This window comes from Lonchura striata, chromosome 1 (genome assembly GCF_046129695.1).
Source record: "Lonchura striata isolate bLonStr1 chromosome 1, bLonStr1.mat, whole genome shotgun sequence".
NCBI classification, from domain to species: Eukaryota; Metazoa; Chordata; class Aves; order Passeriformes; family Estrildidae; genus Lonchura; species Lonchura striata.
Genome location: NC_134603.1, coordinates 114,720,454 through 114,861,419, shown reverse-complemented (window position 1 = coordinate 114,861,419; position 140,966 = coordinate 114,720,454). Strand labels below are relative to the sequence as shown.

The following is a 140,966-nucleotide window of genomic DNA, read 5'->3' as shown; positions in this document are numbered from 1 at the left end:
AGGCCTCATTAGTTCCCTTTCATTATTAAATTATTAACAGTTTCTCTGACAAAGCAGAACAAAGCAGCTGCCTTTGGACAGATTTAGAAAAGTACAATTTATGCTGCAGCTTATGGAGGACATTCAGATCTGTCCATTTCCATGATCAGGGAGGTAACTCAGGTTTCCGGGTTGATGCAGAAACTGCTGGAAATATTTTCTGAGGTCAAAGCTGTATTTAAGATTTGCAAATGATCCCAAGGGTGACAAGAAGAACTTCTGCCACCACTCCAAGAGTCAAAGACTGAAAATGGGAAACGTGGTCTTGTTCCTGAATGGGACAAATGATCTGGCAATGGAAACAGATGAGATTGTGGCACCTAGAGCCACTGTTGCCTCAGGCATATCATCAAGGTCTCCAAGATCTCTGTGCTTAGAATTTATGGACAAGAACAGCCAGGAATGGGTGAGGATCAGCTCAGGGATTATGTGAGAGAATTTGAGCCATAAACATCCATGGGATCAACAGAGCTGTACTCAAGCTGTTGAGGGAGCTGTCTGGTTTCACTGCAAGACTGCACTTTTATCTTTGAAGGACAGTGGAGACTGGAGTCTCCACAACCATTGGAATGTTCTCCAATGACTCTTGAAAAAAAGCCCAAAGGCACACTGCTAGCTGATCAGCCTCACTGCAGTCCATGTCGAAATCCATGTCCTCTTGGAACACTATTCTGAATACAAGAAGGAGTTGATTTGGAACAGCCAGTGTGCCTCACCAACCTGATAGTCTTCTATAGTAAAATGACTGGATTGGTAGATGAGGAAGAGCAAAGCATATTATGTATCTTGACTTTTGCAATGCTTTTGACACTGTCTACTGTCTAGTATCCAAATTTACACATTGTGGGCTATATGGGTGGACAACCACATGGGTAAAAAACTGGATGCTAGGACACAGAGGCAATACTCTATTTGGAGGCTAATAAGAAGTCAAGTACTGTAGGGATCTATCCTGGGACCTGACCTGTTTAATGTCTGTAGGAATGCCTAAGGAGGTGACAGAGTGCCCTTTGAGCAGGTTTGTGGATGACAGTAAATTAGTGGGAGAGCCAGTATGGTCAATAGTAGAGCTGCCACTCAGAGGGACTCAGACTGAAGGAATGATATGACAAGAACCTCATGAAATTCCACCAGGATGACCACTGTCTGGGACAGACTAACTCCATGCAGGGTACAGCTCTGCAGATAAAGGCCTGGGGCCTTGGGGGACAACTTGGGGGTAACCTCAAGCCTTGAAGACTAACAGCACCCTGAGCTGTGTCAGCAGGAGCACAGCCAGGAGAGGGGGGATACCATCCTCTATTTGACACTCAGACTGCATCTGGAATACTGTGCTTTTCCACCACCACGTAGTTGCTCTACAATGCTGCTGCAGGCCTTTCCAAAAGGTCTCTCCCTCCTTCTCCTAGGAAGAGAGGCACAAACACCCACCCACAGCCTGTACTATAGAGGAGGAAACACAAAGCAAGGCCACGGATGTTCTAGTGCTGCAGAGGAAGAAGGTGTGTGCTTCCTGCGATGGGTGAAGAAAAGTGTTTCCCATTGGTGCCAAGGGCAATTAGAGTTGCTGCCTGCTGTGAAGGAAGCACATTTTGTGTCCCCTAACTCCTCATTTGCTTTTTAGTCAAAGCAATTTACCCCTCCTGATGACACAAACAGCAGGGACAGTGATACAGGGGACCCTTGGACTGACAGGAAAACTGGGATGTGGCCCAAGCTGACTTAGGCAAGGAGGACAAAAATATCAGGCTGAGACCCAGCATGCTGCCTTTGTGGGTCCTAACTTGCACAGAAGCAGTGCAGAAACTTTGCCCTTCCTATGATACCTTTGTCCCACATCTTGTTCTGGTGAGCTGATGGCACAGTTCACTCAGAAATGAGCAGGACATTAAAAGAACATCAGGCATAGAAATGATGAATGTAGTAAGGTATGACATGGATTCATAATGCCTTATTCTGAAAGGATAAAAATGTGTCAGTCTGGAAGGAAAGGTAGAGGCACAAAGTCTGTGGACATGCCATTAGTGTTCTAAGTGATAAACTAATTAAACATTGTAAAGTTAGGAGTGGTTCTAGGGCTGGTGCCTTGCATTCTTTTTCACTTATGGTTTTGGGCTTGGCCCAAGTTATTTAGGGATTCCTAGTAACTCTTCTAGAAGAGCCAGGATAGGAAAAAGTGAGTCAGCTGTAGAAAAAAAAATCCCTTAGTGCCAACATGTTTCTTTATAGTAGTCAGGAGCCTAACTCTGGAGTACTCCCTGTCCTTCTCTGTTCTGGGAAAGGCTGGGAGGCCTTTGTGTGGGACAAGGTGCCAGGTTTCCTTGTGCAGGTGTCATGCTGGCTGGGGAAGACTTTATCTGCACTGGATTCCCAAACCCCTTATCACCTTGCCAGGGTAGAATAATAAAGAAAGCAGCATTGACCTGGGATGAGGAAGGACAGGTATGAATGGCAGAAAGAATTCTTTCAAATTCTCTATGAAATAAGGGTCTTGAATACCCTAAATAGAAAGTGCAGAGAAGCAGCCATATGTGCACTGCTACAGGGAAAAAGCACACAATTATTGCATTAAAATCAAAATTAGAATTCTGATCATGTGACAGATTACTTAACCCCAGTTGTTTACTCCTGAAGCATAAGTGCTAATGGCTAGGATATGACCTATATTCCACCCCGCCTCTTTAATGGATGAAACAGGACCATCATGTCCTAAAAAGCAAATATTTAAAAGCTTTTTTGGAGTATTATAATTGTTGCTTACTTTCAGCTGTGTTCAAACATACATTGCCTACAGAAGGGTCCTTAGTAGTACATACCCCTGATTTAAGCTTAATTGCTTCCAGTGCACTGTAAGAAATAACAAGATGCGATGTGCAGACTTGTAGATTAAGACCTGTACAACCATGAAATGCCATGGATTTAAAAATAAGCAATTTCTTGGAAGGAAAGCTTGAAAATTGCACCTTTGAGGGCAATTGTAGTCATGGAACAGCAGTAATAATGTTTTACACAGCAAAATGTGTTTCTTTGGAATAACTGATGTTCATCTAAAAGGATAGTGTTGCCATTTTCACAAGTACAACATTTTAGTTTTGAAATAAAACATTTCAAAAATTCATGTCAACTAGGGAGTTTTGTTTGATTTATTTTTTTTAATTCTGATGAATGCTGTACTAAATACTTACACATCTGCTCTCAGCACTCAACAAATGTCATCAAAATGACCTCTGCCAGTACAGTAAAGGCCAATGGTTAAAGCTGTGTGGTTAAACTCACACCCTGGAATGAAGACTGAAGGGCAGAGCAGCTTTCCAGGTTTAGCAGAGTGAAGCTCTACATTCCTGAAGAATTCACAGCTCCAGCCTTGCCCTGGGCTTTGCTATCAGAGCTGGATGTATTGTATCCATCTACACCTCAGCTCCACTGTGGCCTGTGCCTTAGAGCTCCATAAACACTCCTTCTATTTCCTTTTGGTTTTGGTTTTGTTTTTTTACTTTCAATCAGTCTTCCTTCTCTTCTTAGTCTTCCTTTTCTCTAAGTGATCTGAGAAGAATGCTGTGTGTTTAATTTATCAGATTTCTGACTTACAAAGTTTCTGGCAAATGTTTAGAACTTCTCAATTCAGGCTGGAAATGGGAAAAAAAACAAGTTTTCTTATAATGACTTTGCTTCTGACACTGAATAGGTGCACAAATTGAGGTCTTTGAGAGATATAAATAAAGAGCCGTTTTCATTGAAAAAAAAAAAAAAAGGAAAGAAAAGAAAAGGAATAGAAATGAGACTTCAGAAACTTGTGGTTTGTAAGAGCTGTCACATAATGTAGTGGTTAGAACCACAACACAAAATAACCATGCTCATACAATGCATGATTATTTGAACAACTAGGAGATTTACTGTGTTTTAGACAATTTTCATGCCGTTAAAGGCAGCTTGGATATGTTCATTAACATGCTTCCCATTTTACAAAGAGAAACAATGTTGGACCACATTTTTTGAAATCTTCAGGTCTAGCTCCAAATGAAAAGCAACCCCAAACATAATTAAATACAGAACTTGAAATTCCATTTCCATGTTTATGCAATGACATTCTCTTGCTCAATCACTGGTAAATAACATTTGTTGTCCATTTACAACTAGGGTATTAAAAAAAGAAATAGGATGTCATGATTCCTAATTAGAACATTCATGTGGAAGCGCTGCCAGTCTTCATGATAAATGCATGTATTACTATGGGTTCCCACCGTAACTGTTTTATAGCTGAGTTGGATTTGTTTCTGACATCTCTGAAACTGTGTCAATGTTCTCTTGAAGTCCTTACCCAGCCCATTCCTACCAACATCTGATTGAGAATTTAAGGGACCAGATTCTTTGAGGACTAAAACTGAAAGTTTATGTTCAGATGCCACTGTTGTTCTTGCTCTCTGTTCCAGAGGAAGACCAGGATTAGCTTTACTTTAGACTCACAACAGGAAAATGCATGCTGTTTCAACTCTGTCCACTGGTCTAAGGACTGGAAACAAAAGGAGAAAAAAACCCAGGGTTAATATTTTTCTGTCTGTTTGATCACTGCCTCTGAAGCAGAATTTGTCCCATGGCATTATAACCACATTCATTGTAGGACTATTTTAGAAAATGATCAAGACTATTTATTTAATTCTCCTGTAGTATATAAATGAGTCTGTATTACTCATAATGAACATATGCTTTGCTGTATTTTATTCTCATGTCAATGCAACCCCATTATTATAAATCAAACAGAGGATTTGACAGACTACTTCATTCATGTCTTGCTCACTGCTCCCACTGTTCCCTGAAACACACACAATGGGCCATTTGTAAAAGGAACAAACTCCAACAGCTGATTTTACTTCATTTAACAGCTGAGTGCATCTTGGTGTAACCCCAAAGATGTTTTAGCTTATTTGTTTTGACTAACAAACTTGTTAGCTAGCTCACGTAATACTTGTGAAATGATAGCGGGTAGTTAGAAATTTATTTAGAACAGTTATAAGTCACTGATATTCAAGCTCTTCAAAAGGCATTGTGCAATATTATCAGCAAGAACTAAATATTCTACTTGAGAAATGAGGCACATTCCATATCTGTTGTTTGAACAAAGAAAAGGGTGGGGACATTTCTCAAGCAATCACCCAGTCAAAATGTTTCTAGATGGAATCACACCTTTCACACTGAAGAGTATAAATGACTGCAGTGAAGTATATTTCATAATGGAACAAAACAAAACATATTTCATAATGGAACAAAAAGCTACCTAAATGTAAGCTTTTGTGACTGGCAATACATTTTGTCATCGTATCATTCACATTGATACAGTATAACTGGGGCAGAGCTTGGAGGAGATTTCTTAAAGACACAATTTTCTTAACATTTGTTTTAAATTACTCATTGCATTTTTTAGGTTTTTTTGACTGCTTGATCTAAAATTACTGATCTGTTTGTTTTATCATGTCTCAAGGAAATGCAAGCTTGTACACGTAATAAAACTGTTATGATACTTGTTTGTGCACTTTGCATGCTAGCTGCCTAGGCAAGCAATTATGCTAATCTAGCTGCTGAATGTATTTATTATTTTTGCTGGAGTTACAGCCACACCTGTCTGCTCTATGTCACACCAGGGCAGGAGAACTGGTCAACAACACTGCTCCTTCAATCCATGGAAAGCTTTGTAAGAATCTTCATGTGTGGCTGACCCTTTCCACTCCAAACATCCCAATCCTCAAATACATTATATTAAGGATATTTGATCCACAGATCATTGGGAAGGACTAGCTGATTTTGAAATCTCTGTGACTGCTATCCAGCTTTTGGTAGATATAGAGGCTTGCTCTAAGGGACTCAGAGAAATACAACTGGAAAGAAATTCAGTCATGTCATGCCTTCCATAGCAGTATGAGAAATTCCACTGTTCTGCCTTTGTAAAAAGGTCTTCTAGTAGTAAGAGATGAAGGATCTGCAAAGCATTAGGAATTGTCTGGCCAAGGAGGGCAAAAGTTTTTTGCTTCTTCTCTTCACATTCCCCCTGTGGGTCACCTGTACATATGGCCTTAACTCTCTTCTGAGCAAACCCAATGAGAAATTGGAGGTGCTGGGATGCAGAAAGAGAACAAAGCTTAGGCATTGTGCTATACTATATTTCACAAGAGATGCTAAATTGCTATTTTGCCTAGAAGCTGGAAGAGGCAAGGCCAAGCATTGTGTCTGCAGACATCTTCCCTCATAAGCACCTTGGAGATACATTGGATCCCCATCAAATCCCAGTTTTGCTGGGACCAGATTCCACATAAATCTGAGTACTTAAGTGTTGAACACTGGCAGCTCTGGGCTTTAAGCCTTACTCACATCTCTGGAATAATTACTCTGAAGCCTTTGGGGTCCCAGCCAATAAAAAACAGTAGGCACAAGGATTTAGGTGGAATTTAGGCCAGCAGAGTCTGGGACTAAGATCAATATTTAGATTAATTGAAGGTGTTATTCACCCTTCACTCCCCCTCATTTTGGATAGCTAGCAATCAGCCTTTTCTTTCTTTTAGAGGTCTGAGTATTTATTCAACCAGGAATAAATCTATCCCAACCTCCTCTAGGCTTTCCACAATTAGTCCTTCCGACTACACTCCAGAGTTGAATCACATATCTTCTAGCAGTGATGTTCAGAGCACAACTGGGTGACTGTCAGCTAGCCAAACTTGCACATGCTTTGGAATGCATCTGTGGTTTCCTAGGGAACCTTGCCTGTGTTCTCCTGTGGTGTTCAGAGACACCCAGGAGATATTTTGTTACTGCCACTGTTCATGGTTTTGTGCATCCCTAAGTAATCAACACATGAAAGGTGCATTTGCATTTTTTATTCTTAAATTTCTAAAGCAGTAAGATTAATTGCTGACCATACAAAGCTGTTGTAGTTCTAGCTGTAAAAGTCAAGAGCCTTGTCTAGAAGTTTGAAGTTGAAGCTTTACCTTATTCATCTCACCTACACTGTCAGTATGGGCTAATGACTGGCTCTGACTGGCAGGCCACTGTTCATCCAAGTATCTTACCTGTGGCTTTGTTCTGATTTATTTATCTCCTATTGTTCAGAACCAGTTATTCTTCAAAGATCCAAATCTGTCTCACAGCCCATATGTCTAGTGTCATCCTGCAACCATTAACAGCTTACCTCTTACCTTGCAAGCATGCTGAACTTTCTCCAGGGAGTCTTTAAAGCATATAAAGTATCTTTGCTCAAGAGTAGGCTATTTATTTCTTAAAAGAAGTGTGTGTGTGTGTGTGTGTGTGTGTGTGTGCGTGCGCCCACTGGATATTGAAGATGTTGGCCAAAATCTTTTCAGTGAGTTTTTCTTTCAAAACGGAAAACACTCCATAGAGAGCAAATGTTTCTGGGGCTTAATTTTTCAAAGGTAAAGGTTTAATTAGGAGATTTCCAGTCAGTCTTCATATGTGCTCATTCATCTGTCTCTAGAGACTCTAAGACCCCTGTCACAGATGTAGGCTTGATATGCACCTTATCTTCTCTTCTTTACACATACTGGTCACAGATGTCTGAATGCTAAATTTTCCATGGCAGGCTGAGGATTTAATGCTTTCCCCTAGAGGAGAGATAAGAGCCAGAACATGTGTAGGCAGCATTACATTTTCATTTGTAATCAGTGATGTGTAAAGTTTGCAAAAGTTTGTTGACACTAGTATGATATATTCTATCTCCATTAGAGGGGTACTAGACAGAGTTACATGGTCAGATACCATTTTGTTTGAAAATAACATCTCTCCTTTTACCAGTCAAGAAACATTTTCCATCGCTTCTGTCTCATGTGAAGAAATACACAGCCTTATCATTTTCCAGTCTTATTACTCTTTCTTATCATTCATATTTAATGTATTTCTACTTTCTGTGTTGTAGCCATTTACATTTTATTGATTCTTGGATGCAGTTTACAAGTCAATGATTTATTTATCTTTCACTTCTCCTTGTGCTGACAAGGAGCATTGCTATTTTGCTAATTCTGGTGTAGTGTGAGGTAAATATATTTGTGTCCAAATACTGTGAAAATGTACAGTATGCATTTAAGCTGTGCTAATTGTTATTACACACATTTTTAGAGGAGGAGAGAAGAAAATTCATGGTTAGGGGTGACATCCCATTTTCTGTTCATGAAACTTGATATTGAAGTACATGCAATTCGTTCATTATATGTCACTGTTTCAGGGGCTGTTCAATGTCTGACACAAGAGAGGAAACAAAACATTCAGGCCAGAGCTTTTAAACTGAGATGCCAGACAGTGGCTATCCAAGACTTTTGAGTTAAGGATGTATTTAAGAGCCTCTAAATTTAAAAATAGAATGCAATGCTATGTGTGCATAAAAATAAAATTTTTAACAAAAACTGCTGAAAAGTGAGCCAGAATATTGCATGCACAGGGTAAGGTCTGGGGCAGCACTGTTGTGTGTATCACTTTCCAAAAGCAGGAGGATGAATAAAACCAGGGGACACACACAACATGGGACAAGGACCAGCCACAGCTGCAGAGCACTGTTCAGTCCCCTGATGATGGTGGCAGCTGGGAGGTCTGGCCTGAGAGATTTGCCAGTCCTTCCACACCAGGCATTTCCAGAGCAAGGATCAGATCACCTGTGTACAGTGTTATTTGTCCTGCCCTTTGCTTTGTTATTTGCCCTGCCTCTCTGCTTTGTAAATTATTTTTGTGAAGGACAGGATAGGGAAAATAGGCTATGGTAGTTCATCTGTGTTGGCAGTAAACCAGTCCCTTTTCTCTGGCTCACCCGATAATGAGGCTGGTGAGGTGTTGAAAACCTCACGGATTATTGCTGGAGGACCAAGTTCATGATGAAATGGCTTGGCAAAAATTAATTACCTGGCAAAAGCGAGTTATTTGCCTAGGAAAAATAGTCATTTCCACTCCTCATGGAACATGTGTGCCTGCCATTCCTTGCTTTGCACATGGAGGCTTTAGCTGTGTTCCTCTTACACATCACAAATCAGCATTTTCTAGGAAGTTTCTCATTTTTGTTTGGCTGGGATGTTGCTACAGTGTTCTTTTTACCCTTACTAGACCTTGCCTATTGCAAGCCAGTTACTTGTTGCTTCACAGCTAAATTGCTGCAACTCTCTCATCTTTGGGCTACATCCTACAGTCAACACAGGAGCTGCATGCAGCTGCTCTCTTACTAAGCAAGGTATTTTACCAGGAGCAGCAATTTTACAAGATCATCTGTTGGTTTTGATGTGAACAGCTTGCAAAGGATTTACTGCATCCCCTTTCTGCTGTCAAAGAAGAGGACAGAGCACAGATTGCATTTCAGGATAATAGAAGGACACTTTCTGTGAGGAGCTCTCAGTTCTGACATTTGCTTGAGGCTGTCTGGGGGCTGTGGGGAGGGGGGTGTTAATGATCAGGACAGGCTGTGAGTCTCCTCTGTTTTCCGAGGATTTCAGAAAGGATGGGGTTAGACCTGACAGCATTCCCCAGATCTGTTGTGTTTGTAAAGATTTTTAGAAATATGACTGAAATGCAATTCTGCAATCTCCAGCTGCTTGCCATAAACACTAATATGGCTCTCACCAGGGCTTTACACCTCAACCCCACTACACTGAGCTTACAGGAGGTTTCTCAGGTTTTAGGTCACTGCTTTAATAGTGTTCTTTGGGGTTAAGTCTAAGTTTCCCTGAGTACACAAGATCCTCCTCTCTCACTCTTGCCCTCAGAGTTCTTCTCATCTCTCTCTCAGCTGGCTCAGTAGCTAAAGCAAATCACTCTAGTCTTCCTCTTTTTTGTCATGTTTCCCTGTGTCTGTAAATCTCCCTTAGTCTCTCAAGCTTTGCTGTATTTAAGATCCCAGGTTAATGCTTAATCTCTTTGTCCCCTGCTTCTAGTGAAGTATCTTCTTCTAAACATTCTCCCTGAGAACAAACTTTGGAGGACTAGTTTTCCCATGCCTCACTGTGGCCTCTAGCCTGAGGACTAGATCAAAGGAAAAGAAAGCTACAGATGGATGAATTGTCATTTTACCTGAGCTGGAAATCTTAAAATGTATTGTCAGTGCGAATTCATAATGAGTGAATAAAGAAGAGAAAAAAAGGTTTGTTTGTTTTTTGGTTTTTGGGGTTTTTTTTAAGAGAACGCTCACTGAGAAGGTATAAACAGTACTCACTAAAAACTGGACTATGTATGGATCATATGCAATTATTAAAAAAAACAAACCAAACCATAAGTACATCCTGGTGCAGTAACCTAAAGACCTTGCCCAAATCCTGCTATTGATTTCTTGCTCTGAACTGGCAGCTGTTGAAAGTCAATATTGGACTAATTCTAGAAAGAGACTTTTGGTCATTCAACAAGACCCATTTCTATCCAATACATTGAGCTACAAACACTTTCAATAGCTCTGTTTGTTGGGATCCTCTTGAAGAGCATGAAAAACATAGATTTTTTAGATAGATGGGGAAAAAATAGAAGATTCCTTAAGGTATCTCAAGATAGGAGAAATAAAAGAAGAAAATTAATTCATGGCACTTCTTTGTTGCTGAATGAGGCCAGACTTCACCCTGTATGTGAATAAAAGACAAGACAATTTCCCACTTCCAATTTCTGTTCTGTATTGCCAGGTTAATTGTTGTCATTGTATTCCCCACAAGAGAAGCTTCATCAGAGGTGCCAAATAAACCAGATTAGTGTTCAGGGGCATTTGCTGGAAGTGATGCCAAATCCATTCTTGGTCCTAATTATGTGAAATATGCTCCAATAATTTTCCACAAGGTGAATAAAAATAATGCCAGATCTGCCACTTTCACTGAAGCTCAATTAGGAGGTGTTCACTAATCCCAAGGCATATCATAGCTGCTTCTGTGCAATTATAGTCTCTGTTTTATAAACTGATGTTTACCTAGAGAAGATGAATATCCTGATTCCTGGCACTGATACAAGAGTGATATTGGGAGAGAGAGAAAAACATAGAGAAGGCCTGGCCCACATCCCAACATTAGGCAAACTGACCTTTGATTTTGATCTCCACAGGCAAGCTGTTGCATCTCTGCAGTTTCAAGTGGTACACACAGGAGATACACACTCCAATACAGTATTCATTCCCAAACCTAAAAGAAGTCAAAAGCCACTTCATTTTGAAAATAAATTTAGAATTTAAAAATTATCCCTTGTTAGTCACGGAACATTCCCCGCAGTGTACAATAGCATGTTCTGCAATGAATTTCAGATTTTCATGATGACTGGTTTGCATCAGCTGACTAAGAAAGAGGTATGTGTCAAAAACAGGCAGTCACTTCAGACAGTTGCAAATTCAGCCTTTTGTTCTAACTATGGGAAATTCATGGAAAAACTGAGAGGCATTCTGCTAACATATAAGTACAATGAAATATGTGTTGATTGTATTTTTAAAAAATCCTTTACATCTAAAGTTGAAAGAATGGGCAAACATGTTTACTGAAACAATATAATAAAAATTTTTCTTCATAGTCTGTAGTTAGTTTTATATAGTAGTATCAACTTTCAGGACTCTCAAAGCACAAAACATCTTTCTCAATTTAAAGGATTTTACTTATATGTAACCTACCTTTTTTTACTTCATGTCTTTGTTTTTGTTGCAAGTCTCACAAAAAACAAAGCTAATAGTAGAGAAACAGATGTTATGTTTCATTACTTCATTTACCCTCTTGCCATTTTTGAAGTTTCTTCTACTTCTTAAACTGCTGGGGAGAACCTGTTTATTGATTGTCTGATACAGAATCATAGAACCATAGAATGTCTCAAGATGGATGGGATCCATAGGGATCATAGAGTCTACCTCCCTGTTCCTCTTAGTACTGCCTAAAACTAAACTGTATGACTGAGAGCATCTTTCAGACCCTCCCTGAATTCTGGCAGGATTGGTGCCCTGGGAAGTTTATTCCAGTGACAGACCACCCTCAGGCTAAAGAACCTTTTCCTAATGCAGGTGCACCTTCATACCACCATGTTTTCTAGCCCAAGCTCTGACTAGTTTGTGGGATCATGTAATTGTTGGTGTCCAACAGAGTGAAACCTGACATTTAAAGAGAACGACAAAATTTTTAAGGTGAGTTAGAAACTTCAGGGTTGATGCATTCATAAGATGCATTCATTCATGACATACTCTGTGCTTCTGACAGAACTGATCTCTTAACTTCAGCTGATAGTTGCAGTGGTATCTCCATAGCTCCATCCTCACCAGTGGGATAAAAAAATATGTTGGGATGAAGGAAAAAGAAGATATGCATCTTTCTTCTCAGCACATACACTGAATTCTGATTATACTCCCCCAGCCCTCTCACAGGATTTGGCTAAGCAGAGGAAGCACAGTAACTCACACCTCAGCTGAAGTTCTCAAGCAGCCTATTGTTTTTCTCTTGGCCAAAATTCAGAAAATATTTCATCAGTGATTGCTGATCAAGAATAGGGACAGGAAATTGTGTATCTACTTGGAGGCTGATCCCTAAAATCTAAGATGACAGGCAAGCCCTTATGCATACACTGAGGGATTTTCACCTGAGGTGTCTCCTGATACTCCCAAATGTGAAGACTTTTTGGACTGGTGCTGCTTCTGGATGGCATAATGGGTTTTGTTCCATTGACTGCATTATCTCTGAATACAAACTAGTACCCTTTTGTTCCGGAGCACTGGCAACTTGCCAGCAACTCTGCAATGTTAAAGAGGTGATGAAAGAGGGTTTAAAAGGTCTCCTCGGTGAAGTCTGAAGGAGATACACAAGAAAGCTAAAGCTTTGAGGGTACCCCTTGAGCTGTTTGCCTGTTTGTCTTTCTTGTCCAAAGGATTTCTGAAGTGGGGCACAATTAGATGGAGGGAAGCTGCATTTCAGAAAGGGCTTGGGGTTTGAGGAGCTTCCTTGTTTGTTTGATTTAATGAGCTGTTTTAGGATGCTGTGTAAAAGTTAGCTGTGTTGCTGAATTTCCTCAGGTTTTTTCACAAAATGCTAACTGGAACTTGGGAGATTGGGGATATTTATAATTTCTGGGCTGACTCTGAGGAATCAATACTCGATCTTGAGGGAAATGCAGGTTTCAGGGAGGAAGCTGACAGAGAGAGTATTTGGAGGGGAAGATGTATGATCAACAGGTTGTACGTCACTTCAATTTGGGGGATTCCAAGTGGGAATTCACTGCTGGGACTCCTGAATTATACTAACCCAATGGATCTCCAGGGCAGGTATTTTCCTAGGCCCTGTTTTGATGCGTGGTTACAAGACATCAGCATACAGAAACAGGCCAATAGAAATGTAACCTTGGAAACAGGTGCATGGCAATCCAGCAGTAAGCTTCCACCAGGGTGGCATTTGTTGAGAAATATTCACCATAGGTTACATACTCTGTTTAGTTGGTTCATGACGGTAAAGCCATTCCTGGAATCTGAAAAACACACATGCATAAAAAGCAGTATCAGTATGCTGCATGATGGTATTGATGGAGCTGGCCAAGCAGCATGGTTGAGTGCCTCTGTGAACTGCATGAAGAAATTTGCCTGCACTGAAGAGTTTCCTGGAGGCTATGCAGGAGTCAAGGCATGGAAATGTATGCAAGCGTGAGACAAAAGACCTGCAGTAAGCACATTCTCCATTGGAACTAAGGCAGGTGATTAATGGAGCTGTAAAGCGACTTGGGATGAGGAGACTCTTGTCTCTTTCTAGTGCCAAGAACAAACATTTTCTACTGCTGAGATGGGGTGTATATGTCAATTAATTACCATTTTTTCAATTAATTGTTCCTGCGATACACCTTTCCCTAAAGAAATTATTGAGCAATACAAGCAGAACTCAAACTAAATCTGTCACAGCTGAGAAGGTAACTGACTGCATTTGCAATTCCTGCTTCCCAGATGTTCCACATTTTTTCAAGTAATGGGCAGAAGCACAGAAAGGGTAATTCAAGATAGATACCTCTGCTCCCAGGTCTCATTGACTGACAGCTTTCTTCTTATTTTTTCAAATTTGCTCAGTGTGATACTGATTATTTTGTTAGCCAGCAGTTACGGATCTTGAAAAAACCTAAATATTTTCATGGGCTGTGTATTTGCAGTGTGATGGGAACAAATGGAGGCTTTCTTTACAGTCTTCAGATCACTGGTGGTGACTGAAACACTCCTAATGAGCAGCTCCTGCAGCCCCACTGGAGAAATGGCCTGACAAGACAAAGCTCCTTTATCATGAATTACATCTTGGATGTTCTGTCAGGGAAATGCAACATTAATAATTTCTGTAAAGACACTTTCTCCCTTGTACTTTTTGAGCTACAAATGCACCCTGTGGGGCAAAATCATGCTCTCTTATTGTGTAATGTCCACATATCCTCAGCACCAGAGTTTATCTGGTTGAGGGAGGTGATTGTCCTGCTCTGCTCTGCAGTGGTGTGGCCTCACCTTGAATATTGTGTGCAAGTTTTGGGCATTGCAATATAAAAAAGATATAAAGCTATTACAGGGTGTGCAAAGTAGGGCTACAAAGATGGTGAAGGACCTAGAGAAGATGTATGAGAAGTGAATGAGGGCACTTAGTTTGTTCAACCTGGAGAAGAGGAGACTGAGGGGAGACCTCATTGCAGTTACAATTTCCTTGTGAGGGAAAGAGGAGGGGCAGGCACTGATCTCTCCTCTGTTGCGACCAGTGGCATGAAGTTGTGTCAGGGGAGGGTTTAGGTCAAATATTAAAAAAAACTTTTCACCCAGAGGGTAGTAGGGCACTGGAACAGGCTCCCCACAGAAGTGGTCACAAGAGGTGAGCAGATCACAGGTCAAGCCTGACAGAGCTCAAGAAGCATTTGGACAGGCATGTGGTAACTCTTGGGGTGTCCTGTGCAGGGCCAGCAGTTGGACTCAATGATTTTTATGGGTCCTGTACCACTCAGGATATTCTAGGATTCTATGATTAGCTTTCAGCATCTTATTCTATTCACCTGAGCACCCATCTGGAGAGTGGGTATCAATAACTAATAGACTGAATTTCCTTGCAGGATACCTGGTAGAAATAGCATCTACTTTCTTCTAATAAGCCACGGAGGTTTTTGGAAGAAAATTAAAGCCTGAAACACCCTTGTTTTTGTTGTTACTGTTTCAAACTATTTTTGAATCTCCACTAACCTAGTAAGACTTCTCAGATAAATGATTGCCTAAATTAGAATTTCTGATTCACATGAAATATTGGGAAATGAGAGGAAGGGTTATATTAGCTATTTCATTAGAAATAATTCTCAGGGTCTGTATCCCAGCCTGCAGCAGAAATGTCAAGAGGAGCAGCTGCTACAGCACACAAGCCAGCAGAACATTTCCATCCCTGAATAAGGCAAAGGGGAGTGGGGTAAGCTGAGTGCATTACATAAGACCTGAACATTGTAAAGTAGTGATGGACTGTATGTCTGTAGAGATTTTGCTGAACCTTTTATCTGTCCATTTTTAGAGATTAAATGTTGTTTTCTTTGTGAAACATGCAGACTTTTGATAGTGCCAACATGTCATGCTTTTGGGCTTTAGTGCGGTTCTAGAAGACTATACTGTACACCTCAGCCCTTTGTCATACAAGTTGTTATTATTAGCAGGGCTTTTCTTTTTTAACCTCTTTATCTTCACTAGATGCCAAATAAGCAAGCCTCTTGCCCTATTATACTGCCCTATTATTGTTACCAAACAACACTTCCCAGCATAAAAGGAGAGCAAATTAACTGAAAGGAACAAAGAGGATGGTCTTTCATGGGCTGTTGCTTGCACTTGAGTCTTAGAACTCCTCCCTGACTAGATGGGCCATCAGCAATGTTATTAGGATTTACCATTTCTGTCATATATTTCTTTGCCTGCATAAAGTCAGAATCCAGTCTTCCTGGGAACTATTTTGCCTAGTATTTCTTCAAATATTGCTTAACACTAACACATTGTACTTGTAAAGTATGTGAAAGGGCTGGGTTGTTGCTATGCCTTGTTAGTTGATGTCAGCATGTTGGACTAGAGTCTCACTGTAAAGCTGTCATGGTAGTATGCCAGGCTTTGAAGAAAAAAAAATCAAGAAGCAAAACATTGGCACTTAAAAAGTCAGGCAAGCATATAGCAAACCATGGTGCATATTCACTGCCAGTACATACTTTGCTTCATCCCCAGTGTCACTCCCCCAGGCTTGTAGAAATATTTGTTAAAATACAACATCCAGAGAGGGGAAAGTAGAGCAGTATGTGGATTTGGGTATTTTCACATTTTTATGTGACAGAGCTACAGGTTTTTTGACAAGCTAGGTTGTGGGTGCATGTCTTCTTTTGGCTGGCTTAAGAGGTCACTGCCTGTGGTTTCTTGTTACCACCCAGATCCTCTCTACCCAGCTACTCTGCATGCTCAGTTGCTTCTCTGGGCACTTCACAACTTCTTTGAGACCATTTAAACTGATTAGTCTTGTGCTCTTAGTGGGGGAGCTTGGCAACACCACACCAGGAGATGTGAGGGAGCCGTGGATGACAGGAGGGAGGCTGTGTCAGAGCTGGGGCTGGTCATTTTGTCCTTCAGCTCAGCAGTTAGTAAGAGGTGGCATGGGCACAGTCTTGCTTCTGATGTGAGCCACTCTCAGCCCCTAGAACACTGCAGCTGAGAAGCAGAACATTACTGGAGAGTTGCAATTACTGTGGGCTAAACCTGTACTTTTACCAGAGCTCAGGCTCACGGTGACTTGATCACGATCAGATAACCTCATGGTTTTCCTTTCCTATTAGGTCTTGATCAACTTTCTAGGTACATTGACTTCTCTCCATACAATTTGTGTCAAATACTCTTAGTGAGCCCGCTCAGGTGTGCAAGAACAGCACTGTGTCAGAACTTCCATTTTACAGAGTGAATTTGCTTAGACTAAGAATTCATGTCACAATTCAGACTTGCTGTACCTTATCCAGCATTACAGAGAGCCTTCATGCAGTGTGTGGCTATCACTCCATGTAAAGTCCTGGTAATTCATGGTTGGGTAAATGTAGAAAATCTTTTCTTTTTTATCTACATTTGGGATACCTGTAATATATCTTCTTTGAGAAATAAATTAATTACTTTATATTCAGTAAAAATATAGAACTGGGAGAGCCAAGTGGGCTCTTTGACTCTGGTTCCACACAGTCTCAGGCAACCAGGTGATAGACATTTATGTCCCAGAAAGGTCCACAGAACACTTCCTTTTCCAATTTATTATCTGCCTTTTGCATCAATATAATTGTTTGTTATTGCAAAATGACTACCTAAATAGATATTACGGCTTAGAAATTACAATCATTTAGTTTGACTTCCTCATAATGCTCATCCTAATGCTCATTCCTGCAGTGGAGGAAATTAATCTTTGCTATTAATTTTGTCTATTAAAGCCAGAATTCAGATCGGTCCATTTACAGTCCTTATTAAATAAGGACCCCTGCTGGCCCTTATTAGATAGATGAAGGACCAGAGTGAAGTTCCTTGTTACTTAAATGAAACCCATGTTTAGCAAAGCTGTTAAATCACAGCTGAAGGCAGACATCTTGATGAATAAATCAGCATTCATGAATAAATAATTGACATGAGTGCTAAAATGGGATTTTCGTTTTCATGCTGTTTCTGTTCTTGGCCAAAAATTGAGACAGTCTGCGTGAGTGGCAGTGGTGGCCCTTGTGGCAGAGACAAGCAAGATTAGGTTTCCAAAGGTGTGGATACAATTATGGTAGGACCAACAGAAGCATCTCGGTTTTTCAGAGGTTTCAACTCCTTCAGTTTCAATGATTCTGATGAGTTAAGGAGCTGGAATGAGCCTTACCAGCACATTTCCCACAGGACATCAAATAACTTGAGTAAGTGCTGCTCTGGGACACATTTGCGCTTTGATCTAGCACTTAAAGGCTCAGTGTCCCATTAACAGTTTGTTCAAGACAGCTGCCTTTCCCTGTAATTGTGCTGGTTATTCACACCAGTGGAACTTTCATCAGCCAGCCACTTCCTGGGGACAACTATTTTGCACCCTGCATCACCAACCTTAAATAGGTTATGAGTCTTGCAGCATTTTGTGTACAAGGCCATGAAAAGTTTCAAGAGCAATGTTTCTGGAAAAGTCTTCGTGTTTTTGTTAGCACAGTGGCTGTATCCTGCCAGAGACAGAGGAAGAATCACATCCAAAGCTCATCTCTCATAGGCCCAACTCCGGGATTTTTTTTTCTCCTGCCTAAGTGCAACGCAGGACCCATAAGAACTGTCCTAGCGTGCCATTTTGTTTTGCTAAATTTTTTAAATACCTGTGGTTGTGGGGAAATGCCTGTTCTGAAATCTGCCACTTTAATAATACAAGTGGTTTTCAGATGCCGGGGATAAGGATGCAGCTGCTCCAAGAGCCCAAAGTGCTGGTATTCTTAAGAACTGCAGCCAGGCACTTACAATGCCCTTGTGTCCTAAAGCCACAGCAAAGGGCAGGAACCGGTGCCACCCAGGAATCAAAGGCTGCCATTCATGCCCACACAAAGTGGGCAGGCAGAGCCTCTGGAACACTCCCGCTATCCAAAGCAAGGCTCAGATGAGACTAAAGCAGTGCCAAGTTCTTGCCCTGGTTGTTTCCCTCCCACCTCACGCAATGCATGTGATAAACATCAGTGCCCGGTGCTGTACGCGAAGGCCAGCACGTGGCATAACATGCAGTCGTCTGCAAGGATGCAGTGCTAGCACACTTGAAGGGAGAAAAAGCAGGAAGGTGTCTTATTACAGGCCATTTGGGAGCTATGTCTCCAGTTACAGGAGCTCCTCACCTAGAATAAATTGACCCAGCTCCATCTGACTCAGGAGAGCTACACTGATTTACACATGCTGGAGCTCTGCTTTGGGTTTCTGCAGTGTAAAACCATCCACTCTCTAATTTCACTGGCTCATAGCTTCACCAATTTAAAACAGATATTTGCATGTTATAAAAGCAACAGGTAAGTCCTGGAAACAGACGTTCCTGGAATCCTGAGATATGCATTTCCTGAGCACGTAGCAGGATAATTGCGCAAGGCATGAAAAAGCCACCCGCTATCATCAGATACTGTGAAAGACATTAAATAGCTCTTATGGTAGCATGGAATGGAAAAGGTGCAGTAATAGGACCATTAACCTCATGAAGAGGAAGAGAAGTTACATGAAGTTTATAAGGAAATTTCTAAAAATACAGAATTTGGGCGAGATGGGAAGCTAAGAATTTGGACCCTGACCCAGACTGCTGAAGCTAGCAGTGACCTTGCACAGTGGCCTCTTTTGTCCTACAGCCTCCTCCTCTCCACTCCTGTTGCAGCAGCAGAATTTCCCTTGACAGCTTCTGTTTCCCCACCAAATCTTGTTTCTTGCCAAGTGTCCCTGTTTTATTTTGGGCATGGAGCACCTTCCCAGGATAGAACCTCTTATTCAGTAGTCACAGCATGTATCTAGGACACATATTCCTACTTTCTTAGGAGAGGAAATTATGTCTGGGATTCCCACACTGTGGATGAAACTTCTTGCTGTACAAACTGGAAGATGCAGAGTAAAAGTAAATTGTTCTACCTATTTCACAATTTTGGACAGAATGAACTGGCCACATGTGTGGTGAGAACACTTCCTAGGTGAGGTTCAATGGATGTCCTTGGCAAAGGAGCCCCTAATTTTGGACCTTGCAAGCCCTTCTGTCCTTGGCTATACAGCACCATGAAAATTGTACTGTACAGAGATAACCACCTGACAGCACTGTCTGGGAAATGCTTAAGGGGCATTTTTTTCCCACTGCCTTTTGCACACAGCAGCTACCCAAGCAAGATTTTGAGAATCCAAACAAGTCTATGGTGATCAGAAGCAATGTGCAGAAGGACATGCTGAGCCATAAGTATTTTTACAGCCGAGCTCAGTCTTCCCTAAGGGTGCTGCCCTATGGATCTTCACATCCAAAATATGCCCTGGCAGTAGATAAGCTAAATCAAACAGTACTCATATGGGCAGCATGCAAGCAGGAATGGGGCCTCAATCACCTCTGACTTTGCTCTTTCAGCACAGTAGTGCCTGAATACTGAAAGTGGGGCATCTACACAGGAAATTTGGTGCTACAGATGCTGCATGGGGAGCCCATGGGCAGCTGTATCAATGTTTTCTTTTATATATCCTCATTCATGGATTTGCTGTAGATGACACCAAAATACATGTGAATGTGGGACCACTGGAAAACATTTGGCTTGATGATGCTCTGTTGCCAAGAGATGGTAAAACTGGCTTCAGGCTTGCCAGATGCTTTCAGCTGAGAGGCCTCTGCCAGCTGTGCAAGGCTCAGCAAAGGTTGGTATAAGCCTTTTTCAACCATGAGAAACCAAGTTTACTGGAGAAGTTTTACAGTGTTTGTACTACCTACAAATGCTCCTGGTCAGCATTTTTTTTTACTTTGTGACTTGGCTACCTAAGCTGGAAAAGCTATTGTTTTGGAGTTGCTTATAGGACTTCTTATCACTAACTTCAGTGGCTACAGGATTTTGAAGTTGTGATGCATATTTTTTTCTCATCCATTTATCACCCTGAAGTTTTCTGGTCATGTGTTGCTCTGTATGTGTATCCCCTTCATGTATGTTTGTCCCCTTCTGTATCTCTGGCCTACAGATCAGACATCCTAGGCTCTTGTAGACCAGATTTCAAGGGGGTTCTAAAACTTGGCAAAGGCTGAAAGAAACCATGACAGAAAATATATTGACATTAATGCAGTCACACACACAAAAAAGTGCTAATATTTTGCAGTGGAGTCCCAGAGGGAGATTGTGCCCATCCAAAAATTCTTGTAGGAAACAGTGTTGTTTCTCAAAAAACTTCAAAAGTGAGAAAAATCTCCCTGCTTTTGTTGATGGAAACACCTGGTGGTTTCTCAGTGATTGATAACAATAAATAATGAAGTTGTAGAGTGCATTTATTTAACAGAAAAAGATAGACTAACATGGACTTGGAATTCACCTGAGTCAGCTGTGCAAAACTCCCTCTGACCCAATTCAGAGGCTGATGTGCCAAAGGAGCACAAGGTGCTGTGTGTGGCAGGCAAGATGCTGGGCTCAGGTAGTCTCACTGCCCTGAGCATTTTCACAAGCACACATCCACAGCTCATTGCAGGATCGACTGCCTCATAGGTTTTTCTCTCAAATGTTTAAAAAATATTCTTGAAAAGTTTTTATACATTCTAACATTTTAACATATTCTCATCTAAACTGTGCTTTTAAAAAATATTTCTAATGCTTTTTCTCCCAAGATTTCCATTGACTGCAGCAGGTTTTGGCACGGACAGTAACTGTACAAAGCGTGGGACTATAAATATAGATTCCCAAGGACTTGACTGGAGGGAGTGACAGATGCATAGCTTGACTCCATGATCTGCCAGGGCAACATTTTCCAGAAGCAAAAAATGAGAATCATCTGTGTTAAATTTATCCACACTTGGACTTCTTTGGTACGTGCAGGAGGAAATCGCTAGGGAGCAGATGACTTTTTAATCTGCCAGTAGTGTAAAGTTTGTGCGCAGTCTTCGAGGCAATGCTGTTTATTACATTCCTTGGGTAAACTTTACTTCTGATGCAAAATATATAAAACATCTTCACAAGGTAAAAGGGAGGATCAAAAACATATGGTGAATAACTCTCTCTTCTTCAGCTCCTGACTGAAGTGTTGCTGTGTGCTCTTATGACATGGCTTAGATCTCAGAACAAGGCACCCAGTCATGCTGTTGATGTGCTTCACAAGGACCTCATCTGGACCCCACCAAAAACCTCCTCTACACCTCAGTTGCCTTGGAACCAGGCTGAAATGCACAGATCTCCCAGTGATGCCTCACTGTCTACTAGAAACCTTCTTCCTCTCTGTACTGGAGAGGAATATTTTGTTTGGTCTGGGTAACAACTTAAGAGCTGGGTTGCATTTTTTCCTCCATTTGTGATGACCTTTGGGGCTGGAAGCATGTTTTGGATGTGAGCTCTTGGGTAGTAGAGTGCTGTGTTTGCTCCTGCTGTGGCAGGGACGGAAAGGTGTGTTTAGAGGGAAGTTCTGATTAAGATCATCAAAGCGTTTCTTTTCTTCAATTCAAACAGACCCGCACAATACAAGCTCTGTAAGCCAAAAGCATGGTTCAATGCTTTAATCATTATGAGAGGTGATGGGGATGGAAAGGAGTCACTCATTATTCAAGGCATACTGGGAGGGAGATGCTCTGTACCAGCCTCATTGGCAAAGCCTTTCTGTCAGTGCCCAGCCAAGCCCTTCATCAGAGATGGGATAGATGGGATACAGGGGTAGAGAGGGCCTTGGCTTGGCCCAGAGCAGATGCACTGATAAACCACCATTTATAAGTTGTTTGCAGCAGAGAGAACCAGAAGCAGTTTGATCTGACTGGCTGCAGCGCAGGGCTGAGTAATTCAGGCATTCACAGGACAGGTTAGCAGGAAGGCCCTGGGCAACTCTTGCCATTGCACCTCCTCTCGTTTTTCCCATCTGTCAGAGGGAATAACACTGATTCTGCCTGCCTTGTGAAGGTACCTTGCGGGGCCTGAGTCATTTGGGAGGGGGACAGGCCCTGCATGGTGCCACTGGTCCCAGCACAGCTGCCTGGTGGTTCCTGAAAGGAGACCACAGCTAGCCGATGGTAAAGACCTTTGAAGATGCAAAGAGCCAGTGCTGGCATTAAATCACAGGGGCTAACACACCTTCAAAAAAACTGTATTTTAATGTCTCCTGAGGAGCAAGAGAAAATTATTGCCTCTCTGGAGGGTCCAAGATCAATTCCCTTCTCCCTCATCCCCAAACCAGCTCTTTCTTCTGCACTTGTGGGAAGGAGAGGATGGAGGCAGCCGGTTGGATGGGAGTTGTTCCAGCAGCAGGGAGCACTCATCTGGCATCATGCTGACAGTCTGGAGCTGGAGGACTGTCCCCCAGGGACCCCTGCCAGATGGCTGGAATTAGAGTATCCTTCTGGCAGATTTAGCCCCCGCTGGAGCAGTGGAGGGACATGGGACTGGAGTTGAGCAGGACAAAGATGTTTTCCACTGGTTTAGCTGGGAGGGTTTCAGGACAGAAGAGAACATCCCCAACTGTGTTTCTATGGCTATTAGACAGGCTGAGACAAGGGAATAGCTACATAGGCAGAGAGAGGAGCATTGATGCTGGGTACTATGTGAATACCAGCTTTCAACTCCTGTGTGTGTAAATGTTAGTCTTGGATGGATAATGACTGGCCCTGTAATGTGTCACCACAAAGCCATTTCTGAAGGGACTGGAGATTCATTTACTAAAGGCAAGGATGTTCTAATGAAAAAGCATGTACTGACATATTCCCTTCACCAGCCTCCACTGCGCTGCTATTCATGGTTTGACATGGGGGAGAAGCTGCTGTGCTGCTCTGCACCCCTTCAGTGCTGAGAGCTGGACTGGCCTTGGATTGCTGCACCTTTGTGAGATGAGGGCAATGGTGCTGTCTGCTCACCCCTGCCTCTCCTCTGCTTTGGCCTCATTGGCTCTGGGCTCCAGCATGGGTTCATTGATCCCGTGCCACTTCAAAAGCCACTTCTCACAAAAGATGTCTTCTCGTACAATGCAGCCTGCAGACATTCTCTCTGTAGAGGAAGGAAGGAAGGAAGGAAGGGGCTGGTTTTGAGACTGGGGCCCTGGGTTGGCATTCAGAAATTGTTCTGCTGCAGCACTGCTCCATAGTGTCAAGCATGCTGTTTACTTGCTGAGCTTCCTCTGCCCATCTGCTTCAGCACAGGGGGTGGAGAATGAGAAATCTGCTGTGGAAACCCTGGGCCTCCTGCACTGGATCACAGTTTCCTGATATACACGTGATGTGATGAGTATGGATCTGCTAGTGGAGGGAGGAAGGGCAACTAACAGGGTTGAAGCCTTATCCTTCCTGATGTTGCATGTGTGTTTCTGAATCCCATGGCACCCTCACAGCCATCTGGTTTGTGACAGCTCAGTCACAGCTATGACCACCGTGGCTATAAAGTTTCTGGATAGATAGAGACAAGAAGATGGGCTTAAGGAAAGTGTCGCAGCTCTTGGAAAAATACTGTGACCTTTTATAGCCAATGCTGGTGTGGTGAGTGAAGAAATTGCTTCACTGGACAAATATGAGTTTAAGGGAGGGGTTTAGGAGGGCTGTCCAGAGGAATCTTACACACAGGATGAAAACAGGGCTTCCAGATGCAAAAGGCACAAAGAATGAAGTGGGACCATGAAGGGATGTAAGGGCTAGGTGAGGAGAGCTTGAGGTACTGGGAAGGTGGAGGGGTTGAAGAGAACAACTTATTCCCCTCAGCTCATGTTCAGACCCTGCTGTAGTGCCTCATACAGTCAGGGTATCAGTGTTCCAAGGGCTTGTAGCTACTCAGAGAAAATAATTCCACATAAACGTAGGATCATGATTCACTCAGAATGTCGACTTGTTTAAATTTTTGTGAGGAGAGCAAGTATATTACGGTATTGTTATCCTATGTGGAGTGTTGTTCATGTTTAATTATAGTTCATGAGAAATACAGACTCTTACAATGTGTCGTCTGTTCAAACAGATATATACAACTAGGGGGAAAATATAATAGTGCCATTATACTGCTCTTATAAAGTGCTAGAACAAAGCACACACGCACGTCTCCTCATATCCAGCAATAAAATAAATGTAGATGACTAAACATAGGAATGTATGCTACAAATATGTGTAGCAGATCACTGTGAGTCAATGGGACTGATATGTGCAAATCCCTCAGGTACCTCTACATAGATAGATGCCCCCACATCTATTTACATTCTTGGAAAAGGGAATGTCTTGTATTTCCTGATTTGCTTCCTTGTTATTTAGAAATCACTAATCTTGCACTTGGTGATAGACAACTGTGAGCCAAAAACCCAATGTGACTCAGGGGGGCTCTTCCTGCCCACTGTGGATTTTATTCACATCACCTCACTCCTGACTGCTGAGAACTGCAGAAAACGAAGTGTTGCCATCATCCTTTGTCCTGCAGGCAGCAATTTTCTGCCTGCCTGTGGGAAATAATCCTCTTTTAATTTAATTATTCATTTTTCAATTATTTAATGCAGTACTCTGGGATAGCAGCAAGACTTCTGGTTAGTTTTCAAATTGCTGCCATCTCAGACAGTACAGCACTGGGATCCAGCTCCCTGGAAGAAGGGATTAATTGTCTTTGAGCCACTGCTTTCATTAGGAGGGATATGCTGTCACCTTTCCCTGGCACATCCCTCGGGAAGTTTCCATGTGTTCTGCCAACCTCCTTAGGTCCCACGGGGGCTTGGTCATGCCTGGCCAAAGTCAATTGCTCTGGACAAGGACAGCTGAATGGGCACCATCAGGAGTCTCTCAGTGTTTCTTCTTCGAGGGCCCCGAGACCCTCCCTGATGCCAGTGACTGTGCTGTGCTTTAGTGTTTTCTAGCGTAGGAAAAGCAAATGCTGGCCCTCTGTGGTGGCACTTTACACTGCTCTGTGCTGGCCCAATATCGCTTCCCATATTGCGTGGGCCTTCACCAAGGCTGATTTTTCACTCTGAGCTGTATCCGTGTTAGTTCCTGAGTGACATCAGCTCTGATGTGGGGGGCAGGGGTCAGCTCTAAAAGATTACTGCATCAAATATAACAGATGTTCATATAGTATTGAGCAGGAAGGAGTTTAAAAGAAAAGAGGTCAGTTCTGCTGCCCCTTGTGCAGTTTTTGATAGATGTAATTCCATTCATTTCAGGGTAGCTAATTTTATTTTATGCTAGCACAAGTGAGAGCAGACTCAGGCCTTCCTCCTGCAGCAGCTAAAATGAAAAACATTTCTATTTTTAAAGGTGAAAGCATTTCTTATTTCTATTTATCACATGTCACTTTCCTAGCAGTGATGGTGTAAATGGCACAGAAAAATTAAATAAACAATTTATGGGCACTGCTTATGACCCTATTGCTTTCCCATCACGAGAGCTACCAGGCATTGCTGGGCAGCAGAACCTAGGAAGCTCCAGTGGCAAAAATAAGGCCGGTGGTGCTCACCCCTTCCACCCTAAAACTGCTAGAAGGGTGTCTTTGTTCTTTATGGATGTCTGGTTTTGCAGTGCTTCTGGATGCTTAACATCTCTAAGCTCCCTAGACCTCTGTAAAATTCTATTTCCACAGTAAATGTGAATTAAACAAGGGGTCAGGTGTTCAGTGGGACTGCAGGACACGTTCTTATGGCTGATCCTGCATCCTTGGAATGGCAGTGGACCCTTCCCAGGTGAATTTGAAGGCTTTTTGAAACACAAGATGGGACTTCTTCCCCTATGTGTCATAGTAAGTCCACTGGTAAGGTGTCTCACAGAGACATTTTCTTCCCTCTCACAGGAAGAAATCTCCCTCCAGCTAGGAAATTTATTCCCTGTAAAATTGAACAGGAGAATAAGATTTCCAGAGAGAGCCTGTGGCTGTAATAAAGGATTATTGCCAATTTCTTCGGCTGTGAACACAGAACTTGGCACTCAGGTAGAAAATTTCTTATGCTCGAAACTCCACAGCTGGGTGAACACGAATGCCAGGGTGCAAAGCCCTCACTGGGCAATGACTGGAGGTTTCAAGGATGCTCATCCCCAGATGAAGGTTTCCTTAGAGGCCCTCTGAGGCTCTGCCACGCAGGGTAACAAAGCAGGTAAGTGTCACAGTGTTAACCCCAGCCCATAGTGCTTTGCCCGAATTCCCTATGCCAAACAGCTCACCTCCCTGTCTGCAAGGCAGAGAGAGGGACCCTTCTTGGTCCCTTTCACAGAGAGGTTGTTACGCTGATTGCATTAAAGATTACAGCACACCCCAAGTGCTAAGGGAGCCATACGACTACTACAGGCTGGTGTAAATATAAAATACTATAATTTAAAGGCCCTTGTCTTTCAGTTGCTAATGGCTTAATTAAACAATAACATTTAACAGATGTGCTCTTTCTCCTCCAGTAATTCACTCCATCTGTGTCAACATAACTAGGCCCAAATTAGTGCATCCAAATGTAGATGTTAATGCCTTATTTCAGTTTTTATGTATCAATGTACATTTACATACATATTGTTTCATCTTGTGATGAGATGATTGCCTCCTTAGAAGGAGATATTGCACATCATGGAGTTTAAAGAGCCTCTCTTAGTTCATAGAGTAAGAACAAACAAAAAAAAAAAGGCAAAAATCCAAAGACAAATCCTATACGGATATTTTTAAATGAAAGGAAAATTAGGCACATGTTATATTAGGGATGTTACATATTGAACTGCAGGATAATCATGGCTCTGTGCTCTTTAGGATAGTGAATATTTTGTGATGCTTAGTTTCTGAAGCAGTTTCTCTCCTAACTTCACATGATGGGAAAAAGAAGTTTGTCTTGTTGCATGTGAAAGCAGATAACCATCTGAATTCCTGGAGGATGTGTTGGGAGAGCGGATAATGTAGACATATCTGTGGAGAGCTTTGTTATTTTATGAAATAGCTTTAACAGCATTAGAGATGAAGGTAGCTCACTTGATGGTTATTACTATTACTTTAACACACCCTTCCCGGTGCTAAGTGCTTTCTCGGAAGTGCTTGGGGGTGGCTGCAGACCTTGCGGACCTCCTGCGCCGTGGATGCTCTGTGTGGAAGCGCTCAGGCTGCTGGGGCAGCACGGATGAAGGCGAGGATCCCGCGGGCTCCGCGCTGCCCTGCGTCCCGAGCCCGGGCCGGGAGACCTCCTGCATGGGCGTGCCACAGGTGCCACCGCCAGTCCTCCCAGCCACGCTGTCCCCTGGGAAGTCCGCAGGCTGTCCCAGAGCCAGCTGGGTGTGCTGCAGGGCTGATGAGCGAGCGCAGCGTGTTCCTGGCTGCTCCCGAGACTGGTCTTACGAGCCCTGCGAACTCCTCAGCCTAATCCATCTGGGTGATGCCTAGGCAAGAACACTCTCGGGTCCAGATCCTTCGTTTCCTTACAGTCTGAACTGCTTCTTTTCAATACTTTTCCTATGAATTCTTAGGAACCGACTGGGTTACTTGACTTTCCCCTAATTTAATTTGGATTAATTTAATTTTAATCAGTCTGTCTTCTCAGCATCCTATTAACCTTCCAATGAACCCTTCCTATAAGGGGATTGGTGAAGGAGGCAAGCCTACACCTGTTAAAATACTAGCCTGCTCTTTGGGCTGCAAGTCCTTAAACATCAGAAAAGGTTTTTTTTGGCACAGCACATGGGCAGAGGGGATGGTGATTGATGATCCCATCTTATTCTCACTGAAGACTCCAGCAAAACAAATGTAGCATCTCTCCAGATCTGCTTGGCCCAGCTCATACTGGCAGTAAAATGGCAAGCATCTAAAACTGTGTCTACTGTAAGACTATAAGCCCGTGGCTTCAGAGCACCAGACTTTGGTGGTTTTTCCCTTGCCATTCTGAATCCAAGGGGACATTGCAGACCCAGAGACACAGGTGGTCTCCAGTAGATATAACCTGCATAACAAGATTAGAGTTGTATCTGCCTGGTTTTTCCCTCCTGTTATACTGCCTGGTTTACCATCTGCTTAAAAATTCATTAGACTCCTAACCAAAATCAATTCTATATATACAAAATAAATTGTCCTCAGTGTTGACACCTGCCCAGGTAAATTCTGCTGACAATCAACCATTAAATATTCACAGCATTTTCTCAAAAAAGAGAGCTGAACTGTACCAAGGTGACAGCAGAACTCTCATCTGAGCCACCTCCAAATTTTTTTTTTTTTTTAATTAAGGGGGGTATGTAATAAGGAAGTTTAGCTAAGAAAAATATGGTGAGAATGTGATTGTTTTATATTTTTTGTGATCAGTGGGCAATTCCATACTCATCACCAGGAAGAAAACAAAGTGTCTAACTGGGGGTCCTCAGCACTACTGAAGTCAATTATTGCAGCCTTTGCCACATTTTGATGTGGGAAAAATCCCCAGCGACTGCATCCAAGTTTTGTCTGCTCAGGACTGACATGTTGGTCACTTCAGTTATTCAGAATCCATTTCATCTTGTTAAAAATAGGTACGTAATGAACCTGTCCATCAGCTATTAAAAGAATAGATATTTCTGAAAATCAGTGGGGCTCTGCCAGTGTTCTCTGGAAAACTCGTGTGCCATGTGGCTTACGTAAATTTGCATTCAGCCTTGCCAAGACTTCTCTCCAGAATAAGCAGCTGATGCATTTGCCACTAGGGCTGTTACACAGACCATGAACAAGAGAAAAGAGCTTTGGATTATCCCAAATAGGATGGAGAGTCCTTGAAACAGCCCTTTTACTAGGATGCAGTCTGCAATCTGAAATGCGGCATGGAGAGATGGGTGTCTGATACATGACAGTGCCATGACTCCATGCACTGAGCTGGGAAGGCCTCAGCACAGGGCCCAGGACATAAGGACTTGTCCCCATGGGGCTCTGTGGGTCCTCAGCCATCAGCTCAGCAGGACCACAGCACCAGGACACACCATGTGAAGAGAACGGCTGTGTCAGGTCTGCCAGGCTTGTCCCACGCCCACATTACAGCCAGGGCTCAAACACACAACTGCAGGCACATGTCTGCACCACAGGGCCAGCCTTAATCTCAAAAGCAAAGTCTCCCTCTGCTCACTAAGGATAGTCAGCTCTGATCCTGCTAACAGCCGGGGGTCCGACAAATGGGCTCTGGTGGCATCAGTGGTGGGGCTGAGGGTGTCACCACTCTCTTGTTTCCCCATGCCAGGGTACTCCCAATCTTGACCAGGCAATGTGCAAAGGCAAGTCCTTAACCCACTGCCTGTAATGCTGGCGAAACATGCAGCTCCTGACATCCCCCTCCTGGAGTCACTCAGGCTCAAGCAGCATTTTGCCCACAAGTGGGCATTTTCAGGACAGTGGCATGGGGAATGCAGGGAAGGCATTGCAAAAGGACAGCCCCCCCCCACTTTTGCTAAATGCTTCCTTTGAACACTTGCTCCAGCTCTCCCTCCCTTTTGATTTCTGTACTGCTTTGTGTGTAGAGATCTCCAACAGATATCAACTGGCACTGCACTGCTCTTGAAGGATTAAAATTCGGTCAAGAATATAGCAGTGGCAGGGCAACATCACAAAGTCAGCCCCTCAGATATTAGGAGCTGTTAAGAAGGACACAGGTAGTGCAAATTTAATTGAACAGTCCCTACAATACACAGACTTTAATTATTAATGTAATTGAGTGCATGTTAATAAAAATCTGTATTTTCTATGGGATTCTTGCCATCATGGGTGCATAGGATAGAAATCCTCTTTGATAGCCACTACTGAGTATACTCTTTTCCATTTTCTCATCTTGTTTCTCCCCTACCTTTTAGTTCAATTTCATTCTTTTCTGCCCAAGCAATCCCAATTCTCATTCAATTCCTCATTCATTTTCTTTCCATCACTGTGTGCCTGCCACCTGCAACCTCCAATAGTCACCCCTGGAATTGGTGGCTGTGACAAGCTTTCCCGGGTCCCTTTAGGGATCAGGTGTGCCCATATCAATCTGCTCCAGATGGACTGATCTGCCTGGCTACACTTGATCACTTGGTGACTCTTCTTCCATGCACTGATCTGCCTCATCCCAACTCCCAGTGTGGCCTGTGCAGGTCAGAGCAGGGCCATGCAGTGCCAGGGGAAAAACAGGCTGGAGCCTGTAGGGATGAAGGGCCTCAAAGCTCATCCTCTGATTCAAAATCGCCTTCCCCCAAAGCAAGCTTGTGTAAATTAGGAGCAAAAAAAGCACTTGTTTGCTGTCTGTGGAAGCGTCCTTCACTCAGGCAAGAGTCATCAAACCACCTTCTGTCACTGCTTGTCCCTCCGGTTCTGTGAGGCAAATACTCCACGGACACAGCTCAAAGCCACTCTTACCAGTCCAGCCAGAAAACAGTGTCAAGACAACAATTTCTCAGAGGCTTATTTAAACTACAAGCAAATGACTAATCTATTATGAAGCCAAACATTCTCTTCCTTGTTGTGGCTGCACAGTCAGAGCTCAGACCTTCCCTCCACATGGCCGTGTGTGTGACAACACCATGTAACTGGGATCCTTTACTCACATACGTGCATGCCAGAGATTAATGCATGCAGCTTATACACAGCTTTTGTCTGAAAGCACACTCAGGGGCAAGTTCTCCTTCTCCAAGCAGGAATGGGTTTGAGAGTCTGTCCACTGCCTCTGTCTTTTGCAGCATGTGGTGACTCAGGACCACCTTGATCCACCATCTGCTCCATGTCCTTATCCCTCCCCTCCTTGTCCCCGTGGTTACTCCGAGCATCCTTTTAACCTGTGTTTGTCAGCAGGGTGAGAACACAGAGTTCAGAAGAAACTGTGCCTCTGCTTTCCACTCCAGTATTCATCCTGAGTCCTGGGGATATCCAGGTGAATACTCCAGAGCCAGAGAGTGGCACAGAGTAGGAAAGTAGCATGAGACTTGGGGAGGGTGAATTTATGGGGGAATTCCTCTGAATTGCTCAAGTTCTTACATGCCTCTGAACCGTATTCTTAACATATGGTCTTGTTTTACAAAGGCTTATACCTAGCCCAAATTTGAAAAGATTTTCACAGGAACAGCAGAAGGCACACCCCAAAGGTCTCTTGCACCTGCCAAATTTCACAACTCTGCTCCAAACCAAGGAAAAATAGAGCTTGTAAAGGTCACTGTTATTTTTAGCCTACTTCGTAAGGAAATACAGCTACGCAATCACTTGCTTGCTCCTTTTGCATTCCCTGCTATTATGCTGGAATCATTGGCTGCCCTTGGACAAATCTGACAGAGGAACAAAAGGCATGAAGATATTAAGTTCCCACAAGTTTTATGAAAATAGGAGCTGAGCATAGCAGAGATCCCAATAAAAGCAGCAAGCAGAGGGAAGTAGCAGTCATTCAGCCTTTACTGGACAACAGATAAAATATCCTTCGTCTGCTTTGACAATTGGCTCCCTTGAGGATATAGGGAATATATTTTGGTTGCAACATATGTTAGCACCTTGTAGCCTCAGAGGCCAGAGCTGATGGGCTCATGGGGATTGTCCACAGCTCTTTGTTTCCCCTGTGAGAGGCAGCAGCTGTAAGCGTCCCTGTAGCAATGCCTTCAGTGCAGCTCTGCAGATGGTGTTAGGGTCATCTCTCAGCTGGTGTCAATGTTACCCCAATGTAGTCATATATTTGGGTGCTTGTTGCAAATTAAGCATTTCTGTGATCTCTATAACCTGAGGATTCTGCTAGAATATTAACCAATATTTTAAAAGTCATGCCTGATATTTGAATAACATAATTTATTTGCATCTCTCAGCATAAATATGGGCTAATTAGTTTCTCACTTCAACTTTAATGACCTCTCATGTTTTATATGGCATATAACATCCTGATAGGGCATAAAAGATGGCACAAAATGTGAGGCTATTAAGGCAAAGATTTATTTGCCATGTTTGAAAGAAGGATGTTTTGAGCCTGTAAGCAAGTCCTCCAGAGATCCCAGGTCAGCAGCAGCCCAGAGGCCCCCAGGGATGAGCCAAGCAAGGGACAGTGTCCCTTGTCCCCGAGGGGAAGGCTGAATGCAGGAAGCCTGCTGGGAGGCCACGAGTCGAGATGTAATGTAATTGCAGTCCTACCTCTGCAGGGAGTGAGCCTCAAAATGAGCCTCAAAATCAGGACTAAAGAGAGCATGGCAACTAGGGGGTGCCTTTAACAGAGTAGCAGGCAAATCAACAAACAGGAGGAGGAACTCAGGAGGCATCCAAATGCTGAGATGGTCAAGGCTAGCTGATGCACGTGCCTGTGGGGCTCTGCCAGGATCTTCTGCAATATTAAATCATAACAGGGCTCTTATTGGAGTAGTTCAGCTCATAAGCTGGATGTGGTCATGGGTCATCTGCCTCATCAACATCTTCTGGCCCTCAGATTTATGGGTTTATGTTTGGCTCTGCTCAGATTGAGGTGATGCTGATCTGTGCTATCCTTTCTTTGGTATTGCTGTTATCCCCCAAGGTCTGTGTCACCCACAACATCATCAGTGGTGGTTAAGTTTTCTTCTAAGTAGTTATCAAAAATATTAGCTGTAATGGACACAAAATACATGATCCCCAAAGTGGCCTGCACACAATGCACACAAGGTGATTCTTATTTACAATTTACTTTATGATATGGACATTAAGCAGCTTGTAGTTGCTTAATTTCATTTAATATTGACACATTGATTTCATGCCATCCTGGTTTCTAAGCCAATGTCACGCAGTACCAAGTCCAAGGCGTTTTATCGCTTTCAGCAAAATATATAATCTCATCAAAGGTGGCTGGTTAGTTTGACAAAGTACATTTTATATAAACCACTGCGAGCTGGCATCATTTTTAGTGACCTCCTTTAGTTCTTAGAGCACTGTGCCAGCTGTTGCATTATCTGGCCTGTATACTGGCCTCACTTCCTGAGTTTGAATTTAACCCTGTCCTGCAATAAAACCCTGAAGCGGTTAGTGTGAGAGCCATGTCAGTTATTGTAAAAATTACCAGGATAATTTCTGTTCCTGTAGTTTCCTTATTTTGTTCCACTCCTAATCCCAAAGTAAATGACAATTTTGAGAATATGTCCTGAAATTAAAATTCACTTTTCAACTGACTTTTGGGTTAACTGAAAGGTTTTCAATAACATGATGGATCTGGGATGTTTTAATAATATCAGCACGCTTTGCTTAAACAAAGAAAATTGTAATTTTATCAAAATCAGTATGTGGGGTGTGTGCTCAGTGTAAGGAAACATCAATCTTTCTCTCTAAAGGGGAAGTGGGTAAAGAGAGTGACTTGGTTTCCTGTGTTTATAAACTGTGTTCCTCAGTTTATAACACCATTTTTTTACAGCCCCAGAAGAAAGAAATCCACTCTTTAATTAGTGCTGCAACAGTTTTATACATCTGTGTCTGGCAGTGGACGCTCAGCCGCGCCGTGTTGCCCACGACAGCAGCAGCAATATGGGCTCAGTGGAGGTGCTGATGTCTCAGAGCAGCGAAGAGATCTCAGCAGAGCAATGCCTGCCTTCAGATATCAGCTGCCTTCAGCTATTCCACGAGGGAAAATAATGCTTTGGAGATCACTGTTTTACCCTCCATTGCCAAAGGGTAACACGCTCACTCTGCCCCCGTGGAAGTGGAGTTGGAAGATTTTTGAGGCTCACCCCTGGAGGAGATGTGGTACCCCCTTGCCCCAAGTCCTGATGACCTTTTGCTCAGCTTGTGGTTTGTGCCCGTGACTGCCATGTCCTCAGAGAGCAGGAATACCTTTTGCAATCAGATGTTATAAATGGAGCCTACTTAATCAGCCTTTTTTGTGTCTGTTGCCCTTATGATAGAGAAAAAATATCCTTCCATCGTGTATTTATTAACATTCTGTATGTAAGTAGCACATCTCATTCTGCATCTTCGTTACAGCCAAAAGCAAACCCTGTTTTCTGTTTGTACTGGATAAGTGAGACCTCTTAGTAAGGGAGGCAAAATCCCTGTCTTACCGTGGAAGATTTCTGATTACTTTTTTTTTGAAAGCTGCATGTCTGGATGTCCATCTTATTATCGCTCAGCCTGATAATCTGGATACTTTGTCTCCTTGACGACAGCCAACGTCCAGAGCAGAGTATCCCTGTCCTCTGTCAGCAGATGCTGTGGGGATCCCCCCGCCCCGGCGGGCAGGAGGGCTCGGCCCGAGCAGGAGGTGAGGACCCTGTTAGCCCGGTGCCTGCACGGGCAGGGAGCCAGCCAGCAGCCAGCCTGGCTTCCTCCCTGCTCTGCTCTGCCCCAGGTAATTCTCAAAAGCCATGAACCACAACAAAATTAACTGTTCTGCTTTTCAGAAATGTAAAAACTCAGTGTGATGGAATAATTAATGCAGCTGATTAAAGGGGGAGATTACACATTAACAGAGGGAGATAAGCACTTAATTTCCAGCCTTATTGCATTTCAAACTTGAATATATTGGTTCCAAAGGTGGCTGCAGACTTTTTTGCCTTTCTTTATATGTAAGTACGTAATATACATATGTATGATTACAATCTCCTGCCCTGCTTTAATAATATACTTAATTGCTTTCTGGCCCCACCTCAAGCTGCCAAAATTCATTTCACAGGGAAAAGATTATTTGCTGTTGGCCTTTAGCAAGTAAATTGCCTGCCATCCTTAATCTGGGTAATAAAAGGTACTGCATCAGGCTGCTCGCAGCTCTGCACGTTGCATCCGCCGCCACGCAAAGTATTACTGACAGCTATTTTTCTCGTGCCATCCCAGCAAATGGAGTGAGGATGTAATGTGAAATGCAAACCCCACAGACCTGTTGAGAGTCAGATTCCTTGTCTTCTGTTGCTCTCGCTGTGACACTAAGTAAATTATTTGCATATGACATTTGCATTACATATTACATCTACTGTGCTATCCTTTTTAATGCCATGCATTATAATAAATGATAAATACACGGGGCAATACTCTGATCAGCTCACAGATTGGCATATATGCATATTTACACTTGAAAGCATGCAGGCTCACAGCTTTACATCCACGTATCTGCAAGCACAGAAACCATGGCTGTGGTTTGCACTGGTCCTGTCCACCAAAGTGCCATGCAATAGGACACAAATTGAGATAAAAAGGGGAAAAGACACCTAACAGACAAAGGGGCAAGTGTTCAGGCCGGGTTTTTCCATCCAAAAAGGTATTGCTGATGTGGTATTTTTCATTACAGGAGAACACCAGCAGGCAGGAATGACCAAGGACAGGGTAATATACAGCCCTCCAGTCTTGTTATTTTCCCATGGGAGACTGTGGGGGTGTAAAAGGTCCATGGTGGTAGAAACATGGCCAGGCAATTCCCAGAACATCAAGTGTGAGGCTGCAAAGACTAGAATCACGTTGCATCATTTAGATGTAATCCAGCATGAGGAAGGATCTCATGAAGGGTAATCTCCTTGGGGTGCATGCTGTGCATCTGTGCTTAAGCATTTAGGCATCTGTGACTGTCTTTGGTGGAAGAACATAGGCTTTTAAAAGCTTCCAGACCCCCTTTCTATTTTTTTTATGTATATCAGCAGGAAGAGAAAGGATGTGACATTTTTTTTTCTCTGATAAATATCAGACACATTCCACATTCAAGTTGCCAGAAAACAAGAATAATGCCAGCAAATGTCAGTGCAAATTTTTCCATAGCCTCCTTTTGTACTGGTTTTGTTCAGCTCCCCATCAACTGAACAGCCAGAAAGGGCATGAAATCATGAGAGGTGGGACGTTGTCAGGCCTGGAACACAACCTGCAGCAGAGAAAACTGAATAAGGTTGATCCCTAACACTGGCAGACACAGAGGGATATTGGGTACATTGTGAATGGGCTTGACCCTCAATGCAACCCCACAGCTGGTCCATAGTTAAAGCCAGGCAGATATGAAAACATATGGGATATTGCCAGCCTGCCTGGTTTAATGATGGTAAAATATCATTCCTCACTCAAGCAGGGGGTAGGTGGGCAGCTTCTCAAAGGCAGGACGTAAAGGCAGGAATTAAAGAAAATTGTAAGATGCTCATGAACAGCAAGGCAAAAGAGGAAGGGGTTGCCCAGGAGGAGAGTTCTCCCTCTGCTCCTCCTGAGAGGGAAGAGATGCATCCACCCCCTCCAGCCTGTTTTATCTGCCTGAGAGAGGCATTCTTTGCTCAGGATATGAAGTAAGACATTTCCTCAGTGGTTGTTCCTGAGCCTCCCTCTAGTGTGGGCTCTGTGTTTCCTTTCTGGGTACTCTGGGACAAAGACTGAGAAACTCAGGCAGTCATGCTGTACTTTCTTCACTTGTGCTACTTTCCAAGATGGCCCAAGTGATCCCTGCCATCACTCAGTCATGCCAGAAGCTGAACTCAAATGGTCTGGAGCTTCCAGGGACAATGGTGAAGTTTTCCACGTAAAAGGCAATACTGTGCATGACACGATGACCTCAGACAGATGATCCCAATGATGTGGCTCTTCTACCTTTACCTCGATTGATTCATTGTGAGATGCCTCAGGCAGACCAACATGGCTAATGCTGCACTGCTGGGGGGAAAAAAGGCAGACAGAAAGAGGGAACAGTTCCTGTGGGAGGATGGGCTGGATAGACTGGAAGTGAGATGGCTGCAGGGCAAGGATGAGCATGCGGGAGGTCCATGAAAGAAAGGGAAATAGAAAGAAACTTCCATTCCTTCTCACCGGGCTTGAAATCATAATGTAAATTTATTAAGGCAGCACACGTTTAAAAGAAGCAGGAGGAAACAGTATTTCAGCATTTCACTGCCATTTGAGGGTTTGGCACAGGATGGTGTAGGTGCTGGGAGATTTGTCAAAGGTCAGAAAGCAGCTTTACAAATTTAAGTGACTAAAACCCTTCACGGGCCACTGAAATTAAGGATGTCATCTCAAGCAGGTGATGTCCATGAGCCACTGGATGGGATTTCCGTGGGACGGATCCGTTGTATGCCTGTGTTTTCCTCATGCCCGCCCTGGACAAGTCTGGCTGCTGGGCAGGGCTGGCAGGGGCTGGCTGCCCAGGATGTCTGCTTTCTCTCTTGTAGCCTGATGTGCTGTAGTGACATTCCTGCCGAGTGAATCACCTCGCCCAGCTTTTCCTCTTGGAAGTAGACATCGAAAGGACAAGAGCTGAAGGAACCCAGAGCACCCAGCCCACCAGCCCAGCGGGGAAGGTCTCCCCTCAGCTACACACTTCAGGGAGCTCTGAGTATGTCCCCATCCATGCTGCACATGGAGGCTGCAGCCTTCCAATGGTATTCCAGAATATGCTGCACACATTTGTCACAGGGCTCCTGACTTGCTCTCGCCCTTTTCTCCCCCCACTTCAGGAGTACAGTAGCCTCAGTTTTGCAAAGAAATATTTTACTCCTTGTAAATATCATGAGCAGTGATTAATAGTGGATTTTAAAAAACCCAACCACACACCAAATTAAATGCAAATTTCCGAGTTCCTCATCTGGCACGTTTCGATGCCATTTAATTGTGCAGCTTGATGACACATAAAAAATCTTTCATTAAGATTTTCTGGCATTGCCACAGTTCCCCCATTCCTGTAGCTGTGGGCTAAAGAACACCAGTGCTACACGGAGCCCTGAGCTTGACTAAGCTCATTGGGACAGAAAAATAGAAAATTTTGTGGCTTGGTGTTCAGACCTGCTGCCCCCTAACAGCAAGGAATCTTGTTTTAATTTTAGAGGTGCAAATTAAACCATATGGGAACACACTGTGAACAAAAACTGAACCACACAGGTGAAAATCCTGAAAATTAAAGCGTTAGGAAAGGAAAGGCAAGGCAGGCTGTACTGCGTGGGAAGAGGCTACCCAGAGAGTTTGCTGCAAGAGCCCCTGGAGCCTGCTCCCTGGGGGAGGTCCCTGAGGGTGTTTGCCTGGGGACCAGCTGGCTCATCAGGTTCCCAGTGGCTTTAATTGTGCTTCATTTTGGATTTCCATCCTTCCTCCCCCTCTTTCTCACAAAGCGAGTCCCGCAGGACACATAAAGGGTCACAAGGAGAGGCTTGGCAAGCCCTCGGGGAGCCCTGAGGAGCAGAGACAAACCAGTGAATCTCTGGGCTTTACCCTTTATCTTTCCAGGTACAGCAGCTGTGCCTGCCCAAGGGCTGGCTGAGCCCACCATCTCAAAATCCCTCTGCAAAGGTAAAGGTGAGCACTGCATAGCCCTTGCCCAGGGCTCGGATGTCTGCTCCATGTCCAGGCTGGCAGAGCCAGGGGCACTGGGAGCTGCTGGAGGGGCCATGCACACTCCCAGCAAGCAGAGGAGGCCCAAAGAATGCTTATTGCTCCCTCCTCAGTCTGCAGGGCAGGGGGCTTGGGTATGCTCCTGTGGGGTTGCACCATCCCCACTGGATGAAGGATGCTTGTCCTTGACTCAGACCCTCGGAGCCTCCCCTGGGAGGGGACTGGGAATACTGGGCTCATCACTGGCCAACCCAGTCTGGATAATTGGGCTAGTCCCGCACAAAGGCTATGGCCAAAGGGGAGATGAAAGGGGATAGATTTGTCCTAACCAACTTCACTGAGCACATGGGAGGCTTGGGGGCTCCTGGCAGCTGTGCTTGAAGCATGCCAAGAGGTGCTGGGTCCAGCCTTGAAGGGAGGAACACCTGCGCCATGGAGTGCAGCTTCAACTTTAAAATCTTAAAATCTAAGTAAAGCTTCTTTTCCTTTTGTTTCTGTTGGGGATGGGCTCAGACTGAAGCTCTGGATGCACACTCCATCTCAAATTAGACATGAAATGCAAACCTGGAGCTCCCAGGCTTCAGCATTACCTGGAACTGCAGCACCCCAGACTCAGGCATCAGCAGTGCTGGGAGTGCCTGGAGCTGGTAAGCTGCTTGCATCTTGGGTCTCTTTACTTAATTTATTCTTAATGAGAGCTGGAGTTGCCTGTGTATGTAAATCACTCTGTTTATCATAGTTTTACTACAGCACCATCTGTTTTCATGGGATTTTGTGGCCATAAAGATAGTTGTCATGAGAGTGAGAGAGAGGGAGAGAGAGAGAGAGTGTGTGTGTGTGTGTGTGTGTGTGTGTGTGTGTGTGTGTGTGTGTGTGTGCATGCAGGGGTCAGGGATCCGCAGCTCTCTGCAGGTAGCAACCCCATGGTAGACGATATAATGATCTAAGAAACTCTGAATTTGGAGGCAATGCACATTCACAGGTGAGCAGAGCAGGTGACAGACCCGATTTTTTTCAAGACAGTGACTGGAGTATTTGTTAAAAGGAATATCTGTTTCCAGACATCCTTTGCTCATAATGAAAACGCCTTCTGCATCATCCCTGGTGATGGGGATTTTTCTGCCCTGAAAGCCTTCTATTTTAATGCCTTTTAAAGTTACTAGCATAAAAGAAAGGATAGTTATTCATTCCCCCAGTTCAGAAGAGCCTTTTCTTTTTGCTGCAGCCCAGGCAAGCAGGTTTCTCTTCCTGAAATGGGCATTTGAAATAAGGTTGGAACAGCAGCAGGCAACTGGCAAAAACATTGGTTGCACTCAGCTGAGCAAAGCATGGAAATATCAGCCCTGGTGGGATGAGTGAGCTCTGGACTCCAGAAACAAAGCACAAAAACCTGCTGTTGGAGACAAGCTTGAGAGGAGTTAAGAAGTAAATCTGTAAGAAGAGGTTTTGTATATCCAACAGAAATAACATTTTAGACCTGCAATAACACACAGTTTAAAACTGAGCTGAGTGTTCAAGCTGCTAATGTATCTTGTTGTCATGTTTCTTCTAGGTTTGCTTTGTGCTGAAGGGATGCTGTCAGAGGGCCTAAGCCAGAACCTTCAGGTTTATAAAACAAATAGGTCCTTTAATTTATTTTTTTATCATTTCAATAAAATAATATGTCCATTGCTTGTTTAAACATTGCTTGTGTATTCCCTGGCTAGACTTGGGAAGAGAAACAAAGCAGAGCTCTCTGACGCAGAAGGAGCAGAGAACATCAATGACAAATGCATGTCCTTGTCCCAGTCAGGCAGGACGTGAAGCACGAGGCCACCGCCTGAGTCCTGGAATGTGCTCGAATAAAAGCACTCCCAGGCCTGAAGGTCAGCTCAGGTGACAAGAAAAAAGGAATTAAGGGGTTTTCATCTCCTCTGCAGTTTTAGCAGGAGTTCTCAGTGCTCGATAACATTCTACATATCTCAAAATACTACTGCCCTGTTGAAGAAGTCCAGAGTTATTTTTAGGTCTTTGGGATTGTTTTTTGTACCCAAAAGTTCTCTCCAGGACTACAAAAAGAAGGCCAGCTGGAAAGCTTGGATTTAAAGTTTGTTTTGGATGGCCAGCGCTTCCTGGGGAGCTGTGGAGGGTTTGCCCCAGCCCCTGCTTCCCTGCAGGGCTGTGGCACCAGCAGCAGGGGTGCTGGCTGTGCAGGCACCCCACATTGCAGGAACTTGGCCCCAGGTGAGGAGAGGGAGCCTTGGAGCACTGTACCACAAGTACCTGCCTGTGTTGGAGGTGTGTAGCCTCTCATGGAGGCTGGTGTGTATCCACCAGGGCCACATATGCAGCCTGCCATGCCCTGTGTCAGGATGGGTGGACAGAAAGCTGTGCTTTCCATCTGAACAAGTCACAGGGAGTATTAATGGACTTTTGAAGAGATTCCAAAGAATTTTGTAATGGTGTTCAAAGTCTTTAAATCAGGTCTGGACCTCTGAAAACCTAGGTGCTTCCTCTGGCAGCGCTCATGATCGCAGTGCAAAAATCACTGGATGAAGATTTACAGCTGGGTTGTGAGAAGATAAAAACAGATGATGGTGATGGTCACTTTTGGCCTGAAGATGGGCAGGCCAGCAAGGGAGCAAGACAGAGCCTAGCTTGGTAAAACCAGAGCATTGGGAAGGCTGTGCTGCCCTGCAAGGTAACAACAAGGCTGTCCCTAAATCAGGATGCTTAGTACTCCTGAGGACCCTTCCATCAGTTCTGGCATCCAGATGGGGATTGGCAGAGGACATTGGACATAGCAGCTGCAGGATGCCATGCAGTGTGGTCCTCCTTTGCAATCCTCCTTGGCTGAGCTCAGAGACATGCTTTGCCTGTCCTGCTTGACCAGGCACGGTCATGCAAGGAGACAAGTGGAAGGGAGGAGCTCCAGAAGTTCATTGCAGTGGCCTCACTTTTCCAGCCAATTAATAATGAACCACATTTGAGCAGGCTGCAAACCAAAGGTTAAAGCTTTGCTAGAGGAGGAAAACCCAGCAGGAGCAGGTGGCAGGAGAGCTGACTCCAGGTACTCTCAGCTATGCTGGCCCACAGGCAGATGGTACAGAAAAAGAGAGGCTCTGAATTAATGAATTCTGGATTTATTTAAAATAGGAGACAAAAAGCACTGTGGAAAATTGACCTGAGCTGCGTGTCCAGAGTGGGGATTTTCCCCTATGTGTGTCTGTGGGGCTGCTCTAGGTTGTCACCTCCAATGTGATGCAGGTTCCAGCTCTATATTTATCACACAGAGAGATGAGCCCTGTCCTGCTTGTGTGTTAGACCTCCTGCTTCATGGTTATTACCTGCCAAAGACAAGTGGGATGTTTGTTATAAAAGAGAACCATTTTTAGACTCGGAGGCCAGCTGCTGGGATAGCTCCCCATTATTTCTGGAGACACAGGCAGATGAACACTGAATCCTTCCCCAACATTCTTAGCAGGCTGTGGGAAAGCAAGGAGGACTTTTCACCCTCTTGCAAAAAAACTTTTCCATGGAGGGTGCCCGGGTGACTTACAGCAGTGAAAGCTATTCCCAGCATGGGATGGTTGAGGATGGTTGAGGATAGTAATATTCCAGCCTCGCTCCCCAGCAGCCCATAGCTGAAATAGCTTGGCCATGTGGGGAGCTTGCTGCTCCAGCCCCGGCTCCTGCAGCGGGCATACCACCCCGTGCTCCTCCTCACAGCGTCTGTTTTGTCTGCAGGCTAATATTTTCCATTCGGTGCATCCAAAAAAATGCAGCCCGGCTGGGCTGGAGAATCCTCTGAACCTTGACACCCCTGGGCTGCAAACATCCCCCGTCTGGCAGAGACCTGCAGCCAGGGCTCTGCACTCCCCACCACCCCAAGAGATCCTAGAGCTGGTGATGGTTTTTCTTGCTGCCTCTCCCCTCTAATGCTGGCTTCTCTGAGTGGCTGGATGCTGGAAAGAAAGGATTGTGCTTTGCCCATGTCCAGGCTCATGGCTGGGATGATGCCCCAGCCAACCATGGAGCTGACAGGTCTCTGAACTGGCAACCAGGGAAGGCAGTAAAGGATGCTCTCGCCATCCATCCCATGTGTTAAGGTAGAAACCATCTGACTGGGGTTGTGGGCCTCTCTTTAAAATGGTTTGTTTTAAAGGGAAGATATGATCTGAGACCGGCTCCAGGCTGTTTTGCCTCCTCAGGGCTCTATCCCATAGTGTATTTTCAGCAAGCGTGGTTTAGCATACAGGAAGGTTTCCCAACAGGCTCCCCCCCACCTCTCCCTCAGGTGGCAGTGATGACCTTGCCAAGTGGGAATGCTGCAGAGCACTGCAAGCAGTTTAATGAGCTACCTGTTCCTTACAGTGAGCTTAGGAGCAGCTCCCCAAAACTGGAAGGGGGCAGGGGGAAACATGGGGTGCAGAGTGCACACCCCCATGGCACATCTGCCCCCCTGGGGCTGCTGCATGAGGGCATTGTGCTTGTGCTGACCCAGCAGCAAGGCTGGTGACCAGCCAGAAGAACAGGCTGGGAAACTCATGGCCCCACAATGTTCTGAGAAGAAGAGAGGAGGCAGAAAAATTAACATGTGCCAGGGAATCTAAAACTACAATAGGGAGGCATGTTTGTATAAATAAAAGTAATTGCCCGGCCTGGCAGTAACTCTGGTTTTGCTGTTTATATTTTTTCTTTCCAGGTTCTGCCTATCCCAGGTTGCAGGTGCAACACAGCTTCCTGCAAAAAGCCACAGAGCAGACCAGCAGCATTAGAAGAAACTTCCCCAAATGCCTCTCCCATGCCTCTGGAAGAGTTGCATGGCACAACCTTGACAGAGACAGCAAAGAGCTTGCAGCACAGCTGGGAAGCTGGCAAGCACAGCAGCAGCACCTGCTCTTCCCTAAAGGCTCATGTAGAAATTCCAGCTGTGATTGTGCACAGGATGTGAGAGGTCCTGACTAACACACCTTGCATAACCGTGGCTGGGAAATCGCCTCATCACGCAAGGAAAGCACAGCAAAAACAGACATGGAGGATGAAAATAAGGAGCTGGCATTGTTTTCCCAACTAGCTGTGGCAGTGACTGGCAAATTTGTTCCCAAGGCCGGTGGTGTTTAATACATGCCTTAATGATCTGGAAAAGAGGTGAGCAGTGAGGTGGCAAATCTGCAGATGTCCCCAAATTGTCACAGTTTCTTGGGAAGAGACTGCAAAGAGCATTTTTATGGCAAGTCCCCTGCTCAGGACCTTGGCCCTCCTTTTGGGGTGGGATTGAAGGGGTCCCTCCCATTCGAGGTTCACTGCTGGCATCCTCTGTATCCTGGCTGCAGCACACAAGGCAGCAGGGCTTCAAATCCTCACAGACAGTCCATGACTTTCAGATGGCTCCCAAAATAAAGCCTGTGAAAGCAAATTTTGGAGTCACCTACCTGCCAGAGAACGTGCACCCTGGGGGGCAGTTCAAGCAGTGTGACAGGCAGCTGTACAGGCAGACAGGGAACTGGGAAGGAAGAGATGGGGGAGGTTTTCCTGAGGCATAGCCTTTCCAGCTGAGGTCTGAACAAGGGGGGCTCCCATTCTCTTATCTCCATAAATCTGCCCCTCAGTCAACAAAACTGCAAAAAACTGCTACTCTTTTTTTTTTTTTTTTTTTTTTTTTTTTTTTTTTTTTTTAAGGCAAAGGGAAAAAGAAAAGGAGGGAAAGGAAAGAAAAGGGACGGAAAAGGAAGGGGAATGGAAAGGACACAAATCCTGAGGGAAATTACATCATAAGCCACTTACTTCTTGGACCAGAAAACAATAGCTTTATGATGAGCCTCTATTGCATCAATGAACAGACTTAAATGAGCTACACAGAATAAGACACCAGTATCCCCACATTTCCTAAAGATTTTGGTCAACCTGCCCTAAATTCAGGACCTGACTTGAAAGATGGGGAATTTACCAACTGAAATCCCGATTTCAAGGGGCTTAAACATGACCTCAGCAGCACATGAGCCCAATGGACCAGGGTGTTTTATACAGCAGTCTGAATGGCTGTGGAAAACACTAAGACTGGATCTCATTGCACGTTCAACTTGCTTAAAGATGTTACAGTGTGTGAGCTAAGAATCTGTGCTGAATCAAACCTGAGAAAAGCAGGCTGTAATGCCATGGTCGGTGTGTTAGACAGTGTTATCTTGTACATGGTGGAGAGCTGTCAAAACTCAGGAAGATGAATTGTGTCTAACTTCAAAAAGCATGCCTCACCTTCACATTTTCACATATATAATAGTGTTGTGGCAGCAGCAGTGAAGTGATAAAGCCAAGTCTCAAGGTAGCTCAGCAGGAATGAATAAATCTTCATAATTGACAGGCTGTAATAATAATAAATACTTGAAGAGTTTATTTCTCCCTCTATCCTGTTAGAAAACGACTACATGGGAATCCTTGCCAGCAATTGGGGCTCTTCTAAATAATTACCTAGTCAATTCACAACCTCTGCCAGCTCCAGCATCTCAATAATTAAAAAGGTACCACATGTAGCTAATGGTAAAGAGAACAGATGTTCTCCCTCAGAAGATTTTTCCTTCTTCTTTCCCATCGTTTCCACTGCTTTAAGCCATCCTGTATCTCCCAGTTATGCTGGCACACCCATTCCAGCAGGTTGCAGAGGCAAAGTCCTGCACCCCAGAGCATGTGAGGGACATATCTGCAGAAGCAAAGCTGACGTTGTCACACTGAGGGTGATCCCTGTTGCTGGCTGCAGGGTGAAGCAGTGCCATGTTCTCAGGAAGCTGGCTTAATGCCCTTATGCATTTTCCTGCTGGCACCTACCAGGATGCCAGGCAGGATGAAACACACAGCCACATGCCCAGGTTGGCCAGGGCAGGAACCTTCAAGGCTTTCCCCACCTCGGTGTGGAGGCAGCTCATATGCAAAATGGTGATTTGCTGTCTGCTAAAGGTTTGTACCCTACCCTTAGCCCTGACACTGGATTGGACTGTGCACAGCCTCCATGTTCTCCAAGTGTGAATTTTGAGGGTTGCTCTTCCAGGCATGAAATCATCTGCTTAATGGTGCTGTTGTGCTTTCCTCTGACATTACAGCTCTTCTGTGGCCCAGTTTGCTTTGCTTGCTACTACAATCACACAGAATGTTACAAGCACTCAATAAATGCTTCAGTCATCTTGAGGTGAGGTGTGAAAAAGGAAAGCCTAATTTTTGCCTGTTTGGGGCTTAAAAGATGCTTAATCTAGGACAGAAGCTCAAAAGGCAGCATTTTTACTGCTTAAAATTTTTGGTTTATTCTGTGAAATTGTTGCTGTTTTATAGCATTTGATATGGTAAACATGACCAGCATCTGGAAGGCTGCAGGTCATTAAAGGATGTTGCCAACAAGACTGCAAGCATTTGCCACCTTTAGTTGCCACCTTTAGGTTTCTTCTTTCCACCCAAAGTTTAAAATTTGGTAGGTTAAAGTTAAGATAACCAGTAGTATTCTGGATTTGCACAGAAAAACAAAGTTGCTGGGTTTGGTCTCTGCAAAACTTGGTCCTCATATATTTGACAGACAGCAGCATGGTAGTGCTGTGGACAGTTTTATACTTGGTTGAACTCTTGGTGCCTCTGATTTCACCATTCCTGTACAGCTCATAGGATAAAAGTGGGTATTCTGCTCTCCTTCTAGGTGCAAATATAAGCAGGTTCAAATTTAAGTTAGTCTTGAGCTGGAGTAGTTAAGGCACATAAAGAGATGGTGTGGCTAATGTGAACTTCAGCAACTTTTCATTCCACATCCCAGACACGCAGAAAGACAGACAGGGGAGGTGAAGGCACAAATGAAGCACAGCACCTAAAAGCCCATAAAACCAGACCCATAAAGCTTGTCATGAATTCCTCTGTACAAATACTGCAGTCCATAGGTGAAAGCAGCAGACCTGCAAGGATTTCACCCAAAGATCCCTTACAAAGTAGGCAAACTGTTGGCAGCTACAGTCAAAATGTTATGCTTCTCTGAGCACACAATTGCTCAAGGTCCTCTTGGGGTAGGCAGTGATCAAAGGGACAGGAATGGCAGCCAGTGACACAGCTCGTGCCACAAGGGGTGACCAGACACGGAGTGAGATCTGGCAGAGATTGCAGCAGAAAGATAAACTGGCAATGTGCAGGGGATGGAAGGGGACAGTGGGCCCAAGGAGTCAGAAGGGGAGCAGAGCAGCCTCTCCCCCCACGGTGACTGGCCACCAGTTCCACAGACAGTCAGCAGTGTCCACGTTGGGCTGTCTGGCTGTGTGGCATGAGGGGTACCAGGGCTTGGGAGCAACCCCACTGCCTGGCCCCAGCCTATGGCAGAGGCACACTGAGTGGCCTCAGCTTGTGAGACCTGATCACTTAGCTGAGCTTCCCTCCGCAGACCCTGGCCTGATCTGGTCCTGTTTGACCTCCAGGTAAAGCTGTACAGACATTTGCATCCTTCCTAAGGCAATCAGGGCTGGGCGAGGCAGGAATATCCTCATTTCCCTTTCATTGTCCAAATATCCTTTGCCCTGAAGGGGTTGCACAACTTCTGCCTGCCGGGACAGCTGGACAATATCCATCAGCTTGCCTTGGCTGTACTGCAAGAAGTATTTCTAAAAGTAGACATGTGACATAGGTGCTCATATCATCTTGCAAATAAAGACAACTTGAGCTCCTTTGAAGACTTTCAGTCCACATGAGCAAAGAACTTCCAATATTTTGAAAGCCACTGGAGAGACACATAAATATTTGGTTAGGGTCCATTCTATTTTAGACAAATAAAACTACCTACAGGAACCCTCAAAGATGCTCACATCATGCCAAGGATCATGGTGGGGCTGATGTCTCCTCCAAAGGTTGCTTGTTTGATCTGTTCGCTGTTCTCATCTCTCTTCCCTCCTACTCTTTGGCTCCTGCAGAGAAAAGTGGTGACATGATTTATAGATGTATTCTGAGGCATTTGAATACCTTGTTCCTGCAACCTGCTCTGACAACTGCTGTGCCGAGGGCTCCCAGAACAAAGGCTCGGGACGAATAAATCCTTGTCTTCACTCACAGGAAAAGTTTAAAAAAGAATCACCTCCTTCTTCTATTATTTCCTTGTCTTGTTATTTTAATTTTTTCCCCTGTGCAGACAGCAACATTAAGCCCACTAGAGAATGAATGAATATCAATGAGACAGGGCAAAGATGGAATATGCAGCAGTTCTCTCCCAAACTTGTAATGAAAATGCCTACAGGGAGGCGGTATTGCAGCAGGTAACACACACATTCTCACACCCACTGTTTTTGGGAAACATCCACATTTACTGGAAAATGTCTCCTAAGTGGGCAAGTTTCCAATTGCCTGCTCAAGTTCATAGTGCACCCACTCTTCTAGCAATTTCATACAGGAATTGCCTCCTTTCAATTACAAATGGAGGTGCAGCCAGAGCCCAGAGATGTATCAGGGAACACTAGAAAGTTAGATACAGACTTTGCTGTAAATTCCCACATCAAGAACTGCTTCTAATCATAAATTATGTTGGAATTAAATTAATTCATTCCTCGCTGGCAGGGAAAAAAGATGTGTTTCCAACAGGAAACAGAGAGAGACAGTGTCTGTAAACACTGCACCAGCTAAATCCTCCCCTCAAAACTTCCTGAGTCCAGCCCTTTGCCCAGGGTGCCATTCAGCAGCATCCCCTCCTGCTGCAGCTGTGGGGATGCCCTCACAGCTCTCTGGTCTTATTAAAACTCAGGAGGGAACACAGACCTTTAGTGAGAAAGGGATTCAAGTCCAAAGCCGGTTCACAAAACTGCTGTCTGCAAGCAGGAGCTGGTGGCTCCCCAGATGATTTCTAAGTACCCCTAGATCCTTCCTTTCCACAGGCCCCCAAAACAGGGGAACAGCAGCTGGGTGTTACAGGACATGTTTCCCTTACAAGGCTGCCCATGTAGTTCTGGTGACTTTCATGGCTTTGGGTAGAGGAGAAGCAAAAAAGGCTTGGCAAGGGGCAGACCAGAAAGCAGCATTTTCCACGAAGCTGTGAGCAAACAACCCCAACCCTGCCCTCTCTCTGCCAAAACAGTCTCAAAAAATAGCCAGCTTTAAAATGAGATTTTAGTTAAAAGCCAGTTGATAACACATTTTTTTGAAAAATATGAGTGAGAAGCTTTTCTTCTTTCTGAACTGCGCAATCACTGGAGAGCCAATAAGTGTTTTGTTGGGGTTTTATTTTATATGATAAAAAACTCAATGCTGCCCTCTGTCAGAAATGCAGCAGTACTGGTCTTCAGCTGCTTGTCCTTAATTAACAAGTACTGTGTGTTCTTTCCATGGCACAGCTTTTCACCATAAATCCCCCCATCCCATCTGAGCGAGAAGGTGATCCGCTGGCCACCTGCTGCTCGGGTTCGTGTGCTGAACATCTGACGGTGATAAATAATGCACCTCAACGGCTCAGCTATTTACAGAGATGGCTCAGCTAAGGATGACTTCATGAAAAGAAGATCTATGACTGCTCAGGTAGAAAAAAGAAATAGTGCAGTTCCTGCTTGTGTTTAGTGCAGTTCCAGAGGAAGAATACATGGGTGCTCTGTTAAATGCAGATTAATCTACAGTGCAGTTCATGAAGGCCAAGTTGAAGACAATCCCCCCAGGTACACTGAGAGAAAAACACCCCTACAGTCTGGCACTGCCCCTCCCCAGCTGCTCAGCCTGGTGCTGTGTGGCTGTAAAATGTGTGTATGGTCTGTGTCACCTGCCCAGGGTGAAGGGCTTGTGCTGCCATGACCTCTGCCCAGGGGTGGGTTTAACACACCAGGAGAAGTGATTGCTCAAAAGGGATAGATTACAGCTCTTAGCTATGTACCTTGTCAAATAAAAGGCTAAATCCAGAGTGGTTTGGTCCCAGCAAACCGTGCAGTAGCAGAGTAATCTAAAAAGATTGTGGTGACAGTGGACACTGCCTGGATAAGCCCCCTCTCAGCATGGGCTAGTGAGATTTACACAGTGCAGACTTACAGACTCCTGCCTGTAGCTCCCAATGAGCGGGATATATGTTCTGGGCAGCCCACAGATTCCCCCCCTGAACACCAAGATGACACCATGTCCCACAGGCCTATGAGTCTATCTCCAGAGTGCCTGAGAACTGTGGAGGGGACCAAACAGACAAGGGGTGATGAGAGCCTTTGCACTTCTTCTGGAGTCACCATCCTGCAGTTCTTGTACCTCCCTGAGAGGAGATGTTATGGTGGAGCCCACCTTGAGCTCAGCCAGCCTGCAGCCAAAGCAGGGCTGCCCTCAAAGGCCACTTTGGACAGGACAGCCATGCTCTCCAGTGTGCTTTGGCAAGGCTAGCAGCTGAGGGAAGGAAGTCTGCGCTTGTAAAACACCACGTTTGGTTGGTAGCCACAAGCACAAAGCACCAGGTTGCATCGCTTTTCAGACAAGTGATGTCCTTGAGAAGGTGCAGAGGTCTGGGATGAATTTTCCTGACTGAAGACAGTAATGATATTACTTGGTTTCACAGTGAGTCATTGAAACTCGAGAAAGGCAATTCACCAGGGAAATCAGAAGGAGTAATTAAGAGAACATGGTAATTAAAAATGTATCCTAAGAGATGCTGTACGTGACATCTGCACCAGACGGAGAAGCATGCCTTTATCCACCCCAGGTTACACCAACTCTGGGGAAAGCTGCAGCCACAAAGTCACCATGGTTACAGATGCACAAAACTGAGAGTGATGAGATGTCCTGCTCTGACACAGCCACAGTGTTCATCTTCAAGCTGCAACTATTTAAGTGACCCTGGACTGTGCATTTTAAAAAGAAAGAACCACAGAAAGTCCTAATATATTCACGAATATGAAAGTAGACAGATTAGAGATTTAATATATGCACATTGTTCAGGGTGTGCGGAGGAATATATAATATGTTATTGGACTGTAAATTGAGGCAGTCATTATGCAGCCCTCATTCTTTGTCCAAAACTTCTGCTTAGATTTGTTTATATCACCTTCTCTCCTAGAGATGCCTGCATTTAACACACTGATGTATTATGTGTCTATTTGCATGCATGCATACTAAGATGTAGTTGTAATACATCATAAGCCCTGCGTACTAATTATCACATGCTAATGTAGCAAATTAACCATGCATTAGTTTCCATCAGAAGCAGATTTCCTTTGCATGCAAGGTGCCAGATACAACTTGATGTGGCCTGATCAGAGTGGTGCATAATAACCACTTGAATACACTTTCCATGCTATTTTTCTGACATAAATCCAGTGATAAAAGTTTAAGAAGCCACCGAGGGTTTTAACATCATAGTGTTTTCTGCACATGATAAGGAAACTGGATTTCACTGCCTGAATGTATTCCCAAGGGCGTACTAATACACAGTGGTTTTTGGGTAGTGGTAATAGTAAAATCCAACCTCGCTTTTCAGATTTCTTAGGGTGTCTTGTTATTTTTGCAAATGCCATCTTTATCTGATGCTGACAGGCTGCCACAGCAAACTTAGCAGCAAGCTACATTGACTCTCTAAGCAAGTCTATGGGCAGGAAGAAGCCGTTTGGAAACACAGACTGTGTTTACAGTAGGAAGTAATTCACCCAAGGCTGCATCAGAGCCAGGTCCTGTCTCTTGCCCTGAGGCTCCCAGTTCACAGGATTATATTGACTGAAATGCCTCGCCCTGATCACCAGAGAGCAAACAGCTTTTCTGTGGCTGAGGAGGCTGTTCTTCCCCACTAGACCATGGATACACACGTGTGGCAAGAAAATTACATACTCATCCTTGTATTTTTTGCACAGATGCGGCTCCTAGGACGATTTAAGGCTTGCTGAAGGTATGTGGGTGGAAGTACAGCAACTTCCACTGAGCCAGAGTCGATGGCACCCCACAGGAAGTTTACAGGAGTGCGCTTCCAAGCCAAGGCTGGCTTTCAGTGGATGTAACAGAATGGCTGGCTTTGTTCCTGGGAAGATGAGGAAACTAAGCACCAGTCTTTTTGCTCAAATATCTGAGCTTTATTTTAATTTTAAATATACAAGTTTGTAACTCCTAAGTTATGGATGCTCAGTACAAAATATAAAATGGTTTTCCTTGGAAGCACTGAAAACAGCTGTTCTATATATAATAATGGAACATAACGCAGAGCAACCCAAGTTTCAACATGAAATTTCAGTAAAGATGTTACAAGTAGTGGTTCATAGGAGGCAATGAAATTGTTGTCAGCGCTTGGCTGTAAAGGATTATACCTGCTGGGCTGGTAAGAGGACTCAGGCATTACAGAAATCCTAATTAGAAAGAAAGTAATTTGTGTACCCATACATGCTTACACCTTCAGTCATGTCACTGCCATCTCATCTCAGTTTCCCCCCAAGTGAGGTGACCATGGGCTGTATGGAATATCAACCTTGATGTGTGTCTGCAAGCATCATGGTGTGAGCTGTGCTCCTGGTGCTCCTGCAGCTCCCAGGCTGCCTGTCTGTGCTCCTCATACGTGTTCTTGCTGTTTTCATCAGTCTTGCTGCCATTGCCAGCTCTCTGAGCCATCTCTTTCCCTTGAATTGTTCAAATATCAGCAGGGGGCATTATTGTCTGAGGCTGCCTGGTCTCAGAGTGCTGCTTGTGGTTCCTTATTCCTTATTCTTATTCCTTATTCTTCATGAAGGCTGTCCTTGAGCAGATTGTGTGGTGACTAGAGAACTAAGACTACTTTGATGGGTAATCCTACAGGAGTTAATGATCATAGAACCAACCAAAGTCACAGCTGAAAGACTTGGACTATAACCATCACAGTCACCTGTCACATCTGCTATCTGTTTGAAGAAAATTTCTGTAGCATAAATTTGTCCATAAGAGCCCCATCAGCAGAATCAGATGTTTACAGCTCAGAGGAGTTTGCATGGACTTTTTTCGTGAGGTAGGATATCACTATGTCTTGTAAAAGGAAACAGAAGAGGAAACAGTCTACAAGTTAGAGTCAAAGTTGGGAACACGCCTTGAAGTTTCCATGCAGAAGAGTAGTATTTTGCAGTTGTACTTTTATAACAGTTTATTAAAAGACCCCAGATCTCTTTCACTTCTAAAATTTCAGAATGTGTCAGCACTCCTCTGGTCAGATTTTCTTTTAATCTTTGATTTTGGACTGGTAAAATTGTCTTCAAACATGCCTACAGCAGTGCTCTGGTATGAGCTTGTGCTTGTGCTCTAGATCCGATTCATTCATGTACAGAAGAACCAGCAGAGGGATCTATGTGCTGCTAACACCCTGAAAATAGGACTTACAGAGTCTCTGTGCATACTTTGGCCTTGAGACCACTAAAGGGAGTGAATTTCAGCTCAAAATTGGACTTCATCTTCAAGCTACAATGTGATTTTCACGCCTGGGCTTTGCTTACTAAAGATTTCTATTACAGCTCTAGGACAAAAATGCTAATCCAATAGCTTTCATCTTTCCAGTGTCTGACCAGTCTCACTCCTCAGCCACATTCTGGAGTATGCTGTGGGTAGAAAGATATGCTGCAAGGAAGGCTGAACAGACAGCCTGGTGCTTCTTTAAACAGTTGTGTATTTAGTCACTAGACACTGTGAAAGAGTTGGATTAATTTTTATTGTGTAGCCTTCTCTGTGGAATAGCTGAGTCATTTGCCCAAAGAAAGAGCAAAAGCTCCTCCTTTCTTCCATCCCTGCTCCAGTATTCAGGTGAGACCCATCAGATCCACACTGCACACAGTGAAAAAATGCAGAGGGTTATTCTGTCCCCTAAACTGAAAGTAATTGTGGATGCAGCTGCATCTCAGTTAGCCCAGGAACTGCCATCAGGAGTAACCCTGCAGACCATCTGACTCAGTGTTCTTCACAAGAGAGTGCCAACAACATCTGACTTGGAAAAAGAAGCAAGAAAACCTAATAGTGCTGCTACAAAGGTTAGTTTTGGTCTGGGACCATGGGGACTGGCAGCTTCTAATTGCTTTGAATAGTGCATTGCCGGTGAATATAACTCTTGGCTGCTCCAGCTCTCCATATGGCAGCAGTTCTTTCAGACCTGTAATAAAGAAAGACAATGGTAAAGACTAGTAAATACCAGAAAGCTACAAAGAATTCACACATTTAAATCAAGCTTAAGTGAAAGACACAATTTCCAAAGTATTGGTTTGCATATTTACTGTATTGTGTGCATCCCATACCAAGAATTACTCATTCCTGGCAGCATTTTTGCCTGTGAAAGAGTATTTGCAATTACACTTCCTAAAAAAGTCCAGCACTTTACCTTAAACAGCGCAATGCCTTCTGCCAAATTCACCTGCATGGAAATATTTTTGATGAAATTATTGAGAAGTCACAACAGACATCAGGTCTGACTTCAGCGTAAGCATTCCTTCATGTGACATGTCATTTTTCTGTGTGGAAAGGAAAAGCCCTTTCACCACTGGGTGCTATTCTACAAGCTAATCACTACACTAACGTGCAGATGTTCTTTTGATATGACTTTCTTCATACTCCACACAGCAGTTTGTTTAGGTTTTCTGTGAAGAAAATGGAGAGAGACCCAGTGGGTGACTGGACTACTGCACGTTTGTTATTATCCACCTCACTCATCATAACATCATATGAGTCGATGTGCCTGTGATTTCTTTTTTTTGACGTCTAATGCAGTCACTAGGAGCTGCTGCTGCAGTGGTGCTGCCTGTGGAAAATTAAAGGATTCAGAAGCGAGGACGGATTTAAAATCTACAATTTAAATCCAAGTGGCACAAGAGGAAGAGCTTAATTTTCTCTATCATTTCAGGCGTGAAGCAGAAGGTGACCCCATGGAAATAATTTTAATAATATAAATGAGATGGGATGTGTCATCGGTAAGTGAGGGAGCAGGGGGAAGGCAGCCACAGCTCACAGGGGGCTGTAGCTGCAGGGAGATGGTGCAGCTTCAGATAGAAATGATTTTTCTGTCAGCACAAGGCACATGAGGGGAGAGCTGGGGCATGCTCACAGACAGTGGTGCTTTGAAAGAGCAGGGAAATGATCCTGCCTGAAAGATGCTCTGTCTTGCTGTGATATGAATGGAAGGAGCCAAACTCCCTGCTCAAATACACAGGCAAATGCTATAGGTTTCCCACTATATGAAAAGAAAAAAGGAAAAGGAAAATGAAAGGAAAAGGAAAAGGAAAAGGAAAAGGAAAAGGGAAATGGGGGAAGGGGGAAGGGGGAAGGGGGAAGGGGGAAGGGGGAAGGGGGAAGGGGGAAGGGGGAAGGGGGAAGGGGGAAGGGGGAAGGGGGAAGGGGGAAGGGGGAAGGGGGAAGGGGGAAGGGGGAAGGGAAGGGAAGGGAAGGGAAGGGAAGGGAAGGGAAGGGAAGGGAAGGGAAGGGAAGGGAAGGGAAGGGAAGGGAAGGGAAGGGAAGGGAAGGGAAGGGAAGGGAAGGGAAGGGAAGGGAAGGGAAGGGAAGGGAAGGGAAGGGAAGGGAAGGGAAGGGAAGGGAAGGGAAGGGAAGGGAAGGGAAGGGAAGGGAAGGGAAGGGAAGGGAAGGGAAGGGAAGGGAAGGGAAGGGAAGGGAAGGGAAGGGAAGGGAAGGGAAGGGAAGGGAAGGGAAGGGAAGGGAAGGGAAGGGAAGGGAAGGGAAGGGAAGGGAAGGGAAGGGAAGGGAAGGGAAGGGAAGGGAAGGGAAGGGAAGGGAAGGGAAGGGAAGGGAAGGGAAGGGAAGGGAAGGGAAGGGAAGGGAAGGGGGAGAAAGAATACCTGTGTTGATCTCACCCTTGAGAGTTCTTTTCCATCCTATGTATAAATTCTCCAGCAAACAGATAGATGCTGAATTAATTCTTTGCCTTGATTTCGTTTATTTTACTGTGCTAGATAAAAATTGAGCTCATAGTAACATACTTCCTGGGGCAGACAGAATCCAACAAGGGAGCCAGGTTTATTACCTGGCCTTGCTCTTCCAATTCACTTCTCTGGTACCTAGGGCTGCTGTCAAGGAGGGCAAAGTTCTAGTTGCACTAGTGGAAAAATTCACTGAGACCGAACATTCCCACTTGAAAACAATGCCACACAATGATTGGTAGTTGGCATTGCCTTCTGGCTATGCCAGCTACCTGGCTGGAACAGGGTCATCCTGAAAAGCAGGACAAACAGTTTCCATTCTCTGTCACAGTCTGGCCCTCAGAGGAAAAGATAAAGAGAGCATTGCTCTCACTGAGAAGAAAGATCTGAAGCTTTTCAGGCAGGAGCCAGATAGTCCAGACTCCTCTGCAAGTGGGAGAAAGGTGGAATGATGACCACTTTCCCAGGTAGTGGGCAGTGGGGTTCATGGAGTAGAGGAATCATTGTAAGTCATCCCCACTCAGATTTGGAACTATAATGGTTGTGCATGCATACAAAAACAAATTGCTGAAAATGAAAGCAATTGTTTTGAAGGAAGTCTGCGGTGGAAAGCAAAGATTTCTTAGCATTAGGCTTGATGTTGCCCATTGCTTTGCAGGAAGGACATGGCTCTCAAGCTGCAGTCCTGGGAGGAGGTATAATGCCTCCTTATTTCATATCTGTGTGTCATTAAATGAAGGTGACGAAAGTTAGGCTATGCTACACTGGGGCAAAGCTCACATCTTACAAAAAGCAGATACGTTAGAGAGCAAGAGGCTGGACTGTTCAACCATCAAGTGAAGCAGGGATCTTCTATCATCTTCTATGTCCAGACCTCTCACTTTTCCTTTGGAGGTGTTACACATAGAACTGATTCCTTTCCTGTAAAACCACTTCCTAAAAAATAGGATATGCACTGCCAAAACCTTATGTGAATGAAAGACATCATATCTCATTAGAGGTGCAGAGGGGATCCAGGAAGTGAGGATGACCTGTGGCATAAGCAGTCTTAAAGCAAAGGAAAAAAAAATCCCTCCCTGAGTAGTAATGTCAATAAACTCTCAGGATTACAGCGAGGTGACCTGGAAGAGATGGCTGAAGAGAGGATCTTCAAAGGACTGCCCATCTTGGTGAATTTCAAGTGTCAGTTTAAACTTCAGCATCCGAGCTAACCAGTGATATACTAGGCATCCCAAAATATATTCTAGCTACAAGCTACCAGATATTTTTCAGAGAGTTACAGATGGATACTTGGGAGCCACAACACACACTTTAAAAAAATGGAAAGCAAATATTCTGCTAACCACAAGCAGGCAGAAAGAACTGTTAAAAATCCTGTCCCCAAAGAGTTCATGACTAAAGGAAAGAAGCTTTTTGAAAAGATAGACAGAGCATGTGAAAGTCAAGGTGAACCACCTCTTTACTTGTTATCACCAGCCTGAAGAGTTAAACACTCTTTTATTTTGTTACAAACACTTGTTACATGTAGAAAAAAAAAGGAAACTACTCCTCTGTGAAGACTTTGTTTTGTTATTTTATTAAAGATCAAATTCTTTTTCATGTTACCATTTGCTGGTGTTAGTTTTGTTTCTCAAACAGAAGCAGGGAAGCCCTGTGGTACTGAAACCCAGTTGATACTAGGTACTTTTAGCAGTAACATGTAGATGGTATTTTATTCAATTTACAAAATCAGGTGCTTAAGGCTTTGCAAAAGCACATCTGCAGCATTAATGCATCCCCTCGTGACAATGAGCTGGAATCAGTCTTTATACATGCATAGTTTACAGAAAGAGGCAGAAAAAAATAGATGGGGCATATTAATCAAAAACAAAAAACAGAATTGATCAATTATACCTCATGATATACAAAAAGGAAGGTAAGACCAGATGTATCAAGCCAAGTCAAGGACCAAAATTTATGTAGTCACAGTTTCGTGAACACACAGACATTGAATATTTTCAGTCATGTCTCTTACCAACAGTAATTCTCATGGAAGCAGGACATAGCCTTCTGTTCAAGGAACTCCTGCCAGGAAGGATGGGAAGATGAAAGAAGTTGTGGTGATACGAGGCCCTCTTTATGCAGAACAGCAGGTGTGAGAGGGGAGGTCAAAGCACACAGGGCTGGGAAAGCCAGAGGCAAGAGCATCATCAAATATGGGAGTTATTCTCAATGAACAGGGATGCCAGGCACTGAAGTTGGAGGATTTGTAATGACAAGACATGGCTAGCAGGTCTCATAAACATCCTGTGTAGAAGAAGAGTGATTAAATGGATCACATTTCCCCTGCAGCTAGAGCCCTCTCATGCCCTGCCACAGTGGCAAAAGCCAGAATTCCTCCTGCCACTTCCAAAAATGCCTCTGGGTGGGACGTTGCTCAGTGCAGAAGGGAACTGGTCTCTTGCAACCTGTGTAATGTTTCTCATGGATTCTGGGTCCATGCTCTCCTACTTTCTGCTGGACAGATCTTCACCTCAGCAGTTAAATATGTGACAGTGCTGTCACCTTAAACAGGCAGACTACATAACACCACAGAGAGCAGAGCACCATCAATTCAGTTGTTGAGTGACACAAGGTACTAAGAGTGATGAATCTTTCCTACACGGACAAGAAATGATTGATTTGAATAATCCTCTGAGAATATTCACACGACACTCAAACAGTCACTGTCATGATTACCAATGTCTCTCTTCCTCACAGCAAGTCTATAATTGGCAGGAGTGTCTTAGATAATTTATACAGCAACAAGATTTTCACACTTTCCCAGTTTTGGATAGTTGCTAATATTTCATGAGACAGTCATTTTGTCATACAAGGGAGATTTTGGCACATATGTTGATGTTGACTGCCATTGAATTTCTCCATTTTCCCGTTCTTTTTATTCATTGTCACTAGTATGCACCTATTCCTTTTTTGCTTTGTGGAGATTTACATGTAGTTGATTTTAGATTAGTGCTTTTTCTATATTTAACAGAAACATCTACTTCAAGTAGATGAATGGATTTCCTGCTATAAGGAAAACTTCCTTATTGCGTAACAGTTTGCCTGTACTATGTTTTTAAATAAGTGAATGGCTAAATAAATCATGTGTTTGCTTATCTAACTATTCTGCATTCCAAACAAGGCAGACGACTCCAAAAACCAATCTGTTAACAGTCCTGGAGGAGCTAGGAAAAAGCTATTCTCTCCATTGCTTTGCTGTCATGCTAGTGTGGACTGCCACGAGCTGCTCACTTTCTGTGCTCAGTGGGATTCCACTGCTAGCAGCAGAAGCAGGGCTTGGTGCCCTGCTTGTGGGGCTGGGAAGTCTTCTTGTTCTCTTAGCATCACCATGAAACTAGTGGATTGTTTTAACTGTCATCCTTAGAAGACTTTTTTTGGTCTGTCTTTGTATAGAATAGTCATGTTTGCTCCCCTGTATAACAGCACATGTGCTCATTTCACCTCATTTTACCTGCAACAAGATAAGCAAAAGGAGTGAAACACTGGGATCAGCTGCGCTTTCAAAACACCCAGTGTCCTCACTGCCTCATAGGCACGAGTCATTTCAGTGGCAGCATTGCTCAGCAGCAGATTTATTTCTTTTTTTACTCCTGCATGTGTTCGACATCAGTGTGTGAAAAATTGCTATTAGAGGGCATATACTGATCATGATACAGCTATTACTGGCTGCCAGGTACTGCAGAGATTGGGGTCACTGCTTGCTTTTTCCCAAAGTGAGACAGTTTAATGAAATCTTGCTCTTTGGAGGCAAGAAAGCATTTATCCCCTCCAAACAAATTCATAGTCCTGAGATGAAATTACGTGAATATGTATAATTTCTTTAGTGAGTTACATGAATTTGTAAGAGAGGTTTGAGGCATACAGCACTTTCAAAGTCCCTCGTTCAGCTCTCTCTGCTGCCCGCGTTTAGCATATGCTGAGCGGATGTGCAGAGAGTTCCATGGTGCCTTCAGTCCCAAATGGCTTCACTGATGTTTTTAGCTGAAACAGTTTTCCTTGACAGGATGATTAGGCAGCAGCACATTCCACGGATGTTGCTTATTACCTCTTACAAGACTGCAATCACTGGTGCTCATCCAGTTTTACTCACTGGCTGGTTGGCCCAAGGCTCTGCTGAGCTGTGATTATACCACAGGCAGACTGCTACATCCCTTGGGATTGTGTGTCCCACTACCCCTATCAAATGCATTTCACAAAGCTGGCATTTAAAAAGATCTGAGTGGCTAAATCCCAGCAAGATCCCAGTAGATCCTTCTCTCCGTCCTGCTGAGGAAAGGATAAGAGCACAAGTGCCCACAATTTGTGCATCACACAGAAGTAGTGAAAAGCAAAGGAGAGCAGAGGCATTAGGCAAATGGCCAAAAAAGCTGTGGCAGCCTCACACAGAAACACACACAAAGAAGCCAGTGGATCTAGTTGACTTCAGCTGAACAAGGCTTGGAGTGCTGCAGTCCCACGTGTTGATGTTCATGAGCAGGCACATCAGTGACTGTGCTGGGTGGAGTCAGCTTCCAGGACCCAACCCTCTGGTATTTTCTCATTCAAAGAGGCTGTACATACAGAGAGAGCTGTAGCACAGGTATAGAAGGTGGTGTGTGGAGAGGATGCATGGAAATATCCCAGTGTTTGCTAACGTTGGAGATACAGCTCTGTCTATTGAACTGTAAAGGGTAACTTAGTTGTTCTAGATCCCAGTTGTCAGCCCATCCTCTGCCTGTGTCTGTAAAAGTGGATTTCTTCCCTGAATGAAATGATTTGGGCAATGTAATTGTGTGACACTACATTGGAAGCTCAAGTTCAAGCCAGGCAGTGTTTTCTTATAGATCCCATGTTGTATCTGCCAGCCTTGTGCAGATGTCTTGACCACCCTAAACTGTCAAAACGGCACCGGGCACCTGTGCCTGACCACCTGAAGGGGCTGTCTCTGCCATTAGCATGTTCACACTGCTTCCAGTAGGTCTCCCCTGGAAAGCCTTGCATTAAGGAAAACGCATCCCTGACCCATACAGATGATGTGCTTAAACAGATGTGTGTGTAAGAACTACAAAGTTCTTACTCCAGGAATAACGAATGAACTATTTTGAATGAAAAGTTTATCCGATTATGGTCTTTTTCCATTGCAGGTTATTCTGAAGCAGACATGACAATAAATTACCACAACCCTATGAATATTTCATAGAAACACATTTCAGCTTATGGGTGTTCTTTTTTTCTTGAACGATTATGTCTGTGTCTTTAGCCATTCATCGTCTGTGATACGTGACTGGCCACTGGATTCAAATTACTGTAGTGTCTGCTTTTGACTGGTTCATTAAATATTTCATAACAAGGAGGAAAAGTAGCACTGCCGATGACATTTACGTGACTATGCAAGCAGGTATCTGTGAAATCAGGATTTCTACTCACAAACACTTTGGGAAGATTAATAGATATCTCTAAACATTGTTGAAATAGTTACTTTTTATTCCAGTCAAAATTCCAGTGAAATAATTAGAATTATGATGATAATAATTATTTGGTTCTGTTGCTCTAGTTAAAGGGATGTGGGTCCAGCATTCTGAAGTCTATCCAAGACTGGACTATAACTCAGAAACTTAATGAGATGCAGAGTAGCTGGTATCTCTTGCAATGGAGTTCATTAGTGTAATAGTTTTTGAGCAAACTGAAAAACAAATCACCGAAGCCTGACATTTGCCTTGTCAGTCTGTGGGAGCTCAACACTAGAATTCACAGAGACTTTAATGAAATTAAATTTTAAGTAGCAACAAGCATTCCTGAAACCCCTCAATTCTTGTGTGTATCTCTTGTAACACAAGTTAATTCTTCAGATTATTAGCTACAAAACCTGTAAGGCAGAAAAAATAGGCTGGAGGAAGGAGCACTAAGCTTTTAGATTTGATTTCCCCCAAACGTTTATCAGCTTTTCAGAAGCAAACTTTTCAATATTAAATTCCTGCGTGTATGTTTGGGAGTCCTGTCACTCTGGGAGCATTTAGCTATGCATACAAACACCAGCTAATGTGAAAGATGCTACCAAACCTCTTATCTGTCCTTCCCGTTGAGTGAGAGCTCTGTACGGGTTTGGAAATGGGAAGCTTCAATGAGAAACAAAAGTGTCAGTGAAGTGAATAACAAAAGCCCTATTGACTTTGGGAGAGGCTGGAAGCAGAGGTGCTATGACACACACGTATCCACCTGCTCAGGTGAGCCAAGCTCTTGCTGTAGGCTCAGCATGCTCTCGGTGTTTTTTTTCAAGCTGTAATGGTCTCTGGGTTGCTCTGCTGAAGCCTGACCAGAGCAAACACCACCATGTGAATGTGACCTGCCACCACTGTCACAATTTCCCTGGTGGGAAGGAGCCTTCCTCCACTATGGATGCAGGTGCCTGTGATCTGTCAGGTTTTCCTGGTGGATTTGGAGCTGTGTACTCATTGTAAGGATGGCTGTCCTCTGCTTTTAGCACCTCTTTCTGAGTGGAAGAGGGCAAGGAATGTGGGCAGCAAGAAGCCTGTCGGGCAGGGGGAGCAGAGGGTGAGAAAGCGACCCAGAGTGACAGGGGTAGGACAGTGTGGGGAGGTGATGGGAGGTACAGCATAAGAAAAGGCTCAGGGGAGACTGCATTGCGCTCTACAACCACCTGAAGGGAGGTTGCAGTGAGGTGGGAGCAGGTCTCTTCTGACATGCCTAGCATGAGAGGACTAAAGGAAATGGCCTTAAGCTGGGACCAGGAAAAGTCATATAAGCTATTAGAGACAAATTTTTCAGTTAAGGTGGTCAGGCATTGGAACAGGTTGCCCAGGGGTGTGTTGAAGTCACCATCTCTGGAGGAGTTCAAGAGACACTTGGATCTGGTGCTGGGTAAAGTGTTTAGGGGTTACAGCGGTAGTGCTGGGTGGACACTTGAACTGAATGATCTGGAAGGTCTCTCCTAGCCTTGATGATTCGATGATTCTGCGGAGGCTGAAGGAGATCTGAGAGAAAGACGAGGAGCTGAAGGTGGGCAATGCAGACGGCTGGGAACAGCACAGCGCTCTAGGAAACCGCTCGGCCGAGGAGGCAAGGGCTGGGCGGGCTGGTAAGAGAGCCGGGAGGGGAACCCGGCGGGCTGCGGTGGGAGCAGGATCGGGAGCTGGCACGGGGTGCAGACTGTGCGCGGAACAGCCCCGGGCAGGGCCGGGGGCAGCTGTGCGCTGGGCCAGGAGCGGGCCCAGGCTGCGCGCTGAGCGCCCAAGCAACACACAGCCCTGAGGGCGCCGCGAACTGCAGCCTCCACAATGCCCTTGGCCCGCAGCGGGCATGCGCGGCCGCCGCCTGCCAGGCCCCGTTCCGCCCGGTTCCCGCCCGGTTCCCGCCCGCCGCCGGGCGGGGACACACGCGGCGAGCGAGGCGGCGGCGGGGCCGGGCCGGGCCGAGGGGCGGTCGCTGCCGCGGGCGGCAGGTGAGGCGGCGCGGGGCAGGGGCCGGCCCGGGCACCCCAGGGGCGGTTCGTGGGGGTGGCGGTCGCTGTTGTCCCGAAGGGAGAGCGGTGATGAGGGAGCGGGGCCACGACCCTCGTGGTCGGCGGCGACCCCTTGGCGGGGCACGGACGAGGCAGGAGCCCGCCCGGAGCGGGGCTGGCGCCGCGGCCGCGCACAGCTCTGCGCGGCCGGCAGCGGGAGCGCTCCGGCCCCGCCGCCGCGGGGAGGCTGAGCGGTGCCGGCAGCTGCTCGCTTCCGACTCTCATAACCTCCCCAGAGGTCAAAGGCGCTGCAGGTTTGACGCCTGCTGGGGCAGGTAAAGATGTAATTATGTTCTCCTGACAGTTTTCCTTGATGGCTGAGTGCCTTGGGACAACAACCCCCCCTAGCCCCCCGACACCTGTCTTCCGCTTTGAAAGCTTAGCAATGAATTTGCGAGTTTGGCCCCAGTGGATACGGATGCCGGGTTTATCACATCCTGCACCTTCTTAATTATTGCGTGCTGACTAAGCATGGTGGAAAAGTTTCTCTTGCCTGTGTCAGCTCTGGATGCATTGCACACACATGTTCCGAGGGTGGGCTCACCAATGTCTGCTGGGTCCCCTTGCTTCCTTACAGCCCCCCTCAATTAACCCAGCGTTCAAATGGGCTATGAAGGTAAAGGCTTCATGTTTAGAAAAATAAATAAATTGGAGAGGCACAGTCTCCTCTGGTGATGAGAGTAAGGACTGTATCTGAACAACTGCTCGAGCCAAGGGAACGTATCAGCGTTTTCACACCAGTGCCATAGTTGGGGTAACTATTGACAAATGCTGACTTTTAAACGGTGACTGCTGACTGTGGTAATAAAACAGAAACGGCTCCTTTTAAGAGCAATCTCAAAATGCTTGAACTGATTGATTGGCTTGTTAGCTCAAGCCTTGACTTAGCTGGGAACCAAAAGAGCTCTTATTCTCTGCAAGGACGTTCTCCCTGAAACAAATCTGACTTATGCTAAACACATCAGCTGTAAGACAGGGTGTTTATTTTGCAATGTCATTTTCAAAAGCGTGGTAGATACCAAATGTGTGAACTAGATACAGGAAAGCTGCCTTGCAGTCTGCTTTTCTGCCAGAGTGCATTTTGAACGGTTTATGATTGCAAGGTGGCAGTTTTACTTGGAGTCTCACTTTTGTGTTTTAATTAGCTGTCATCAAAGCTGGAGTTCAGCTTCAAACACTTGTGAAGTGTGCCATGAACATGCACTCTAGATGCCTGGGAATGTTTTGGAACTAGTTACTTAGAGCCCACTCTCTATTAAGCAATGTGCAAAATGGATTGACTATATGGAAATCTCTTTCCAGCTAAATTTCCCATCTCCTGAGTTGCATCTCACTGTGAACTTACTGAGGCTTGCTTCAATCATCTGGAAATTGAATATTCTCATTCCCCTTTCTCTCACGCCCTTTCTCTTAAAAATTGTTGCTTTAAAGTGTTCCATAAGTGCTGTGGGTTTAAATGGTTCCCTATGACATTAAGCCACATTCAGTTGCTGCTCCCCAGAGTTTTTAATGTATCTGGCCTGTGCTCTAACATAGCAAGGTCTTTAGGAGGTGTTTTAAAACACAGAGACTTAGAGATCTTCCATGAGTAAAACTATGAAATGATCAGAGCCATAGATGACTTTTCTCAGCAGAAGAAACTGCTTTCTACTTAAAATTACTTTTCCAGTCAGGGTGTATATAGGCTATGAAGGAGTGGATTTTTCTAGGAAGTAGTGGGAGGCAGGAAGAATCATGAAAAAGAAGGTGGTGCAAAGGAGAGCATTAAACCACAGAACGAGAACCAGATCAGATATCCTTAGCTATGCAGATAAAATTTCTTCAAAAGGACAAAGTCTTCTCACACTGTGGGACAGTATTTTCCTATGCTGTGGTCCGGGGTGGTTGCAAAATTCAGTGTTGAAGTTTACACTGAGAGGTGGAGTAGATCTGTAGGTCCACAAAGTTCAGGAAGAGTGGGCTAGGAAGAGTCAGTGGAGTTTTGGGGAAGATGAGTGATGCTCCCCTGTTTTGCTGGCTGCCTTCCTGGGGAAGCCAGTGGCTGTCTCTAAGGGATGTTGTGCCATTGGCACAGAGCACTTACTGAGGGTTAGCATTTGTTGGTGATTCTGCTGTGCTGGATGAAGACATGACATGGAACCCTCTTCCTTCTCCTTTTAGGTCTTCCCCCACTTTCCTTCACCTTCTGTGGTAGAATGTGTTCCCTTCTCCATCAGCACACCGCCTGCTCCGGCACCACTTTGCCACCTTTCTCTCCCTGTCCTGGAAGCCAAGTGGTAGGTGTGAGGGGCTGGAAGAAAGCAGGCTTCTTTCTTTGCCTTCCAAGTATGCAGATTCTGCCTGGTGGCATGGGCAGGGGAGTGAGGGCCACTCACTCCTGGTCATGGCAGACAGCGCCGGGCTCTGCCTGCGTTTGGCACAAGCTGTGAGTGGGGCATTCAGCTCAGCATGGGGCAGGCTCAGCTGCGGGTGTTCAAAGCCAATTACTGGACGCAGCCTGTGCATGACAAGCTTCAGTTTCATTAGCTGCCTCCCAGGAGTATCGAGCTGTGCAGCTCACCTTTGCAGAGATCAGAGTCTCCTCTGTGATGTTATTAGGTGTTTTTAAAAATAGCTTCATCAATCCACTTTAAAAGAGCTGGTCTGCTCTGATAACAGTTCCTGCTGGTGCTTTTCCAGATAAGGAACTTGTCACTTTTCCTGCTGTCATACATGCAGCTTCTGCCCTATTTAGAATACACTATAAAAAAAAGACTAGAAAATAACCACCAGTCTTGAGTAAAGATTTATATGTTTAGTTTAGTAACAATTGAACACTCCTTATTTAACTGCTTTGGACAGTATTAGCTTATGAGGAAGTTAGGATCAAGCTAAATGCTGAGTTGAAAATAATAACTTCACATATCAGTGTCTTGAGGAAATCTTCATGATAATGTCTCTTATATAACAAAATGACAACAGGCCAAAGATATCTTTTTTTTTCTTTCTTTCTGTCCCAATTAGAAATTCATTAGCTTTAAAAAGAATCTGAAATACTATGTTGTTCATGTATGTGTATCATCTATACAATGGTGGGAAGGAGCCAGATGAAATAGTGTAAAAACCAATTTCAGTCTCTTTTGGGGGTCTGAAAAGAAGTTCCCAGCAGTATCATGAGGAAACTGCAATTGCAGGACATACCTAGTAATTCACTCTATAATGGTGTATGCAGAAGCAGTGTTCTAATTTACACATTTCTTTGATGTTTTGTGAGCAGATGGCATTTTTAAAAAGGTCTATTAATTCTGTGGGAATTTGATAAATCCTAATTGCTGGGGGCTCAGAAAAGAGTAGTAGTCAAAGTGAGGCTCCTGACTTCTCTGCTTCTCAAAAGGGAGACAGCCCTCCGCAGCCTCATTTTTAAGCTACTATCTTTTTAGAAATCCTTGCTTAAGAATATTCACCAGTGCTCTCAGCATAAATTTAGAACTTGCTGATTTGTCTTCATTAATTGGACTGTTCTCCATGATCCAGACACTTGTTATTACAGGTTAAAAGTACTGGGGTGATCATGGTTTATTGTGGGACATGGTGCGTTGTGGATTTTCATAAGAAAGCCCTGTACTCTTTCCTTCCTTCTCACTTGTTTCATGGTTCTTTTTCTTTTATTTCTCCTTCTCTGTTTCTGTCTTTTTCCTCGTACCTTTGACTTGGTTAGTATACTTCAGCCACCTGCCTAAAGAGTTGCAGCAAAAGACCTAAGTACCTATTTGCACTGTGACACCAAAGGATCATTTTGAAATTACAACTTTTCCTTTGAACAAGAAGAAGAAAAGGTTCCTGGTTGCTATGGTGATGAGCACTATATAAATGCCTATAAATAAAGTAAACAGCTGATTCATAGACTTTGATTTGCACTATTTTTTGCTTTTCTAATGAGATATAATTAAATACCAGAATGGGAGGAAGTGACTTTCTATTAATTTTATTAAATACATGTTATGTCTTCTCTTACAGTATTTCGGCTAAGAACAGTTAAATAGTAAGATGTGTATTTTTCTCTGTGTAGGGAGTTGATGGTTTGAAAAATCATAGTCTAGTATTTATAGAAAAATCTTCTAGATACCAAAAGGCAGTCCAGTAAAAAGATGGTGTCCATTTTCAGTTTAATCAGAACATACATTTTGAGCTAAATGCTTATTTTCTTATCTCTAAGAGATTATTATAGCTGTTGCAACATTTAAGTTCCAGACAAAAGTGTCTGTAAATGTAATTATGTTCTTATGCAGTTTTTGAAACCCCACTGGTGCACAACAACAAAACTTGAAAATGTCACTGACTTTTATGTCAAAATGACAAAAGCATATTGAAAAATCGTATAGTCCTTGTTGAAGTTTGGGGAGGAGGGGAAAATTGTTTTTTTCATAAGCTTTTTGTTCTCAGGTCTATGATGTAAAAGTAGCTTTCTCTCTGTGCTAAAGGTGATAATTGTAAAATGGATTAGATGGAGACAATAAACAGCGCACTGGAGTAATCCCACACACAGGTGTTTCTCTCTCAGGAAACGGGTGCACTTCGATTAACAGCAAAGGAGAGTCTATAATGGAAGGAGCTGTCCTTAGGGGAAGAAAAAAGGTTTGTGTGATATACAGAACTACTCCTTGGTTAAAGGATCAGTCTGGTTTCTTGGTGGAAACTGATTTTGCCACACTGGCCTGAAGAGAGATTACCTCAGCCCAGAGCTGTGGAGTGCAGCTTGTGCACTGATAGGGAGTAGATCTGTTTTCTACCACAGTCACAGCTTTGTATTCAAAGCAACTGTCAGATTTCCAAAGGACTTGGAACACTATCCTGTCCTATTAAACAATGATAAAATAATGCCACATCCTTCACTGTCTTCCTTCCCTCTGTGCATTCAGATTCATGTCTGTTTGCTTTACCAATTAAAAATGTATTTGACTAAATACTTTTTTACTTCCAAGCATGGGTAATTGGGAGGACAAGGACACATGATAGTTTTTTGCAGTTACACACAACTACTTCTCACAGAGCAAAACACATATCTGCACACAGCTGTAGAAGGCAGGAGCAGAACAGGAGCGAGGAATGGTGTCCCTGAGGGTCTCACTTGAGCAGTGACAGCCTGCTCCAGTTTGATTTACGTTTCGTAGGCGTGTCACTTTTGTCACAGCTGAGCTGCTGCTGTGGCTAAGCTGGTGGTGCTCACCTGAAGAACACTGACAGCATCAGTGCAATAGCCATAGAGCTGCTTCTGAACGTGGAGTTTTCTGCCATGGGACTGTATTCATCTCTCAGAGGGTGGCACAGTACCCTGACCCTGTGCCTGCCACAGCACTGTTTCATGTGGGCCTGAGGCTGGAGCAGGTTGTGCCTGCTGGAATGTGATTTGTACTTCACATGTATCAAAGGCTGTTTTACCTGGATTGAGGGTAGGTTTGGACAGTCAGTGTTTGACCTGTGTGACTGACAGTGGACAAGGCAATCTAAGGTCTCTCCTAAAAGAGTTGCTGCAGAGGCTGAGGAGGTTTGTAGGCCGCCTGAACCCAAACAGAATCTGCTGCCTGCCAGAGCAACAGGGAGATGGGAAAGGTGACAAACGGGGAGTGTTGAATGTGCTTCAAGTTCGCAGCTACTCCCAGAGCTAACCACATGGTTTTGGTGTTCCTGGAGATCAGGCTGGTACTAGAGCAAGACCAGGCTCCAGAGTCATTGACAGAATTTTCTCAATTGAAAAGCAACATTGTTAGTAGTGCATACTGCCTTTATTGGAGAGGCATCTTTATTTAGAAATCTTTTCTTTGGAGAGGAGGATGAAATATTCATATAGATATTAATGACAGGACAAACTGTTGAGGACAAGCTGGAGCTGTTGTGTATTTTCTTTTCTGGAATGGTTAGGAGAAAGGGTGAAACAGTGCATATACCAGATTTTTTTTCCATTCCTCAGAAGCTCTGCTTATGTGTGGTTAGAATTTTTTTTTTCTGTCAGAATTTTTTTAATAGATAGATATGATCCAGGACCATCTGGTGGAATTTGCTGTTGTCACATCTAGGTTTTCTGATGTATTGCCTGTCAAGTTATGTTGTATGTTCAGATGAATTTCTCATATGATCTGCTGACAGCTACTGACAGTCCTGAGATGGGAAGTTGGAAGCCTGAAGGGAAGAACAGAGGGCCAGAGCTAGCTTTTAAATTGTAGCTTTGATTGCCTTTGATTGGTGGGCTTTTATTTCTGGTATTTATAGATGACTTTTTTAGTGAAGAAAGGTGAATGAGTGAACTTTAAACCAAGTGCACCTAAACTGTGTAATTTCACTTGGAAGGTCTTGGAAGTCTGCCTGTAGCTTTGTTGTTGATTTCATTTTTTCTTTGACATTGGGCGCCTTAGTTTTTCTCTATCCTTAACTCTCCATCTGTAGACAATCTCACACCTACTTAAATTGCAGGCTTTTTTCCTCCTTTACTCCTCAGTCCTTATCTAGGCCCTCTTTAGAAAGACCTCAAAATATTTTTATATTTGTTAGGATACCATTAGGTATCCTAATAATCATAGTATCTCATTATGTTAATCCTAAATCCTAATACCATAATAATTCTGTACTAAAATTAACTTAGATTTTTGACAAATTCATATTAACCTTTGCAGGTAGATCACATGTATAAAAGCAATGAGCAACTCTGAAATAACTACAGTAATTCTTTTCTTGCTGGTATAATACTCAAATAATTAATTAAGATAGATGGTTTTTGATGTAGAGATCCACAGTGCAATTGCATTTCCTCACACACTGATGAAGATAATGCTGTGCTTTGTAAACCAGAATCCAAATAAGCCATAAGCACTTCAGTTTTGTTCTTCATTTTTTCCCTGCTACAATATGAAGCTCCAAGTAGCAATTATATGCTGGTGACAAGGTAAATTTCACAACCTGTTGTCATTCATCATTTTTCAATTGGCTAGATCAGAAAGTAAGTGATTTGTGTTTGAACTTTAAAGGTTTTTAGTTTATATAGTACTGGTAGAAAGCATATTACAGGTATTTCTGAATGGGTTGGGAGGAAGCCTGTTTGTAGAGAGAGGTGGGATTGCACTGCAAAGGCACGTCCAGGTGTGGCTCTGAACACAGTCTCGCCCCCTTCTCTCTCAAAGCTGTCCTGGTTATACCAGGGCTCATGCTCATTACATCCTACCTAAGTGTTGATAAAGTTGGAAGTCACCCTTGAAAAGGAAAAAGCTTTCTTCCATGGTAATTTGGATCTTAAGATGACAGTCCCCAAGCTCAAGGGACTCTTGCTGAGGAAGAAGCTGGAAAGCATTTACTTGCCTCTGGTTACTCCTGTGAGTCCTTGATACTACTTCCTGGACTGGAGACTGCAAGTGCTCTCTGTGGCAGTCAAGAGGAACATGATATTAAGCTGACCAGGCCAGTAGAACCTGAATGTAGGGACCACTGTAGTGTACTCCAGTCTTGTAGCATACTTTTAAAGTATCAGATAAAGAGACTTGGAAAAGATCCCACTCCTCTGATAGGGAAGGGATTGGGTATGCAAGAGTCAGTGTGAAGATGCAGCAGCTCTCCATGGTGGCAATGATCTGTGGTGGATGGAGCACTGTTCTCATACTACTCAAGCATCAGCTCAGCTATTTTCAGAAGAAGTGAACTTTGAAAGAAACCCCATAGATGGAATATGGCCAAATCCTCTGCCTGTAACATATTTGATAGCACTGCAGGGTGGCAAAGCTGGTCTTCAGTCCTTAAATGCATTAAATTAACTCTAGGCAAGCTTGCTGAGAAAAGGGTAATGAAGCGGGTCCAAAATGGGCTGTGTGCGCTCAAGCACATGCAGTGGGCTTAATGCTCTAGGCAGCATTCCCACAGGCATGTGGCTCTGGAGCAGCTAGGTCATGGAGCACACTATGCTGTTTGTTAAATGTATTGCAGACCACAGGTGCAGCCAAAATCACTTAGCCAGGCATCAAAGAGAAAGTCAGGAGGGAGAGCAATCCCATCAGGAGAAACTTGTGAGAGGAGCTGGATGCAGTCTGGCATAATGTTGGCTGTGGAGGATGTGTTCCAGTCAGCACCCCCTCAGGACCTGCCTAGCCCACTGTAGGAAAAAATTCTGCTTCTAATAATTGAGATGAGGATCTCAACACACGGGTTGTGTGGTTTCAGGCATCTGAACAAGTCTGCAGCATGACTGACGTGCAGTCTTCATCATTACTTCATGTGATGAAGAGGTGGGAGGGTGGAGATTACTTGAAGCACCTGAATGGAAGTAGAACATAATTTTTCAGAGTACCTCTGTCTGAAGAAGTACACAGCCCACACATAATTCAAAAACATGTTAAAAAATAGGGAGCTGTTGTCTTTAAAAATCAGTGAGCACCCAAGTTTGTTGGTTTAAAATCTTGCAATATGTCTAAAATGAACCAAGAAAGTATATATTAAAAGTACTGATAAAACTAGGCCCTTCATAAACTCAGAATAATGTGTATTTTCCACATTCAGGCTGAAATACCTGGAGCTGCATGTGGATTTATCCTTGTCAATTCTTCTGAAATCATGTTTAATAGAGATGTTCTTTTCAGATGTGATCTGTAAACAGATTTTTTTGTGGGTTTTTTTCCCCCACTTTTTTTGGTTTTGCTTCTTCAAGCCTTTTCTTCCTTCTTCTGATTTAAATCTGATGATGTTATGCTATAGTTAAATTATCAGAGAGTGAGAATGAGATCAGTGTCCTCCACCTTGTAGTAAAAAAATCTATATTTTTGTTTTCTGCAGTGTGTTGAGAGCAAGATAAATGAGCAGGGTGTTGCCATCCTTTATCACAGTCAGAATGATAAATGCCATGTCCTGGAAAGTTTAAAGATGTGTAAGAATGCAAATCCTTGGCCTACAAGGAGATGTGTTTGAAAGTGCAGATCCAGCCAGGAGTTAAGCACATCCTTAAATCTAAGCAAAAGCATTGCTTCCATTAGATGTATATACCTGGCATCATGCTGTGTGGGGTAAGCAAAGCTCATTCTATGAGAGGAGATTTGACTTGTTTTAGTGGCTTGAGGTGGGATAAGAAAATGAGCCTTTTCCTGTCCCCTTGAAGAGCAGTCTGAAGGTAGTGCAGGTTTAGCTGTTCTGTGTTACTGTCACACAACAGTGTGAACTGATGCAGATGGAAATGCCAATTGTTTGATACCTTACAGTGCATCCCTCCACTCACTTTTTGCACTCTGCCCGTGAGCGGAGTAAACCATGAGCAGAGAGCCTTGTTTGTAGCAGGCGATGCAGCACCTCAGCTTAGAAGGTATACACTAGAAGAGACTGAGGATGTTACATAGGAGTGCATGACTTTTGCTCCCTTGCAAGCAGGGAAATATGTAGAAATTCTCAGTAATTCCTAACTCAGCCAGGAGGGCCAAGTGTGTCCTGGGGTGCATCAGGGACAGCATCACCAGCCGGCAAGGGAGGGGATTGTCCTGCTCTGCTTTGCACAGGGGCAGCCTCACCTCAAGTGCTGGGGGCAGTTTTGGGAGCCACAATGTAAAGAAGACATTTAACTATTAGAGAGTGTCCAGAGGAGAGCAACAAGAATGGTGAAGGGTCTGGAGGGGAGGCCTGGTGAGGAGTGGCTGAGGTCACTGGAGCCTGGAGAAGAGGAGACTGAGGGGAGACCTCATTGTGGTCTTCAGTATCCTCAGGAGGGCAAAAGGATGGGCAGGTACAGATCTCTTCACTCTTATGACCAGTGACAGGACCCAAGGAAATGGCATGAAGCTGAGCCAGAGAATGTTTAGTTTGGAGATCAGGAAAAAGTTTTTCACCCAAACAGTGGCTGAACACTGGAAGAGGCTCCCCAGGGAAGTGGTCACAGCACTGAACCTGACAGAGCTCAAGAAGCATTTGAACAATGCTCTGGGACATACGGTGATTCTTAAGATGTTCTACATGGGACCAGGAGTTGGACTTGATCCTGATGGGTCCCTTTCAACTTAGCATATTCTATGATCTTTTTTCTATCTGGTTGTTTTTCTGGCTGTCCTTTAGTGGAAGTGACTCTTTTCTTTCCTCCCCTGTAGTTTGTTTTCCTGCCATATTTCTTGCTTCTTGGTATTTGATGTCATGTGTGCTTTCTGAGGATGCAGTGCTCTGGTTGCTGTCCACATATTCCTTGTAGTGTGAAGTCATCTATGTCTTTCCTCATGGATTTAAGTTAGTTTTCTAAATGGGAGGTGATATATCATTTTTGTGTACAGATGGAAATGTTTTTATTTGGGTTTTTTTGGTACTGAATAAGATGTCATCCCACTTGCTTCCTTGAGACTGTAAAAGAGAGATGGAAGCTGAGTTTTCCTGATGCACTGATTTTATAGCATTGGTTTCACTGAATTACCACCAGCTGATCCAACAGCATTGTGGCTGGCACTGACATTCTCACATTCTTCTCCTGTGTTTTAAGTGATTTTGTTTACGTCATACAGTGCAATGAGGTCTCGAGCTCATGACTGGAAATTTCTTGGTGTTTTATGGATAAATACAGATAGAAAAGATAATCTATCTGTCTGGTATTTTTTTTTTTCCCTAGAGCAGTCTCTGAAGGTTGCACCTCCTTCTGTTGTATATCTTTTGTCCAAGTGTGTCTTTTTTTTGTTGTGTATTCCCCTCCTACTTGTTTCTTCTCTTCCTTCCCTTTATTTTAGTCCTAGGTCTTCTTTATTCTTTTGGGTTGTTTTGTTTAGGTTTGAGAAGTGACACACCTAAGTTTAAGTATAGTTGACTATTTTGAGTTAACTTGGAAGTTTTCCTTACAACTGCCATGTAAGCAAAGAGCTCAGTAATTTGCCCCTTCATCTCTTCAAGATTTTCCAGTGTCAGCTGAAAAGTTTCACAAAGTTTTGCCATCCTGCCTCCAGTTTTCATTGCCTTTTCACCATCTTATGCTCCAAAGCTTGCTTCGTCATACCTGTGAGAGGCTATGCTGCACAATTCTCACATCCAAACCAACTGATGTTTCCCTTTTCCATTATAAAATGTTTCACCTTTTCCTTTCAAAGCACACATGCAAATGTTCTCCTCTCCTCTGCCCTTTGATTCTGCCATATAAACTGCAGCAGAGATGCAGGTACTCACTGGCAGCTGAACTTCTCTGCTCAGTTGCATCCAGGAACCCCTTCTTCAGCTGCTGGATGTTCTGAAGACCACATGTACATAAAAAGGGGACAAGATATTAAATAAGCATTTCTTGTTTCTTGTGTGGAGGTGGCATATATGGAGCTTGTGATTAAAGATGAGAGGAATAAGAGTTTATATCATAACAGAAGGGGTTTCTTGTATTTCTGAAAAGATGGCTTTTGTACCACACAGCTTACTTGCCTGAGTTCAGCTGAGAAAGTGTTGTTTTCAGTGAAAACAGATCATTTGTTTTCAATTGCAAAGATTTCTTTGTATATGGTGTTAATTGCCTCTCCATATTTTTACTGTTTTTCCTTAACAATTTGATTTTACATGTATTTTTGCTCTCAAGAGACAGTGGGTGTGATACAATCTCTGTTTTATATTGTTACCATGTAATTTGCAGGGAAAGATGTCTTTAAAGTCTGATGTGCTGGCTTCTTTATTGCTGAAGAAGCAAAGAGCAGCTGAATTGCAGGATTTGAGTTCTTGACTGGAAGTCCTTGTTGTGTAAATTTGGCATAGGCTACTTCTGTTTCAGAGAACCAGCTCTTTCTTCAGCTTAGAGTTGTGCATTAGGACAATGCTTTAATGACATCAAGAAACTACGATGGATTTCGTGGTTATGCTCAATGAACCCCCTGTATGAAGTGGGCTTGCACACAGATCTTTCTTACTCATCTAGTTATGTTCTCTGATAGTAAACCATATAGATTTTTAAAGATTCCTCTTGTGAAGTTTATAGCTAATGCTGAAAAGGAATCTTTGCTCTCCCTTCTCAGAGCTTATACACCAGACTGGGATGTTTCTGCTACATTCTTCTCAAAGCTATGCTGTGAGTTTTTAATGTCTTTTGGTACTAAAAATTCACCCATTATGTTTTAGGGATCAATTTTGCATATTCTTTGCTGAAGTACACTCTTGGTGGTTCAGTTCTCTTCACTGGTGTACTAATGTGAATGTCTTGTTCTAAGAGTAGTACTCAACTGAGAGTTTAGACCTTGGTTTCTTGAAGCTCAGAGAGTCATATGCAGTTTTAAGCTGTATGTGAATTTTGAATCATAGGTGACCAATGAAATACTTAAGCACAGTCTATGTAACATACCTTGGAAACGTCTTGAAAGAAATTGAAATCAACTGTCTCTGTCCCTTCTGTCCTAGGAAAAAACCCTTCTGAGTTTGTGTGTAGGGACTGCACTCCCCCTACAGAAGAACACACTGAGTATTGTCAATGATTCCCTGGATGTGGTGGGGTTTTGCATGTGCTTCTGGCAAGCAGACAGTCAGATGTAGTTACGGAGCGACCCCAGTCCATCACACAGAACACTCACTGGTATGCCTTTGATCTATTGGAAATGAGTGAGTTGTGATTTGTTTCATATCTTACTTTGCTGTTGTTTTTCTCTCTCCCAGCTGGCCACATGTAATGTAAATTCAGTGGGATGGTGGTGGATTGTGAATTGAAATCCCTTTGCACTGGAAAATTAGTTTCCCTGAGCAGATGAGGCTTTCATCTGTAGCTAAGTGGACAGAAAGCTCTCTCCAGAAAGGTGTGTGACAGCACTTTCATGACCTCTTTTTTTGCACTGACTCAACCGTATCATAAACTCACTTTTGTGAGCCAAACCAGACTCAGGCTGTTCCTGCTGTTGTCATTGATTTCAATTTTATTTTCAATATATTCCTGCTTACCTTTCATAACGGATAGGAGGAGTGGCGGGAGGGAAGAGGAGGAGCAGTGAAAAATAAAAAGGTTCACAAAGATTAATTTACTGTGTAATTTTCTCTTTTAGAAGGAGAGAGAGGCACACCTGGGAAAATAGGTTATCAGACCTCTAAGCACACAGATGAAATACTGTCCTTTCTAGCAGACACTGTGGTGTTGCACTGAGGCAGTTCACTTACTCAGCACTAAAACTATATGACCAGATTCATTTTGAGGAGGCATGATGTGGTTTTCCCTGTGTGTCTGCATTTTTATTGCCTTAAGCTAAGTTAGGGCCCTTGGTGCTTATCACTTTTTAATGATTTGTTCTTACCTCTGCTCCTTGCTTCTGGCCATTTGTTCTTTACTACTTAGGTTGTTATTCATGTTCATGTAGAGACCTGAGAGTTAATAGAAAATGAAGATTGGAGTTGCTCTCACCTTTCTTTCTCCTGTAAGGTTGCCTTGGACAGTTCCACACACATTTATATAAGGCTTTGCAGCATCTTGGCTTCTGACTCTGTTACAGTTGTGTCAAAGTTTAAAGCTAAAGCTGGGAAGCTAGCAGCTCATTGAAATTAACATATTTGGATTTATAAAATCACTGACTAATCATCTTTTTATGTGGGTATAAACATAGGAGAAATATGTAATGTCTGTCTTAATTGTAATCTTTTATATGAATTTTGCAATAGTCATACATATGTATTATATACAAATATATATATACACTTAGCACAGAGGTCACAAGGCAAGCTATTATACACAAAGTTCTCTAGTCCTTGCTTAATTTATGTGCATGTATTGTCCCACTGGAACACAAGACTTGTGTTGCATACTTATTTTTAAGCTTTAAGTGTATTAAATGAGACAAGAGGGTTTTTATTTCGGTGTATTTTGGGGTTTAGTTTGGTTTCATCACCTCGATGGTAAAGAAATGGTGGTTATTTTGTGTAACTAAGTTACTCAGCAAGATGGCTGTTTCCTAGTCAGTCCTCAGTCCCTGACTTCTGGGCTTTCTCATTTTACATATTTGCTGCAGGAACACAGGTGCAGGTTTGGGTCTTCATAGTTGCAAGAGAAACTTTTTTGTGCTGTAGCTTTAATCCCTTTGCCTGGAAGGAAGGGTTGGCTACCTCAGCAGATTGTTCTTGTCAGCTTCCAGGCTAGATTATAAGCACATCATTCTCATACAGAAGGGATGAAGCAGGATGAGCCAAGGCAGGAAGGTTGTAAATGTCCTCTCTCTCTGACCTCTCCAGACTTGGGATAGGATTCACTGCCTAAGGCCAATACATATGTATACTTTAGTCTTGTCTTCAAGGTCACAAGACCTTCCTCTTTGAGGCTGCTGGGTGTGACAGCCCTTATGTCCTTACAATGGCTCATCTTAGGAATGCTTCACTATTGAGAGGGTCCAGCCCTGCTCCAACCCTCCCTGTGCTAGGTGGCTTCTCTGGGGATGGCTGCATCAATGCCAGCAGAAGCCTAGAGATGGAAAAGCACATCCTGATGTAGGAAGCTGTCTGGAGAGCCCTTGATGTCTTGAAATACTCTGTAAAGTAGCTGAAAGACCTCTCTATTCTTGGTTTTGCAAATACCAGCACGTGGATCCAGAGCTGTGCAAAATGAATAAGGGCAGATGTTTTTAAATGGAGCTGTCTTGAACAGCAGTTGGTTTATTGGGCTGATGTTGCTCTTCTCTCAGTGACAGTGAGGTTACACTTCAGTTACTTGAAGAGATTCTCTTTGCCAAAGATTTGACTCAGCATTTGGTGTAACAGAGGCAGCAGATAATGCTGGTAGGAAGGAAGGGAACAGAAATGAGCTGCTGTGGCAGGGTTGGGTAAGGAATCTCCCATCATCGAAGGGTCAGGCTTCCCCTCCAGACCCTTCACCATCCTTATTTCTCTTCTCTGGACACTCTCTAATAGTTAAATGTCTTCTTTATAGGTGGATAGCAACTATGTCAGTAGTTTTGCAGGTGTTCCTCTTTCAACAGGTACTAACTGCTTTTTCTCTGAAACTTTCACCTTCTTGTGTATATTGAATGTCATATCATTTAGTTATCCACACAAGTGTGTCACAAGAAGGGCTTGTAAGGAAATGATACCTTGATTTGTTGGTAGGGAAAAAAATGGGGCAAAAAATTAACCACCTTGGTTGTTTATTACTATTCGGATAAATACAACAGCAAATCTAATACAAAAATTTCCCATCAGGTCAGACTTGGACTTCTTCCTCTTGCTGCTGTGCCCTTGATAAATATGCCTAAATTCAATAGTCGTTCCATGAATTTTCAAGCTGCTGAGGGCATGAAGCAGCTCTTCTTAGGTATTGAACTGTAAATGGTTGCATATGACACCTGGAGGAATGTAAATGGGCTTTTACAATTATTTCAGTGTATCCATCACACTTTCTCTGTTGTGTGCAGTGGTTCATGTTGAAGCTGAGAAAGATGATTCATTTGCTTTCTTCTCCCTCCTGTCAGTAGCAGCAGTAGCCCTCAGAGCAACAGTAAATGCCTGACCTGCAGCCATGTGTTACTACTTCTCTTCTGGGCCTTTTGATCATACTGTAATCAGATGAGGGATGAGGTAAGAATTCTTCTTTTCCATGGGGAATATCAGACTGGGATTTTTAAGTATTCCCAAAACCAAGTTGTTATGTTATTTTTTAATTGGCCAGCAGATATTTTTAAGTCTTATGGTTTATGCTGTCAGGAAACACTGTTTGTTTGTTTGGTTTTTTTACCTCCTGTATAAGTTATTTTAAGATTTGTGAGACCTAATGCTTTGCTCTGAAATTTCAGGTGACTGTCAACACCTCCCCACTCAGAACACAGATGTTTTGTGCTCCCTTAGCATCAGTCTAACAAGTTACACTGCAGGGGAGGGTATCCTGTGATAGTGTTGCTCCTACCTATTGTTAATATTACACTGCTGTTTTAGGAATAGGGTTGGGTTGTATTCTGGCTGCATCCTTTAAAATGTGAGGATATGTTATACAGGTGTGGCTGAAGGGGGCGTTGGAGGCAAAACAATCAGTTTGCAATAATGGGACTCAAAATGGCAGTAAACCTTTTTATTTCCCCTGATTTGATTTAGATTCTCTTTTAGTTTGGCTCTGAACTATTTTCCTGTCATGCTGCTGTTCTAGCTACTTCCAGGCATTTGTCAGAGACTGGCTAATTGAAGCACATGCTCCAGCTTAAATCAAAAGTGCTGTTTTGATCAAGACTGTAGATGCTGTTACTGCTTCTTTGTGGAGTTCTTTCCATGAAGTACTAGGACTTTGGTTTGTAGGTTTGGATTTGCAAGGTTTTAAGAAAGCACAAAGTCTCTCAGCATAGAAAAATTGGAAGGTTAGAACAAAGGCAGCTTCAGGCAGCAGTTCTATCATAGAATATTCTGAGTTGGAAGGCACCCATAAAGGCCATCCAAGTCCTGGACCTCGATCCTTGAAGCCCTCCTTAATCCTGCTTGTAAACTGAGATGTTCTTATCAGTTCTGGAACAGCTGCAGCCCACTTGCAAACCAGGTGCATAATCCAGTGAAGGCAGTTAAATTCTTGGACATCCTAAGCCCTTGTCCTTTGGATACTTCTACACAGTTGTCATCTGTTCACCCCTATAGATCTGTCAAAGTTCCTGTCAGTGTTTTGTATTTCTGTTATGTCTCTTCCATACCTGTGATGTTCACCTTCGGGGTGTTTTTCCTTTCAATATCTGTATTTTGCTGTGATATTAAAATCCTAATTCACTAAGACATCTGTGAGACTTGCTGGTTATGACTACCCTGTTTGTCTCAACAGACAGAAAAAGAGGCTCTCTTCCTTTTCCTCCAAAATTACCAGGACAAGTAATTCTGACATGGCCTCCAGCTTCAGGCTAAGTTGTGGGTCCAGGAGGAGTTTCCCAGGCATGCAGGAGGCCCCTGAACCTTCTGCACAGCAAGTGCAGTGGGAATATAAGATGGGAGGAAAGTATGTGGGAAGCAGGGCATGTCAGGCTTGTGGCTACTCCTCCAGCAGATCCAGAGCAACGGTGACAGACCTGGTAACTTACTCCTCTCTGTCCTTTACCATGTTTACTCTGACTGTGGTCTTGGAGGCCCCAGCTTCTGTCTTGAGTCTGAAGCCCATGAATACAACCTTGGAATACACAAGAGGTTTTGATTGTTGGTAGATTTTTGACAGGAAGGTGCTCCCCTATTAATGAATGCTGGTGTGGTGTATCCCACCCAGATCTCATTGACAGGCTCAGTCTTCTTGTCTGTAAAATGGGAGATGTGTTTCTTGAGGTAAGGTTGTGGCTTAGTATTGAAGTGTCATCTGAGAGAGAGCAGAAGATCTTCCTGTTGCCTGGGCAAAAGCAGTTAATAAATAGCAACTGTGGGAAGGGTGCAGAGCAACCAGGGTGGTGCCTTACCCAGGGATCTCACAGGCAATGTTTTATCCTTGGCTTCTCATGTCAGTCTTGCTGAACATCATTGACTTACCAAAATGCTCTTATGAGCATGAATTGTCTCAGATTCCCTTGCAGACACATTGGCACTAATTACATTTGCAGGTGTGCAGTTGGCAAAGCTGTAGGAGAGGGAATTGATTTATCTCTGTCACCCTGCTGACCTGTCATTACTAATGGCCAAATGGGAACTTGAAAGAGCACAAGTGACACCTAACTTGAATCAGAACAGCTACCAAAGCCATCTCCTGCCTTGGGAACTGGCAGGTGACTCTCCCACACCTTTCTTCCCCCAACACACTGCATACAGCTGCAGGAGCAGGCCAGTGTGTCCCTGCAATGCTGCTAGGGTGGTTCCTAATAGGGATGGAGGGGTTTATTAGACTGAGTAGTTTAGTATGTGGCAAGTTCAGATAGCAGGCAAGTATATGTTTTATTTGTATAAAACATGCTCATATATGAGAGGAGAATAAATACCTAAGAATTTGGTTGATGTCAAGACATGTAACCTGAGTGTGTGTGTATGTGTGTCAAATATGTTTGATCATACTTAAACCTTTTTAAACCTAATATTTATTTAAAACTTGCATCCTACATCTCTTAAGCCTGGGAGCATGTCATTCTTGAAGCACTTAAGCAAAGTGGGGTTTGGCCCCTGAGATATTCTTCAGAAAAATACCTTTTATCCTATCAAAGTATATTCTTGCTTAGGAATTTTCAATATTTGGCTGAAGTCCTGGTCCTTTTGGCATGAGTTCTAATTTTAGCTTCTACAGAATCAAAATGTCATCCTCTCTATGTGAAGTCCCAATCTTGGTGTCCAGAAACCAAATGCTTCCTTTGTGTGCTTTTTGTATTTATTAGTACAAAGACTTTTTTTTGTTAGTTCAGGCATAATTTTTTTTGTGCTCTCAAACTGAAATGCACTTTTGGTTCAAAAGCACTGCAAGAGGAATAATTTCTTATAGAGAGTCCTTCTGGGACTATAAATAATAAATGCTGTGACTCAGAGTGATGCAGGCACCCCTGCAACATATATGTGCCCTGCAAAGATTCAGTAAATAATTATTTACCTGCTCTTTGTCAGCCCTAAACCGAGGGGGATCTATTCAGATTTTCTTGCTAGCTTGATGGGTTTTGTTTGTGCTGTACTGCTTTTTAGGAGTTCTAAAATGTGGTGCTGTTTTTGAAGGCTGCAACTTCATGAGGGATATTAAATAGTCATCAAATTCTTAGTTCTGAGCCAAGATCTCCTATTCAAACCTTACCAGCTTTTAGTAGGTGCTGACTGTGAAGAGCACAGGACTGCCACACTTAGTGCCTTATGGTGCAATAGTAATGGACGGTTATTATTTCACAGTTGCTGGAATTATTATTGTTCCTCCCCCACCCCTTAATGATGTAGTTTTGTACTTTGTGGTGTGGCTGATTAACAAATAGAACCCTCTTCAGGACTGGGGTTAAACTCTCTGTGCATTGTGATAAATTGTACCTAAGAAGTCTATTAATATAACTCATTCCAGCGGTAGAGAATAAGCTTATTCATAAATAGAAGAACAATCTGTATATGTTATCCTTTCTTCTCCAGTAAAATAAAAGCTTGTCTAAGACAGAGACCAACATGGTGTGTGTAGGTTATCAGGGGTCCCACTGACAAAGTCACTAACCAAGATCTGTGGGGTCAGTGGAAAGGCTCCTGTTAGCATCAGTGGGAGGTAGGTCATGCTGTGGAGCTTTCTGATGTGCAGAAAACACCAAGTCAACATGTATTTTCTCAAGTGAAGTCAGCTCTAAATCTGAGTCCACTCCTAGAGTTACAAAATTCAGAGGAAAAATATCAGACTTGTTCTGCACAAGGCAATATATTTGTATTCAGAGGTGCAACGGGACAATGAGATGGTCTTAAAAAGAGAAGGGTGACTTTGGATTTCCTTATTCCCAGTAGGACAGGCTGAGGGCACTGGATGGGCTCACTTCTCTTTTTTCTTCTTTATTATTTATTTCTCCCAGGCAGATGTGATGGACCAGTGTCTCTCTGAGATCCCCTCAGGACAGGTGTAGGCTCATGATGTAGTTTGAAGTCTGCCTTGAGCATGTGGGAGAAGGTATTAGAGAACTTTTTTTCTTTTTCATCCTTCTTATTTTACCTGTTAGGTCTCAAAGGGAAGATCCTCACAGACAGATACTGAACAAGATGTGTCCTGCAAGTATACTATCAACACATTTGCAAAGCCTTATATGTTTGTTTGTGATCTGCCTGTGATCACTCTGCAGGAGTGTCCCTGCAGGGCTGGGGTCTCACTCCTGTGTTTAATGGTGTGACTTCATACCATGAGCCTTTTGGAGGGTTATGATCTGCATGTAGATGCCATTGTGGGATAAGAACTGGAAGAGTTCCCACTCAGTTCTATCTGGTTTGCCATCTTCATGAAGCTGCTCAGCCCCCACAGGTTCAAGTTCTGCTGTGAAGGTTTGTGTAAGGCACTCACCTCCTCTGTGAGCTTGTGCGCAGTAGGAGATTGTCTTATAAGCTCCTGGATAATTTCTGTGCCTTTGTGCTTAGGAATTGTTTCTACCATAAAAAAATAACTTCCGTATGAAAATACCGTTCCCCGGGTCTCTGAAGGAGGGCAATCACAGCCCTGTTCAATTCTAAGCCATTTGTTGACCATCACAGCTGGGAAATTGCTTTCCTGGTGCTAAGGGAATTACTAGAAAGCACGACGAAAGGCTTTCAGGTCTTCAAGCAAGGGACATTTTTTTCCCTTCTCTCCTATTGTTTTCTTCTTTTGTGTGAAGTGTTCGGAGTAGCAGTGGCGTTAATGATCCTCAAAAGCAGGATTTCTAAAATGCGTGTGTCCCCCCTCCCCAAAGCAGTTCGCTGCTTGTCTCCCAAGACATGCTCAGCTCCGTGAAACAGCACGGTGGTGTTTGTTTCAGTGTGGCCGCCCGTCGGGGATTTGCGGGAATACTGCAGCAAATCATCCTGCATGCAAGGCTGACCTCTGGGAGGCTAACAAATTGAGGTGAGCCAGCTGGAGCGATAGGACACTGCCGGCAGACAGAGCATGCTCAGACCTGGGGACAGAGGTAGCTCCGGCTGCCGGTGGGGCGCGGGTTACGGTGCGAGAGCTCTTAGGTGGGATTTTGCCTTTTCTTTGTGGTGACGAAAGAAGAGGACCGGAGGGTGCTCGTTCCCCTGCAAAGCATAGCTTTGAGGTGTCTTCTTTTTTCTTTCTCCTGTGAAAGAGAGGCACCGGATAGCATTTCCTGTTATTTAGCAACACCAGGTATGCGTGCATGTGCTGAAACACAGATCTACCAGTGATAGCACTTCCAAGACTAAAAAGGTTGCAGATGCTCTGAATTCCTGTATTTCTTTGCTGGGTGTCATTGTAACTGTGCTGTGTTTGCTGTGCTGATCACATACGGCTCTGAATTCAGTTTTGTTGGCAGTCCTGGTTGCAGTGTACTGAGGAGAGGGGGGAGGTTGGCATGCTTTCGATGATATCTCCTCGCTCCCCCCTTCCTTGCAAGTTCACACTGACACCCTCCTCTGTGTGTGTGTACATGTGGGGAGGGAGTCAATAGTTCATTTGTAATCCCACGTCTTTGTAGTCCCTCTTTGTCTGACTAGTGGTTTGCTTTATCATTTTTAAACAAAAGTCTCGTAGGGAAACACAGGGAAAACATCTCTGATATGGACTAAATTCTGTAGGTTTGCAGAAATGTATTTCTTGCCCGACACGTGCTGCTATGGGATTACTTTTTTTTTTTTTTTTTTACCTTCCCCTAAAAACATGCTAATGTGGAGCTTGTGGTAACCAAGGGGGAATTGTCACTGTTCTTATTGGCTGTGCTGTGCTCTGAACGATTTTGGCTCCTGCTTAGGATTTGCAGCACACAGGAGCGGTCCTGGGCACCATACTGATGGAAAGCAGGGAGAGCTCAGGCTGTGAGTGCTGCTAAGCACCAGTCCCAGTACCCAAATAACACAGGTTATTCCTGTGCAATAACAGGAGAATTCTGCCTGCTGGAGAACACAGAAAGAAAGGATAGATAAAATACAGAGAATAACAAATGGCAGCTAAACCCCAGAGGCACAGTTGGACTGGCTGAAGATCGTCTTGTTCAGTACTTTGGGATTGTATTCTTTTTAATTCAGTTTTGCAGCATTAGTAAATTTTGCCTTCAGCCACCCCTGCTCTGTCTTTGCTTTAGGCAGACCACTAAAGTAAGATAAAACTTCTGCTCTCTTGACACTTTTTTTTTCTGACAAAGGTATCTTGTTTAGAGGCTAAAAGCAAGAGACCAGACAGAACGAGAGGTTTTTTCCTCATATGACAGCTGTTAATGACAATGTAACCAGATAGGTTTCAATAGGACACTCAGGTGAACAAAGATCAGCTGGAATGAACTCTGCCTGTTAAGCTTTCCCCTCTGTCTAGCCATGGTTTTTTTGTGTTACTTGGGTTTTCATCTTTAGGCTTGGGACTCTCAGAAGGTGAACAAGACTTGACGGTTGAGAGAAATACCTTTTTTTTTTCTTTTTCATCACCTTTTTAGCTCATTTTCCTTATATCTCTCACCTCAAGCTTGTTTATCAAAAATGCATCTTTTTTAAGGGAATTTTCTTGAGATCTGGGTTTTTTAATGGGGAAAGAGTTTCATACTCCATTATGGATGGAGAACATGGAAATGCAGATCTTAAAAGCCCAAGAAATATTCTTTTTTAGATTTATACTTTTTGCTCAGCTTTCTGGCTTGCTTCTATGCATTGACTGCTTAGTGTTGGAATTTTTTTTAACCCGTTATTTTGTAGATGAAGACAGGAGTATCAACAAATATTAAATCAATGGCTGGTAGTCATTGAGCAAGTCAGGTTGGATCTCTTCCTGTCCCAGCTCTCACAGACTCGGAAATTAAATTGCAGAAAACTTGGGTTTTCTATCCATTAGCACAGCTGGGAGGTGTCATGTAGCCAGCAATCTCCTCCTGTTCATGTGGAAGTTACTTTTGCATAGGGACCATTGCACAGAGCCTCAGTCTCCTTGGCTGCAGTCTTATATAGAAAGATTTACAGTTTTGATTTCTATTCCTCACTTATGCTGAACCATAAAAACTGAAGATGGACCTAAATTTGATCACAGTTATCTATAGATAAGGTTTTTATAAGACAGGGGCTTTTAAAATATATTGTTATATTTTGAAATTTTTTTCTGAATAAAGCTCTATTTTAAAAATTCTTCTTCAGACTATGTAGTCAATATATTCTTATTTTTAATGTCCCCTCTTTGTATCAGGCTTCAATAATGATATTTTTATCTTTAACTGCTGGGCTTACTCCCTCTACAAGAATCTGCTCTTTTTCTGTTTAAAAAGTCAGCACTTCTACAGTTGGCTGCTTTTTACAAAGAAAATGTTCCAGTATATCAATCATTCATTGTACCATCGTTCCTTTAATGTGCTATGTACTGTGAAAGATATATGTATCTCATTAAATAAATAGAGTGAATAAGATGATAACAGCTTTTTGGACTATGGGGATTGACTTGCTTGTAGTTCTGTGGGAATCTGTGACAGAGATGAGAATAAAAGCAAATTCTTGGCTGCTGAATCCCAACTCCCCCTCTTTCCAATTGGGAAAGTTGCCTTCTAGCAACTTCTGTTTTGAGGATGAATGAGGTAGGTATTTAAAACTGCATGTGTTACATACACTGAATCCTTAGCTAAGCCTCTTGCATCAGGGATGGGAAAAAGAACAGAAGACATTTTGCAGGGGGTGGGCAATATGCCACGTTTGCATGCTTTTCTTTTCCTGTACTGGTCCTGGAAAGCCAGTCTAGCAAGAGATAGATCCAGGGGTAGGGAGTGCTGATGGGGAAAATGTCCTTTAGGAGGGAATATCTGCTTCTACCCCTCCCACCATTACCTACCATAACAAGAAGCCTGTTTCTTGCCCATGAAACTCTGCCCTAATTCCTTCACTGTCCTGTGGCAGGGGCAGCCCCAGTCCACTTCCAGTTGTGTTGTGTTTCTGGGAACTGTGGAGATGGTTCTGTTTGGACACCCTGCCACCACTGGCAGGCTGTGCACAGGAGCTGACCAGCTGGGCCAAAGCCATGTTGGCCTTCATGAGGAGGCATTTCCCTCTGTGCACAGAGTGGTGATGCTCTCTGGAAATGTGTCTCTTCATACTTTTTGGTTTCCCATTTCATGAGGCTTTTTAGCCTGCTGTAGCTATGGGAAGCTGAACGTTGGCCTAGAAAATGTTTGGGCAGTTGGTAACAACAGTTCATCAAGGTCTAAACAGACAAAAACAGCACTTCTCATGTTGTTAATACCTGCAGGAATAAGTGACCCCTCTTTAGGCATGCTGGTCATCCTGTTCACCCTTGTTCTCCATAATCAAGCTCTTGGTTTTTCCCCTTTGGGGGTCTTAGTAGTGTATGTTTGTCTTTTTTGTAGTTGGGATTTTTTATGTGGATTTTGTAGCTTTTTTCCCCATTTCTTACCTCAATTACGGTTTTTAAAATGGAGAGGAGATTTGGAACACTGTCCATCATATTAATAGCTTTAGTGATTCATCCTACTGTAGCTTCACAATTAAAAAAAGAACAACAGAACTCATCTCCTAAATGAATCCAAACAGATCTTTGTGCCAACTGCCTATTAGTGGAAATTCCTCTCTCATCCCGCCCACTCTGATCTCCTAGGCATTAACAGGAGATGGAGAACAGTGTCTCCATCTATGCTTCCTATGTCCTTACCACTTCCTGAGGATGTTTAATACATCAGATAACCTGTAGCTAACAGGCAGAAGGTGCTGCTGTGTCCAAACTTGCGTGAGAGTGTTATGGACCTGCAAGACACTGGAGGGCTCTGCCAGAAGTGTCTGGTGAAGAAACCAGATGAATATTCCTGAAGACTTTACCTGTTCACCAGCAGCCAGTGCTGGTTAGAGGAGAAGTAGCTGGGCTGTGAGAATGAGACAGTGATGCTTTTGCTAAGTGAATGGGGGTGGAGGAAGAAAATGGGGTAAGCTCTTCATGCCTGTGAACTCTTGGAAAAAGAGTAAAGAAGAGCTGACCAAAAATAGAGTGACTCCCACAGGCTCTTAGCTGCTGGAGCAGCATCCATTGTGGCCGAGCTGCAAGCCTCAGGATATGTTCTTAATTCCACTGCACAGTCTTGAGCTGTCCCCACAGCAGTGTTTTTGTTGAATTCTCCTTGTCTGGCTCTAAGACTGCTGCTTTCTGCCCTGTCAGCATCACTGCCAGGGAAATCTGCCTCTTCTACATCCCTCTCTCACTCTTTCTGCTCCCCTGCAGCCCACTCCTCTCAGGAGTCCTCAAGGGCACATCCCATCCCCTCCCATGGGGCATCATTGCCCTCTGCCAGCTTGGCAGCAAGAAGATCTGTGCAGCTTTTACATGCATGTCTCTTCTGGCTTGGCTCTGGTCTATCAGTTGCCGTGTCTCCTGGTGCTGAAGGGTGGTACTTTAGCATTTCAAAGCAGAGAGTAAAAAAATGTCAGTCCAATCGATTTCTTTGGTAACTGGGGCGTATTACTCACGTGGAGCAGAGCCCTGGGTATCCCAGTGTCACTGGGAAGCAAGAGGGTGGATGAAGGTGGTAGGGATGGGAAGGAGGCGGTCTGTGGGCAGCTTGAGGGGTGATTGATCTAGGGACTGCCCTCTATATAGAAAGAAAGAGCACAGAACTGCTCTTAAGAAAAGTAGCAGTGTGTCTGACCTGCCACTTCTGCAAGTGCCTTTCAGTTCTTAGGATGTTCTCTGATGACACAGTGGGAGTGGCAACTCTAGACCCATTTCATGAGGGAGATTTAGTAATGAAAGTTTCTTTTATTGTGAAGCAGCTCTCTTCAGGTGGAAAACTAAATGCTTTCACCTGTTCCAGTGTTACCTCTGCCTCCTGGGAAAGTTTCTTATCCCAGGTCTACTGCTGCTGACAGCACTTTATGACTGATCTCAGCTTGGGGGACTGAGGAACCAGGGGATATGGAGGGCGATTGCTTGGCTTTACTCCCTCAGTACAGCCTCTCTTGGGTATGTAAAAGCAAACAGTGGGATTGTTTGTTACTATTTATGCTCTATCATTCCCTGAGGTATCAAAAATTATAGTTCCTGAAGGTCTGTTTTCACTGAAAGTGTCAGATTTAAAAAAAGTGGATGATAAAATGTGGGAAAACAGGCAAAGAATTAAGACAGTTCTCTGAGTACCTGTGAAATTCTCCTTTCATTTCTGCCTGCAACACCCCTTCCTGTCCACATCCCGTTGTTCACTTCCATCAAAAGCAGCTTTCTCTGAAGCAGCATGGACCAGGATTTAGGAGCTGGCAATGAGGAACAGAAATGAAGATGGATTACTTTAACATTCCTAGCATTTAACATATATTCCTGACACCTGCTAAAGCACATACACTCACTTCAGCTAAGTGCAGGGAAGTGAAAGAGCTGCAGTGAGGGAAGAGGTAGAAGAGGGCCTTGATGTGATTTTTACTAAAAAGCTGAGTTGTTCATTCCTAGCTATTTAGCAGGTATGGCTGTGGCAGAGTCTGAAATGAGAATTGCTAACCTCTGAACATTGGCTGCATCCATCAGGCTGCATCTCTGAAGTGCCTCTTACGCCTTTCCCTTGGGGCTGGAGGGGAGAGAACAAATCAGGGGTGAAACATCTGAACAGGCTGTTTTCAAGGAGACCTGTCTGGCTCAAGGGGTTTGTAATGGTCGGCAGAGCTCCACACCAGCCAAATGCCTGTCAAATGCAGGTGGCAGCAGTGGTGCTTTTATGGACTGTGGGCTTCCTGTGCCTTTGAAACACCCACACATACACACTCTCCTTGCCATAATGGAGTATAGAGAAATCATGGTTTTCCCTCTGCCAAGTTGTTGCAACTTGCATTGACTCTGTTGAAATTGCATGTGCTTTGTTCTTCTGACAGACGTTAAATTTCATAATGCCTGCGGGCTGGCCTTCCTTTAAGGGTGTGCTTGCTTGTTAAAGGTCTCCTCCATGAACTGATTAGCAGGCTTTGCACATGGCTGCTGGGCTCAATCCATTCTTGCTGATGCTGTTGAAGTCACTTAAAGCTGTGCTCACAAGATGAGAGGTTTGTAGTGGAGAGGTTATGTACAGAATTGGATGATATCATTATACATTTTTCAAAGACACTGAAGAAGTAAAATAAAGCTTTGAAAGTTGCTACCAATAAAATAATTCAGGATCTGTCCCCATCAAAATTTTCTCTTCCTGAAAACTGATTTGACTGCATTAGCAGAACCTGAGTGATGTACTGCTGTCCCCAGTGGCTTTCTCTTCCAGGCTATCCATGGAATAGCCTTGGTTGAGAGTTGCACAGCCATGAGGAGCAGCAGTCACCCCCACTGACAGAGGAGGACAGATTGAGATGTAATGTAAACCATCATTTTTCTGTGCAGGATGTCTGTGGCACCTGGGACAAGAGCCGGTTAAAATTGCTGTGGTGGAAACAAAGGCTTAGTGTTAGAAAAGTCCTTTATGCCTCTCTTGATACAGGCTAGCTGAAGAGATGAATGAGTACTAAGAATGAGATAGAGAAGCATCTTTGGGGCATGGTTTATGGAGAGTTGATCCTGCCCTGATAATCAGATGATCACTCTAGGTCCCTTTCCTCTTTTTCCATGGTTGAAATCAAAATAACACATTTTTAATTTGCTGCTTGCTTTTAGGGAGTTTCTAAATGAAGCAGTTTTTCAGATCACTTGCCAAAGGAGATCTATGTCATTTCTCTTTCATTTGAGAAATTGAAATTAATTTGTTGCTCAGATCCCCAGAGATCACCTCTTGAGTTTGTGTGGCTTACATCTAACACTTGATTCTTTGGCATTATTCAGACTCCCACACACCTTCAGTTCTTCCTAAGACAGACCCCTCAGGCTGTTGAAATCTTATGAGGTATAGGAATCCCTTTTGACTTCATTGAGTTCCATGATTCTCCATTCAATCCCAAGTCGCAGGATCAAGCTTTTAAGTTGCAGTAGCTCTTTTCAAATGGAACTGCTTTGGCAGTAGACGAGGTGTTTGCTTTGGTCCCAAGTATGCCTGGCTAACTTCCTCCACATTGCCGTGTAAGAAGTGTCTCTTGGTTAAAATGCTAAAGGATGTTTGGGATGTCAGAACATGTGCTTGAGACATTGCTTTTTTTTCCCCAATGGTAAACTTGTACCAAAAGAAATTTAAAATTGCTACCTTTAAAAATGGCAGCTAGAAACAATCCAGTGAGGTAAATACTAATCAGAATTTTCCCTTCCTGAAGTTCCCCATGAGTCACAGGGGCAATTATTTACAGCCTGACTAGCAGTGAATCTTAATGCATAATGAAAATTGAAGCCCATAAATTCTGTAGGTGAATCAATATCTCAATTGAAGTTCACAGCTGAAGTTATAATCAATACTCTGATATAAGCCAGTAGTGTTTCTGCATAAAGGAAAACGGCATCAGGCTGTAACAGAAGAGGAATCAGGGAGGCTTTGGAGCAGCACAGAAAAGGTTCTCAGGTTGGAATGGGAAAATGCCAACAGTGAAACCCTTAAATGCATTAGCTTATCATTTGTATAAGGGCTGGCTGTGCTGTGCAAACCAGACTCTCAGTAAATGAAGGTCTGATTGCTTTAATGACACATCAGTTCCTCTCATAAAGAGCATAGCTCTCCTCTCTTCCATGCCAGTATTTCTTTTGGAAGACAATGGCAGTTCCTAGGCTTCGATCCTGGATTGCAGCCAGAGCAACACCCTAGTGACTGGGGATTCTCCCTCAAGGCAGTCTGTAGACCTGCAAGTCCTTCCCCCACCCCTGGATAAAATGAATGTGATGTTCACTAGTTCACATTGCACACTGGAGTGTAGCGAAATCTGTCCTGGCAATACTCCTCGAGCTATTGCTGCCTGCACACTGAAGGTGTGCAGAGCAGGAGGAGGAGCTGGGGCTCCCAGACCTCTGCAGGTGGCCCAGTGACTGCAGTGCTCCATTTCCTCACACTGTGGAAGTGGTCTGCAAAAAGCAGAGTGATCCAGAGTCCCAGAAAACATACTTTTCTTTCTAACAGATCTTCATACAGCTCATCCTTAAAGTCTTTTACATTTTCTTCTTCAAAAGCATAGAAATGAAAATGAGACAGGAGCCTTCCTGTAGAGCAGCTCCCAGTTCTTTTTGCTTTATATTTTTTTACAGTTTTAGGGAGAGCTTTGTCACTTTTTTTTGTTCTTTCTCCTCATTCCCTGGAAGGGAAAAAAATTACTGAAAGAAGCCTAAACTCTCTTGAATAGTCTGTAAAATATGATTTATGATGGAGCTGTAAACCTGATGTTTAAAGGATCCTCTCTTATTTTCCACAGGTCTTTGCCCTCACCATGTCAAAGAGTGTTAATGATGTGTTCCCTCTCCATTGCATTCCCCACCTGTCATCCTGCTAGGATCTAACTACAGAATGAACATAGCAGCTGTGTTCAATGCTCTGCTCGTGTCCATCCTCGCTGCCGTGCTGTGGAAGTACATCAGACTGTGCGATCATGCCGCCATGGTGGAGGAGGAGTTGGTCCTCATGCGCCAGTCTCAGGAGCTGTCTGAGGCTCAGATTGACTACCACGCAGCTCTGCAGGCCCTGGTGGAGAACGGTACCAGGATGGTGTGCACTGGCAGGATGCACACTGACCGCATCTGCCGCTTTGAGTCCCTCTGCTACTCTACCGAGGCTGAGGAGTTTGTCTACTTTCACAGCAACTCCTCCGTCATGCTGCCCAACCTGGGCTCCCGGAGGTTCCAGCCGGCTCTGCTCGACCTCTCCTCTGTGGAAGATCACAACACCCAGTACTTCAACTTTGTGGAGCTGCCAGCTGCTGCACTGAAGTTTATGCCAAAGCCAGTCTTTGTGCCTGATGTGGCGCTGATTGCCAACAGGTTCAACCCAGACAACCTGATGCACGTCTTTCATGATGACCTCCTCCCCATCTATTACACCATGCAACAATTCTCAGACTTAGATCTGGAGGCACGACTCTTCTTCATGGAAGGGTGGAGTGAAGGTGTTCACTTTGACCTCTACAAGTTACTGAGTAACAAGCAGCCGCTCCTCCGGGAGGAGCTTAAAACCCTGGGCCGGCTCCTCTGCTTTACCAAATCCTATGTGGGACTATCCAAAATCACCACCTGGTACCAGTATGGATTTGTCCAGCCACAAGGGCCAAAGGCTAACATCTTGGTTTCTGGTAATGAGATCAGGCAGTTCACCAAATTCATGATGCAGAAGCTGAACATCAGCCTGGAGGAAAGCTCCAGTGAGGAGTACATTGTAGTCTTCAGTCGAACAATCAACAGACTTATCCTAAATGAGGCAGAACTAATCCTGGCTCTTGCTCAGGAGTTTCAGATGAAAACCATTTCCGTCTCTCTGGAGGAGCATTCATTTTCTGACATTGTCCGGTTGATCAGCAATGCATCCATGCTGGTCAGCATGCACGGGGCCCAATTAGTCATGTCGCTTTTCCTGCCAAGAGGGGCCACCGTGGTGGAGCTCTTCCCATATGCTATCAACCCCGAACACTACACCCCTTACAAAACCCTGGCAACCCTTCCTGGCATGGACCTGCAGTACATTGCCTGGCAGAACATGGACAGGGAAGACACCGTAGCCTACCCGGACAGACCTTGGGATCAGGGTGGGATTGCTCATTTGGACAAAGCTGAGCAGGAGCGCATCATTAAGAGCACGGAGGTGCCGCGGCACCTCTGCTGCCGCAACCCGGAGTGGCTGTTCCGTGCCTACCAGGACACAAAGGTGAACATCCCGTCTCTCATACACGTGATTAGGCAGACTGTGAAATCTAAGCCCGGACCCAAGAAGCAGAAATGGTCTGGTAGCCTCTACCCTGGCAAAGTGAGGGATGCCAAGTGCCAGGCCTCTGTCCAGGGCACGAGTGAAGCTAAACTTGCTGTGTCCTGGCAGATCCCTTGGAATCTGAGGTATCTCAAGGTCAGAGAAGTAAAATACGAAGTATGGATACAAGAGCAAGGGGAAAACACTTACATGCCTTATATATTGTCCCATCAGAATCACACCTTCTCAGAAAACATTAAGCCCTTCACGATATACCTGGTGTGGATACGCTGCATCTTCAACAAAAATCTTCTGGGACCTTTTGCAGATGTGCTCTTGTGTAGTACATAACCTGCTGCACTACCTGTACAGCTCTAATCTGCTCTCGACTCCATCTGTGGTTTAAAACCTCGTCTTGTAGTTTGTAGAGGGCTGAAGAGGACTAGACTGTACCAGTGCCTAAGTGTCCATTTTATTGCACTCCACATGTATTCTTTCAATGGTATTTATTTCCAGTGAGTGTTTGGGAAAAAAAAAAAAAAAAAAAGAGAAACCTCTGTGTTCTTCAGAGTAACTTCCAGAGGTTAAATGACATGCTGAATACATGTAATTGAAAACAGAATGGAAGTGAATTGTGTGTACCTTGGTCGTGATTTAAATTTGCTCCTATTGTGTGATGACTATTTAAGCACAGCGTTAAAGCGCAGTTAATTCCATGGCTAAGTGGGCAATTCTCATCAGCTTTTTCACTGTGAGTTATATTTTTCCGTAATTCTTGACTGTAACTTTGAGTTCAAGATTTTGTACGAGAGCCTTCATTAAACTGCTGTAAACCTCCTCAATACTTTTCTGCATTTTATTATTTGCCCATTGCTGTGATAAAATGTGTATCTGTAGCTTCCTATGTTTATATTTTGACTGAAGAGAATGACCACAGACTACAGCTTCATGTTTAAAATCAGATTTTAATGCACCCCTATTGCAAAAGATTGTAGTAACAGATAAGAGGTAGAAGGGATGGAGTAGGTAAAATAATTTACTGTGCTTTAGGATTTTTCATTTTGTGAGTTATGTGCAGGTGTGTGAGAAAGGAGTGGGGTGATTTGGGAGAACTGGTGGGGAAGAGATTGCTTTTACAGCAATCTGCTCAAGAAAATCTTTTTTTTTTTTAATTTCATCAGAATAATCGGTTGATAATAGCTACTAATAGGTACATGCTTTGCTGGGGAATAGGAATAGGCAGGTGGTGGCATAGGGAAGCTTTCTGTGCACAGGTGTTCCTGGATGTTGGTGGAAGGAAGCAGAGTCAGGCAGGAAACAGGTAGATATGCCAGGGAATTGGGCTGGCCAGAGAACATGGCAGGGATCAGGCTGATGACACTCACACCTCTGTTATTCCCAGTGGGGGGAGTAGTTTACTGTAGACTTAAATTCATTTTCTCTGAGATCAGAGCCTGGCTTCATTGCCAGGCTAACACACTGACTACTTTGGAGATCTGCTTTAGCTGGAGACCCTAAATGGCACTGTCTTTGAAAAATGGCTCTGAGTCACAAGTGAAGTTCTTGAGGAGGGGAAAAGGAAAGGGGCAGGAGAGTGAGATGTTTCCCTGATAGATATTAGCATCCTCTATAGTTTATAACCAGTGTGGAAGCAAAAGGAAGAGTGCTTTTTTCTCCTTTCCCTCCCAGTCCACACCTTCCTCCCAAGGTCTGGATGGACATTTGAAGAATACGATAACTGTCTTGCTTTCTGGGCTGATAGATGAGCATCTCAAGGCAGGATTATAAATATGGGTTCTAAGGAGAGGGGGAGTACAAATGGCTGTATAAATTTGGACAAGAAACAGGATTGAAAAATGAGCAAAATACAGCACAACATCAGACCTTTGGGCAAGTGCTACTTCTGTAAATTAGTTTTCATTATGTCTGTTTTCAAATGTGTTTAAAGGATTTAAAGGAAGGGAAGAAACAGAACACAAGTCCCGAAGTCTGCATTTGCTTTGCAATTTTAACCTTGCCAGCTGATGATTTTTGCCTTGTCATTTTAAAGGGGCATGGGAATATTCCCATTGTCGTTTTCTTAGGACAAAATGGGCTTCTTGCTGAAGTGAGTATTCGAGCTGTGCCCCTAAGTCTCCATGTGGCTGCACATGCCACACCATGTATGTCAGAGCTGAGGTGAGAAAAATTTCCTAAAGGATGGCAGTGAAAGCAAGATGTTCAGGGAAGCCTCCAGGACCTGTAGCTCCCCAGGAATTTGCTGGCTGATGAGCTCCCACTCACAAAAGGGTTTAGCAGCAGTCCCACATCCCCACATCCATTCAAGCTGAAGGTCAAGCCATCCTGCTGGCTAGTGGCCATCCTGCAGGCTCTTGCAAAGGTGGTATTGTTGGTATCCTATTTGGTAGTGAATGAGTCTTTGGACATTTTAAATGTAGTCAGCATTCATTTTGTATCAGTTCTCAAAAATAATTTTCTTTGAGTGTGTGAGCTGCCTGTGTTCTCCTAACCATTGTTCATCCTCAGCAGGATATTGATCTGCTTGTTGCCTTCCTGCCTGGTTTTCTCCATGCCTTTTGTAGTAATCCTATGCCTGTAATTTGTAGATCATCCCATTTCACTTAAAATTAGTTCCATATGATTGCAGATTTTATAACATTTGCAGATTGGTTACAGCACATTGACTATTTTCTTCTCATATCCTAATGACTAATCAACAAAATTGGCTACAGAGCAATGAAATATCATATATGTGGGTTTCTGTGCTCTTTACTCTGGCATGAAGCAGTCTCATGTTCAGAGAGAGACTAATTTTTTCCAGAAGATAATCAAATGTGCTTTCCAAAAATGTACACTCAGGTTCTGTCTTCCTCATCAGTGCTATGAGTACTTTATGAGGTGGAAAAAAAGAAAAAAAAAAGGCTTTTTCCTTTTCAAATTCTCAGACAGCTGAACACTGAAGTTGTGCTGGTGATGTTGCCATTTGCCTCCAACACCTGCCCAGTGTAAAAGTGTCTGTGCTGGCACCTCACTACTATACCTGAATTTCTCTTCTGCCAGAGCACACAGCAGTGAGAGTCCCTGGTGCCGCCTGTAGCTGTCATAAATTAGGCACAGTAATGTTATGGTGATTTATACTACCTCAAGAACTGCTTTGGAGTGCTGGCATCTTTCCACAGTAAATTTTTTTTATTTTAAAAACTTTGCCATCAGTGCTTTGTAGGCCCATTGCATTTCTCAGGCCCAGACCTCCTGTGTCCCATGGGCTCTTTGCCTTCCTCTTTGTCAATGCCACTTCTTGACGGATCAGAAGGAATGTTTGCCTGACGTTATTTGAAGTTCTGTCCTATAGTGAATGCAGATTCTCTGTGCAGAGAGCTGAGGCTGCATCTCTCATGTGCAGGAAGGCAGGGCTGGAGCTGGATTAGTCTATTTTTTCATTGTGTGAGCTTGTGGGACTCCTATTGACAAGTTGCTTTGTGCAAAAGACTTGGGAGTTTCTATTGCTGCATCATTTGGTTCTGCTCCCAAAGGGAATACATTATGCCCTCCAGTGCTGTCTGACCATGCTGTTCTGGAAGAAGAGAAGTAGCTGGGATTAAATCCAGAACCCTTTGGGGGCAGTGCAAGATGCTGGTCTTGAACTCACTGCTGCTGGTCTTGTCCGTGCTTGCAGAGATGGATCATCCAGGAGGATTCCCTCTGGCTGCAGTTTCATATCTCCTTCTAAATAGCCCAAGTGCAAGCACCAGCCAGCGGCTGTGGGAGGGCTCTTACTGACGTTTGTGAGGATGAAGAGGAACTGAATGGAGGGCTTGGACCCACGAGGTGCTGGAGCAGGAGCTGCAGGCTGATGGTAATGCCTCCATGGTGGTAGGGGCAGGCAGTGATCGGCTGGTTGCAGCCCAGGTTGGTCACCCAGGGTGGGTTTTGCAGCTTCAGAAGGTGACTGGAGAGAGTTAATCAAAATACTTGGGTCTGCAGCATTCAAATTGAGATGTTTCTGTCTCCTTCCTCTCCCCTCTCCTGATTCTTTTTTGACAGATCCTTTTCTTAAGGAAATTATAACTCTTAAGAGCAGTAACCTGGGACTTTGCAAAGTACCTTTTTTGGTTTTACCACCTCAATCTCTAAGAGCTAAATACATTACTCAAAGTAAATGTACAAGAGGATTATTTGTTAAAGCTGTCTGCTGATTTTTAAAATTTTCATTCTTCTTTCCATTTCAAGCCACTTTTTTGCCACCATCTCTTAGGGCTTTGCATATCCAGTGCTCTGGGATCTGTGAATGTTGCTTGTTCCAAGACACCAACACCTCACAGGACCCAAATTAAGTGAAGACAGTTAGGATATTATTAATTTCAACACCCTCTAGGCTGTTGGTGTCGGTAGCTCTGAGGCAGAGGCACATTTGGTGTAGGTGGACTGGCAAGGGCCCTGACACAAGCCTTTAGCCTCCTTAGGGCAGGAGTTGGTTCAGGTCCACAGCAAGGAGGTTGTTGCTCTCTGGGATCCCTGGGTGAAAGAAACTCTATAAGCACACCATCATTTAATTTGCATTGAACAAAACAGTGACTTCAGCATCTTTATTACTGTATCTCTTCTGCTGAGCTGTATAAATAGCAGACTTATTTCTATAATATTTTTGGTTCTGGTGTCTATGCTGGTGTAAGGTAAGATTGGTTTAGTGGATAAAAGAGCACTTAATTTTCCCTTGCTGGACTTGGGAGAGGCACACTTTTGGAATGGCTTTCAATGTGATGACTGACAGTCCATCTGTGCTGTGGGTGGTATGAGAAGCATCACCATCTGCACGTGTGTGAGGCACATCACCGTCCCTATGTAAGACAAGTCACCTCCCCCAGCGTGTCCCTCCTGAGGGGCTTTCAGCCAAACCCTCTGCTAGTGTGGGGCTGGCTGCAACACAGAGAGCCATGGTGAATTTGCACTGATTGAGGGCCTGGCCCTGCTTGTCACCCTCTCAGGTTGTCCCTTCAGAACATGCTGATTACTAAATTAATTGTTGGCACGTTCAGACAGATGCATGGAATAGCCTCCTGTTTGCTCAAAATAACTTGGCAACAGTCGCCACCTTTAAATGCTGCTTAGTCCTGCCATTTACAAGTGTGCTGCCTTTAAAATTTAATCGAGTTTCCCTTTGTTGGGTGTGCATTCAAACAGCTCGCTCCAATTGCCCGATTTACCTTCTGGGTTTAGCCGTGTCCTTGTATGCATAATGCAGCATCCACCGACAGATCCACTCAGGGTAACATCTCTGTTCCCTGCCCTAGAGACTCCCTGCTCCTTTGTCTCTCCTTGCTTTAATGTTCTCCTGGCCTCTAGCAATAGCCAGCCAGCGTGTGGGTAAGGTGGATGGAGGTGGGCGAGTCTGCAGGCATTCCATCCCCAGCAGCACTGTTGTTTTCCTGCTCTGGGTTTCCAGCAGTGTTATCCTGTGGATGTTCCTAGCGGTGTGATGTTTCTGCTTTTTCAGTCCTGCTGGGTTCCTGTGGCTATCCACAAATAGGTACTGGGGCAGCAGCTGCTCCGTGGGCTCTGATGGGTCTCCTGCTTTGGGGTGATTTCACCTGTGCTAACAACCAGAACCTTTCCCCACCTGCCAGCCCCAGGGGCCAGGTCTGCTTGTGGGGTGGCAAGGTGTGACAGACCTGGGTGAGGAGACAAGCTCAGGCTGCTGCTCAAGCTGCCTAGTGGGGTAGAGGCACTAGTGGCCATCTGGCCGAGGTTTTCATGAAATGTGTCTGTTTTTTTGTGGGATTCTCACTCCAAGAAACATGGAGGAGAAGGAAGTGGCATGTGGGGGAGTAATCTGGAGTAAATTACTGGAAGATCTCTATTTTTTAGGTGAGACACCAATGGAGGACTGTAGATCAAAGCCTTTTGTTTTGGCACATGACTCCAAAATTTGCTGTTTGTACAAGTCCTCATCCCAATCCTGCTCCTCTGTTTCAAAGATTTATATCATTCTCCATTACTTTGTCTTTTTTATTTGCTCTTTTTTAGATTCCATCTTCTGTTTTGCCGTTAGAAGATCAAAAATCTGAGCTGGACTTTGGGCAGAGGGGAGCAGGGGGAGAGCTCCATGAGAAAACACGTGTGTGTCTCCAGCTGTGGCCAGGAAGCCCCTGACAGCAGTGCTTCTGCAGGACAGTGCTGCCCAGTGCTGCCCTCCATATTTCATAAGCATTCTTTTTCATCTCTTTCCTTCTGACAGAGAAAGGTGCTTTCCTCCACACATGAATACTTGTCAGTTTCAGAGCCAGACAGCTGTGAAAAATCTCTTTCCTTTCTTCTTTCTCCAAATTCCTTCTTCAGGAGGGTGATGGTGCTTCAGAGGAGCAATTTGATATGCTCTTTGCTTAGGGGGAAGAATGGGATTTGGTTGTCTTCGAGTGAAGGCTTCAGATGCTTAGCATTCTTGTTCTTTTCCAACCTCTCACTTGCTAAATTTTGGGCAGGAGGTGACTCTGTAGGACATAATCTGGTTATTGCTGATGCCTGGAAGATGCTTGTCCTTGGATAAAGTGGACAAAGAGCCATTGCTATGCAGCTCCAAAGGGCCAAACACCAGTCACATGTCCCAACTGCTTTTGTGAAAAATATTTTGTTTCTCTGACATCTTTTCTTTCCTTCACAAAAAAAAAAAAAAAAAAAAAAAAAAACAGAAACAAAAAACCAACAAACAACAACCAAAAAAAACCCAAAACAACAAACCAAACAAACAAAACCAAACCAAGTAAAACAAAAGAACCAAACTCTATTAGGGAGAATTTTTGATGAAATATGTAAATTCCAGTGCTATCTTTACACTCAAAACTGGTTTTGACACGATTTTCAACAATTGATTAGGGTCTAGAGGAAGAAGTTCTGATTAGACACTGGTTTACTTATGCCATTTTCCTTTTCCCAGGCTAGAGGAAGGGCTGAGATATTGGCTGACCTGATAGTGCTTGTCCCCAGTGCCAAATTTTAAGTGGAAGTCTCAGGGCTGCCTTTTCCTCCCAAAACTGTGCTGCAAAGCTGGTAGGCAGAAAGAAAACTACCAAAGAGCAATTAGCTGCATTCTCTACATTGCATGTTTCCCTTTTAGGCATCATCACTTTTCTGAGAAAGGACGTAATTTGAGTGTTCTACTCAGGAAAAACAAACAAACAAACAAACAAATACAAAAAAAAAACCCAAAAAAACTCCAAAAACCCCCAAAACAAAACACACCAAAGCAACAACTTATTTCTTACAGCCCAGGTTTGGGAATACTCTGACCAGCAGAGTACACTTCCTGTAGCAGTAGTGTAGGGAATGGTGGTAGGTGTGTAACGCCAGGCTGTGATGGACACAGCTGCTGATGTGGCTTTTCCCAAGGTGAGCACCCCTGCTCTTACCCTGCTCCTGCTGAGTTAATCCTTATCCCATGAAAAGCAAGAGCATATTGGTGGCCAGTTTGATGCATCCTCACCAGTAGCTCAGGTGAGGGCCACCTGGGTAAGCACCACACATAAATAAGCTGCATAGTTCTAAGCAAGGATTTTGGCTCTGCTTTCTCAGCTCTGTTTCAAAGCAGTAACATTTCAGGGGAAATCAAGACCCACAAAATGACCCATGGGGAGTAGTAGTGCACCTTGGTTTGTGCTGCTCCTGGCCAGATAAGCCATTTACCTGGAAACCTTCTCCACTTGGTGGAATTAAAGAGTATCTTACAGCCAATCCCACATGATCTGTAGGAAAATCAGATCACCATTAGGTGATCAACAGCTTCAGGAGCAAGCAAACATGCCTGAACACAGCCAGGTGCAGTCAGTGTGTCCAGGTGAAGCTGCATGGAGCTTTTCCCTTTTTATCCCTGTTCTGGTCAGATAGCTTTTTTCATATCCTTCATGTAAACAACCACACGGATTGCAGCAGAATAAACAAAAATCAATTTCTTGAATGTCATTGCTTACCGGGACAGAGACCAACGTGGAGCTCCATGAAGCCTGTGTGCAGCGCTGCAGGCACAGCCACCTTTGCTGGGGCTCTGCCCTAGAGGGGACTACACCCACCTGCACTGCCTTGGGAGCCTACCTACCTTTGCATGGATGTACAGCAGCAGGGGAAGTCTGACAGTCACTGTGAAAGGGATCTGTTTATTGTTTAACTCTGAAGCTGCCTGACTCACAGGGGAGCCCGTTCCTCTCCACGAAATCTAAACAGACTGGAAATGCATGTTTTGAAATGCTTTAAAAATGTAAGCTATCCATAAATGCAAACTGATTGCAAATCTGCAGCTTGAAGCAGAGGCAACAAGAAGCATAACCCCAGTGCAATTTATTTTAAAGTGTTTTGTCTGTTTCCATTTAAAGCATTTAAATAACCACACTGGTACCTCTACGCTCACCTGCTGTACACCTGCTGCTACCCCAGCACAGCTCTCCAGCTGCCAAGAGCTCCAAATATTTCAGACCTTGATGTAGAGTGTTTCTTTCAAGATCCTGCCTACTGGAAGCCATGGTCCTACAGCACACTAAGCCATGAGGCTCTGGACTGCTTCACTGAGCTTAATTTAATTGCCTGAGACCAGGCACCACCAAGACCAAGTTGCCATTGTTCACTTGGAGGTGTGGCTCAGGGTAAATAATTTCCCAGTTTAGCTAAGAAGGCAACTCAAAGTCTGCCAGAGTGGGATCCTATATGTGATGGCATGGCTTCAAAAGAAAATGCTGCTGACAGTGGGCCCACTCTGTTTTCCCATTATCCAGGGTGCATCCATGGTGACACCAGGGTGATGCTCCAGGGCTGAGGCTGGAAAAGAGCATGAGGTTGGCCACATGGTGGTGGTTTTCATCTGGTGTCCCCTGCCAAGCCCACCAGGACACCCTATCCCTGATCTGTGAGTCATTTTCTCCTCAGTTAACTCAGTTTGACAGTTCCAGCTGGTCCCAAGCCATCATAATTAATGCCACATCTTTCCCGTTTCTCTCCGGCTTTCAAACATGTGCCCAGGCTCCTGCCAGCTCTCATCAGCCGCTCCCCTGGTGCCAGCAGAGTAGCAGCAAGCCAGAGAAAGGGCCAGGTGGGCTTGCACCAGTGGTGTAAGGCCAGGCTTTTCCAGGTCTGGATGGGACTGGTGCATCACCTCCCACCTCAGAAGTTTGCTCTTGGACTCTGCAAAAGTGGAATTAAAGCCTCTCTGCATTTGGTGGCAGCTTCCCTGTCCTCTTCCACTGTTTCCTGGCCAAGTCAAAGAACCATGGAGAATCTGTGGATGTGCTGGCCTTGCTCCCCATCACTTATCAGAGTTATTTCTTCCTTGAGGTGTTTCAAGCTCTTTTGAAAATTGAAACCCAGAGAAAGGACCTCTGACATGCAAGAGGGTTATCTCATTGCAGCCACTTATGTTCCCCTTTGTTCTCCACATTTACTTTCTTTCCTCCCATCTTCAGAGAGAGTGCAATGATTTAAAAAAGACACCTGACTAAGGGTTTCATTTGAGGAGACTGAAAAAAAAAGGTGGAGTAGAACATGTTTTATTCTGTTTTGCTGAAATGGAGATAAAAGTATGTCCAAAATCATTCCACACCTGGAGCTGAGAACTGCTCAAGGACTTCTCTGCAGGCGTTCAAAGACCTGATTTATGACAACCAGGTTTTAGGTTAAACATTTTGTTCTACCTGATAACAAAAGTGAAAGATTAAGCCCTTCAAACTCTAGCTCTTCCCAGGCACATTGAGGAAATGGACATATTCCTCTCACGTTTGGGGGCCGACATTTCAACATCAAGGTCAATGCTTGGGTTTAAGGATTTCTTTGGCATCTGGCTGGGATTTTATTGGGGTTGAAAGACAGAGCTTGTGAGTGTTTTATTAGGTGTTCCTTTACCTTTGAAGGAACATCTATTGTTTATTAGTTTAAGAGAAGTGCAAATTACACATTGAGTTCTTATTTAATAACTTCCCCAGTACTCCAACACAATGGAAACTTAATCTCAATGTAGGGTGCTCTCTGGAGCTGGAGAAGATTCCAAAATCATGGGAAAAGAAGCATGCAAACCTACATCCCCTTGTGCAGGAGAAGCCTGTGACAGAGGGGCTGTGGACACTGGTGGTGGGGTCTTGCAGAGTGTCAAATAATTTTGACTAATAGCTGAATATGTTAAAAAAAAAAGTCTGGGTCTCCTCATGGATCATTCACAAGCAGTAAATTAAACATTGTTTGCTGGGAACATCTTGCCTTGTACTTTTTGCCACATGTATCTCGTGTATGTTGCCACCTGGAAGCTTAGTTGTCTGCATGTGTTTGGTACCTACATCTCTATAAAATTCAAGGAAAATAAGCTGTAAAGAGCCAGAGAGCTTTTAAAAGAGGAATGCTTTACAGAGGAAAAAAATACAGCATTGAAAAGACATCCAGCAGTTATTTCTTCTCTTGGGCTAGTTATGGTTTAAGATTTATTTGTTATGGGAGTAGTGAAGTTGGGTCCAAGCTATTAATCCAAACCAGAGGGAGAGTTCAGCTGAGAAATATTTTCCTACCTGCCAAACTTCCCCCAACATGTAGAAAATCTTTTTCCCTGCTCAAGGAGTTGGATTTAGCTGTACTTTGTGTCTCAAGGGACCTATGATTTTTTAATTTCTCAATGGAATTTAATCTTTATATTCTCTTCCTTTGCAGAGGAAGAAAGAAAGGAGAAATCATGGTGCTTGTAGTAGGACCACAAGTGAAAGATCTCTTGGAGGAATAAAGGACAAAGCCAGCCTTGGTGAGGGCTCCCTGGGCTTCAGTGAGGTGATGGTTCCAACAACCTCTGGGTAACACAGCCTCACCTGGAAATACATGTGACCCCCTCAGTCCCAGTGTCCTCATAACTGAGACTGTGCTGAGCATCTGGATCAGGAATAAGGATTTGGGGGAAAGATTAGGCAATAGGAAGACAACAAGACCTGAATGGAAATACTTGTTTGGCCCAAGGATTTTAATTTCTTTGATTAACCTGGAAAAGCTGCAGCAGACTCATTAGAAACCAGCTCAAGATTTGGTTTAATCTGCAGTCTCCTTTGCTGTTCTGGAAAGGGGCTGTTCCACCTTCTCCCCACTCCAGCCTAGTTCCCCAAACACTATGCACAGAACAGAGATGGAGGTGTTTTTTAATGTTTAAGTTAATTATTTTTAAAATATTTATTCCTTACATGTCTGTTGGTGCCTCATTAGGGTGTTGGCTGAATGAATTATTTAATCTTTAAGGAAAAAAGATGGGGTATATTTTCTCTTCCTATCTAAGTGCTGATTAAAATGAATCCCAGCACTGTGGGGGGGCTTATGCAGTGGAGCCTGGGCTTTCCCCATTAGCTGGGTACCACACTAACCCTTATTATCCCATTTTTACAAATAAGCTTTGATGCCCTTAGTTCCAGAATTTGCTCATCAGATACCTCATACCAGCCTTATGAGCCCAGCCCAAACCTTTAGAGAGCTCCAGGCAAAGCACCTCCATGGAAATACCATGCAGAACAACTCCCTGAGGGTATGTGGGGGGCAGGAAGGTGGGGGACAAGGGGGCACTTCCTTTACTGATTCCCCATTAAATGGTTTCCACACAAGCCTTTGCTGCCTTTGCGTCCTCACCCCATCCAGTTCATCAATGTGTGGCCCAGCTGCAATCTCCACTGCACTGCAGAGGTGGGGAAAAAAAGATTTTGTGCAAAATGAATGATGGCTGCCCCAACTTGTGTGAAACAAGGATACAGGTTTGCTTCTGCAGCATGTCAGAAGATGCTGACAGGAGGCACCTTTCTTCTCCTGCACCCTTGCAAGAGCTTAAACTCTAATGGCATCGCATTCAAAACATTAATGGTAGCATCATTATAACCATTAGATTTGGGTTTTGCTGAGCTGACAGGACTTGACTTGTCCCAGGATATGACTGCTGTAACCACCCTCTTGTGATGTGATGATACACAGTCTGGGAAGATGCACTTATTTTCTGTAAAATGGCAGAAATGAGTGACCTGAGACAGCTGTGAGGAGCCATCCTGCCTGGCAGATCTCCTTTTTGAGGATGGAGGAGAAGAGGCAGAGATTTGTTTCAAAGCTTCCAGCAGGTAACGCTGTGCTCCATCTGCTCTGCCCCTGTGAGTTCCTCAGGGTCAAAATTTGGCAATGCCAACTAATAAATAACCATGGTTTTAGAGGCTTTGCTAAGCTCTTTTTTGTAAAATAAGTCCACAGAGGCAGTGCACAAAAGAGCTGTATCTCCCCATGGACAGGCTGTGATCAGCCTTGCTATTTGTGCTTGGAGAGTATTGCCTTTTTCATAAACCAACATGATTTTATGGTATTGTTTTCATATAAGGAAGAAGAAAACAAATTATTGATTCTTTAATCACAAAGAGGTTGCTTTGCAGCCTCCCTGTAATACCTGCAATGATTTTGCAATATATAATGATTTGAAAAAAGGGACAAGGACAGTTCACCTGTGCCTATGAACATCCTCAGCAGTGCACTTTTATTGCTGTAGGAACACAGTTTGTCTTACAGACCTGTGTAAGGGCTGTCAGATCAGACAGCCTGATCTGACCAGAATCAGATCTTGTGCCATTTCCCTCCCTGGCTCTCTCCCCCACTGCCCACTGCAACCTACTGCAGCAGCCCTTGGAACAAACGTGTTATCCCCCAGGCAAGCCTGTGGCTGCTGGGAATCAGGCACTGCTGGAGGAGACAGCAACTCCAACACCAGCACCTCTGCAATCTATGGCTTCAGTTTTCATGGAGCAAAAGTGGATCTTGGAGGTGCCTCTCTTGGTCCTGACTCAGTGGTGTCCTTCATCATGGGAGCCTCTCTGCCCACGCTGGATGCAGATGTGCTTCAGAGTCAGCGTGTGGGGAGGGAGGTCAGCTGGGAGCTGAGAAACAGATCTTGCACTTACCTGATCAATTCAGGCATGGCCTAAGCTATTTTCCACCCACAGCCAGGAAATCTGTGAGAGGGGAAGAAATTGGATTTCAGCCTCCCTGGTATGAAGCTGGAGCCCTAATCACTAACCTATCTCAGAAATGTAAATTTTGCAGAGTAACTCCTGCAGACCTTGTTTGCAGCACTCAGCTGGAGACAGACCTCTCCCTGAGATGATTAAAATCTGATTTACAAGGCACGGTGGACAGATGGCATCTGTTTTCTGCAGTCAGTGGTCCCTACAGAATAAAAGAGGCAAACTTCAAGACCATAGCTCTGCAAAGACAGAGAAATTATTGCCCATATCCATGCAGGTGCCTGCACTGACACATCTGCTCCCACCCAGCCAGCAGGTACCTGCTTACCCTCCTTCCCCTGCCTCTCAGCACCCAAATGTTTCCTTTTTTCAAGTCCTTCCCCTGCCCCACATCTCCTAAAGCTAATGTGAGGGCAAGCCAGGAGGTGGGCAAAAGCAATTAAAACAGGACAATGCCTGGCTGTTCTGTGGAGCTCCAGCAGGCAGGGCAGGGCAGGGGTAACGCTGCAGGCAAAAAAGGGCAGCATCTACCTAGAGCAATCAAAATGCCTCAGGAAGATGAAATCTTTTAGAAAGACGAGTGCAAAAGCATCACCAGGAGGGAGAGGCAGGGAAGGACTGAGCAGATTTTCTCTGTGCACAGCGTGGGGCCAGGCTGGAGTGGAGCCCCAGGACATGAAGCCACATTGCCCACCCAGGGGCTGTCACCACAGAAGCACGGCTGTGCCTTTTTTTGGAGCTTTTCTCCCCCACCTCTTGAACTGTGATCAGGCTTGAAAAGGTCATGCTCAGTTGAAGTAGAGATATGTCCCACACATTGGTTGTTTCCTGTTTCTGGAAGAAGAGTAAAAATAAAGGCAAGGAAGAGGCTGCAGATGATTTGGTGCCCCCACACAGGCACTTAACCCTTCAGTTAAGCTCCTCAGCAAACTGCTCTGGCCTTCGGTGGAAGTCCTTGATCTCTGCCCTCTTAGTTTACAGCTTCGACTCAAAAGGGCAGGATGAACTCTTCCTGAACACCTAATTATGGCTCTTTCCATGTGATGCCATGCTTCATGCTCAGACAATAAACCTAACCTGTCCATTCTGCGCAGAGATGTTGTGCCACCTCTCCCCCACACTCCAAATCAAGTAAAACCATGCTGAATTGCCTTAAATTTAATATAATCACCAATTCCCTGCTCCCAGACTATTTGCTGCTGGCAAGGAGCAGAGCTGGCAGACCCCAGTGAACTGAACAAAAGCCATTTAAAAAGATTTGTCCCAATTTGGTATCTTGTTGGCACCTAGATGTGCTTCCTAGAAGCCCAAATCTGCAGCTCAGCTTATTTGATCCCTTTTTTCCCCCAAGATTTAACTCAGAAGAGCCAAGAACTTGTCTCAGGGAAGGTCAAGGCAATAAACCTCCAATTGTTTATGTACATAAAGAGACCTGGGATGTAACACGCTTTGCTTACTCCAAGCTTTCCCAGATGCCCAGAATGAAAAATTAAAACCAAATCCATTTACAGTGTAGCCTGCACCACTCTATCCACTCACCTCGTCCTCAATAAAAACTACATCCCTGCTTAGATACAGCCAAACATTAAATCCAAGGGAGCAAAATTCACTCAAAAAGCAGGACTGGAAGAGGTGGTACCACACCTGCTCAAGCAGAGAGCTTGGCCAGAACCACAATGCAGTCATGCTCACCTCTTGCCAGGGAAATACCCCTGCATTGGCACATCCTGTTCCATTTCTATGCAGGGTCAAGTTTTCCTTGGGATCCTCCCTGCACCTGGTTTGAAACCCCACCATATTAATATGATTTGACTGGGGATAGGATTGAACTGTTATCTACAGAGAATTTCACTTTGCTTTTCCAGGGCTGAGTACCTAATAGGAAAAAAAAACCTTCACCCACCCCTTTCAGGTGCTTCCTGAAGGCATCACCACAGGCTGCCTCCTCCAGACAGCTGGGGAAAGGCCAGGCAGCCCATTTGTTGTGTTAATACTTCTGCAGACTGACATACTAGTTCCTGGTATTGGCAAGACAACTCACCGATTGAATCCAAAGAGCTGATGTCTCAGTCCTTGCCTCTCCTGCCACATGAGCCTTCCTTCTGCCTGGTGATGCAGAGGCATCAGCAACAACAACCTCCCATCCCAAAAGGAAGTAAAACAGTGAGTCTGACTGCCTAACCCAGAACTTGGACAGAGGCTGAGGAGGGGAAAAAAAACTCATGTGGTATCCAGACCCAAGCCAGGGTCAGAAGTTGGAGGGACAGCATTGCAAGGGGGCACAAGCAGCACTCTGCCTGTGGCTGGCAGCAGTGGCTCCCAGGAGGGCCCCAGGGTACCAGATGCAAGAAACCCCTTTGCACCCACGTCACCTCTTGGATTAGTGATGCTGGGTGTGGCCCAGGGGGATAAAAACTGGCTCAGCTCAGAAGAGGAGGAAACGTGAGGCTGGTCCTTCAATCAGGAGCAAAGCAAAAAACCCAGGGAAATTCCCAAGGATGCCATGGTGGCAGTCTGGGGGTAGAAAACTACTCCTGTTTGGGAGAGGCTGTTCCCATCTTTGGCTTGCCTTGCTTGCAAACCAGTGGATTTCAAAGCCCCAGAGCATGATTGGATTTGTGCTATCTGCCAGTTGGATGCACACAGCTCTAGGAGATGTATCCTTTTAAAATCCATCCCAGGGACTAGAGAAAATCTCCTGATCTTGACCACCATTTAATTCAAAAATCCTGTGGTTGCTGTGCACCTGGGTCCACATTTGGGTCCACACTAGGGTGGGAAGAGCCCTGGGTGCTGTGGCATTTTGTTCTTCAAGCAGCTGCGTGCTCTGTCTTGCTTGCAACATGGACTAATGCTATGCTTCCATAAATCTAGATTTTTGTAGGAAAAAGAGAAATGGGGGAGAAAGGGTGGTGCTGATGAAGAGATATAAAGTACAGCTGGGCAGATTAGGCTGAAAAGGAATTAGGAACTTAATGATGCTTTAGCAGCCTGAAATCTGCCAGTCCAGAGATGAAACTTTAAAGACGCTCTTGGCAAGCCCTGGGAAAAGACAGCCTGTCGAGCCAATGCCACCTGCTGGAGACAGCACTCGGACACCAAGATTGATGGCACCAGTTAAATTAACGGCTTTTAGTCGTCAATGTATCCAAAATCCCTCTTCTGAAGCTTGAAAACTTGAGCCCATATCTGGCAGGGCAGACATCTCAGGAACCCACAAACACAGCCCCTCTACCATCCCCAGGAATGTTTAGTTTCTCCCAGGTTCCCTGTCTCCTTTCTTCCATTTGCCTTATCTGGCAGGTAGTCATCCTTGCAGCGGTAATTGCTGCAGGAGCCATATGGGATCCATAAACTGCTAATGCTGGGGGATTTTTTACAAAGAATCATAAGACCTGTACATTATGGTTGTTGATATTAACATGATTATCCCTGGTGTAAAAGCAGCCAAAATTGCCAAAATAAGTTGCAGAAATGGTTACATCAGCACAGACATGAAGACAAAGTTATCTCTGAAATCTTAAGTTTTTAATTGAGAGGAAATAATATGTTTGCAAGCTCAAATGAGAGAGTTACAGAATAAACCCAAACCTAAAGGGAGGGAAGGTGGAGGGAGGTGAAGCTTCAGTGTGGAGACCACCCCACTGGGATCTGGGAAGCAGCCGCCAACAATGCGGCAGATCCAGGGCGGGTTCAGCACTTCCCTGTGTGTGTTCATGGTGCTTATCTAATAAGCCATTTCTTGAGCTCCAGTGATACTGCTACTTATATCATAAATTCAATGATCTCCACTTTACTGGCCATTAATCTGCTTCTTTTCATGACAATTTTATACTCTTTTGATAAACTGTTTGTCTAACCACATGGAAGAAACAATGTCAAGAGCTGTACCTTAGGCGTTCGCCCAGCTAATGAAGAAAATCCATCACAAGGAGAGTTTATCTATTGCTTTTCTGGATGTAAATAAAACATCAGGCTAATTTACTTCCATTAATCTCAAAGACCATTGCTACAACAATAATCCTATGTTAGAGCAGAATTTTTTTTCCCTTTTTCACATAAATATTTAAGTACGTACTGAAAGAATAAATAAATTGCTTTCTAAACGCCAGATTATTTTTATATACAGAGATTTAACAATGAATTTGGATTTACTTGCTAGCTCATGCCTTTCAGGCAGCAGACAGCCATGCTTCCCCTGTGCAGCACAGGGATGCATTTGGGTGGGTTTTGCAGAGCACAGGGATGCTCCCAAACACAGGGGTGTGTTTGGGTGGGTTTTGCAGAGCGCCCTGTGGGGTCTCTGAGTGCCACTTGCGACAACCCACGCTTAAGGGGAAGGAAGCACAAGGGTGGTTCATCATCTCAGCCCCAAGTGCCACCCCACTGGTGTCACCCCTGGCCACTGGGTGGGTTCAGTGAGTGCTGGGGCTGCTCCACGAGGTCCATGTGGTGCTGCAGGAAAGGCTACTTAGTGTCCTGTGTCCAGCTCAAGAAGTGGCCCTTAAGTGCAGCAAATGGACATTTAGTTTACAGAGAGTGAGGCCAGCAAAGCCCTGGAGCAGGCTGCTGGGGGTGCCAGGGATCACCAGCTTTGGGGCATGAAGATCAGGCTGAACAGGAGCAGAGACACGGTGTGTGTTTTCACGTGTGAGTGCGTGTGCTCGGCAGCTTGGAGCCAATCTGGCCCCGCCTTCCAGCCCCCAGCCCTATTTTCTGACAGCTGAAAGGCTGTGCACAGCCAGAGAGCTGTGAAACACAGATTGTGTAGCTGGGATCACTGCGGAACGAAGCAGTTCCCTCTGGGTGGAGCTCCGTGGAGGTGTGTGCCTGTGCTCCCAAATGCTGTTCTTGGAGCACATTCCAAGGTGCCAAGGGTGAGCAGGAGGGTGCCTCAGAGATTCCCCCCATCAAGGAGCTCTGGTCTCTCCACTGGTTTTTCCCTTGTTTGGCTGCTGCTGCTGCTGCCTTCTTAAAGACAAAGCCATCCTGCAGCCAGCTTGGACCATCTGTTTTTGCAACCACACCCCAGTACGATCTGTGATGACGTGCAGTAAAATTTGGTAAAACAGCATCCCTGCTCAGATGAAATCTAGTTTGTCAAGCATGGCCCCACAGGAGTATTTCCAACTATAAAGTAGTTACAACCATAACAGTAAGTTTGTCATAGGAAATACGACATGCTGAGAGCTGGAGCAAACTGAACCCAACTCGACATGGTAAAGGCTGATGCAGGCAAGGCCACAGAATCTCTCTGAACAGCCATGACCACAGTTCAGAGCCTGTGCTGGTTACATAGGCAAGCCCATGGAAAAATGGACTAATTAAAGAAGATTAATGATCAGTCCCAGCAAGATCTTGGCTTTTGCTTCTCTCATTTATCCATACATGGCTCTTTGTTAAATCAGGAGGGATTTTTTTCACATGTATAACTACTTACAGATGTTCCCACATGTGTTTAGCCAGCAAACTCACATTACAACTAAAGAAATGCAAAAAACCCCACTACCTTGTGCAATGTTAAGGTAGAACAGATGCAACCAGAGGCAAGGCAAAAGCTGCTGGTCCAGCTCAGCAATGTCCACAGCTTTGGCCGCTGCGCAGATCCCCAACTGTCTCTTGATTCTTGCTGAGAACTTGGCTTACATGGGATGAAAACCTCTCCTTTCATGAAATTTCTCACTTCAATGACATAAAGCAAGACTCTGACTGATGCTGTACACTGTAACTAATACTCTTGTTACCTCACGGCTTTTCCCAGCATATTTTTTGGATTTAATTTTGTTACATATAGTATCTTTTACTAAAGCCTGGGCATGGCTTTTCATAGGATCCAAAATGAGTTATTTTGTTGTCTTTCAAGCTCACAAGCTAAGCTCATCTCCAAGTAATAAATCCTTATAATTCTGGCTTTAGCAGGGTTTCCATGACCATGATCCTTCTCATGGCACAGCAAATAGGGTGATAATTCATGGGGTTGGAGAGAGTGCTGGGGGAAAGGCCCTCCCTGGCTAATTGGAGGGCAGGACTCCAGGAACAAGCTGATGGCACTTTGGATGCTGCTGTGCTTGTGATGATGGCTGCTGATAATTCCTGAGAGCACTCGTGCTTGCTTGTTGATTCATGTCACCCACGTCTCGCTTCACCCTCTTCAGCAAGAGGGAAAAGGGGGAAAAAGGTAATTGTCTGTGCTTATCAGCATGGGTGTTAAAGCAGATTCTCAAACTGACATAGTGCTGAGAAGGATGGAGCAGGGAAGGGATCCATACCCAGCCTTTCCTCTCCCACTGCATGGGTGGCCATGTGCTCCAAAGCTATTGCAATGGGACAGCTGCACCATGGTGCAGCTGGGTATCCATGCAAGTCTCACTGAGACTTTCCAAAGGCACAAGTGAATTGGAGTGCCTGAAGCAATGGATGCTCTGCCTTTAACACTGGAGAAATGGAGGCCTTTAATAAACCTTCTGATGGCAAACCATAAACCCACAGGCCAGGAACTGTCTGCTCCAGGCAAACACTGACTGCATGACTCAGCTGGGAGCACACTGTGGGGAATTATGGAACCCATCCCTGCATCTCTTTTCCTCCTGTTCATTTTGATTTTGAATTGTCTCTCAGCCCTGACACTTGAGGACCTGCCTAGTTGGGATGCTGCTGTGCTTCATCAGAATGGGCTGCTGGGAAAGAGCCTGAGGGGTGACAGGGACAGGATGGGTTCTGCCAGAGGTGCCAGCATGCTCAGAAAGCATTTTACACTCGACTGCCTTCTGCTAAAATAGCTTGGCATTTTTGTTAAAACATATTTCTGCAAGCCTGGGGAAGAGTTACATGCAGTCACACCCAGGAGAGCAGCCAGGAGTTCTTTTCAAAAGTGGGGTAGTTTTGCCTTTAATCCCCTGACAGTGAAGGCAAAGAGTGAACAAGAGATTTAAACCTTCAAATCTGACATTGAGAGCATTGGCAGCAGCCCAGGCCTACCAAGGCACATGCATGGATCACGGCACATGGCACACAGCACATGGCTCTCACTGGGGATGGTACCATGGGCTATGTGAGGGCAGCTGAGCTTCAAGGTCCTGCCTAGTCTCAGCTCCAGGCAGTGGCTCACATTCTCCCAGGCACAGGTCCCCTCTTCTGCAGGGGGAAAGGCAGAGCTCAGCTCTAGTGTCTTGTCTTTGTTCAATCCACTTAGAAAGCTCCCCTCTGCTTTCTCCCTGCCCCTCCATCCAGGATATTTTGGAAATTGTGAAAGCATCATCAAAAAGCCCAGTACAAGTCATGGAAAGGCTGCCAGTGACTTCTTCCACTGCTTCTTTAACTCTTTCCAGGGTCCCTGTCAGCCGTTCCACTGTCCAAGACTCCAGTTATCATAGTTGCTGTGTGTTTGTCTGTGTGTGAGTAAAGGCATCCAAAAAACCTCACGGATGCACCCTTCCTTTGAAAATCCATGCTGAGACCATAACTTGATGACTGTTGCCTTTCTCAAGCAGTTGTGGGTTGTCTTAGGAGACCTCTCCTCCCCATTTTTCCCACTCCCTGTGGTTCCATCTGCTTCTCCAGGTCATCCTACAAGGTGAGGGGAAACACCTTTGTGGAGAGCCAAGCACCGGCACGGAGCTTCATAACGTCCATGCCGAGGGCATGAGGTACATCCACGGCTGCTGGGTGAGCAAGGCAGGCACCGTGAGCCAGCCGGAGGTTGGTTCAGCGTGGCGAGTCCTCAAACACAGTCAGGTTGTGCTCTTGGATGTGGCGGAGCAGGATTTGTGCCCGCCTGTCAATGGTCTGGAGCAGGGGTCTCAGCCCCTCGGCGCCCCCCTGGCTCTCCCAGAGCTGCCGGTCCAGGCGCAGGGACTGCAGCAGCAGGCTCTGCAATCTGCCCGACCGCAGCGTGGCCACTGCCGCTGCTGGGAAGCTGCAGTGGAGGAGCAGAAGAGACAGGGAGAGAAGGGGTTATCCAGGGAAAGCTCAGCAGAGAAGGAGGGAGCAGCCGGGCACTGGAGCAAAGATGCTTCAAGAGGAAATGCCTATTTTCCCAGAGGAACACAGGAAACCTTCTGCTTAAAACTCTACCCATGGTGAGCATGCAGGGTAAACCCAAATTCCAAATCATGCCTCTAGCATGCCAAAATGCCTCATGGGCAATGGCACAAGAAATGCTGAAATACCTGATTACTCATTATTTTTGTTCAGCTGACAATTAAAGAGGGGAAATAGGCTTTAGAGCCTGCCATCAGCCACCCAGAGCAAAATAAAGAGTTAGTTTCAGCACAGGGACACGCGGGATGTTTTTGAGAGCCTAGAAAGCCACCCTGTTCTGGGGACATCCAGAACATCCATCCCCCTTCAGAGGGATGCCCCATCAGGAGGCCAGAATCAGCAAGAAGGTGAGCACACACACGGCTGTGGAACATCCCCTGTGTGCCAGCTCAGCCCTTGCTCAGCATGTGCACATTCCTACCTGTCTATGCCTTGCAGGAGCCTGAAGTTGAGCTTCTCCTCAGGGTGCTGTGGCCTGCCCGCGTTGTCGATGAACACCAGGCGGGACGGTGCACTCCTCCGGACCTGCCAGCAGGATGGCAAGGAAAAGTTCACTCAGTGCAGAGTCACCAGTGTGGGGCTTTAGGCTGCTTTTTAATGCAGTAGGAAAGCCTGAGAGTATTTGGAGGAACACAGATGACAATGTCTATGTCCCTCCGTGCCTGGGCATACCTCCCACCAGGGACCAGCATCACCATGGGACCTACATTCCCTTTGCCACCATCTCAGTCCTACAAGTACCTCCCAGACACCTCCATGCTAGCCCCAGAGCAGGCCTTGGACAGCAGGGAGACATACCAGGATGTGGACCAGGACCAGCTCTGCTGGATTCCGGCACTTCTCGTGGAGCATTTCCTCCACGCAGGGTTCAGAGGGATCAGGCTGAAACCCACAACAGTAGCGGTCCAGGCGGTCATGAACCTGCAGGAGACATTTGGGGATCTTAACAGGGACATGTGCCTGGGACACGGGGGTCCTGTTGTGAGCTGTTCTTGTACAGAGGAAAATGAAACATTTCTAGGCATCCTCAGGAGACGCACGATGGAAAAGCTGCATACACTGGTGAGTGAGACTAATGGAAGCACACGTGCAAAACCTCTTTGGCATGAAGAAGGTGATGACAAAGGTGATGGTGACAGGCTTTTCTGATAGAATTCAGACACCTGGGACCTCCACATTCTGTATCTGCACAGACTGAAGGCGTTGTGCTTCCAGCTGCAATGAAGGGAAGATGTACACAATGATGAATGAATAAAAAAAAAAACAACAAAGCACCCAAGGAAACCTAGAGTCTGAAACCTCAAAAATAATTTATTTTTCCAAGTCCTGATGTTCTGTATGATGGTTTCATCAGGTTGCTGTCACATGTGCAATCTTTCATCCATCCCTATGGTAACCTGAGCAGCTCTCAATGGAAAGATGAATGGAAAAGTATCAGCAAGGGAAAAAGCAGTCCGTGAATACACAGAGCATGCCTGACATTTAAGTAGGGCCACAGTGACTTGTTTCAGCTACATTTGTGTTTAATCATTTGCAGGTGCTGCTAAGGCTCCATGTTGTCCAGGCTGTCAAACCTCCTGCTTCCCATCCCAGTTCCCTACAGAAACCCTGGAGCTGCTTGACAACTTCCAGTGCTTCAACCACACTCTTGGAGGGATGAAGGGCTTTTAAAAGACATAAATCTCTGCCAGACCTGGCCTCAGTATTTATGGAGCTTCCTTAGCTTTGTCAGAAGCAGCTGGTACATCCTCTGGGGTGATTTGTGGGGCAGACAGGACCTTGGCTGTCAACAGACCTTCCCATGGCTGTGTGTTGACATGACATGTGTTGACATGTAGGGGAGCTGCCTCACCTCCTCCCGATCTTGAGGCCTGTTTACAAAAAACCCATGTATATATATGTTCCTTTAAATATATATGAAATATATATTAAAAATATATAAAGTACAAAATAAATATATTTTCTGGTTGCAGCATGAAACTGTCTGACTCGCTGATTTGCTCGGCATTGCTGGTGCCAGCCCAGGAGGCAGAGCTCGGGGTGCAGAGTGGCTCCTGGAGCCACTGGGAGGGCTGGAGCAGGTCTCAGGTGATCCGTAAGGGGTCTACAGGTGACAATGAGATAGAAGCCAAGTGACCCACTGAGGCTGCCTATTCCCTTCACCGTGGTAATTATCACAAGCTATCTATAATGGGCTGTGCTTTGCACAGAGTTCAGTCTGAACCAAACGCTGACCAAGCACTGGAGAAGATGCTGCAGGGAAACACAAACTGTGATCTCCATGGTCATTCCATTGAGAAGAAGGATTAGTCCCACACTGAAGCCTCTCAATCCCCTCTGTTTTCTGAGGCTTAATGAAGAACTCAGGTCAGTATGCCTCCATTGGGAGACACTCCGGCTAAAATGTGCTTGAGCATCTTGTCACAAAACATATGGAAGTAGAAGAAAATATCACATTTCCTCCACGCATCTCCTCGGTCTGCCTACTGGAGAGCTCAGCACACCATTTTCTCTCACCTGCTATGTTGTTTTGCAGGCTGCACAGAAGGTGAAGACAACCTGAGAGAACTTACAGAGACATTAAATAGGCTCAGCGCTCCACTCACCCACCCACAAGCACCTGTGAAACCAAGGTGGATTGGTGCTGAACCCGCAGAGGTGTGAGGTGGAGGCAGATCTGGTGTCTAAATGGAGCCCCAGGAGAGGGACCAGATGGCTGTGGAGATGCAGAGAATGCCCTGACATGCTGACAAGCCCTCCCTCCCCTGGCCCTCCCCTGATTTTTTGGTATTAATTTCTTCCTTCCAGAGCCTAAACAGCTCTAATCCATGGGAATTTTGGTATTACTGCTAGAACACAAATAAATGAACCACACTTTATCCCATCCAAGATCAAACATTACCAGAAGCTCACCTTCAGCCCCTCTTATGCCCATCCTGAGGCATCCCCTTGCGTCTGATAGGTTTTTCCAGTTATGATTCAGCCTGGGACAGCTTCCCCTAGGGAAATTTTTCTTTCTCTCCCCCTGGCTGGGAAGAAGGTGTCCCAGGGCAGGGATGTGGCTGCAGAGCTGATTTGGTTTTGTCTGTCTTTAAGTGCAAGACAAAGCCATCAGCAGCTGCCTTTTTTCTACCAGCCTTGGCATTTTGCCCCCACTAAAACTTTGCACATAATGGGGTGTTCCCTTACGGCAAATACAAATATAAATTAACATAGAAAAATACAAATTTTAAGAGAAATTGAAGAAAACTACCAAGATTTCAATTGCAATGTACAACAGGGCTCAAATCTCACCAACTTCTCCTTCCCCAGCAAGGCTGTGGGATGCCAAAGCCATTTCTGAAAGATGCTAATCCACTTCTATAATATCCTCTTTACCTTTATGTGACTTGGTCTGCATGGGAGGATTCCATTAGAATTATTGAGAAGAACCTGTGGATTGCCCTTGAATTTATCATTGCACTGCTTCAGCCCTTGAGGAAGAACTCTCCTTAGAACTGGATACTTTCTCCTGCAGTCTCAGCCTTTCCACTCACTCAGCGGTATTTTGGCCCAGGGAAGGGAAGGGGATTAGTTAATCATCTCATTTCTCTGGCTGCTTCAGCTAAAATATTTTCAAGCTCAGACAGAACTGCTCCACCTCTGCCAGTCATAGTTGTAAAAAAAAGGAGAAAGAATAAGGAAAACATATTTTAGTAGTTTGGGGGTTTAAAATTTCTTCCCTTTTTTCTTTTATTTGTATTAATACCTGTCCTTTCAGGCAGTTTTCTCTTGTCTGATAATCAGCCCCCAGGTGCCTAAAAAGGCTTTCTTTTTCTCCACAGAAATCACTTTTGCCTCCTCACAGCTGCCCTCCAAGACCTGGTAACTCTCTGGGATACTGTTGTAATCCCTCATAGCAGCAGGTTATGATTTTCCAGACAGAAGATTAAGTGCTATTAATGCAGAGGAGGAGGAAGGCAGTGCTGTCCAAGGCACGGCTCCTTATTTCCAATGCCAGCAGCACATCCCAGAGTTTGGATGTGATGGGGCTGGTGCAAGATATGCTGCTTATCCCTAGGGATACCCTAGGGATGTCTCTTTTAGGGATGTCCCAGGCCTCTGCCAGCAGAAAATGAACAGCAGAAAGCTCGCCCACATGAGGACAGATTCACCATAACCTGCCGGTGTTTCCCCTGCAAGTCCCAAACATGGACCATACTCAGGCCAAAGTGCTTCTGCACAAAGTTCTGCTGCTCCCCATCAGCTGAAGAGTGAAAATACATCCCAAGAAACCACAGCTGATGTGACCCCGCAGAGCAGCAGGAGACCATGGTCAGGCAATATAGATGCAGGTGCAGGGGAACCCGGGTGCCACAGCTGATGGAACAGGTGGCCTCAGTCACCTACCTGGAGAAGAAAGTCAAAGAGGGCCAGGCGGCTCCACTCGCTGTGTGGGATGCTGGAGCAGGGAGTGTCCCTGGCCACCAGCATTGGTCTGTGGGGCTGCAGCATCTCCTGGTACTGCAGCCATCCCAGGGCACAGGAGTTCTGGTCATTGTTGGCATCCTCCAGGTGCTGGAGGTCAGGAGCCCACCAGATGATGGGGCGCAGGGCGCCGTCGGTGTAGCTGTAGGGCAGGAGGCGGCTGGTGAAGCGCCGGGCCACGGCGGGCAGGCTGCGGTTCAGCCCCAGCACCCTGTCCAGGTGGAAGGCCAGCACCTCGTACAGGTCCCCAGGGCGCTTGATGAGCCCACAGCACCCATCCTGGCAGTCTCCTTCCGGGCTGGCCGGCAAGACATCCCCCTTGGCATCTCCCTTGGCATCCCCCACGGCACGCAGCCTCACTCGCATGATTTGCCCGTGGGCAGGAACACGGGTTTTGGAGACCACCTGCCCACTGGACAGCAGCCACATCTTCTGGAGGTCATCAGCAGAGAGCCAAGGGGGAGCGTCCCTCTCCAGCCTCCTCCACCTCCCGCTCCAGCCAGGAGCCTGCTCCTGCTGCAGGTGAGTGCGGGGCATGGGGTGCCTTCTGTAGGCTCGTCCTCCAGACAGGGGGGCAGCCACCTCCCTCGGGGGCCCTGGGGGGGACGAGGCCGGCAGCGGGAGCAGGGAGTGGTCCAGTGGTGGGGGCAGGTGGGTGAGAGCCAGCAGGGCCAGGGCCAGCAGCACCCCGACAGCTGCTGGGGCTGGGGGCTTCATCCCCGTCCTTCGCCACGGTCGCTGGGCCTGCGGGGACAGAAAGGTGGAGTGATGCTGGAGTGTTACTGCAGGCAGAGCCCTCGGTAGGGTTTGCTTTGGAGAAGCAGCCCCTCTGCTTGTTATTCCACTGTGCCATGATTTGTGCCAGAATTTAGCTGCAGTCCCTTCAGAAGCAAATCAGAGCCAGGGCTCACTCCCCACACAGAGGTTGCCATATCTGTCGTGCTGAGGTAGAGGATGACCTTATGGGCAATGAATTTCTTGTGGTCAAATAGTTCACTTTAAAGATTCAAGAAATGAAAAGAAAACAAACCAAACCAGAGCAAATTCCTGTCTAGATGTGAACACTTTCCAGTTCCTAAGAGGTTTTACTTTTCAGACCTTACTCTGGGGACCCTCACTGGCTCCTATTCTGGTTGCACACTGAACCCATAATTTAGATATCTCAATGTGTGCTGAGACAAGGCTTCTGGAGCTCTGCCCATCGCTGTATCTGGCAAAAGCTAGGTAGCTCTTAGTCTCAGTCAGGGCCTGTGACTGGCTGTGTTTTAAAAAAAAGGGTACAAACTCCTGGAGGGCTGGACACCTCTCCTAGGAAGACAGGCTGAGAGGACCAGGGTTATTCAGACTGGAGAAGAGAAAGCTCTGGGGAGAACTTACAGCACCTTCCTGTGCCTAAAGGGACTCACAAGAGAGCAGGAGAGGAATTTTTTACAAGGATGTGGAGTGACAGGACAAGGGAAAAGGACTTTCAACTGAAAGAGAGGTTCAGATTAGATATTAGGAAAAAATTCTTAACTCTGAGAGTGTTGAGGCATTGGAACAGGTTGCTCAGATAAGCTGTGGAGGCCCCATCCCTGGCAGATGGCAGACATTCTCCAAGCCAATCCAGTCCCTGGACCATGCTGCACCCATGCCTCATTCACTCAGGAATGGGCAGCCTCACACACTTGTGAGGACAGCCTCACACACTTCAGGAAGCTGGAGGCACAAAAAGCACCTTGGCCCCATTTCTCTGCTTTCAACAGGCTTTGCAAGCAGCTCAAACCCACATTGGAAGTCAAAGCAATGGTCAAGAGGATAGATTTTTCTCCAATTATTTATTTTGGAAGCAGAAACATATCCATGGCAGACACAGCAGGACAATATATTGCCAAAGAAGGGATAAGAGACTGTTTATAAGAGGAAAAGCTTGAAAAAAAGAGCTATAAAGCTGGGGAGGTGAGAGCCAGCAGACAGAATTACTTCCAGAAAGCAGCTGGGCAAGCAAAAGCATTTCCAGCTGTGGGGCTTTTAGGACCACAGGCTCCCACTGACTACAGGGACCCATCACCAGCACAACTCCTGCACCATGAGCAGCTGCCCCAGGCAACCCCAGTGCATGAGCTTATGAGTTGACACAGCACTATCCTCAAATCCATCAGGTTCCACGTCCTCAGCTTGGGGAGGCTGCTTCAGACAGCCCCCTGGTGAGAAGCACACCCCTTGCAGACACTACATCAGCTGAGGTGGGTAAGAGGAGCCACCAACTCACTGGCTTCAGCCGTAGGGGTGCTCCTTCCATGCCTCCCTTTCAAGGATTGAGCAGATTTAATGCAGTTTATAAGAGCTATTGATGATGCACTTGGAGTGATTCACCTTTATAGCTCTCACTTAATTGCTTCTCTCCCAGAAACACAATGTAGTGCAGCAAAATATATCTGCTGGGCCGAAGGCTTTTTTTGAGACAGGGTTTACACCAGCCTCTGCCAGGAACCAGGGGCTGCCTGGAACAGGTCGTTGGGACCTGCCAGGAGACCTCTGCTTTATCTCTTCCCAGAGTGGAAAGGACCTAGTCCAGGGTGAGACTGTCCAGAGAAGGATGTCCTGTCCCAGATCACCAGCAGAGTTATTCAAGGCTTGGCATTAACTGTCCCAAACATCAAACTACATGGTTAAATCATTGGTTAAATCATTGTCTTAGGTGCCTCTCTGGGGAGAGGATGAGTGTGAGCACCCCTAAGAACCCTGAGGGGCAGCAGGACTTCTATCAAGCAGCTGGTTGTGATTCTAGCTCTTTCCTACTTGGATGGGATAATGATTTGCTGTGGAACCACAGCCAATGCCAAGTGACACAGGCAACACCTGAGCTCAGATACTCAAAACCTTTGTGCCCCAGATTTCAAGCAAATTCTGCAGAGTGAAGCCACACATTCTTTCCCAAACACCTGCAATCCATGTCTGGCCTCCTGATCAAGAGTTTAGGGGAGGTGCAATGTCTAAATTCTAGTTTAACTGCAGTAAAATAACTCTGTGGCATATAAAGGGCCGATTATGGTATCCTGATACCCACACTCCTTTCAAATCATCACTGTAAGTGTCTCACAATCTGTTCCTCTGGCTTCAAAGTATGCCAAATTAACAGCAGTTATATCTATGGACTCAATCCCAAAGGATAGGGCTAACTGTAAACCTCAGTATTCCTATCTGCATTGAGCGAAGTCCCTTCCCAATCTGTGCTTTCTTGGGCATGTTTTTCCAGCACCTCCCCTGTCCCACCCTTCTGGAGAGACACAGCCCATCCCACTCTCACCAAAAATCCCTGTAATCCTTTTCTTCAGCCCGGAGGATTCTCAGGGTGATTGTTTTTGTTATCCAGCTGATAATAACCCTCTGGTTGCTTATACCATCTCTGGGTATTTAAAAAGCCTGTCTGCCAAAATTTCCAGTATCCTGGGGGTAGAATGCATGGAGGAGCCACATGGAGTACTTTCAAAGCACTGCAGGAAAAATCCTTTTTAACCTACAGCCAGAGAGCAGAGTATGCCAAATGGATGGCAACAATTGCTGGGTTTTTAATGTCAAGTAAGTTTACAGTCCAAGTGGTTAAGGAATCACTATTGTCCAAAGCCACTTTGTCTTCTTTGTCAGTGAGCTCGGGTTTGTGTATCACAAGTTAAACCCATTGCTTTCCCACCCTAAACCCAAAACCCTGGGCTGTGAAGCTGGTCAAGGGTCAGTGCAGGCTCCCTTCCCCAGCACCGTTCAGGCTTTCCCTGCCACATCAACAATAAAAAGAAGCAAAACAGGTGCAAGTACAGCCTCTGGGTTATTTATGGCAGTTGATATTGCAAATTTAATAATAACCTAGGTGATAAAGCATTGCAGAAATAATGCTGTATTTACAAGCCCTGGGTAAATACTTTTCCAAACAGTCTTTCTCTGAGCCCATGCTGTAAAAAAATGCTGCAGTTTAAGCTGTGGCTTTGATTCAGCCCGAGATGCAAACCATACGTACAGCTGTGTTTTGCCAGGCTGACATACTGACAGTACAGCAGGTCTTCGCCAGAAATTAGGTCCTTTTCCCAGCAGGCAAAATCCATAAAAAGGCTTAGAGAGGTACTACTTGTTCCAGGATGCCAATAAGTAAATAATATATATTCTCACTCATCAGAGGGACATACAGCACAGCCCAGGCTCTGTGGCACAGTGGAGAGCTGTGTAGCTTTAAACGCTAGGAGATAAAACTTTCTAAGTCTAGTTGGGGGTGAGGTGGGGGAGGGTTATCCTTGACATTGTATTCCCAGGATGCTTGAACCTTGGCAGAATTTGAAGCAGAGAAGTCTGTTTTCAATTTCTTTTCAAACTGCATCAAATTGGCTTTGTTGAGCTTGAAAGAAAAGAAAAACAAACTCCAAACTTCATTATCCAAGAATGTAAGAAACAGCCCTGAGACTAGAAAGATGCCACGGAAATACGTGGCTGTTGAAAACTGGATTGATTCCTGCTTTCCTCTGGCATTCAAAAGAGTCCTCCTGCCCCTGCACTGGCACTGCAAGACACCTTCAGCAGTAAACCCCACTGTCCCAAAGAGGTGCCCAAAGGAGCCAGGATGGCTCAGCCATGGCCACACCACTCTTGGCCACCTGCCTGCCCTAGACTCCCAATCTCAGAGGACTTTGCCAAAGGCAACCTGCTGATGAGCAGGTTAAAGGCAGGCCCGTGCATTTATCTGGGTGCACACTGAGGGGGTGCAACACACAGGGCTGTGCTCACCCTCTCAGCTCCGCGCTCGCTGCCCGCCCAATGAACCGCAAAACCGCCTGGGCAGCAGGAGGTGCAGCCTGCCGTGACCAGCTTTAACAAAGACTGCTTGAAAAACAAGTGGGAAACCTCCTCTGCCTGCCCCCCACCTCTGGGAATGTCTCCAGAGCCTTGCAACCACACATGGTGCTCGCAGCAGCTCGCGGTGCAATGGGAGAGTGGGCACATCAATCAGATCCGGGCTTGGATCATCCTCTTCCTTTTCATGTTGTGCAGGAGGATTTCTTGGTTTGTTAAGGGCGTGGCATGTGGGTTGGAGACCTATAACCATGCAGGGGACATGGAAGGAGACAAAACCTCTTCATCCCCGGAGTGACTCCAGGCAAGGAAACGCTTGGCAGCATCTGTTGCCCATCATTCAAATGCGTAAATGCCTCCCTCTATTATCCTGCTCAGGGAAGATAGATGGCTGGCAGAGTGGGAATTTAAAGACAGCTATTAAATGATGATTGCCAGTCCCAAAGGTAGCCCTGGCTCAGAGTGGCTCCCCAGGAGGGCAGGTCTGCTGTGCTCCCCCAGCACATGGGGACAGCTCCACCAACACTCACTTGCACCCACATAGCCATGGGGCATGAGGAATAAGACAACCCTTCATCCGGCCTCAAGATCCATCAAAGTGACTGCAATTCCTAGCAGACCCACACCAGCTTTGTGTCTGAGTTTTTATCCTCCAGAGATGAAGGGTTGTGTCCTCAAAAATGCCCTTCCAGAGGGGAGAACCATGACCCCACTACATTTCAGCACACTGCAGACACCCTGAAGACCATCCTGCTTGGCTCCAGGACAGGGATGTGGCAGGTAGGCCATGCTCATCTGCTCAAGGTGCTCCTCCAGCCCCACTTCGAAAAAAATGGCTTGGGAAGCTCAAACCAGGAACTGAGAAGGTGGAAAAGGGGGCTGCTCCCATAAAGCCTATGAAACAGAGTCACAGCAAACACTGGGTCAGCTGAAGCTCAGGAGGTGGAAATGTGACACATCACCACATGGTGCTGGATCCTTCCCTGCAGAGTCAGCAAAGTCCTCAGAGCTGACACACAAACCTCCCCACCAACATGTCCAAAACCAAACCATAAAATGACCAAGTTTAATTGCCTGGGATGAAACCTTAAAGCATGCTGTACTTTGCTAAATTTTGGATAGTCTGCAATGTTTCTGGGATCATTTATAGCCTAAGTGCAAGACAAGCATGCTTTGCACTAGCAGTGGGCAGCACTCTGGCAGCAGCACAAATGGATCAAACAGTGTTGGCCCTGTTCAGTCTGAGCACCGGCTTCAAAGGGACGGTGCCAACACACCACCTTTAACTTCTCAAATAATGTTGCCTTCACAGCTCCCCGTTATCACTATGGCCTTGGGGCAGCAAATTATAAAAACCTGGAAACCTTCAAGCTCCACAGCCTCTCTCTAGTAATAACCTGGCATGTCCTTGGCTCCAGGCCCTGCATCAGCCCCTTGAGCTTTTTGCTTCCCAGGGATGAAATGTCCTCTTTCTTGCTCTAAACCTCCCACCCTGAGTGACTATTTCCAGTTTTTGGGAGGCTCCTTGCCCTAAAGGTTCTTCTCTGCCATAGGCTAAGCACAGCTCCTTCTCACACATCCATCATCCAAAGGACCATTTTAAACAAAATCTTCAGCCATAGCTGCAAACTGCTCTGTTTAACAGTGCTATTCCCATTTCACTGTCTGCTCCCAGTTGAGTTAGGCACCAAAGAAGTACAGCAGAAACACAGGTTTGTAAATTTTTTGCCATCTCCAGGCGTAGCTTACAAGAGTGGCAAGACTCCCAGCAACCCAAATGTCCTGTTCAGTATCTCTGAAGAAGGAAGACCTGGAGCAGGAGACAGAGGACACACCTTGAAGGAAACAGATGTCCAGCCCCTGGCTGGAGGACACCACACCATGGGGTGCAGCTGATGCACTCAAGGTCAGGGCTTCTGCTTGGGGTGCCCCAGAGGAGACACACACCTTGTCCTGCACCTGGTGTGGACTAAAGCCCTGCAGGGTACTGCCAAGGACTTGCTTGCCCTGTGAGGACACCGTCCTTACCCCAAAATCATGTGATTTTCTCTGAGCAAAAGGAAAAATTCATAATTCTCCTTACTTCCACTATGTAAATCTCAGCTTGCAGACAGTAAATACTCAGCTTTGTGTGGGATGGACAGAGAGTTTTTCATCCTGGTGCTATGTACAGTGCAGCTCGGGACCACTCTGGTTTAATCCCAGAAGTCAACACAAAGCACCACAAAAATAAATACTCTCCAGGGTGCCACACTTCTGCTTAAAGTAAGCAAACTAATAGCTTTCAGATGCCTTATCTTTCTCTTATTTAAGTTCAGAGTCAGGGCTTCTACTGCAGACTCTTGCTCTTAGCTGGATCTTCTACTTCTTGGAGACACATCTCCCAGGAAATTGATGGAAGTCTTTCAGAACACATGACTGAGATGCACAGGTCTGCTGTCATTTGGATGTGCAAATATTTCCCTTACTTTTCACCACTAAAGGTGATATCAACCTGCACCCAAATAATCCAGATCACTGAGGACCTGAAGCAGCATCCCATGTTCACAGGGGACAGTGAGGACCTGGGCAGCCCTGAATGCACAACTGTCCTACTATCCTCAGGGGACAAGGGATGTCCTCCTCATCTTCCCACCTATCCCTCTGCTCATTCTCCTGACCCTCACACTTACATGAGAGCAGCACAACCTAGAAATTCCTGGCAGAGACGTCAAGGAAGGAAAGCAGCAGTTTTGGGAGGCTGTTGCTCCCTCCCTTCACCACTGCTGTGCAGGCTCCTGCCAGGTTTCCCTTTTCCCCCTCCCCTTGTCCCAGTTTCCTGGCCAGCCTGTTACACTCAGCTCCGTAAGTTTTCAGAGCAGCTTTCCCATCTGCTTGCTGAACCAGCAAGTAGGGGGCCCCTTCCCCAGTGAAACAGATGTGGCTTGCCTTTGTGCAACATCTGCGCCTCATGCCCCGCTCATTTTGAACAGTCTTGCCTTTGTTTCTGAGGGGTTCTACAGGGGATGCTTTGGAGGAGGGCAGCAGCCTGTGGCCCGTGGGCTGGGCTCCTTCCCTTCAAGTCCCACACACAGACTGCCTCCAACCCTGACTTACTTCTGGGGAAGAAGAATATGCTTTGTTCCTGTGGCATTCTGGAACTGAAAGTCCTGCTCCTCAGTGGGTTCCAGCCACAGACCATAGCTTAGGAGCTGACTCCTTTGGGATGTCCAGACCCAGGGATGTAAGAACTGGAATCTGGGAGTCATGGACCCTCTTCCTCACAACTCCCCTCACCCCGGTAGCTTCTCTTGCTGCACCTCTGGGCTGCTCACCAGCTCTGGTTTGGCATCCCCAGAGGGGCTGTGCTGCTGCAGCTTCTCTACACATAACAGAGGCAAAGAGCAGAGGTGCTGGAAAGCCATGTTCCTCTTGCAATGTGGTCTGGGCTGTATTTAATATGGGGAGGAATACATTACAATAAAATCACATTTTATTTCCTCCTGCTCATGATGAGCTTGCCAATTCTGCTTGTGAATGCCTGGAATGCTGCTAAAACTCTCACACGTTTTGGCACTTGGTTTGGTTTTATTTATTTTATCGGGTGTCATGTTTTTTATATATTTTGGGGAGGAGGGATTTTGATCTCCTTATTTTCAGTTTTCTTTTCTAACTGGTGGACCAGCACCAGGGAACAGAAATGTTTGCTTGGTGCCCAGTGAGGGCTCACAAAAGCCTCTCTGGGGTGTTGGCAAGGAGTAGCACTGGATTCCCTTGCTGGAGTTTCAGTGGAGGTTGCCCAAGTCAGACAGTTGGGTTTCCCTGAGCTGACTGTCAGGTTTTTCCCTTCCTGGAGAGCAGAAAAGTGCATTCGTGGGATTCCAAAGGGGAGGGAGGAGGAGGAGGACAGCAGGGCCTTTCAGCCCTGTGGGCTTTCTTCAAAACAGAATTGTTCATACCAGCCCCAGCCTCAGCTGCAGAAAGGCAACCCTCTTTTCCTCCTGTCAAGCCATTACATCTAAAAGAGAAAAAAAGGGGAAGAAAACTGCTTGCTTGGCTCTGAGTGCTGCCTGCATCCCGCAGACCCCATCCTGGGCAAAGCCTGCTGGCAGCCACCCCCCAGCCTGCTTCCTCACCTAGCAAAATCCATGGGGTGAGCAAGCAGAGCAAATGTGGTATGAGCATTGGTGCAGCCAGGCTCACAGAAGAGGGGCTTTTCCTTCAGGGCAAGGCAAGTAGCTGCAGGTGGACTGGAGTTACTGAGCTTTGGAAAAGAAGGGGTAATTGAGGCATTTGGAATCTATGCCAGAGGATTAACACAGTGTAATCAGCCCCTCGTATTTAGAGTGCCTCATAGTAGGCAAACAGCAACTGGAAACTACTCTCTGGTGGATTTTGAAGCCAGAAGAAAGAAGATGTAATGCAGTCATCCCCAACACTCTCTGCTGAGGCAGGTCAGGCATGAGCAGCGGCCGGATCCAACAAGAAGCCGGCTGCAAGCGTGCTCTCCATACCAACACGGGATCCCACGGCTGGCATCCCTCTGCCTTTCTGCGAGGGGGCACCCTCCCGGTGATTTTGAAAGGAGTCAAAAATCATCTCGAGCATTTTGTTTGGGGTTTTGCTACAAATGAAGCAACAAAATGATCAACTGGGAGCATAGCCTGGATTTATTCCTCATGACCACCCCTGTCTGCCTACAGATGCCCAGAGCAAACCCAGATTATAGGCAAAAACAAAGCAATCAACACAGGAGCTCACAAAAGGGAAAGAACTGCAGAAGCAGACCTTCCTTTTTCAAGACAAAATGAAAACCCTGGCAAAAAGTGAATACCCCACTCTCACACAGGGGACCACACCAGGTACCTGTCTTTGAAAGGCTTCATAGTGAAGGCTTGTACAGAAAAATGTTACTGCAGACTAAAGGCTGGTATGGGGAGAGTTGCCTTGCTTTTCCCTTTGGCAGGGAGGTGTTATCTCCAAACCCAAAATAGGTGACACAAGCCCCAGTCTTGTATTTTTTCCTGCTCCTGAAGTTCATTAGTTAAGAAACCCAAAGCAGCCTATGCAAACTGTAGGAAAGTGTAAAGCATGACACTAGTGTTCCCTGTACACAAACACACACACTCCAGTGAAGGCTGGCGTAGCAGCATTGTCCCCAGAGATGCTTGGAGTCATCAGCACATTCTCGAGGACATAAAAATGTTTCAGTGACACAAATTACCAGTTTCTGGCAGCAGCACCAAGCATCTCCTCTGCTCATCCATCATAGGTTTGCAATCCCTGCCCAACATAAGCTTGGCAAGGGCTGAAGTGTGAAGCAGGGACAGAACCCTCTGCCTCAGTGCAAACTCCCTGGCATGACACACCCCTGTCCCCTGGTGGGGCAGGGGTAATGGGGCATGGGGGGATCATCCCAGCTCAGCTGGCACATGCTTCCTCAGATGGGTTTGCCAAGGGATGTTCCAAACTGGAGCACTAAAACTAGATTACATGAAACACCGCTGTAAGGTTTGAAGCACGCTACAGATGTGGATAAACCTTCTGATGCTGGGGAAGAACAACATTTCTTGGGAGGGACGTGAAGTTCTCCCTTGCCAAACTGGCCGATTCTGTGGCTTTTTGGTGAAAGTGCTGTGCTTTGTCAGGACCAAAGAGAAAGCACAGAGCGGCTCAGTCACGATGTCTGTCTGCACTTGGCTGCCGCACCCCGCGCTGCGCTCCTGCCTGAGGCAGGGCCACCCGGCCACTTAAAAGAGGTGGCTTTGGTCACCTCCCGGGCTGACAGCAGCCCCAGGCACTGCCCTCAGGGGCATCCTGGCAATCTGCTCTGTGCATCCCTAGCGAATTCGTACAATCTGCTCGGCCCATCCCAATGCTTTTAAGGACAGAGACGTGCTGTAGCAGCTCCCTGCCTCGCCTGCCTCACCCGGCTCTGACCCTCCGAGTGGTCCGGCACAAGAGACATCCAGGACACGCCTTGTACCTCACATCCCATGGGGCAAACCCAGCGTTGCTCCCCACCATCAGCTCAGCAAGGAAACCCTAAATCCTACCATGTCTCGCAGCAGCAGCAGCCGATGCGCTCCTCCTCATGTGCTTCACCGCCTCTGGGCGACACGGCACACGGTCACCTCCTGACTCGGGTGCCGCCGCCTGTGGCACTTCCATACGATACCAGGAGCCCACACAGAACATATAATTTTTTTTTTTTTTTTAATAGCAGGTTAAAAAAAAAAAAAATCCAGCAACTAATCAGCCCGCTTCCTCTCCGCAGGCCATCACTCACAGGCGGGGGCTGTCACCCAGGGGTGCCCCTCGGGGCTGCCCGCTGTCCCTGCTGCCCAGCCCCGCATGGCAGGGGCTCCCGGGCTCCTGTCACCACACGCCCCCGCTTCCCCCTGGGCGGGGGGACACCCTTCAAACTTCAGCTGCGAGTTTTCAAACTCTGCTTCATCCCAGACCCACCTCCCTGTGGGGAGGGGAGAGGAGAGGCTGGGAAGGGGGAACAGGCATTTGAAAAGTCTCTTTTTCACAATAAAAGCCCTTCCTGCTGCTTCTTTGCTGGCTTTTTTTTTTTTTTTTTTTTTTTTTTTTTTTTTTTTTTCAATACCAAGGGCAAATTTGAGCCAGAAGGAGATGAAGGCACACGTGCTCCTCCCAAGCCCGTTTGTTCACAGTGACCCCAGTGCCAGCCAACTAGAGCCCCAGGGGCTACAGAGCCCCCAGAGCCAGGAAAGCAAACCAGAGGTCTGCACATGAGTGCCCAAGGAAATGCTCTTTGCAGGTCTTTTTTAGCATTTCTTTGCCTTTCAGTAATGGTCCAGCAAAAAGCTGTGCCACATCAGTGCCTGGAGTGGACACAGACCTGGAGGAAGATTTCTTATCTGCCTAAAAGGCATTAATGCAATAAAACCATTTTTAGGGTGCTCAGGCACTTGTTCTTCTGGGGCACACAGTGCCTGCAGGCAGCCAGGAGAGGGGCACAGGGGAAGAGGACTCTCAGCACACCAGCAGTGCAGACTGCAGCTTGCTGAGCCCTGCCGTGCCCAGTGCAGCTCCCCGACCCAGCACCTGGTGTAGGGTGAATCCTAGGTACCATTTCCTCAGGCCTCTGGGAGAACAGGCTGTGGAGGCATTGCTTTGGAAAGCAGAGTGTTTCAAGAGCCCTCCATGGCCAAGCAGGAGACACAGGTAGCTGCCAGGCTGCAAAGCATTTATTTTTCATATAACGTTCCCCTTCCAGCTCTGGGCTGTGGCCAAGCAAAACCCATCAGTGCCTCACCATGGCAGGTGACACTGCCAACTGCTCCAGCCCCTCACCAGCTCAGCCCCAACCAGCCTGCTTGGGGACAGGAGGAGACCCTCTGTCTCAGGTGTGGGGGTCTTCCAGCTCCCTGACATGTGCAACCACCTTCTCCAGGAAACCATAAAACAAACCAGATTGATCAGCATCATTCTTTACTGATATTTGTGTTTTTAAAAAATCTGATAAAGCCACAGTACAGGCTGTTGTGAGCTATAATGAAGAAATGGTGGTCTAAAAAGACAAGAGGATGAGGCTGAGGGGAACTGGGCCAAGTCACTTGACCAAGGCAGCACGGGAGGTTACTGGCAGACCCAAGAGGAGGCTCCTGTGTCCCTGAGCCCCATTCTAGCTCACTGACTGTGCACAGTCCACAGCGATATTTCACAAAGTGGTGCAGCTTGGTGGGTGTAAACAATTATGCCAACTCAGTGCTCTTGCCCAGTGTGCTCTTGTGCCAGTCCCAGTGCCCCAGGGCCTTCATGCCCTCTTGTTTTACTGAGTGCATCTTATTTTAATATGGTACATCTCCCTATCCCTTCCACCGCTACTCCAAACATTAGCTAAGAAAAGAATTGGTTTGAAGGTTATACACCAAAGCAGTGTGCCTGCTTTTGGCTTCAGCACACCCCACCCCATGCCATCCTTGGGCATGAGGAAGTGGTGCAGAAACCAAGCTCTGCATCCCCTCCTTACTGCCACCATCAGCCTCATTGACCCCCACCTGTCCTGAACACTGCAGCGTTGAACATCCCAAAACCCTTCCCTTGAGGCCTGTTCCCTGGGGGCAGAAAATAACCTAATACTCCTAATGCAATTAGCAATATGAAGTAATTAGCAATAACCTACTATTGGCCTTGGCACAAAGATGGCCTGCCCGAAGACAGAGCGAGTGCCAGGGGAGGGATCTGCAGGGCTCCAGAGGCTGAACCCTGTGCATCACAACTTGTCGGTGGCACCTCATTTCGGAAGCGTTTGCTTTCATCTCCTTTTCTTAATTTTGAAATGATTCAATTTATATGCAATTTTCTGTCAAAATGATTCCTGTCAGTGTGGTGGCACCGCAAACCTTGAGTGACAGGCCAAGCGCTCCGGCTGGTCTCTCTGGATTGCCTCTCCCTACAAATAACCCTTTAAAATGCACGCCTGACAGCTGAGAAATTTGACATGAGAAACAGGCTTGGATGGCTGCTGTGACAGGCAGAATTAAGTGTTTGGTGGCCAAACCACTAAGATAAATCTAGTGGGCCTTGAAACCAACATTATGATATTTCAAAAAATTTATTTCCCCACTCCTTTCCCTGCTTTTTAATGACATTCACTGTGCAAAAATCAGATTTAAAAAGCAGACCTAAGGAACTGCATTGTAAACCAGTTTTCTGAGGAGGACTCCCCAAATCCACAGGACTGTGACTACCTTGTACCTGAGCTGGATAGTCCTAAGCCCACCAGCATAGCCCCAGATCCCATATGTAGCATCCCTGCTACTGCATTCTTAAAAATTAGTGAATATGTGAACAGTGGAAGTTGGTTTTCTTCTCTTCTTTTTCTTTTCTATGCTCTGACCACGTCTCATCACATTCTTACAGACATTCCTACTCACCCACAGGAGATTTCCCTGATGTTTCCCTGACTTTAGCTGAGGCCAATCCTTCAATCAGACAGACATCATCTCTGCAGGATGAGAGACAATCCCCACTCCAAGAAACTCCTAAGAGATATAGGCAGCAAAGGGAGATGGAGGAGAGCAGGGAGGTGGGTCCGCACCCACCTTGCAGACAAAATGTGAGGCTCCAAAACAACCACGTCTCTCACCAGGTTCTCAGGACAGCTGACCTACAATTTCCAGTACCAAAGATCTCCCGAGCCTGATCCCTCTCCCCTTGAACTTAGCCAGGAGGAAAAGCTGTTCTGTCCCCATTGCAAGGCACAGGACAGCAGTGTGGGGGGCTCCATTTGCTGGTATCTCCTGACAGATCCAGCTTAGCCAGGAGCAAGTATTTTGAAACAGGAGAGCTGAGACCTTTCCGTAGGGTTCTCTGAGTAGGCCAAAATCCAAGGAAATCAATGGAGACCAAAGAAGGCTGTGGGTGCTGTTGCACATCCACAGCAGATCCCCCAAATGACTCCACTGTAGGCACTAGAGAATCTTCTGGTATAACCCTGACTCCATTTCATAGACCCTGACTTGCCTTTCCACTTGCTTGTCCTCATAAAGAAATGCCGACTGCAGAAGGATGAAAATAGGCTGATTTTTTATTCTTTCCCTTTCTGTCCCAGTGGACCTGCATTCATTTCTCCCTTGGGAACTAAAGACAGGCAGTGGAAAGGGGACAGATTTCAAGAGCTGTCAAGAAACAGAAAGCTATTCTGCTTCTCAGAAAGTAAAGCTGAAGGATTTTTTCTTCCTTTTAGAAAAGTGTGAGGCTCTAATGGATTTGAGGGTCTATGAATATGACTTTTCACATCTGCCAAGATAATTATGAGCTTGAATGAATTTGAGACCAAAACCCTGCCCAGATAAATCATACCTATGAAGCACTGATTAAAAACAAGCCATTCAGAAAGCCTTCAAATTTATCTTCCCTTCCCACTCCACTGTCTCCTGTATCTGTTGGTAATGGGTCTCAATGCTTTACTAAGGAACTGTAGAGGAAACCCAGGTATTTCACCATTTCTTTGCAGGAGGTATGAAAGAGATGGGAAATTAAGGCAATAGGCATCAAGAAGAATGAAGAGAGATTTGGACTCAGACTGGGTCTGGCACTGGGACACAGAAGATGCTAAGAAGCAGGTAAGGTGTACAACTGAGTTTTGCATCTTGTTTCAAAGTGTGACATGCACCCATGACCCACTTACCAAATCAGTATCGCCACAGGAGACAAGCAAGAATCCCTAACTCAGAGAAAAACCTGGATGTGGGTGATTTCTTTCAGTTCACTGTGTGTGGGAACAACTCGTGCATCTCAGGTTTTCCTCATTGTTCACATGAAAATAAGCCCACCCAAGTAATTTATGGAATGCATTGAATTTTCATAAATATGCTGAAGAAGCTGCACACCCCAATGCAGTAATTAGAGTAAATTAATGCTGCTGGGATGCCTCTGTCACCGTTTGTCTGACTCAAGACAAAAGGCAGAGAGGTCACATCCTGAAGGGAGAGTAATCCTTTGTAAGCAGTGTTTAAGATGCCAGAGGAAACAGTAACATCTGCAAAGGAACCACACGTTCCCTGAGTGCACAGGCTTTATACTTCACACAAATACCTGTTGTATCCTCCTTGTTGTCACGACTCAAACACAAGCATATGGAGAAAGGGACAAAGAGTTATTAAGTCTTTTAGAGGTGATTACTCATTCCTCCAATTTAACATTTTAGATAAACACTACAAACTCTGAATTGCTTGTCAGAACACAGTATTGTTTTTACAGAACATGAGCTGAGTCAAATGAGTTAGGGTTATATTTTCATTTTTTTAATTCCTAAGGGCTATTTTTAAATCTCTCCCATGTTCAGCCAGGAAAAAAGAAATCTTACCAGCCATGTTCCATGTCCAAGACATTTGCTGTGTTATTAGAGAAGGAACTGTTTCCTAGCCTGCTCCTCCAAGAAAAGCTGACCATTCTGCATCACCAAGGGTCTCAGCCTCCATCCTCCACCAGCTTTTGGAAACAATTGAACTTCAGCCATGTTGTGGCCTCCCAAGTCCATGGGAGAGGGTGAACCTTCCAAGTGGCACAACATGGGTGTCCCAACGGGGCTCCATCCCACTGGGTTCCATTGCTCCCAGCAGCTGCTGTAACAGCTTGAAGTTCAACACTGACTTTCTATCTGTATTTCACCCCAGGCACCTCTATCCTCTTCAGTTGTCCTTCCCAAGGCAGGATCCTCCCTTTTTAAGCCTTATATTTTCTTCCTCTCTCTTTGTCCTTTCTAGATACAAACCCCAGCACCCCAATGAATCTGAAACACCTTATTTTTTTTGACTGTCACCATGTAAATCAAGAGGTTCAGATCTCTATTCTTTTGTTTCCCACTAATCCTGGACCATCTGCAATCTTCACTAGCAAATAAATGTGCGTGTGTCTGTGTATCCTTTGCTTGATCACTGTTTGAAAATACGGGATTTTGGATGAAGAACAATTCCATCCCACCGCATATAAAAGCTCTAGCACTGATGTCTCATTTTGAGATCTGTTGTTGAGACAGTTTCTCATCAAATATGTACAGCAGTCCCTGTAAATTACACCACTTGCAAAATGAAAAGGACATATGGTGCTGTGTCCATTGCTTTGGAGGTGCCCTGCCAGCAGAGATGCCGTGCTCTCCTCGGGAGGGTGATGAGTTTGACTGACATTAGCTGGCAGTTGTTGCACTCATAGCTCCTCATTCTTCTTAACAAAGGCTTTGCCTAGCCATCCACTTGTGCTGATACCTTGAGAGGCTACCTAGAGGCTGGACAGTGTTAAAGGAATAAAGTAGGTATTTATTAAAAAGGCCTTCAGAGAATGCACCTTGGGCAGTACGAGAGCACGGCCGAGGCTACACCCAGGAAGGACGATGGGTCACAAGTTTTCACACTTTTATAAGCTTTTGTCCATATACATATTGAGGTTAATTGTCCAGTTACAGCTTCAGGTTATGAAATCACATCCTCCCAGTTTGCTCTCCTCAATTTTTCCTAGTTTATACTTTTTGGGCCTGAAGCTGCAATGGTGTCCTTGGTTCTCAGGCTGGAAAAGGATTGTTTTGTCCAACTAAACTGTGAAGAGAATTTGCTAGCACTTTATATGAAGTTCAGAGTTATATACTAACGCAGTACAGAATCTGGATAATATGAAAAATAAAACTTAAGGCATTAGTGGCTTTATGGAAGGTGGCCAGGAAAAGTCACTGGAAACCCTGTATCATTACAGAAAAAAAATCCTGAAGAGTTCCAAAGTTAATGCACAAATTACTTCAGTTTAGAGAGACTAAGAGTTAGTATTGAGGGTTCAGAGAGCTTCATGGCTGATTCCCTTGGCCTCCTGAGCAGGAGTTGTCCAAGTTCATCTTACTGTGGAGGTGCTTGGGCAGAGAAAAGGACGTGTGGTGGGGCTCTGCAGGGAGCAGCTCAGCTCGTCCCTGCCTGCTCTGGCACCTCACAGACAGGGCTAGGATGAACACAGGTTCTCCTGCACCATCCAGAACTCCCTGCATGGCTTAAAACTGTAGGCAGCTTCCAGGAAGCCTGAAAGGGAGCACAGACAATGCCAGGTGGGAGCACAGAGCATTGCTACCTGAGATAAATTTTGGTGGCTACTGGTGCTGCATGCCTTGCCTCCCCACTGAGTGTGACTGTGGCTCTCCAAGACTTGCCAGAGGTCCATTCCTACCTCTGCATGTGGCCAGATCCTGGGGGAAGAGCCTGCCCTCCTGGATCTGCTGTGTGCCAGCGTCAGGAGCCCAGAGGACATCAAGCTTAGCATCTCACTTCATTTTCCTCAGAGCACCTCAGCAAACCTCCAGCTCTAACCTGCAGGATAACATAAAAACAAGGGGAAAATGAACACAGACTGATGCATGGAACGTTTTCACCCCCCCACATCCCTGCTGCCCCCCCCAGAAAAACAAAAAGAAAGAGAGAAAGAAAGACAGCAGCAATCTGTTTCTTTTCCTGGAAGGAGTATTGGCATATGCTTGAGTTGGGACCACAAAGACACTCTATTGGCTGTGTACATACCTTTGCACTAAGGAAAGTCCTGTCATTGTGATGCCAGGATGGAGGAAAGCGTATGCATTAACACATGGAGCAATCAGGCAGTATTTAATCTGAGAGCTTTGAATTGTGGCTGCTGAAAATAGGGTCTGACCAACATATGGGCTCATGAATCTTTCCTGACAGCCCTGCAGTTACAAAAGCAAGAAGTTGAGCCTCCTGGTTATAAATTGGTCATTAATAAATTTAGGTTGACAATTAGAAAGTTTCTAATAATCAGAGGATTAGGTTCTGGGAACTTTCAGACAGGAGTGGGCTGTGAACCTTTGTCACCCCCAGAAGAGCAGCATAGGAGAAGAGAGGAGAGAACTGAACGGCATGGGGAATTCATCCTGTCCATGCCCCCAGGAATGGCTTTGTATCACCTGCTAAGGTAAAAGCAATAGCCCTGGAGCTGAATTTCTCAATTTCTTGAAAGTTTTGAGTAGGGTGGCCAGAAAGAAAGGCCAGATTGTCAGGGTCTAGCTTGTCAGGCATGTTCTCCTTCCAACGACCATGAAGATACTGAATTTGCTGTCTGAGCAGTGACCACCCAGGGCTGTTGGCAGTGCCTGTGACCCTGAGCCCTCTCATCCTGTGGCATGGCACTGGGACTTCCTTCAGCCCACAATCCCAAATTTTCTATAGCATGCTGGAAATTATTTTGTACCATGGATTGTGTGGATGTTTTTAAGTCTCCTGTTGGAATAATTGTCCTATGGCACAACTGCCTGCACTGACATTTAAATGCAACTCTCCCTCCCACTCTAGACCTGCTGTACTGCCAGCAGAGACCTGGCATATCCAGTGTGAACATTCTTCCTTCCAAGGTCACAACCAGGTGTCTAGGAGTTGAGGAAGCCTGCTCACATCTGGGATGAGGATCTGCATGCATTGCCAACAGCAGCGGCTTGTCAGCCTCTCCCAGGGCTTTGAAAAATCCTTCAAGCAACTGGAGCAAAAATGATGCCACTTTCAGCTAGTCAGAATTCATTTATTTCATTATGCCATGAACTCTGCTTTTTTTTTTGCATTATCCACAGAGACTTCTAGGATGAGCTAAGACTCACGTGTGCAATGTGAATGAGACAAGCAGTAGAAATAAAAGATAAACAAGGAAGAAACCCCTCCCTGTAAAGTTATTCAGGGATTCCAGGGAGAAAGAGAAGGAAGAAAGAAAAAGCTCTCAAGCCTATTTTCCATCTCTCCTTTAGAAGATTTTTACATAGCACCTGACTGTGACAATAACACAGCTAGCAATGGCCCCTTCTTTTGTAAATAGGAGGCTCAAATAGTGGCAATAAGAAGTCTTGACTGGTGAGTTATTGTGAAAAATATTCAGATGTTTTGCTCTCTCACTGTGTGTCTGTAGGTAAAGCTCCAGGCGATCTCAAATATAATATTCTTTCATGCTATTTAAATGTGCACACCACTACTCTTTTGAAGTATCTCTCATTTTCATCAGAGCAGAGCTTCCTGATAAGATTCTGCCACATGAACCTTTATCAGGGCTCTGAAACACCACCTGCACTCCCCCAGCTGCCCAAAGCGGATGCGAGGGAAGAGCTCAGCTCTGCTGAGGGCCACGATGAGCAGGTCAGGGCCTCTCCTCCCTATCTGTGAGGAACAGTTACAGAACTAAATAATCCTGAAAAATACCCTCCAACCAGGGATCACCAGGGAAATGCTATAAAGTACTTCTCCTATAACAAGAACTGGGTCAATGCACTTCAGGAAGGAGGAAGTGGCTCTGTGCTGGTGGCAATGACATAATTTTTATGTTGGTGACCAGTACAAATTGCTGACTGCAGGTGGAAGACGTATCTAATTTTGATGCATATAGTGGTTTGAAAGCTTATGGGAGAGGTGGAGAGTTTGCCAGAAAGACTTGCCTGGAGCCCACTCAGTTTTATCATCTCTGAAAGGGAAGTAAAGAAAAGATGAGTAACTCTTTGTTTATCTAAACCAAGAATACAATACAGGGAGAGCTGCACAAAGTGAAAGTTGGGCCACATTCCTTCTGAAAGCCACATTCCCATCAACTGAAAGTTGCACAGCCCCCAGGAATGCAGCTTTTGCAGGGAAAAGGGAGTGGGTACACCACTAGTACCCACAGGGCCTGTGTCAAGGTAGGGACAAGGACTGCAGGACAACCAGGGGTGTCATGTTTAAACTGGTAAAAGATGATCTTTCTGCTTCAGTGAAGGAAATCCCAGTACAAACTCAAAAGTACCTGAGTATGACAATAGTACATGAAGCTTCAAACTCAAAACAACGTCAAAAATTCCTAAATTAAATCCCCAAACAAACCAACCCAGCCCCCCTTCGTCCCCCCAGAATTATAGCATGGAATAACAAAAAGCTGAAGACCTGAAATGAGTAGACCACACAGTCATCCCTATAATTTGCTCCACTTACCACTTCCTTGCAAGCTGTATTTACTCATATACCAATAATGCTGTGAATAGAAATTAGCATGCCTTCATGTCGATAAAAGGCAGGCACGTGGAGCTTTCAGAGACACTTTATCAGTGTGCACAGGAGAAAAGCAAAGAAACCTTATGGGGCTGGAAACATTTAAGGGGCACTATAATTGAAGCAAGACTAAATAGAGCTGTAAATTAGACCAGATTTGTCAGAAGTCAATCAGTAAATGCAGAGATTTCTCTTTCAAGTCTATTACAGCTCAATGAAAAAAATTGAAACACATTCAGATGCCAAACACAGTAACAGACATGCTAGTCAAGAAACAAAAGCATGCTAATACAGCATTTTTCAAGAATATGCATCACCAGCAAATCAGTTGGCACAGAACTGTGGATGGTTCATGGTAATAACAGATTTAACATCTTTTAACTACAGATCATGCCAAGGGGTGCAATCCTGCTCCAGGAATTGCTCACATCTCCCAGACTTTTCAGCACAGGGATTAGAACTGGATTTGCCAAGTACTGGTATTGGTTTAGGAAATACAGCAATTATCTGCTGAGCTCAGGGATAGGGCAGATGCCCTGCTCTGCCCCTAGCAAGCCCACTGCACATTCTGTGTGAAGTGATATAACAAACACAGGGACTTCAAGCTCTTTATAAACAGCAGACGCCATTTCTTTATGCTCAGCTCCACAAAGTAAAATAAGAAGCATATCCATAGTCCAGCAAAGTACACCTTGGTCAACCATAAAGGCAAAGTAAAGAATTGGCTAAGCACGTCCAGTGCTCTCAAGTGTTTGTGCCATCCTTTTTGTTTGGCACCATTCCTTGCCCGGGAAGGCAGCACAATTGTCTGGCCTTAGGAACAACCTTAGAAGAGTTAACGTTGCCATCGTGTGGCAACCTTCAGAAATCAACTACACTCTTCGTTTTCCCCGTAGCTTTACAAAAAGGAAAAACCAGCCCAGAGGGCTGGACAATGCCCGTGGACGGAAAGGAAGGTGGCTTGCTCACAACGCAGGTTTCACAGAGGTTTAATGAGTTGCTGAAAAAAACAGCAGATGCTGCTCAAATGGAACACCCAGTCAGAAATGCACAGTGCAGGTACCAAAATCTGATATATTCTGTTATTGCTCTTTCCCCCTTTTGGCCAAATTGTTAAAAAACAGTAGTTTGACAGAAATACTGCTTGTTAGGTGTGGTTTTAGAGCCCAGCTTTCTTTTAAAGCACAGAACACTCTCTCTCCCCAGCACTGCCTAAATCTTTTATGCCCCACTCTCATGGAGAAGTGCTAGGGCAGACACAACTCTCCACGTTTTATACTGCTACCAGGTCACTCTCCAGGACAATCCCAGCTCCCAAGGATTACTGTACACCTTATATCGTAGAAAAGTTTCAGCTGCCTCAGCAGCTGCCAAGTGGTAGGAATGAAAACACTGGATAAATTGCAGTCATAGGCAAAGATGTTCTGGGGAAGACAGTACCTTTGAAAATGAGTAAATGCTGCAGAAAAAGCATTTCTGAGCTCCTTATGATTGAAGGCACATCTATTTTCTGTACAGGCACTTTTTACCATTTTTCCCCCAGTCTTATATAACCAAGCTTAACAGTAGTACATAAAAAAAATCAAGAACCCTAAGGGACAAATCTTTTACCTTAAAGTACCTCCAGGTTGATATAACTTTGAAGTTACTTTCCAGTTGAGAGTTTCAGAGTAGGTGGATTTAATCACTTCAAAATCCAATTTAAAATCAAGGTCTCCAGACACTTGAACATGGCTTTTAGTCCCAATTTGCATAATTTCTGATTATTTTTTTTTTTTTCACTTAGCAGTTATATCCCTTCCTATCAACCATGTGCTTGAACTTTGTAGCTCAAGACA

At 45.0% G+C, this 140,966-nt stretch overlaps 2 protein-coding genes across 8 annotated transcripts; one reads left to right on the top strand and one right to left on the bottom strand.

Moving 5' to 3' along the window:
* Positions 1–62,967: 62,967 nt before the first annotated feature.
* Positions 62,968–94,165, top strand: POMGNT2 (protein O-linked mannose N-acetylglucosaminyltransferase 2 (beta 1,4-)). 7 transcript variants are annotated; one of them, XR_004147774.2, is made up of 3 exons: positions 62,968–63,045; positions 65,266–65,381; positions 66,803–67,625. XR_004147774.2 is itself a non-coding variant. In XM_021525889.2 (3 exons), the coding sequence occupies exon 3, from the start codon at positions 91,938–91,940 to the stop codon at positions 93,672–93,674; it is 1,737 nt and encodes a 578-aa protein (XP_021381564.2). In that variant the 5' UTR covers positions 62,968–63,045; positions 65,266–65,381; positions 91,846–91,937; the 3' UTR covers positions 93,675–94,165. The 7 variants fall into 7 exon arrangements, 6 of the variants coding, with proteins under 6 accessions (XP_021381564.2, XP_021381565.2, XP_031359749.2 ...); XM_021525889.2 differs by lacking the exon at positions 66,803–67,625 and adding an exon at positions 91,846–94,165; XM_031503889.2 differs by lacking the exons at positions 65,266–65,381; positions 66,803–67,625 and adding exons at positions 78,474–78,579; positions 91,846–94,165 and having other exon boundaries at positions 62,981–63,045.
* A 19,842-nt stretch (positions 94,166–114,007) lies between these two features.
* GASK1A (golgi associated kinase 1A) lies at positions 114,008–119,350 on the bottom strand. The gene is made up of 4 exons (XM_021525911.3): positions 118,736–119,350; positions 115,145–115,267; positions 114,768–114,871; positions 114,008–114,221 (listed from the first exon to the last, which is right to left on the bottom strand). Exons 1-4 carry the CDS (start codon positions 119,348–119,350, stop codon positions 114,011–114,013), a joined length of 1,053 nt encoding a protein of 350 aa, XP_021381586.3. The 3' UTR covers positions 114,008–114,010.
* Between the last annotated feature and the right edge of the window lie 21,616 nt (positions 119,351–140,966).

Coding starts and splice junctions, on each gene's coding strand:
- GASK1A (XM_021525911.3), bottom strand. CDS start 119,350: ATGCCCCGCACTCACCTGCAGCAGGAGCAGGCTCCTGGCTGGAGCGGG. Junction 115,268..118,735: donor TCTTTGACTTTCTTCTCCAG/GTAGGTGACTGA, acceptor TGTCTCCTGCAG/GTTCATGACCGCCTGGACCG. Junction 114,872..115,144: donor TGGTCCTGGTCCACATCCTG/GTATGTCTCCCT, acceptor TCCTGCTGGCAG/GTCCGGAGGAGTGCACCGTC.
- POMGNT2 (XM_021525889.2), top strand. CDS start 91,938: ATGAACATAGCAGCTGTGTTCAATGCTCTGCTCGTGTCCATCCTCGCT.